Below are 144179 nucleotides of genomic sequence, written 5' to 3' on the forward strand. Positions count from 1 at the left end.
TATTACATCACCTTCATGAATGTGGTAGCTCTGGAACTGTGTTAGTGGTTTACCTCTTGCGTGAACCATTATCAGTGCATTGAGTTTAATATCTCAGGAGTTAGACCTGGAGCATCTGTCCAACTGGGTCAGCAGAGTGTGGCTACTGTGTGAATAACTACTAGAGACTTTGTCAACTTTCTGTGAATAGCAGAGAGCCTGGGAAAAGATCCTTACTGCCTATGACTGGTGGAGAATAATCCTGCAGGAAGTTCACACTGGAAATTTTAGTACTTGAGCATTTCTACTGTGGACTTTATTCTTACTGAAATTGAATTTTTTCTTTTTTTTTTTAGTAAACTTCTATTTCTATTTGGAGGACCTTTTTTTGTGTGGACATTGGAGTTATTTCAAGGTAATCTCTGCTCAGTTGATATTGCAGGTGAGCCTGCCCCTAATCCATGGAACCCAGGGATAGTAACTTTTAAACATGTGCGTGTGTTTGTTGGCCCACGCCCAGGGGCACGACCATTTTATAACATGCACACATATATGCTCACATGCTATAAAATAGCCTGATTGTGCACACGTGTGTGCAATTTTAAGTGGATGTGCTCCCTTGCGCGCAAATGCCGCTTGTACCGCGTAAGTGGGGGAATTTTAAAAGACATGCGTGCTGACACCCATTACTAGTTTTCCCAGTTCATTCCCAGTTTGCCCTGGTAAGGGATAGGACTTCCAAACCCCCCTAGCTTATTAGCCTCTCTTCTCCCCTGTAGCCCGACCCTGAAAACCCTGCTGATCTGTCTATATATCTTCATTTTATAACTTACACTTCCTCCAAAGCAGAAGTAAAGTTATGTGGCAGGGGATCCTGGTGCGCGCTTGTGCTCGTAAGTAGTTATGCGCTAATTTGAAGTTGAAATCTAGGAATGCCCATGCCCAGCCCAGATCATGCCCACGCCTTTTTTTTTGGAACTTTTCATTTGTGTGCTAGCAGGAGATATGCGCGTATTTGGGTGGCTTTTAAAATCAGCTCGGTGCATGTCGGCTCGACATATTTGCGCATCCCCTAATTGATGCGTGTATCAGACTTTTAAAATTCATCTTTGAATGTAAATCTCCCACAATGGTTCAGAGAACTCTGAGCTCTCCAGGGCTGGGAATGTGATCCTTGGATGAAGAGGGTTACAAAAACATCTGCATTGCTGTCTTTAAAACCTCTTGTGGTGGAGAAAAAGAAAGCAATATTTCCTACTCAATGCCATCATGATTGCATGGATTCTTTTATAGTGGACAAAACCATTAGCATAACATTTTAATGAACTATGAGCAAATATGGTCCTTGCTTTGGAAATACCAACAGAATGAATGAGAGCAATTAACACTTAGCCATACAGCAGCTTGCTGTTCTTGGCAAAGCTCCTGTGGCATAAGAACATAAGAGCATAAGAACATGCCATACTGGGTCAGACCAAGGGTCCATCAAGCCCAGCATCCTGCTTCCAACAGTGGCCAATCCAGGCCACAAGAACCTGGCAAGTACCCAAAAACTAAGTCTATTCCATGTTACCGTTGCTAGCAATAGCGGTGGTTATTATCTAAATCAACTTAATTAATAGCAGGTAATGGACTTCTCGTCCAAGAACTTATCCAATTGTTTTTTAAACCAGCTACACTAACTGCACTAACCACATCCTCTGGCAACAAATTCCAGAGTTTAATTGTGTGTTGAGTGAAAAAGAACTTTCTCCGATTAGTTTTAAATGTGCCACATGCTAACTTCATGGAGTGCCCCCTAGTCTTTCTATTATCCGAAAGAGTAAAAAAATGATTCACATCTACCTGTTCTAGACCTCTCATGATTTTAAACACCTCTATCATATCCCCCCTCAGCGTCTCTTCTCCAAGCTGAAAAGTTCTAACCTCTTTAGTCTTTCCTCATAGGGGAGCTGTTCCATTCTCCTTATCATTTTGGTAGCCCTTCTCTGTACGTTCTCCATCGCAATTATATCTTTTTTGAGATGCGGCGACCAGAATTGTACACAATATTCAAGGTGCGGTCTCACCATGGAGCGATACAGAGGCATTATGACATTTTACGTTTTATTCACCATTCCCTTTCTAATAATTCCCAACATTCTGTTTGCTTTTTTGACTGCCGGAGCACACTGAACCGATGATTTCAATGTGTTATCCACTATGACGCCTAGATCTCTTTCTTGGGTAGTAGCACCTAATATGGAACCTAACATTGTGTAACTATAGCATGGGTTATTTTTCCCTATATGCATCACCTTGCACTTGTCCACATTAAATTTCATCTGTCATTTAGATGCCCAATTTTCCAGCCTCACAAGGTCTTCTTGCAATTTATCACAATCTGCTTGTGATTTAACTACTCTGAACAATTTTGTATCATCTGCAAATTTGATTACCTCACTCGTCGTATTTCTTTCCATATCATTTATAAATATATTGAAAAGTAAGGGTCCCAGTACAGATCTTTGAGGCACTCCACTGCCCACTCCCTTCCACTGAGAAAATTGTCCATTTAATCCTACTCTCTGTTTCCTGTCCTTTAGCCAGTTTGTAATCCACGAAAGGACATCACCACCTATCCCATGACTTTTTACTTTTCCTAGAAGCCTCTCATGAGGAACTTTGTCAAATGCCTTCTGAAAATCCAAGTATACTACATCTACCAGTTCACCTTTATCCACATGTTTATTGACTCCTTCAAAAAAGTGAAGCAGATTTGTGAGGCAAGACTTGCCCTGGGTAAAGCCATGCTGACTTTGTTCCATTAAACCATGTCTTTCTATATGTTCTGTGATTTTGATGTTTAGAACACTTTCCACTATTTTTCCTGGCACTGAAGTCAGGCTAACCGGTCTCTAATTTCCTGGATCTCCCCTTGAGCCCTTTTTAAATATGGGGGTTACATTAGCTATCCTCCAGTCTTCAGGTACAATGGATGATTTTAATGATAGGTTACAAATTTTTACTAATAGGTCTTAAATTTCATTTTTTAGTTCCTTCAGAACTCTGGGGTGTATACCATCCGATCCAGATGATTTACTACTCTTCAGTTTGTCAATCAGGCCTACCACATCTTCCAGGTTCACCGTGATTTGATTCAGTCCATCTGAATCATTACCCATGAAAACCTTCTCCATTACGGGTACCTCCCCAACATCCTCTTCAGTAAACACCGAAGAAAAGAAATCATTTAATCTTTCCGTGATGGCCTTATCTTCTCTAAGTGCCCCTTTAACCCCTCGATCATCTAACAGTCCAACTGACTCACTCACAGGCTTTCTGCTTCAGATATATTTTAAAAAGTTTTTACTGTGTTTTTGCCTCTATGGCCAACTTCTTTTCAAATTCTCTCTTAGCTTGTCTTATCAATGTCTTACATTTAACTTGCCAACGTTTATGCATTTTCCAATTTTCCTCTGTTGGATCCTTCTTCCAATTTTTGAATGAAGATCTTTTGGCTAAAATAGCTTCTTTCACCTCCCCTTTTAACCATGCCAGTAATCGTTTTGCCTGCTTTCCACCTTTCTTAATGTGTGGAATACATCTGGACTGTGCTTCTAGAATGGTATTTTTTAACAATGACCACGCCTCTTGCACACTTTTTACTTTTGTAGCTGCTCCTTTCAGTTTTTTTCTATTTTTCTCATTTTATCAAAGTTTCCCTTTTGAAAGTTTAGCATGAGAGCCATGGATTTGCTTACTGTCCCCCTTCCAGTCGTTGGAGCTCTGTCCAGCACAGGACTCTAAATTTGGCTTTCAGAGCCTACACGTGCAATTCTGGTCACCGCATCTCAAAAAAGTTATAGTTGCATTGGAGAAGGTACAAATAAGGGTGATCAACATGACAAAGGGGGTGGAATGGCTCCCCTATGAGGACTGGTTAGGGCTGTTCAGCTTGGAGAAGAGATGTCTGAGGGGAGATATTACTGAGGTCTATAAAGTCATGAGAATATTAGAACAGGAAAATGTGAATTTATTTTTTCAGATAATAGAAGGACTAGGGGGCATTCCAGGAAGTTAGCAAGTAGTACATATAAAACAAATTGGAGAAAATTCTTTTTTACTCAATGCACAATTAAGCTCTGGAATTTGTTAGGGCAGTTAGTGTAGCTGGGTTTAAAAAAGGTTTGGATAGGTTCCTGGAGGAGAAGTCCATAAACTGCTATTAATCAAGTTGACTTAGGGTATAGCCACTACTATTACTGGCATTAGAATGGGATCTATTTAATGTTTGGGTACTTGCCACGTATTTGTAACCTGGATTCGCCACTGTTGGAAACAGGATGCTGGGCTTTATGGACCCTCGGTCTGAACCAGTATGGCAACTTCTTATGTTCTTATGGTTACAGATTACAAGTAACAAGTTTGCAACTTCATGTCTGAGTTATTTTAGTACTCTGGAATGGATGCCATCTGGTACTGGTGATTTGTTACTGCTTGTCAATTTGATCTATTACATCCTCTTTTATCACAGTCATTTGTTTGTCGTTATTTGACAATGTATATTTATCTGATATTAAGATCTCTTTAACAATGACATTCAAGATGCTTTGTAGGAATATTTTGTGGGGCAGGCTGCAGCTTTTGTTTGGGGGCACTTTAGCAAGTCTTTGACTTCCCCAGGCCTGCGATTGTGGCACCTGAGTTTGTTTTTTTTTTTTGGGGGGGGGGGAGGGGTATTGATGCAGTGGCAACAGTCACACACAACTCTTCTCAGTGCCGGAGGTGGTGGAAAGCTGTGTCTTGATGCATTTTATGGTGGGGTGGTGCTGCTGCAACCGATCACACAGCCAGCAGCGTAGCACAGCATCAGAAGGCCTTGGAATGCCAATGGCTTCAAAATGAAGAACAGCAACACCAAGGGGGCCCCCGGCTTAGATGCACATCAAGGGCTTTGTACGAAGCAGGCTTGGTAGCACAGACTACTCAGCTAACCCACAGCAGGTATTAAGGTATAAAGATGCATGGCTTAGGATTGTGCTATAATTGTGAACTTTGTTACAATAAAAACTGTGGCCTTTATTTCATTGTAGAAATGCATCAGTATTGATTGTGGGTGAGGGGAAAGGGGCAAAATAAAGGTGACAGACAAGTGTCAGGGCTGTCTCACATTAAGGCCTTTCATGTACAATGACAGCAATACATGCCCCTCTGACCATGATAGTGTGATCTTATTCCCAGAATCAAGGAATGGAGAGGGGAGAGGCAAAAATGTTCTCTTTCATTTTTGCTTTTAGTACTGTCAGGTCATGGAGAAGCTGTCATCAGTAGGAGCACAGACAAGTCACATCATTGAGGACTCTATTCGATATCACACATCTCAGCTCTATTTTTCTGCCAGCTCCACATTCATTTCATTTCTATCTTTCCTGCCAGCCCCAGGCCTCCCCTTTCATTCGAACTGTGTCCCTGCCCCAGCCCCATTCTTCCTCACACATTCAGACTCTGTCCTTTTAGCAATCCCACCCTCTTCATTCAACTGAGTTGTATCCTTCCAACAGCTCTATGGCACCTCACTCAATATGATCTTAAACTTCTACCACTCTACCCCTCCTCATTCACCCTGGCTGTCTCTCTCTGCCATCCCCATCCTTTGTCATTCAACCCAGATGCATCCTTCAATAGACCCTTTATGTTTGGGATGGCTTAAAGTCCAACAGGATAAAGATGCTGCAGGAGACTAAATGTACATGGGTGGAAATTCCATATGTGATAGGGAAGAAAATAGCAGTGGGGGTATAGTACCATCCATCTGGCCAAAATGAACAGATGAAATTAGGGACAGGAATACATTTGGCAGCACGGTAATAATGGGAGATTTCAATTACTCAAATATTGACTGGGTAAATGTCACATCGGGATATGCTAGGGAGATAAAGTTTACATATGAAATAAATGACTTCAGGTGCGGACATTGTTTAAAAATACCATATAGAAGCCCAGATCACATGTATTCCATGCATTAATAAAGGTGGAATGCAGGCCAAATGACTGTCAGCATGTTTAAAAGGTGAGGAGAAAGAGGCTATTTTAGCCAAAAGAACTTCTTTCAAAAACTGGAAAAAGTATTAATATGAACATAGAAGGAAAAAGCATAAGTTAGATGTAAAACTTTGATAAGGAGGGCAAAAAGAGAATTTGAAAAGAAGCTAGCTGTAGAGGCAAAGGCTCATAAAAACATTTTGAAATATATCTTAAGCAGGAAGGAGTCATTGGAGGGGTTAAAGAAGCATTTAGGGAAGACAAAGCCATTGTGAAAAGACTAAATGAATTATTTGCTTCGGTGTACTGTTTATTGAAAAGGATGTTGGGAGATATTCATGCCAGAAATGGTATTTAATGGTGATAATTCGGAAGAACTGAAAGAAATCACAGTGAACCTGAAGACGTAATAGGGCAGCTTGACAAACTAAAGAGTGGCAAATCACCTGGACTAGATGATTTACACCTAAGAGTTCTGAAAAAACTAAAAAATGAAAATGCAGATCTATTAATAATGTGTAACTTATCATTAAAGTTGTCTATTGTATACTGAAGATTGGAAGGTGGATAATGAAACGCCGATCTTTGAAAAGGGTTCCGGGGTGATCGGGGAAATTATAGACTGGTGAGTCTGACTTCAGTGCCGGGAAAAATCATAGAACATATAGAAAGACACGGTGTTTTACACAAGGGAAGTCTTGTCTCATCAATCTGCCACATTTTTTAAATGGTTAATAAACATGTGGATAATGGTGAATTACTGGATATAATGTATTTGGATTTTCAGAAGGTATTTGATAAAGTCACCCATAAGAGACTCTTGGGATAGGAAGAAATATCCTACTGTGGATTTCAAACTGGTTAAAAGATAGGAAGCAAAGAGTAGGACCAAATTATCAGTTTCCTCAGTGAAGAAATGTGAATAGTGAGTGGCTCAGGGATCTGTACCAGTGCTTTTTACCCTTCATTTACATAGAAACATAGAAATGACGGCAGAAGAAGACCGAATGGCCCATCCAGTCTGCCCAGCAAGCTACGCACTTTATCCTTTTTTTAAAATCTTTTTCTATCACCCACCTGTTACTATTGGCTTCCAGTACCCTCCAGCCCTAATTCCCCTCCACCCCACCACCAATGTAGAGAACAGCGCCGGATCTGCATCCAAGTGAACATCCAGCTCAATTAGGGGTAGCAACCACTGCAACAAGCAGGCCACACCCCTGTCCCATACTCTTACCCACCCCTGTTTTGTTTTTTTTATTTGGAGATGGCAGCCCTCTATCCTTCCGCTCCGTGAAGGTGGAATATCAACCACTGGCATCCCACTCCGTGAATGCCTCTGTGGCTACTGCCGCTCCGTGCAGTGTTTTGCTGCCTTTTTATTCACGTCCTCTAGACTTGATGGACCCACAGTGTTTATCCCACGCCCCTTTGAAGTCCTTCACAGTTTTAGACTTCACCACTTCCTCCGGAAGGGCATTCCAGGCATCCACCACCCTTTCCGTGAAGAAATACTTCCTGACATTGGTTCTTAGTCTTCCTCCCTGGAGCCTCAGCTCGTGACCTCTGGTTCTGATGATTTTTTTCTGATGGAAAAGGTTTGTCGTAGTCTTTGGATCATTAAAGTTTTTCAAGTATCTGAAAGTCTGAATCATATCTGAATCATATCACCCCTGCTCCTCCTTTCCTCCATGAAGTTAGTAAACAGCACATTTAAAATGAGTTGGAGAAAAAAAAATATTTTTGGCTCAATGTACAATTACATTCTGGAATTCATTGCTAGAGGATGTGGTAAAGGCACTCAGCATAGCTGGGTTTAAAAAAGGTTTGGACAAGTTTCTGGAGATGTCCATAATCTGTTTTTATTCAGGTAGGCTTGTTAGCAGCATGGGATCTATCTACCTTTTGAGATCTTGCCAGGTATTGTGATCTGGATTGGCCACAATTGGAAACAGTATACTGGGTTTGATGGACCTTCAGTCTGACAGAATATGGCATTTCTTATGTAGATCCATTCTTCCTCAATCACCCCAGTCAAGTCCTTCCACTGATCCCAATCCCCCTCAATCAAACCAAACATATCCACCCACCAGCCCCACTCCTTCCCATTCAACAGACTTAGATCCTTTTGTTAATACCAATCACTTTTCCTCCATAAAAAACACAAGGATTAAATACAAAAATATTTTATTAACTGTTTAAAAAAACATTTAAAAATAATTTATATTTTGACAATGACAATAAATTTTCCAGGACACCCATAACCCAATTCCTCCAAAAGAGATTTTTGTGAAAGGTTTGTGTCTGTGTGAGATTGTACATCTCTGTGAATGCATACATATGCATATATACATGTGTATATGTACATGAGTATGTACATCTGCATATGTACAAGTCTATATACATGGTGTATGCATGTGTGCATATAAACACAGATGCACATGTATTTAAGTGGACTTGATGTCTGTTAGGGATGTGCATTCATTTAAAATGAAACAAACAATGTTGTTGACATTTCGTTTCATTTTGTTGGAACAAAAGAATAAATGCATAAATGTTTTGGTTTTTTTTTAGTTTCATATTAGCATGCATTAAGTTATGTTAGTATGCACTAAGTACTTAGAGAAAAATGGAAAAAACCCCACAAACCATTTTAAAATGAAATCAAACACAAAATGACATGAAATGAAAATGACACAAAAAACCCTAACTGCACTCCCCTGTCTGTGTATGTTTTTGCATAGGTGTATTCTTAAAGTGCCTGTGTCTCCTTAACTCCTTTCTGTCCTAAGATTTACAGTTCCCATCACTCTATGTGCGCTACAGTCTCAGTCTGAGACAATCCTACAAATTACACTCTCACCTAACATGATGTCCTAGAAGGATGAGAAAACTGTTCTACAAGTCTTTTATGTTTTCAGGTTAGAATTTTGGAGGTTTGTTCTCAATTTCTTCATTCATAGTGCAGGCCTTGAAGAGGACTTCTGGTATTAAATTAGTCGGTGAGGCCAGGCATCGCAATGGGACAAGTTTGCTATAGGAGAGGTAATGGGAAGGGAGCACAGTGCTCTCCTGCAGCAACCATGGACAGATACATTGCAAGGCTTTACAATGGAGAACGGTGCCATGCAGAGAGAGTTTCAATGGCTTGCTCAATCAAGCAGTGAGGAAGCGACAATGGTGGTTCCATTATCCAGATTTCACCATCTAGTTCTAGGCCAGTGTTTCTTAATCAGTGTCCCTTCAGACCTGATCGGGAATGTGCAAATGGAAAAGTCACCTCTGCCCAATGCTCAGATCCAGACCAACATCTGGGCTCCACTATCAACACCTCTCAGCACAAATGACACCTGCAGTGGCTCTTAAACATGTAGAAGCTCCTTTCTGAGAACTCATGTAATCATTAATGCCTCCTCTTCCTACCTACACGTGAGCCCTGGAGCGGTAGATAATGGGCAGCATGCAGGGCACACAGAACTGGACCCTGCTTTGTGCGGTACACACCTTTCACACAGCACCTTCTTATCTTCCCTCTCCTGAGCCTCCTCCTTTGAGTCCTTCCAGCCTATTTCTTATCCTCAAGCTAAGTGTGATGGGGACAACATGCACTGAGCACTGGATGTGACACCGAGTCTTGGGAGCAACAGCAGTGAAGGAACTCTGGCAGCTGCATGCGTCAGCAAAGGTAAGTAGCTGGGCTGGCTGCCCACAATACAGACTTCTCCCTTCTCCTACACGTGTATATACAGGGAGCTGGTTCACTGTGACAGGGTCAAGGGTGTCATTGCCCCCTCTCTTTCTTTGTTTTAAATTGGGATGAGACTGCTAGGGCTTTCAGTGCTTCTCCAGCTCTTCTTTTGCCATACGCGTCCTTTCCATCTCTGCACTGTCTGCCCCATGAAGGCTGGTGTGCCACATATTTGTGTTGCTGTAGATGTATCTTGGGTTTGAAAAGATTAGGAAACACTGTTCTAGATAATGTAGTCAGTCTTGGGTAGTGAGTGGAAGGAGGTGAGGGCATGCTGTGCTTTGGAGCAAGCTTGTTGGGGACAGTTTTGTTCTGGGGGCAGAACGGCAGGTATTGTTGGGAGGGGTAAGGGCTCTGCTACATACAAGAACTGTCTGGAGCATGACAGCACATCATACAGTGAGCTTTATCAAGCGCTGTAAGCAAATTTCACAGGTCTCAGATGCTTCATAAACTACCATTTGGAAGTCATGAAAGAGGTAAGAGAAGATTTCAAGTGATTTTAGACAGAAGGCAAGAAGCTTCTCAGTGATTTTCATTGCAAGCCCACAGAATCTTGTCAGCTGCAATCCCAATTGAGCTTCTTAAAATCAGAAATACAAATACCAGAAGTCTGAAGATTTTGCAGTTGATGACTTTTTTCAGCTCTCCTTACTCACTGCCGATAAATGTTCATATTTTGCGCATGGCCACTTAAAAAGGAGGAAAATAATATACAGAATTTCCTCTGAATATTATACAGGAATGTAAGTTGTTGCTAGTCACAAGGCTATGATCACCTTTCTTCTTGGATGCCTTTCGCAGAAGAGCCCTCCGATTGTTCACTGTCTTTGCTACAAAGCCCATGATTGCTGCTCCTCTGTCCCGAGCTCCAGGTGGTAAAAGTGCTGGGTGTAGCATCCCTGTGGATGATGGCGGTGGGGGGAAGCGGAAAGCTTGGTTGGGGTGGGGTCAGAGAAACTAGGGAGATATGATTTGGAGGGAGCTCCAGCTGGTGTGGGAGGAAAGTGCTTCCAAAGGCAGTGAGTGGATACAGGCAGCTAGGAGAAGCAGCTCTGGCATCCATTGCAGCATCTCTGACCGGCAGGAAGACTCTGGGAGTCCTGGGGAGGCATATGGACTGCCCCACAGCAGGGCAGATCATGTGGTTGGCACTTGCAGCAGCGGTCGAGCTGTACAGTTTCTCTTCTGCTTTCATAGTCAGCAAGGAGAGCGGAGGAGGGTAAGTCCCTGAGGTCCTTTGGCTGCATGTGTTTCCAGCAGGCTCCTGCTGTTCCACTTTGCCTGAATTGGTATTTGGAGATGATCTTTGACCTTGAGAGGATCTACTGTCACCCGACTGGCTAGATGCTGAACGTGGACTGGGGGCCAAGGGCAAAGCCAAGAAAGAACCCATTGGGGAGCGCTGGGGAGTGGAGCTTGGAGACTGGCCAGTCAGATCTGTGGGTAATTCCAGAAAGAAAATAAGAGGTTAGACTCAAGGAGACATCCTTCGCCAGGAGAGAGACAGAGAAGGCAGGTTAAGAGAGAGAGAGAGACATCCTCAAGCAAGAGAAGATACAAATGTGGGCAGGGTTGAGACATAGAAGTGGAACAAGGAGTAGCACCTCTTGTGCAAGCTGTATTGGGGTGTAGGTGAGAGTCTCACCATTGGATGTCAGCCGTAATCCAGGAGAGCTGGAGGAGCTGCCTAGAGGGGTTAGAGTCTGACTTCCATTCTCTACACTGAATTTTGATGCACAGTTCTGATGAGACATGGATCGAGATGCCTTCCCTCGCAGAGCATCAATAACCTGCCATGAAAGAGTGCAGATGTTACTGAGGGAGACATCTACAAATACTTCCTTCAACCTTACCCATTACAGGTAAAGAAAGGACCCATGTGGTCTTGCAAGCTCATGCACCATCTTTTCATGCTGGTTGAAAGTATCAGAAACTAGAAAGATTCCATTTTTTTTCTGTATCAATGTGGCTCTAAGAACGCTGCACTGGAGGAAGTCAAAAAAAGCATCCCAGTCTCCCTGCAGTGATTCACACTGCCCCTGGCTCCCCCTCCCTCATGCCCCTAGAGTCTGGTCTCCTATGTTCTGGGGCCCCACCTTCTTGTTCTTTGCTACCATAAGTGAGGTGTCATTATGGTAGTTCTTGATGCTGCAGTCGGCTCCATTCTTCATCAATACTCGGACAATGTCCAGCAGTCCACGGCCACTGGCAGAGTGCAGAGCTGTGTTCCCAGAGTATGTCTGTGAGTTCACATTCGCACCATTCTATATAAAAGAGAAAAGCAATAAATCGTACTGCCTGACAGTGCATCCAGATTTACACACTGGTACTGGGGGCATGACAGGAACTGATTATTAGGAGATTAGGCTTCAAGTCTTCCACTGCCTCCAATTCTCACTATTAACTTCAACATTAAATCTCTAGGATGAGTGGTTTATCCTCATAATGGATAGATATACAGGCTATATTCAGCTTGGGTACTGTGTAATGTATGACTATTTTTTATATTGTATTAATATTTTTATTTTCGATGGATTCCAGTTTAAGAACATAAGAATGTGCCACACTGGGTCAGACCAAGGGTCCATTAAGCCCAGCATCCTGTTTCCAACAGTGGCCAATCCAGGCCATAAGAACCTGGCAAGTACCCAAAAACTAAGCCTGTTCCATGTTGCTAGTAATAGCAGTGGCTATTTTCTAAGTCAACTTAATTAATAGCAGATAATGGACTTCTCCTCCAAGAACTTATCCAATCCTTTTTTAAACACAGCTACACTAACTGTACTAACCACATCCTCTGGCTACAAATTCCAGAGTTTAATTGTGCGTTGAGTGAAAAAGGACTTTCTCCGATTAGTTTTAAATGTGCCACATGCTAACTTCATGGAGTGCCCCCTAGTCTTTCTATTATCCAAAAGAGTAAATAACTGATTCACATTAACCTGTTCTAGACCTCTCAAGATTTTAAACACCTCTATCATATCCTCCCTCAACCGTCTCTTCTTCAAGCTGAACAGCCCTAACCTCTTTAGTCTTTCCTCATAGGAGAGCTGTTCCATTCCCTTTATCATTTTGGTCGCCCTTCTCTGTACCTTCTCCACTGCAACTATATCTTTTTTGAGATGCGGCGACCAGAATTGTACACAGTATTCAAGGTGCAGTCTCACCATGGAGCGATACAGAGGCATTATGACATTTTCCATTTTATTCATCATTCCCTTTCTAATAATTCCCAACGTTCTGTTTGCTTTTTTGACTGAACTGACAATTTCAATGTGTTATCCACTATGACGACTAGATCTCTTGCTTGGGTGATAGCTCCTAATATGGACCCTAACATTGTGTAACTATAGCATGGGTTATTTTTCCCTATATGCATCACCTTGCACTTAGAAACCATTGTGTCATTGTGTACTTATAAATGTGCCATTGTGGAATGCATATGTGAAAAAGTTGAGAGGAGGCTAGTGATCCATTGAGATTTTGCTTGTGTTATTTTGAAGCACATGGATATTAATGAAAAAGAAGATTATAGTTTCATTTACCTTTGGGATTATATGGAAGGTCCGTTCAAAGTAATAATTTGAAAAAATGTTTGGTAAGTTTAAGAAAGTTGTATGTACAGTGTGTCTTTATATTTATGGTTTAGGGTTCATGCTTATGTTTTCCCAGATGGTGAAATATCCCCTGATGAAGCTGGAAACAGAGAAACAAGGGCTTCTTGTAGGTTGTGATTAAAGGCGAGCTACGTACCTAGCTTCTGTGAAGGAAGAGACACACAGTGGAGTAATAGAAGAGAAAATGAAGGGGAACAAAAGTGTTTAGAGTGTATTAACCTAAGTGGGTCTGAATAGCAGAAGCACATGTGTAATGATGATATAAGATCGATATAACAGTGTGGCAGTCACAGTTAAATGGTGTAATGAAGGAATTGTAATATTGTCTTGATAGACCGTCATATATAACCTTTATAGGGTTGTAAGTGGTGTAAAAAGCCACACGGAGTATATACACCTGTGCTCTGTTGTATATTGAAAAATCATTTTGAACCTGTACTACCACTGTTGTGTTCAGTTTTAATGGTGTGAATGTGTGAATGAGTGAGTGTTTTAAGACACACTTTTAATGTGATTTGGTAAAACATTTTTGTTAATAAGAGCAAGTTTGCTTACTGTAAACGAAGTTTTCCGTAGATAGCAGATGAATTAGCCATGCTGTCTGGGTACGTCTTCCATGCCACTAGGTGGCGGAGCTCTCTAAGTCTCTCAAAGTCTTTCAGCTAGGTGCTCCCTCCTGTATCCTGACAGGATTACCTCTGTCTCCTCAGTCAGTATCAAAGCGAGTTAGGTATGCTAGAACTGTCCGGGGAGGCGGACGGGTCAGCATGGCTAATTCATCTGCTATCTACGGAAAACACCATTTACGGTAAGCAAACTTGCTCTTTTCACGTAGATAAGCAGCTGAATTAGCCATGCTCTCTGGGAGTCCCGAGCTGACATATTGAGCAGGTAATGTGTAATAATTGTTTTGGTTTTTTTTGCTCAATACGTGGAAACATAGCGGACAGGTCCTATGAAGGCTGTAATTATATGGAATCTGTGCTCTTCTGAAGGATAATCCGCTCCACTAGGGCATCATTCGCCGTTTGTTTATCTAAACAATAGTGGGATGTGAAGGTGTGAAGCGAGGACCATGTCGCCGCTTTACATATGTCTATGATAGGATCTTGATGTAGAGAGGCGACTGAGACTGCCATGGCTCGCACCTGATGCACCTTAGGTGTTTCAGGTAAAGTTTGCGACCTTTGTTGATAACAAAACTGTATACAGTTCAATATCCATGTAGATAAAATTCTTTTTGTCACAGAACGCCCTGGAGCGTTCGGATTGAATGAAAGAAATAGTTGTGAAGGTCGATTGGGTGAAAGCATGCATTTTTTGTAGAACGCTAGAGCGCATTTGCAATCTAAAGTGCGTAATTTCTTCTCATTAGCGTTAGCATGAGGTTTAGGATGAAATGTAGGCAAGGTGATAGTCTGGTTAATGTGGAAACTAGAGATCACCTTTGGTAGAAACTTAGGGTGAGTGCGTAGGGTCACCTTGTCATGGTGAAATTGAAGATAAGAAGGGTAGTGAACTAAGGCTTGCAATTCACTAACTCTCCTTGCAGAAGTTAAAGCAACCAGAAAAAACACCTTCCAGGAAAGGTAGCGCAGGTGACAAGTTTCTATGGGTTCAAAGGGCAAAAGCATCAACTGTTCGTGAACTGTATTAATGTCCCACAGTACCGGTGGTTTGTGTACAGGTGGAAGGAGGTGTAATACGCCTTTCATAAACCTGGATACTAAGGTGTGACATGAAATAGGCTCTCCATCTAGAGGGGTATGATAAGTGGCTATAGTGCTTAAATGAACTCGTAGCGAGGTCGTAGCAAATCCTTTACTATACAGTAGATGGAGATATGAAAGCCGTTCAGGTGGGCAAGTTAATGGGTCGATACCTAGTGATGTACACCAAGAAGTGTAGCGTGTACACTTTCTCTGGTAATTCAGTCTGGTTGATAGTTTTCTAGAAGACAGCAGTATGTCCTGAAGAGTAGGAAAAATGTTTAGATGCTGGTAAGCGATCCTTTCAATCTCCATGCTGTGCAGTGTAGCGAGGAGTGTAGAGGATGTAGCAGTGTTCCCTTGTCCTGGGTGAGAAGTTGTGGACTGTCGCCCAGGGGAATTGGGCTGTGGATTGATAGTCGTAGTAGGTAACTGTACCATGGTTGACAAGGCCATGCTGGTGCAATTAGGATTAGATCCGCTTGATCCTCGATGATCTCTGGAGTGTTCGAGAGATGAGTGGTATCGGGGGGATGCATAGAGTAGGTCTTGTGACCAATTGATGAGAAAGGTGTCTGGGGCGAGCCTGAGGGGGCTTGGGTAAACCGAGCAAAATTTCTCTAGTTTCCTGTTGTTCTCTGTTGCAAGCAGATCAACTGTAGGGAGACCCCATGTTGCGAAATGTTCCTGAGTCACCTCTGGATTCAGTTCCCATTCGTGTGGGCAAAAAATTCTGCTGAGTTTGTCCGCTCTGGAATTGTGTATCCCTGGTAGATAAGTTGCCTGTAGTGAAATGGATCTTTGATGAGCCCATTCAAGCATTTGCACTGCTTCCTTGCAGAGGTTCCAAGAACCGGACCCTCCTTCTTTGTTTATATAAAACATGGTCACTTGGTTGTCTGTGTGCACCATGACTATTTTCCCTTGTAAGGAATCTTCGAAGGCTTGAAGGGCGTTTTTTACTGCCCTGATCTCCAGAAGGTTGATATGAAGTGTCCACTCGAACGGGGTCATAGACCTTGTGTCTGTAACATTTGCAGATGAGCTCCCCATCCTGTGGGAGACACATCCATGGTGAGTATCATTTGATGTCAAAGGGGTCTCAGTGGTGAACCCAAGATAAGTGTTTGTGCGAGTAACCACCATTGTAGGTCCCGTTTCATGCTGGTGGTCAAGGAAACGGGTGTGGACAATGGCTGTAGATATTGAGTCCATTGAAGCTTGAGACCCCATTGTAGGCGGTGCATATGTAGGCGTGTGTGTGGAACCACATAAATGGCTGCAGCCATGTGCCCCAGAACAGTGAGCACTTGACAAGCTGGTACTGTTGCACTGTGAAGTAGTGTCATAGAGATTGTAGAGAGAGCTAGTGCTCTCGGGTAAAGTAGGAAAACCTTGTCTTGGATCGTATCGATGTAGGCTCCTATGAATTGTAAAGTTTGAGTGGGCTCCAGTTTCAACTTCTCGTAGTTGATGAGGAGTCCTAGGTTGTCCAGGCAAGAAATCGTTTTGAGAAAATTGTCTCGTAGTAGTCTTGGATTGGATGCTACTAGGAGCCAATCGCCCAGGTAGGGAAAGATTTGCATCTTCTGACGATGAAGGTGCACCACCGCCACTGCCATGCATTTGGTGAAAACTCTGGGGGCCAAAGCCAGGCCAAATGGAAGAACTCTGTACTGGAAATGTTGATTGTCTGCCTGGAAAGAAAGGTAACACCAGAAACTGGGGGGCATTGGTATGTGAGCATAAGCATCTTTCAAATCCAGTGAGCACATCCAGTGCCCGGGTTGAAGGAATGGAAGAATGGATTTGAGAGAAGTCATTTTGAACTTCTCCTTGTGTAAGTGTTTTGTTGAGGGAACGTAGGTCCAGAATTGGGCGTAAACCTCCTGTGTTCTTGGGAATTAGGAAATATTGGGAATATAAGTCCTGATGAAATTCCTGGGGAGGTAGCTTCTGATGCACTGATTTTGTAACAGAAGTTGGATTTCTTGTAGAATATGCTCCTTCTGAGTTACGAACTTCTGAGGAACCCAGTGTGGGAGGGATGAGAAATTGAGGGCATATTCTGTATTATTGATAAAACCCACTGATCCGAAATAATGTGATTCCAGGCTGGAAGATAGTTGGACAACCATCCTCCGACTGGTGATGTCAGTGGCATTGTTATTTTTAAAAACTCGACTGGGCTTTTGCCGGTTGCCGTGTTTGCCTACGATTTCTAGTACATTGGCGTGCAGGCTGTTGTTAAGTCTGTTGCCTTGATGGCTGATTGTACTGAGCTTTATAATAAGTGTAAGGTCTAAAGGTCTTATAAGAAGACCTACGATAAGAAGTAGAGGCAGCATACTGACGTCTGTGAAGTATGTGGATGTTGTGGCGATGTTAAGGCAAGAACTGCTGTTTTTTGCTCCTTGAGTTTTGTTACAGTTTCAGTGAACTGATCTCCGAACAAATTGTCTGGATGACATGGTAAATTAGCCAATTTGTTGTGGACATCGTCCCTTATGGCACTAGATCGCAACCACGTGAGGCGTCTGGCTGTTAAGGCATTTGCTGAAGTCTTAGACGAAACATCAAAACCTTCGTAGATGGATCTCAGTAAATGCCGCAAACCTTCTTCAAGGTTATAGTATCACCTAGACCAGATGATATGCATCCTAGGGTACTGAAGGAACTCAAAAATGAAATTTCTGATCTATTAGTTAAAATTTGTAACCTGTCCTTAAAATCATCCATTGTACCTGAAGATTGAAGGGTGGCTAATGTAACCCCAATATTTAAAAAAGGCTCCAGGGGCGATCCGGGTAACTATAGACCAGTGAGCCTGACTTCAGTGCCGGGAAAAATAGTGGAAACTATTCTCAAGATCAAAATTGTAGAGCATATAGAAAGACATGGTTTAATGGAACACAGTCAACATGGATTTACCCAAGGGAAGTCTTGCCTAACAAATCTGCTTCATTTTTTTGAAGGAGTTAATAAACATGTGGATAAAGGTGAACCGGTAGATGTAGTATATTTGGATTTTCAGAAGGCGTTTGACAAAGTCCTTCATGAGAGGCTTCTAAGAAAACTAAAAAGTCATGGGACAGGAGGCGATGTCCTTTCGTGGATTACAAACTGGTTAAAAGACAGGAAACAGAGAGTAGGATTAAATGGTCAATTTTCTCCGTGGAAAAGAGTAAACAGTGGAGTGCCTCAGGGATCTCTACTTGGACCAGTGCTTTTCAACATATATATAAATGTTCTGGAACGGAATACGATGTGTGAGGTTATCAAATTTGCGGATGATACAAAATTATTCAAAGTAGTTAAATCACAAGCAGATTGTGATAAATTGCAGGAGGACCTTGCGAGACTGGAAGATTGGGCATCCAAATGGCAGATGAAATTTAATGTGGACAAATGCAAGGTCTTGCATATAGGGAAAAATAACCCTTGCTGTAGTTACACGGTTAGGTTCCATATTAGGAACTACCACCCAGGAAAAAGATCTAGGCATCATAGTGGATAATATTTTAAAATCGTCGGCTGAGTGTGCTGCAGCAGTCAAAAAAGCAAACAGAATGCTAGGAATTATTTGGAAGGGAATGATTAATAAATCGGAAAATGTCATAATGCCTCTATATCACTCCATGGTGAGACCGCACCTTGAATACTGTGTACAATTCTGGTCACCGCATCTAAAAAAAGATATAGTTGCGATGGAGAAGGTACAGAGAAGGGCAACCAAAATGATAAAGGGGATGGAACAGCTCTCCTATGAGGAAAGACTAAAGAGGTTAGGGCTGTTCAGCTTGAAGAAGAGACGGTTGAGGGAGGATATGATATGATAGAGGCTAAAAAATGCAGAATAATGCATTTAGGATGCAGAAACCTAAGGGAGAGCTACAGTGCTGGAGGTGGAATTCTTTTAAGCAGGATGGAGAAGGTACAGAGAAGGGCTACCAAAATGATAAGGGGAATGGAACAACTCCCCTATGAGGAAAGGCTGAGGAGGTTAGGGCTGTTCAGCTTGGAGAAGAGACGACAGGGGGGATATGATAAAGGTCTTTAAGATCATGAGAGGTCTTGAACGAGTAGATGTGAATCGGTTATTTACACTTTCGAATAATAGAAGGACTAGGGGGCATTCCGTGAAGTTAGCAAGTAGCACATTTAAGATTAATCGGAGAAAATTCTTTTCACTCAACGCACAATAAAGCTCTGGAATTTGTTGCCAGAGGATGTGGTTAGCGCAGTTAGTGTAGCTGGGTTCAAAAAAGGTTTGGATAAGTTCTTGGAGAAGTTCATTAATGGCTATTAATCAAGTTTACTTAGGGAATAGCCACTGCTATTAATTGCATCAGTAGCATGGGATCTTCTTAGTGTTTGCGTAATTGCCAGGTTCTTGTGACTTGGATTGGCCACTGTAGGAAACAGGATGCTGGGCTTGAGGGACCATTGGTCTGACCCAGAATGGAATATCTTATGTTCTTATATAGGAAAATTCGTTCTTACCTGCTAATTTTCATTCCTTGATTCCCACAGTTCAGTCCAGATGAATGGGTTTTCTCCCCTACCAGCAGATGGAAACAGAGATGAAAAGCTTTTCTGAACTGTTGGTACATAAGACAGTGTCCACCTACAGATGCTCGGTATAAACTAAAAGCAAGCTAAGCATTCAATCAATAACTATGCTTACCTACAATCAAGCAGGGAAAAAGTAAACCCAAAGAATACCTTCCACTTAGAAGAATCTGAATGCCAAAAAAGTCAACATCTGACATATATACACACACAGAACAGAGTGATCTAACATACAGGGTGGGCTTCAGGACTTATCTGTGGGAACAAAAATTAGAAGGTAAGAACCAATTTTCCTTTCCTTATCATCCACAAGATCAGTACAGGTGAATTGGATGTACTCAAGCCTCTCAAAACCCAGACTCGCCTGCAGCACACTTTCCCCAAATCCAGCTAAGTTTGAAACCCGAACATCCAGCCTGTAATGCTTGGTAAAAGTGTGTAAAGAAGATCATATCACTGCTCTAGAAATTTCCTGCAGCAATAACAACTGACATTCAGCCCAGAATGCAGCCTATGCCCTAGTGGAATGAGCACAAAGGCCCTCCAGAACCTGGATTCCCTTGTATATGTAAGCAGAAGGAATGGCATCTTTAATCTATCTGGAAATTGATGCTTTCAATGCCTTCTCCCCCTTACTGGGCTGAATTTAAAATGCCCTGCGGGCGTAAATCCGGCTGGATTTACGAGCGCAGGGCCCTCGTGCGCCGGCGCGCCTATTTTGCATAGGCCGCCGGCGCGCACACAGCCCTGGGACGCGCATAAGTCCCGGAGCTTCGTAAAAGGGGCGGGGAGGGGGCGTGTCCGGGGTCAGGGGGCAGTTCGGGTCGGGTGATGGCGCGCCAGCAGCCCGCTGGTGCGCGCAGATTTACATCTGCTTTCAGCAGGCGTAAATCTGCCAACAAAAGGTAGGGGGGGTTTAGATAGGGCCGGGGGGGTGGGTTAGGTAGGGGAAGGGAGGGGAAGGTGCGAGGGGGGGGGTGGAAAGAAAGTTCCCTCCGAGGCCGCTCTGATTTCGGAGCGGCCTCGGAGGGAACAGGCAGTGCGCGCCGGGCTCGGCGCACGCAGGTTGCACAAATGTGCACCCCCTTGCGTGCACCGACCCCAGATTTTATAAGATACGCGCTCGCACAAAAGTATAAAATCTACCCCACTATGTATATTGAAAAGCAGGAACAAATAGTCCATCTTATGAAAACTATTTGTGACCTTCAAATGGTACTGGAGAACCCTATGCATGTCCAACACATAAAGCTTTGAGGCATGCGGAGAAGAAGCCTTCACAATCCTGAAAGCAGGCAATTCTTCGGATTGACTCAAATGAAAATTGTAAACCCCTTTTGGCAAAAAAGTGCAAAAGGAAACCCTATTCTCCAAAAATTGAAGGAAAGGATCCCTAAATGACAAGACTTTCACTTCTGAAATATGCCTCGTGGAACAAATAATCACATTCTTTGGATGATAGACATCGCTTTGTTCACTAATTCCCACTATGGAGTCTAGCATGTACTTGCTGAAAAAAATCGACCTGCACATTCTCGTGATTCTGTCGGCATCTTGTGGACACATGAGATGCCGACAGAATCAAGAGATGATGCTCCGCCCAACGGATTAATTTCCGGACCTCTCAGGATACCACCGGGCTCTTGGTGCCTTGCATTATTGGACAGGACTCTCACTGTCTGATTGTGGACTAGCAGAAGAAATACTAGCAAGACCTTCCGGATCGCTCTGGTTTCCAAACGATTGATGGACCAGGATGCTTCTATCACTGTCCATTTCCCCTGTGCTGTCTGATCCTGTCAGATGTTGTTAATACAGGTTGTTAATACAAACAAAAAACACACTTTGAAATGTCAGTATGCCAATACCAGAAGTCTAACAAGTAAGATGGGGAAGTTAGAGTATACAGCAGTGAATGATAAGATAGACAATTGGCATCTCAGAGACATGGTAGAAGGCGAATAATCAATGGGATAGTGCTATACCAGGGTACAAATTACATTGTAATGATAGGGAGGGGCAACTTGGAGGGTGGGGAGGCACTTTATGTCCAGGATGGCAAAGAATCCAAAAGGATAAAGATCCTGCAAGAGACTAAACGGCACAATACAATCTTTTTGGGTAGAATCCCATGTGTGTTGGGGAAGAGAATAGTGATAGGAGTATACTACTGTCCACCTGGCCAAAATGATAACACGGACAATGAAATGGTAAGAGAAATTAGGGAAGCTAACCAAATTGGTATTGCAGTAATAATAGGAAATGTCAATTACCCCAATATTGACTGAGTAAATGTTACATCAGGTTATGCTAGAGATATAAAGTTCCTGGGGTGCTGTAATGCATAACAGCTGTATGTGATGGGGGATGAAAGGTTGTTGTGCACGAACCAACAGAGGGACTTGGGGGTGATAGTATCTAGTGATCTGAAGACAGCGAAGCAATCTGACCAGGCAATAGCTAAAGCCAGAAGAATGCTGGGCTGCATAGAGAAAGGAATAACCAGTAAGAAAACGAAGGTGATAATCCCCTTGTACAGGTCTTTAGTGAGGCCTCACCTGGAATACTGTGTTCAGGTCTGGAGATCGTAACTCAAAAGGGACAGAGACAGGATGGAAGCAGTCTAGAGAAGGGCGACCAAAATGGTAGGAGGTCTCCATCAAATGACTTATGAGGAGAGGTTGAAGGACCTAAATATGTATACAATGAAGGAGAGGAGGTGCAGAGGAAATATGATACAGACCTTCAGATATCTGAAAGGTTTTAATGATGCACAATCAACAAACCTTTTCTATTGGAAAGAAATCAGTAGAACTAGGAGTCACGAAATTAAACTTCAGGGAGGACGACTCAGAACCAATATCAGAAAATATTTCTTCAGAGACAGTGGTGGATGCCTGCAATGCACTTCTGGAGGAGGTGGTGAAGACAAAAATAGTGAAAGAATTCAAAGGGGCATGGGATAAACACTGTGGATCCCTAAAGGCTAGAGGATGGAAATGAAGAAAAAAGTTCATTAGGGTATCTTGCTGGTGTGGTGGTTACTATCCTTAACCAATAAGCCTTTATATTGTTGATGCGACTCTATCATTACTCTCTGCTTCAACTACAGGGAAAAAAGAGGAAAAGGGGAATTGGATTCACACAGCAACCAACAAGGACCCTGACTTTTACAGTCAGGGGAAACAAATAAGCATGGAGATAACTTGCTGATGTGGCTGTTACTACTCTTAACCAATAAGCCTGATAATTTTGATACAACTCCAACTTTGCTCTCTGCTTCAATGGCAAGAGATAACGAGGAACTGGACTCAGACAGCAAAAAACAAGGGCCCTGAATTTTACGGGCTAGGAAAATGATAAGTATGGGGGTGACCCATATGGCACGACAGATACTACCGTAAGCTTGCGAGGCGAATGTCTTAGAGAGGCGGAACTGAGCAAGACAGAATCCTTGCTAACTCGTAGGTAGGAAGGTCCGGTGGGTTTAAGTATATGTAGGCAGGTGACGTCATGCGGTGGGGATGCTCCCGAGGTTCCCGCCATGACGTAGATAAGAGGGAGGCAGGCGCGCCCACGCGCGTGCCCTAGGTTACACCTGAACCGAGATGGCGACCGGGATTGCCCACACCGTCCCAGGAACGCCACGGAGGTCGGCGTGTGGAGGCAGAGGTGGCCATCTTACCCAGAGTTGGGGCTGTAGGGTAAAAAGAGGTGAGCAGCAAAGGTCGCAGCCGCCTGCAACCGATGTGCGCAACACCAACATTCTGTTTGTTTTTTTGACTGCTGCAGCAGCCGATGATTTCAATGTGTTATCCACTATGACGCCTAGATCTCTTTCTTGGGTGGTAGCTCCTAATATGGAACCTAACATTGTGTAACTATAGCATGGGTTATTTTTCCCCATATGCATCACCTTGCACTTATCCACATTAAGAAAGAGGATACTTGGCTTGATGGACCCTTGGTCTGACTCAGTATGGCAATGTCGTATGTTCTTAAGTAGGGTCACCTGAGGCGGCCACATATGCGCAAACGCCCAGGGAACCAAGTTCAGCGTAGATGCCATGTAACCCAGAACTTCAAGATAATCCTAATCCCTGATATTCCTGAGATGTAACAGCCACCAAATTTGCCCCTGTAATTTTACCATCCTGTCTGAAGTGAGAAACATTTTGTCTATATCTGTTTTATTTACCACAAGATATTCCAGCCTTTGTAATGGTACCAGATTGTTTTTTGCCCAGCCCAGGGATTGCAGCCTCTACATCACTAGCTGCATTAACTGCTGAAAAGCCTCCCAAGATTTTGCTCAAATAAGTCAGTCGTCTAGATAAGGGTGTATTAGAATACACTTTCTGCAGAAGGCTGACGCTACCACACCATCACTTTGGTAAATGTATGAGGCGCAGTTGCGAGTCCAAAAGAAAGCACCTGGAATTGAAAATTCTCTCCCAGTGCCATGAACATGAGAAATTTCTGATAAGTGTCCCGAATAGGAATATGAAGATAGGTCTCTGTAAGATCCAGGGATACCAAGAACTTTCCTTTTCTGACTGCAGCAATGACCAAGCACAGAGTATCCGCCGAAAATGAGGCACCCACAGAAAAGCATTCACCTTCTTGAAATCCAGAATGGGCCGAAAGGTCCTCTCCTTCTTGAATACCACAAAATAGATGGAATGTCTGCCTCGACTCAGTTCATCCAGGGGTACTGGAACCATTGCTCCCAACTTCAGCAGGCATTTTAGTGTGGATCAAATCACAGCCTTTTCGACACTGGCCATACACAGAGAAGTCATGAAGGCCTCGCATACCAGGCTCACAAATTCTAAGGCGTAACCACCTCTTATGATGGAGAGGACCCACTGGTAGATAGTATCGTGGCCTGTTCCTCATAAAACTGGTTCAAATGGCCCCCGATGCACAAAGAGTGGCACAAAGAGTGGACCAAGTGAACTTCATTGTGCTCCCTTAAGGCCGCCACAACCGGATCCTAAGCTTTCTTGAGAGGGCTTTTGTAGCCCCCGAAAAGATGGTGATTTATTTGGATATTGTCTCTGCAAAGATGATGCCTTCCCTGGCCAGTAATGCCGAGTCTTCCAAACGTTTTGCGTACTGGAGAAAGGCATTTGGCTCCCCCGGGGATTATCCCTGGCAATTTATGCCCCTTAGATTCTCCCAGATGCTTCACCGGCTGCTCTAAACCCTTTCCAAACAGCAGCTTGCCTTTGAATGGGAGATTTCCTGGCTGTGACTTGGATCAGTCATCGGCTGCCCAATTGTGCAACCAGAGCACTCTCCTAGCCGAAACTGCTGACATCCAGAGATGTCCACAGTAAATCATACAATGCATCCCACAATAAAGGCTAAATCAGCCTCTAGATGCTCTACCTCTTTCAACAAGAAAGAGTCCTCGGACTCTACCACTGGAATCTACTGAACCCAGTGCAAATACGCCTAGGCTATGAAGCTATATTACATACCACCACTCAAATTCTCAAGGCCAAGACCTTAAACATTCTTTTAAGCTGTATCTCAGCTTACAATCCTGGCAATCCCTAAGAGCTGCATTCCTGCAACCAGAATGGTGGTCTTCTTATAACTGCTGAAACTAGTGCATCCACCTTAGGTAACTTCAAGAGCTCCAAAGTCTTATCCCAATCCTTCGGAATTCCCTTCTGTAACCAGATCAGGCATCCACCTCCTCTTGAAAATTTGAGATGGGCCCCATGACCCCTCCTGAGGGGCCAGCTTTGTACCTTAGAAGCTGAGAAGCTACCTTGGGGCAGGGATGTTTCACAGATGCATGTTTTCTAGCTAGATATGCCTTATGCATTAATAAGACAAACTCAGTTGAAAAGTGTCATCAGAATCAGACCCGCCATAAGAAGAATCCATTGCCTCCACAGACCTGTCCTGGGGCACTATCTGAGGTCTCATCCACAGGTGACAATGCTGGGGGAGAAACAGCTCTCTCCCCAGTGATCCCCTGCACTGTGGGAACAGCCAGAAAAATGCTTTATATGTTTTTTTGAAATTGTTTCTTAAAAAGAACTTATCTTAGCACTTTTTTGCTTCTTTAATTTTGTGTTATTGGTTCTACTCATTTGCACCTATTGTTCCCCATTGCTCAGATTTTAATTATGATTTTAAAAGTATGAAATGTTTTGCCATTGATCAAGTGAAGAATGCCAGAGGCGGAGATTGCGAGAAATTGTTACTCCAATTGGAACATCGTGGGATATACAGTAAAAACTTTAGAACCTAATGGTTTGAATAAGATATTAGAATGGAATTCTTTTTTATAACAAACTTTAAATGGCTGACCTCTAAAATGCATTCTTAAGCGCATGGTCTATAGCTATAGTGAGCTTAAATAGAGTGCACATGCCCCATTGTTTTAGGCATTTGTGATCAGAAGTTATAGTGAGAACGTTCGGCTCCAAGATTAAAGATTGCTGAATTGCAGGATGCGTGAGTATAGTTTTTTATTGTGAGATATGGAGAGAGATCAAAGTACATGTCGTTTTAATGAAGATTCTATGTTTCAGATTGACGACCTGAAGCAGCTTTGTTGGTGAAACGATTGACCAACGTTGGCGGCAAATGAGCAGAACCGACGGCACAAAATTAAAGAAGCAAAAAAAATGCTAAGATAAGTTCTTTTTAAGAAGCAATTAAAAAAAAATGTGTAAAGAATTTTTTGTATTAATAAAGTTCAGGTAGAATGGAGATTTTTAGGACCGATGACTGAACAAAATGCAGCATTTCCAGAGTTTGTTGAACTAGGCATGCTGGTATTCTGAGGTCTTTTCCTCCGTTTTTCACGAACATTAAATTCAGCTGCAGTTGGTTGAATGATACCTCTTTTTTCAATGCATACTGCTTCTGTTTATTCGACCTCAAAGATTCAGCCTGTTCCACTGACAGGGGAGATATTGAGGTCCGAATGTAGCTTCTGAGAGAATTATGCAGTTCCTTCATTTTCCAGGCTCTCGATCTTTAACAGTTGGTTGTGGTTTGGTCCTAAGCATCAGTAGCACAATTCATGTTTATCGGTAATAGACATTTTCCTACCAAAAATGCAGTCCTTGAATCCACACACCATGGCTCTCTTTTTAACAGACATTATGAGGAAAAAATGTCTTCTCTTCTCTTTTAAAGGGTAGCACTGAAAAGTGTTGTTTGAGGGCTGCTGAAGCAGTGAGGCAACTTTAAAAAAAAAGGTTAAGAAGATTCTTACAGAAAAAATAGAGTGAAACAGAGGTACATGTCCGTGCAGATGCTCGGATGAATAAAGACTGAGGGGGTTCATGAGGCAACACCAATGTAGGAACTCCTCCTGCACATGTTTAGTAGAGCAAAAGCTCTACTAGCTAAGAGTCAGGTTTGTTCGGTGCCACCAGATAATGTTACCCATAAGTCATGGCTAATTCAGTCCCGCTTGTCGACAGAGAATCTAGTCATTTGATTGGCTAAAAACTTTCAAGCATTTCATGACTTATGTAAGACAATTGAAGAGTTGAATGTGGATCTAACCTGAAGCAGCAGCATCACCAGGTTCATGGAGTTATTTTCCACAGCATGTATCAGAGGGGAGCGACCGCTCTTAATATCCTTACAGACAGAGAAAAAAAGGTCATTAATAAGCCTGTATTAAATGCAATACATACCAGTACTGGCATACACATTACCTGCAATGCGCACACACACACATACAGATTCACACATGCAGACATACTTGTCTCTAGTGCACATGCTTGTGGCTACGTACAACAGCATCAATATCTGCTCCTTGCTCCAGCAAGAACAAAACAGCATCTGTATTTGAGGTGTTCACAGCTACATGGAGAGGGGTAAAACCTGGAGGGAAAACACAGGGGAGGGAAGAGAAATTAGATAGACTATCAGTAGCATGAAATGGAAAAGTGGAAAGAGAGAGAAAAATAGAAAGAAAAGACAGATATAGAGATGAGGAGAAACAGTTTTGCCCAGATGAAAGTTGCTTTCTGGCACTTTTTTGAGTAGCAATACAGATTTACTGTTTCCATAGCTCTCTCTCTCTCTCTGACCCCATACTGCGAGTCTCTCCTCTTCTTTCCCTCACACTTTTCTATTACAGGGATGCAGAGAGGGTACAGTTCTCTTCAATAGGACAAATTCCGTAATTTCAACTTTGATTGTATCTGAAAGATACCTTCCAATACTTTAGTTTCCTCACACGTATATGTGCTTTGTATACATGCATACAATGGTTATTCACATACATGTGTGATGATTATATGCATTCATGTGATGGTTATAGATCTATGTCCTGTGTTCACATATATGTGTGATGGCTATATATGTAATTGTGCTGGGCATACATGTGTGTGATGTTATATATACATTTGTGCCTGCTTTTAATATTTACCCTCATAATTTCGTGTCTCCAGGTCTAGGTTCCCCTGGCAGATTTCAGCTAGCTGCCGCAGGCATGCAACACTGCCATGCTCACATGCCAAGTGCACACATGTCTGTCCATTCCGGTCTAGATTCATTGGGGAGGCTCCATGCGACACCAGCAGACCCACCAGGGCTGGCTGCTTAGTGATCACTGCCAGGTGGAGTGGAGTCTAGGAAAGATTATTACAAAATGGGAAGAAAGGAGTGTGAGGGTAACAGACACAGAAAACTAAGAATGACAGACTGAAACGTTATAAGCAGGGTCTCAATTTTATCACAGTCCTGAAAAACCACACCAAACAAAAACTGCCTTCCCTGTGAAAAGCTGGGGTAGATGCAGGGCCTTTTTCTCTCCTAATTCCCAGACCTCACTTTCCCAGTGCCAGCATCTGCTCCCAAGATGGCTCACCCACCCATGATTCCACTTCCCCTGTCCCACAAGACAGGGGTGGGCAAACTATGATCTATGGGCCACTTTCAGCCCACTGGCATCTTTCATCTGGTTCCATCAACCCCAATTCAATCCAGGGAGCAGCTGCAGCAGACTGGGTGACGTATCAAGAAAGATATGGCAAAGTGCAATGACAACTACTATCAGTAGGAGGCGCAGAATAAACAGCTGCATGCCTTAGTGGAGGTGCTTTTGCAGCAGTCCCAGCTCCTCAATACTGAACAGTTATTTATTTATTTATTATTTTTTATATTCCAACATTCGATCTGAGATATCACATCGGTTTACATTCAGGTACTGTAGGTATTTCTCTATCCTCAGAAGGCTTACAATCTAAGTTTGTACCTGAGACAATGGAGGGTAAAGTGACTTGCCAAAGGTCACAAGGAGCAACAGCGGGACTCAAACCCTGGTCTCCTGGTTTGTAGTCCACTGCTCTAACCACTAGGCTATTCCTTCTCCCTCAAGCTCTGGGTGTTCTGAATTACAGCAGAGCCAGAAGCTTAGCTGCCTGACAGGCCACAGGTCAAGTATGTGGGGAACATACACAGTGACAAGGCTGTGTCCTGCCAGGCGCTACTCTAACTGGTCATGCACCTGCTGCAGTGTGTGATCTGGGTCTCATCCACCTTAACAACCTTTGTGAGGGCCACCATAAGTGACTGCAGTGGCAAGCATAGAAATATAGAGACCATATGGCATATCCAGTCTGTCCATCCGCCCCAATTGCTCAGCTCTACAATCCCTATCACTTCCTCAGAGATACCCTGCTCTTGTTCAATGCTTTTTTGAATTCACACACTGTCTCCATCACCTCCACTGGAAACTTCATGCATCCACCACCTTTTCTGTAAAGAAATACTTCCTTAGGTTACTCCTGAGTCTACCCCTTTTCACCCTCATCCTATGACCCCTCATTCTATAGCTTCCTTTCTATTACTGAAAAAGGCCCGCCTTTTTGCAGACGACACTAAGATCTGCAACAGAGTGGACACGCCGGAAGGAGTGGAGAGAATGAGACGGGATTTAAGGAAACTGGAAGAGTGGTCGAAGATATGGCAGCTGAGATTCAATGCCAAGAAGTGCAAAGTCATGCATATGGGGAGTGGAAATCCGAATGAACTGTATTCAATGGGGGGGGGGGAAAGGCTGATTTATTTATTATAGATTTTTCTATACCGGGGTACGTAAATAACATCACCTCGGTTTACATTCAAACAGTAATTCAGCATTGCGCTTTACAATATAACAAGGTAACTAAACGAAAAACAATATAGTATATAACTTTATATTAATAGAATATCAGCAATATATGAGAGATTGTGGCAGTTAGGAAGAGTAGATGTGCACGGAGCAGGAGAAAGACCTTGGGGTGATAGTGTCTAATGATATGAAGTCTGCGAAACAATGCGACAAGGCGATAGCAAAAGCCAGAAGAATGCTGGGCTGCATAGAGAGAGGAATATTGAGTAAGAAAAGGGAAGTGATTATCCCCTTGTACAGGTCCTTAGTGAGGCCTCACCTGGAGTACTGTGTTCAGTTCTGGAGACCATATCTACAAAGAGACAGAGACAAGATTGAAGCGGTACAGAGAAGGGCGACCAGAAAGGTGGAGGGTCTTCATCGGATGTCATACGAGGAGAGATTGAAGAATCTAAATATGTACATCCTGGAGGAAAGGAGGAGCAGGGGTGATATGATTCAGACTTTCAGATACTTGAAAAACTTTAACGATCCAAAGACAACGACAAACCTTTTCCGTCAGAAAAAAATCAGCAGAACCAGAGATCACGAGCTAAGGCTCCAAGGAGGAAGACTAAGAACCAATGTCAGGAAGTATTTCTTCACGGAGAGAGTGGTGGATGCCTGGAATGCCCTTCTGGAGGAAGTGGTGAAGTCCAAAACTGTGAAGCACTTCAAAGGGCCGTGGGATAAACACTGTGGATCCATCAGGTCTAGAGGACGCGTATAAAGAGCAGGCAGCAAAACACTGCACGGAGCGGCAGTAGCCACAGAGGCATTCACGGAGTGGGATGCCAGTGGCCAGCGGTTGGTGTTCCACCTTCACGGAGCGGAAGGATGGAGGGCTGCCATCTCCCAATTAAAAAAAGAAAACGAACAAACAAACAAAAAAACAAACCAGGGATGGGTTCATGGGCTATAGGTATTACCAATTATTAGGCTTATTCAATTACCAATTATTAGGCTTTTCAATATTTGATGATAGTTAATGTGACTTTCAAGGCATACTTCACTTTCAATGCATATCCAGCATAGCTCCCTGCTTCAAAGGCAGGGGAGAAGAAAAACTAATACTTCACGCATATCTCTGCTTCAACGGCAGAGAGCTATGCTGCCGCTTACCCAACTAATCAAACTTAACATTTCACTTGGAAGCAGCTCCATCACTGCTCTCTATATTAATAGTGGGGGTGAAAGGGAAATAGAACCTAAGGTTACTAAGAGCCAAGAGAAACAGATAAGCATGAGAAAAAAATGTGTGAAGCTTGCTGGGCAGACTGGATGGACCAGTTGGTCTTCTTCTGCCGTCATTTCTATGTTTCTATGTTTCTATATGATAGTTAAGTTATTTAAATGTCTCTATCATATCTCCCCCACCCACTTTTCCTCTAGGGTATACATGTTTACATCTCCAAGTGTATGCTTATATGCTTTATTTATTTAATATGCTTTGTAACAAAGGCCACTGACCATTTTAGTAGCCACTCTCTGGAATGATTACATCTGGCCCTGGGCATTCTTACAGCAAAGGGCCATGAGAATGCCCAAGGTCGTGACCTGAAGAGCAGCTTCTGGGACAAGCTTTCAACTGAAGTCCAGTCTGACCTGAGCAGAGTGCACAAGGTCAAGAGCCATGAATCCAGGATAATAGGCGAGGCTTGGACACTAAAAGGACAGAACTTAATCCTGGAGCCTCTGCATCTTCAAACATCTATTAGTCCTACAGAAAGAGACTCTGCCCATCTTCTTTGCTGGTTTTGTTAAAACTACATTTAGATGCAAAAGGCAAACTATTAGCAGTAAATATGAAGACTTCTGCAAAATGCAGGGTTTGAAAATGCTAGAAACTGAGGTACCTTGGACTTCAAAAATTCCAGAGTGTGGTTTTGCTGTTTATAAAGTACCATCAATTTACACAACTACTGTACTGTAGAAGGGAGAGAGGAAACGGATGAACCTGGCAGCATCCACCGACTCCTCGGGCTTCCAAACCAATCATAGCCTGCCATGACTGGCTGTACATTTATGGATACTCAGGTTTGCCTTGACTTACATTCTCTTTCTTCCAGCTTCCTCCCCCCACGCCTCTCTTCTCCAGGGAGAGTCCCTCCCTGCAACCCAGCCCCTAGTGCAGGCAAGAGATTCTAACATGGCCCTTGAGAAAAAAAAATGTGCCCACCCTTGTGCTAAAGCAAAGCTGGCTGGCAGAGGAAACAGATGCAAAGGTGAAATGCTGCTCTCCTCCTGCCAGCCTGGGGGAGAGGAGTAAGTGGGGACAGAAGAAAGAGAGACCGCTCCTGCAGAGAAGGGGGCATCAAATGAAAAAAAAAAGCTTCCTTCCCCTACAAAAGTACCAAATGAGAACCGAATCAGGTTCCTGGTTATAAGGACACCACAGGACTACCGCTGACAGGAATCACTGCTGTGAGAAAGCTCAAAGTATGGTTATTAATATCACTTATTTTCTAGTGTGAACAGGGCACGTATGCAGCGCCGTATATAAACACACAGGAGAAAGTTCCATCTCTGTGGTGTTTACAATCTAATCAAGACACACAAATGAGACTGCCGGAGTCTCACTGACAAGGGACCATTTTGTGAGGAAGCTCCGACTGCCAGACTGGTAAGAGTACTGCTAAAAGTAAATTCACATCGCCAAGATGGTTGTGGGCTTTTGTGTGTGTGTGTGTGTGTGTGAGAGACAGAGAGAGAGAGAGAGTGAGAGAGAGATTCTGTGTGTGTAAAATACAGACTGCAGTTATGAAGCATCCTGCGCAATACTGTCTGCAAGAGAATGTGCCTGTGTCTATGCGAGGCTTCGTCTGTGTGCATGTGTGTGAAGGACATGCCATCCATTCTCACTCATCCTGTGCATTTCTGCAGAAACCAGAGGAAACCCAGTAACTGTGCAGTTCTAACTAACCACATCTGCCACCATCTCGCCGCTGACGCAAACAGTCCCTTCTGAGAACCATAGTGCTTCTGTGTCAGGTGCACTCCTTACGAGAAGTAGTGTACTGCTAACCTGCACATGGGAACCGCCTGATAAACAATTTCACGTTCACGTACGCATCTCTATACTGGGCTCCTGCCACGACAGGTACAGGAACTACCCCTCATAAGCAAGAGGTGAGAGACAGGGTTCTCGGTTCTTCCTCTCAGCAGTGCTCGGTCACTGCCAATGTGAGCTTCTTCATAACGGTGCCGTTACTGCTGGTGTGAGCCTAAGTTCACCTTTGGATGATTTTTACATCGGTCCAATAAAAGGTATCCAAAACCTGCAAAAAAAATCCTCTTTTCTAAATAATTCAGGATAAATTGGCACAGTACTGGTCAGGTCTATTGGGGGATGAAATTTTGGTTAATAATATCCAATCATCTGTAATTGGATATGTTGCAAGAAGCCTGCTGGTCTGTGTGCAGTAAGTCCATTTTAAGGTAATTCAGATATAGTATTCATCCCCATCCAGTAGGCTCACAATTGAGTCTAGCTATTGTCATTGCATACCCTGTAGCTAATTTGTTTCCTTTCGAAATTAAGCTACAAGGTACAGAAGTATGGATCTTGCACCTATGCAGGTGGCCAAAAATTGCCCCATTATAATTGAGGGATTGCACTATCCAGCACAGCAATACTGTTAGTTCTGCCAGCTCATTTCAATTTGAGTAAGGCAGAAAGAGAATTCTAGTAGGAATTTTATTGACTAAAAAAAAATATTATTAAAATGGACTTTTAATGGGACTTTGTGGAGGAGTAGTCTAGTGGTTAGAGCAGTGGGCTACGAACCAGGCGACCCAGGGTTCAAGTCCTGCTGTCACTCCTTGTGACCTTAGGCAAGTCACTTTACCCTCTATTGCTTCAGGTACAAACTTAGATTGTAAGCCCTCTGGGGATAGGGAAATACCTATAGTACCTGAATGAAATCCACTTTGAAGCACTGCAAAAAGAAAAAAAAAGTGTGAAAAAGCAGAATATAAATCTAAATAAATAATATGATAATCAAAAACATTATGTCCCTAATTAAAATGTCTGGTACTGTGGATGAAGGAAGACTGACAAGATTTTTTTTTTAAAAAATAGAGAAAATGTAATTGGTGTTTACCAATCAGAATCTAAAACGTGATTTTTTTTTTGGTCTGACTTTCCAAATGATGCTCATGGTGGCTTATATCATTATTTAAATTCATATACAATAAGTCCCTGTCCCAAACAGCTTACAATTTAAGTCATTACCTGAGGCAATGATAAAAGTGGCTTGCCCAAGGTCACAAGAAATGTCAATGGCAGAAGTGAACATACAGTTCAATATGTAAAGGCATAATAAAAATCTTGCAGGAAATAAAATGCACTATAGAAACATAGAAACATAGAAATGACAGCAGAAGAAGACCAAACGGTCCATCCAGTCTGCCCAGCAAGCTATGCACTTTTTTTTTTCTCATACTTCTGTTACTCTTGGCTCTTAGTAACCTTTTGGTTCTATTTCCCTTCCACCCCCACCATTAATGTAGAGAGCAGTGTTGGAACTGCATCCAAGTAAATATCTACCATAGTTAGGGGTAGAAACCGCTGCAATAAGCAAGCTACACCCATGCCTTTGTTTACCCAGACTATGTAACTCGGTCCTTGTTGGTTATTGTCTGTATATCCACCTTTCTACATTCCCCCTGCCGTTAAAGTAGAGAGCTATGCTGGATGTGCGTTGAAAGTGAAGTATCAGACTTTCTCCCCTGCCGTTGAAGCAGAGAGCTATGCTGGATGTGCGTTGAAAGTGAAGTATCAGACTTTCTCCCCTGCCATTGAAGCAGAGAGCTGTGCTGGATATGCATTGAAAGTGAAGTATCTGGCTTATTTGGTTTGGGGTAGTAACCGCCGTAACAAGCAAGCTACTCCCCGCTTTTTTGTGAATGCAAATCCTTTTTTTCCCACACTTCCTCTTGCCGTTGAAGCTTAGAGCAATGTTGGAGTCGCATTAACCGTGTGTATGTTTATTGAATAAGGGTATTATCTCCAGGCAGTAGCTGTCATTCCTGCGAGCCACCCACTCTTCATTCACGTCCTCTAGACTTGATGGATCCACAGTGTTTATCCTACACCCCTTTGAAGTCCTTCACAGTTCTGGTCTTCACCACTTCATCCGGAAGGGCATTCCAGGCATCCACCACCCTCTCCGTGAAGAAATACTTCCTGACATTGGTTCTGAGTCTTCCTCCTTGGAGCTTCAACTAGTGACCCCTGGTTCTGCTGATTTATTTCCGACGGAAAAGGTTTGTCGTTGTCTTTGGATCGTTAAAACCTTTCAAGTATCTGAAAGTTTGAATCATATCACCCCTGCTCCTCCTTTCTTCCAGGGTGTACATATTTAGATTCTTCAATATCTCCTCATAAGTCATTCGATGAAGACCCTCCACCTTTCTGGTCGCCCTTCTCTGGACCGCTTCCATCTTGTCTTTGTCTCTTTGGAGATACGGTCTCCAGAACTGAACACAGTACTCCAGGTGAGGCCTCACCAAGGACCTGTACAAGGGGATAATCACTTCCCTTTTCTTACTCGATATTCCTCTCAATGCAGCCCAGCATTCTTCTGGCTTTTGCTATCGCCTTGTCACATTGTTTCGCCGACTTTAGATCATTAGACACCATTACCCCAAGGTCTCTCTCCTGCTCCGTGCACATCAGCCTTTCCTCCCCCCATCGAATACAGTTCATTCGGATTTCCTCTCCTCATATGCATGACTTTGCACTTCTTGGCATTGATTCTCAGCTGCCATATCTTCGACCACTCTTCCAGCTTCCTTAAATCCTGTCTCATTCTCTCCACTCCTTCCGGCGTGTCCACTCTATTGCAGATCTTAGTGTAGTCCGCAAAAAGACAAATTTTACCTTCTATCCCATCCGCAATGTCGCTCACAAAGATATTGAACAGGATCGGTCCCAACACCGATCCTTGCGGTACACCGCTTAAAACCGCTCTCTCTTCAGAGAGAGTTCCATTTATCATCACACATTGTCTTCTGTCCGTCAACCAGTTTGCAATCCAGGCCACCACCTCAGCACTCACTCCTAAGCTATGGACTCCATATGGATAGAAATTCCATGTGTGATGGGTAAAAATATAGCAGTGGGTATACACTACCATTCACCTGGCCAAGATGAAGAAACAGACTGAAATGTTAACTGAAATTAGAAAGGGAAATAAACTTGGCAACACAAAAATGGGAGGTGTTAGTTACCCCAGTATTGATTAAGTCACTGTCTCATGGGGCATGCAAGAGAGATTAAATTTTTAGATGGCATGAATGACTGTTACATGGAGCAATGGATCCTAGAACCGGTAGCTACTTTAGATCTAGTCCTCAATGGAATGCACAAACTGATGCAAGGGATTATTGTGTTGGGGCTGCTAAACAATAGCGATGATATAACCACTGGAAGGAGGGCATTAAGCAAAACTAATGCAGTAATATATAACTTTAAAAAGGTAGACTACAATAGAATGAGATAATTGTTTAGAGTTAGAAAAAACTAAAAAGAGCAATTGCAAACGTTAAAAGTTTGCATGAGACATGGACATTGTTTAAAAATACCATCTTGAAAGTCCAAATAAAATGCATCCCATGTATTACATGGTTTAATGGTAAGGTGAAAGACACATTTAAAACCAAAAGGGCACCACTCAAAAATGGAAAGCAGTACTAAATGAAGAAACTAGGCAAGAACAAAAAACACTGACAAATTAGACGTAAAAGAGTAGTATGAGAGCCCAGGGAGAATTTGAGAAGCTTGCCAGAGAAGCAAAAACTAAAAAAGCCTGTGAGAGCCTCTGCTGAGCTGCTAGATGACTGGTGGAGAAAGGAGGTACTCAGAGGATACGAAAAGAGCAGAAAAAGTGAATGAATTCTTTGCCTCAGTCTTTAATGAGAAGAACGTTGGGTTCATACATATGCTGGAAACATTCTTTAATGAGTCTGAGCAACTAAAACAAAGCTCTGTGATAATGGAGGATGTACTAGATACATTTTACAAACTAAAGAGTAACAAATCACCAGGCCCAGATGGTATCCATCCCACAGTCTTGAAAGAACTCCAACATGAAATTTCAAACCTGTTGCTTGTAATCTGTAACCTATTTTTTAAAACAACCGCAATACCTAAAAATTGATGGGTGGCCAATGTTACACCAATTTTTAAAAAAGTATAGGGGTGCTTTGAAAAGGTGGGTCTCAAACCCTTATTAGGTGAATCATATCCCACTGATGTGAAAATGAAGGAACCATAAGCTACAGCCAATTCCTGGTTTACAAAATATAGGAATGCTTGGGAAACCATAGACTGGTGAGTCTGACATCAGGTCAGGCAAAATGGTAAAGGCTATTCTTAAAAAATATTTTACTGAGCTTATAGCTTACAGCCTCACCTTGGTAGTAGGAAAATTAATGGAGACTCTCTTGAAGGAAAGAATAGTGAACTATCTACAAACTGGTGGGTTGCTGGACTTGAGGCAGCATGGATTCACCATTGGAAAGGTCCTGTCAGACAAATCTGATTGGGGTTTTTTTTTTGATTGAGTGACTAGAGAATTGGATCAAGAAAGAGTGTTCAATGTGATTTACTTGGATTTCAGTAAAGCTTTTGATATGGTCCCGCACAGGAGGCTCGTGAATAAAATGAAACGTTTGGGACTTGGTGCCAAGGTGATGGATTACAAACTGGTTGACTGACAGGAAACAGCATGTAATGGTAAATGGAATCTACTTTGAAGAGAGAATGGTATTAAGTGGAGTACCACAAAGATAGGTTTTGGGACCGGTTCTGTTCAATATCTTTATGAGCAACATTGTGGAAGGGAGAGAAGGCAAAGTTTGTCTATTTGCAATGATACTAAGATCTGCAACAGAGTAGACATGCCTGAAGGAGTAGAGAGAATGAAAAGTGCTTTAAGAAAGCTTGAAGAGTAGTCTAAGGTTTGGTAGCTGGGATTCAATGCCAAGAATGCAGAGTCACGCATTCTGGGTATGGTAATCCAAAAGAGCTGTATGCGATGAGGGGTGCATGGACTGAGAGACGGACCTTGAAGTGATTGTATCTGGTGAACTGAAGGCAGCAAAACAATGAGACAAGGCAATAGCTAAAGCCAGAACAATGCTGGATTGCATAGAAAGAGTAATAACCAGTAAGAAACAGGAGGTGATAATGCCATTGTCCAAGTTTTTGGTGAGGCCTCACCTGGAATACTGTGTTTATTTCTGGAGACCATATCTCAAAAAGGATAGAAAAGTTTTAATAATGCACGATCCTCGAACCTTTTCCATTGGAAAGCAAACAATAGAACTAGAGGTCATGAAATGAAAGTCTGGAAGGGGGATAACTCAAAACCAACATCAGGAAATATTTCTTCATGGAGTGAGTGGAGGATGCCTGAAATGCCCTTTCGGAAGAGGTGGTGAAGACAAAAACAGTAAACGAATTCAAAAAGGCATGGGATAAACACTGTGGATCCCTAAAGGCTAAAGATGGAAATGAAGTGATAACTTGCATGGAGCAACAGCTACTTCCCCTAACAGAAGGCATGGGGATTACTACCCTTAACCAATTAGCCTTCATGATTTTGATTAACTGCAACATTGCTCTCTGCTTCGACGGCAGGGGCGGGGCAGAAAAATGCAGAATAAGATTCAGACAACAGCCAATGCTGGGCCTCGACATTTACAATCTGGGGTACTGATACATGGACCTTATGGAAAAAGTACAGGACTACTTCTACGGCCAATTCCAAAAGCAAAGCATATTCAAGCAGCGTTGTCTGAATTATCAAGAAGGCTTCTCACCCTGTAAAATGGTCATGTTTTCAAATGGAGAAAGGTCATTAGTGAAGTATGACAGGGATCAGTTCTGGGATCTCTGCTGTTTAACATATTTATAAATGATCGGGAAAAGGGAATGACGAGTGAGGCGATCATAAAATTATGACGAGTGAGGCGATCATAAAATTATGAAAAGTTGTTAAAACAGCAATGGATTACAAGGAACTGTAGAAGGATCTTGCAAGAATAGGAGACTGGGCATTTGAATGCCAAATTATATCTAATATGAAAAAGTGCAAAGTGACGCACATAGGGAAAAATAAGTCCAACTATAGGTACACAATGCTGAATTGTGTATTGGGAGTCACCACCCAGGAAAAGAATCTTGGTCTTTGTGGACAATATGTTAAAATCCTTGGTTCACTGTGCAGCAGTGGATTGGATTGGCCACTGTTGGAAACAGGATGCTGGGCTTGATGGACCCTTGGTCTGACCCAGTATGGCATGTTCTTATGTTCTTAAAGACAAATAGAATGTTAGGAATGATCTGAAAAGGAATTGATAATAAAATGGAAAATATATTGCCTCTGTTATCGAGCATGGTGTGACCGTACCTTGAGTATTATGTGCCATTCTGATTGCCCCGTCACAAAAAAGACATGCTGAATCTAGAAATGCTGCAGAGGAGGGTGACAAAAATGACAAAGGGGATGGAATGGTTCTCCTATGATGACAAGTTACAAAGGTTAGAGCTCATCAGTTTGGAAAAGAGAAGGCAGAGAGGGCACATGGTAGACGTTTATAAGGAATAAATAAAGGACAGCTATTTACCTTTTCAAATAATACTACAACAAAGGGTCACACCATGAAATTAAAAGAAATTAAAAGATTTAAAAGAAAATTGTAGAAAGTATTTTTCACTCAGTGCACAAACAAGCTGTGGAATCTGTTGCTAGATGACATAGTCAAGGCAACTAGCATTGTGGGGTTTAAAAGAGGACTGGACAAGTTCCTGGAGGAAAACTCCATAAAACATTAGCCAGATAGACTAAAGCCAGCTATTGCTTTTCCAGGGATTGAGTAACTTGAAATAGATCTACTTTAGGGAATCTGCTGGATACTTGTGACCTGGATTGATCACTGTCAGAGATAGGATGCTGGGCTCAATGGACCTTGGTCTGAACCAGTATGTCATTTCTTATGTTCTTAAGGTCACCTGTTTTTAATCGAAAGTACCTTTAGTTAAAAAGGAAAAGGTACTGTATATTGAATACCTTCAGCTGAACAAAATAAGAGATGGATTGTTAGGATTGTGGTTCCTTGTGTCAGGGTGAGATTGAAGCAACCTATAGGGAAGGCCCTATAGGTCCTTATTGCCAACGGGTGGAGCAGATGATGCAGAGACTGGACTGGTGCTTCGCCTATACCAACCCCTTTTCCCTCGGGTTGAGCCTTTGGGTTCCGGGGGCCGGAAGCTTTTAGGTGGCAGTCTTTGGGATTGTTGCGTTCGTGCCTCTTCTCGCCCCTCGCTCACCCTCTGGTGGTCCAGCTTCCAGTCTAATAAAGAACTATTGTATTTATCTCATATTCTAGCCTATTTATTTATTTATTTATGGTTTTTATATACTGGAGCTCCTGTATACAATACATATCGCTCCGGTTCACAGAGAACTAGCCTAGCCAGTGAACTAGCCAGTGAACTAGCCTAGCCAGAGAACTAGCCTAGCCAGTGGTTTCTCTCAGGATCTCCTCCTGGGGGCGCTGTCATCTGCCATCGGCCCAGGGATTCACCATTTCCTCCAGGTGGTCATTCCTTTCACTATTGTCCCCTTGTGGGAGCCAACCACTACAGACCACTGACTCCGCTCACGGAGGTATTGTATAGACAGCTACTCCTCTTTCTCTGAGACTTGCCAGCAGCTTATATATATATACAGATTGCTACTCCGTAGCGGGGGGCATGATAGATTGCTATCTCATAGTGAAGTACCATATACCTTTTGCTAACTCCTCTTCCTTGAAGAGTTGATCCATAACAGATTGCTACTCCTTAGCAGATTGATACAGCTTGCTACTTCCTTTCCTTACAGGAGTATCTTACAACAGTTCGCTAACTCCTCCCCTCTGGAGGAGCAGATCATGTCATATCGCTACTCCTTTCCCTTTCAGGAGCACAGCAGAACAGCTTGCCAACTCTGCTCTCCTGGTGGAGTGAGCGACAGCAGATTGCTACTCCTCCCCTCTGGAGGAGGCGAGCGTAATAGATTGCTAGCTCCTCCCCTTTGGAGAAGGAAAGACTAACAGGGATGCAGGTGGAAAGGTAGATCCAGTGTCAGAATGAGGTCAGAGGCAGGTGGCAAGCATGGGTGATGAGAGCCCAGGCTATGGTCAGTGGTAGGCGGCAAGTAAGGATGGTCGTGGTCCAGGCTGTGGTCAGTTCCAATAATCAGTCCAAGGGCAGGCTGGGCTATGGAAGTGGAAGGCAAGGCTGGAGAAATGAAAATAGGCTGGAGAGATGGAGACAAGGCTGGGCAAGGCTAAGGATGAAGACGAAGGCTGAAGATGAAGCAAGGCTGGGCAAAGCTGAAGACAAAGGCTAAAGAAGGCAGAAGATGAAGGCAAGGCTGAAGCTGAAGAAATAGGCTGAAGATGAAGGCAGAAGAAGGTAATGCTGAAGACGAAGGCAAGGTAGGCCAAAGGATCCAAAGAGGAGCAGCAACTCACACTACCTGAAGGGTAGTTGACCCATTGCTGAGGTGGCAGGAAGAGGGGCACTGTATAAGGATTGAAGCAGCTGACATCATCCAAGGGCACTGCGGTTCCCATCGTAGGCCCTTTAAAAGGATATCTTTCCACAATCTTTAACAGGAAGTATTGGGAATAGTCTCCTGAACTGACCTGTAGCTTGGGCACCAATTGGATGGCCCATTGTTGGAGTAAGATCTGAATCTCTTGATCCAGAAGAGGTAACTGAGAAGCATCCTTCAACATGCCGGTGTAAAAGAGGAAGGGAAAGTTGGGAGAGGAAATTTAGATGATAACCCTTGTGGACGATTCGAAGTACCCACTGATCCGAAGTGATATGGTTTCATTCTGTGAAATATTTTTGTATTCTCCTCCCTACTGGATGACATGGCTGTGGCTGAGTCATCTTCAAAAAGACAGTGGAGGCTTCTGAAGAGATGTCCGGGAGGGTTTTTGCTGTTTTCTGTCTCTTTGGCGTGCTCTAGCTTGAATGGATTAAGGTTGTGAACGTGGCTGTTGATATGGTTGGAACTGTTGAGATCTATATGGTAGGAAACTCATATGGTTTTCGTTAGTAGTAATAAGGTTTGCGTTGATAAAAGCATCTTGTTGTTGTTTGAGAATCTGAAGATCCTGAAAGGGATTAAACCACCACGTTTTGTTCTTTTAACTGGCTACAGTATCCTTGAACTTGTCTCCGAACAAGTTATCTCCTGTGCATGTCCTCCCTGATGGAGCTAGAACGAAGCCAGGCTATAAGTCGAGCAGCAACGGCTGTGGCAGAAGTCCTAGATGATGTCTTGAAGGATTCATACACTGCTCTGAGTAAAGTAAACCTTCTTGCATGTCATAAAATAGTTGAGGCATAATTTGTTGACCTGTTGCTGTATGAAGAAAGGGTTTTAATAATTGTAGGGACTCGTACAAGTACTGTACTATATAAAATTGATGTTGTTGTATTCGGGAAGTTAGCATTGCACTCTGGAACTTCTTCTTAGCATATTCATCAAGATCTCTGTGCTGTTTTATTGGAGGAGTGGATGCATGGAGCTTAGTTTTCTTTGCTTGCTTCATTGCTGCGAGAGGGAGTTGGATGACTCCGTAGGCAGTAGATTTTTGTAATCTAAACTTTAGATCTAGTTTCCTAGAAACAGGTGGAATTGACTGAGTGATTCCCAAGTCTTAGATGGTACGGAGTCCAACAATTTGTGGGATGGTAGAGCTGATGGTTCAGTCGGAGCATCTAGGATTTTCAAAATTCCAAATACTTCTTCCAAAGGATCAGCCAACTTGTGGACCTCCACTCCTAATAAGCTGCCAAGTTTTTCTACAAATCGAGAATAAGTAAGATCCTCTGGAGGAGAGGAATGGTTCAGTAACTCTTCTGGTGGATCGGATGGGATACCAGTTGAGCTGTCAGGGGAATGGTCCCTTAGAGATCCTGGAGGTACTGACTGAGGTGAATGTTGCTCACTATCTAGTTGATCAACCTGAGCTGGCGATGCTGTCCAGGGAAGCTGGATAGAGGTGCATCCCCCGCTGGACCTGGGAGGTTCAGTGGTGAGACTTGTTGATGTAATAAGAGGTTTTTATGATCAAAGAAATCTGATCCATGGTCTCTTGTAAATGAGACATCTGCATACCTGTAGGGTGCTTCGGTTGTTGTGGTCTCACTTGAGTACAACTGGAAGTCGATAACCGAGGATGTAATCCTGCAGCTAAAATATTCAAAGAGGGCTGAGGCACCCAGGACCACTGCTCTTGTGCCGGAGGAACACGTCTTGAAGAAAGTTCTTCTTGAAGGATGAACCTTTGAAGATGTGAGCAAGAGGCTAAACATGAATACTCAGAATGGTTCTCTTGAGAGGAGGCCCACCTTGAGTTGATAGAAACTGGCTTTGGCGGAGATACCCAAGGGGGCTGCAACAAGATATCTAGTAAGGGATCCATAATGTGGTCAGAACGTGATGGGAATCTGCTTTTATGTTCCTGATGGCTCTGGACCTTTCGGGAATCACTTTTGTCATGCAAGACACTGGGGCTCTGAGATCTCCTATCTTTTGACGACACATGCGTCAATGAGTGTTTTCCCTGCGTCAAGGAGGCGCCATGCATCAGATGGTGCAAATGCTTCGATGCACCGTGCTTCGGATGGTGCATCTGAGTTGATACGTTGTGCTTCGTAGGGTGCAACACTATCTGGCTTGAAAGTTCATGCTTTGTTTTCTGCCCTGAGGCTTGCACTAATGCATCATGCGTCGAGACCATAGTGGCATGCTTTTCATTCAATGCCTTTTTTGGCATTTGCGTGGAGGAATCCTGGCGCTTAGAAAAGGACAAACTTAATTCCTCCTTGTGCCAGTCTTCCTACGGTGCAGACGGCGCACTTACAACAGGATCGCGCAGAACCTGAGTTGATGGTCTGGATTTTATCTTTTTCGGTGCCAGTTCGACCTCAGGCCTCGGATGATTCTTTCTTTTAGGTTCAACTGATGAAGATCTTCTGGCCACGTCATGGGATCTAGATTTTGGGCCTGGGGACGATTGAACTGAAGGTCCCTGGGTGGGCACAGAACTCCCTGAGGCTGACGAAGTTTGTTCTTGGTCCCGGAGGCTGGCAATCTTTGCAGCTGCAATCTCTGCAGGACGCTTGTTCATGGTCCGGGCCGAGGCAAATATAGCAATAATTATGATTGTCAGTGACGGATACGATATGTCTGCACTGACAATATTTGAATCCTGTATTTTTTAGGTCATGTTAGCACTGAAAAGTGTTGTTTTGGAAATCGCTAGCGTGAAGTTGTGAGAGAAAACATTTTTGAAGGGAGAGACAGAGAGAAAAACTTCCATGCATAAGCCGGAAAAAAACAAACTGAAGAGAGTGATGATGCGCTGTGCGCGGGAAGTGCCGCACAGGCGCAGCACAACTAAGCTTTTTAGTCTTGGAGAAGAAATGTTCTCGAGAGTGTGCTGTTGGTGACATCACCCAAATAGCATGGCTAATTCAGCCTGCTTATTGACAGAAAACGCATGAATGGTTTCAGAGACTGCAGACATTCGTACAAATATCGTACCACATAAAATTGATGTTGCTGTATTCTAGATGTCAACATCGCCTCTGAAAGGTCTTTCTGGCAACCTTATCAAGAAGTCTATGTTCTCTTATTGGAGTTGAGGCGTGCAACTTAGATTTTTTTAGCACATTTCGTTGTGGATTCCACAACTACAGAAGCATGTGGAAGTTGGACAACCCCATAAGTGGTGGATTTCTGTAACCTGAATTTCAGGTCCAATTTCCTAGAAACTGGAAGGTTGGAGTGAGGAGATTCCCACATTTTCAAAAGCACCGCATCAAGGACCTTGTGAAAAGGTGGAGCCGATGGCTTAGCTGGGACTTCCAGGTTCTTCAGGATTCCGAATACTTCTTCTCGAGGGTCCAGGAGCTTCTGGACCTCTACTCCCAGCACCATCCCCAGCTTTTCTACGAATCTTGAATAGGTTAGATCTTCTGGAGGTGAAGAATGATCAGGGGGTTCTTCTGGTGGTCAGAAGGAAAACCTGTTGAGCTGGAAGGCAACATATCTGATGGAGAGTCTTGCTGAACTGATTAAGGGGAAAGTGGAGGTTTGGTCTGTTTATCTGGAATGTGGGAAACCGCTGCCTCTGGCGAGAATGGAGAACGGTCAGGAAGCCCTTTCCCGCTTGGACCCAGAAGATGAGGAAGTGGTAGACCTGGATACCAAGAAAAGAACAGATTTCGTATGATTGAGGAAATCTGATCCATGGCTTGCTGGGACTGGGTCAGAGGTGGATTCGGCATGACCCTTTGAGCATCCTGCTCTGCAAGAACTGGAGAAAGATTGTCCCTCGGGCATATAGCTGCGGACGAAATGGCTGAAGAACTCAGAGTTAGGGCCCAGGAGCCCTTTTCCAGTGGATTCTGAGATAGTTCTTCCCAAAGAATGAAACATTGTAGGTGGGAATGACTGGATACGTCCAAGTAGACTGTACATACCTCCTCGGAAGAAGATGACCTGGAGCTAAGCGACACAGGCTTGGGAGGTGATACCCAAGGGGGCTGTGATAAGATGTCTAAAATCAGATCTACCTGCCGACCCTCTGGAGATGGAGGCTTGTTCCAACCTCTTCTTCTTAGTATGAGGGCTCTTGGCATCTCGGGGTTCATGCCCTTTATGGGGGGCAGTCGATTTCCTCTTACCTGTTTCTTTGGATGATGCATGCGTCAAGGAATTGGCATGTGTGTCATGTAATGCCTGGTAGGACACTTTGAATGCATCGATGGCCCGCCATGTGTCTTTGAGTGCATGGTGACCTGCGTTGGACACTGTGATGTTGGCACCAGCTTCAAAGGCTGCATCGGTGTGTTGTGTGCGACGCGGTCTTTTTTCCGGAACAACTTTTCCAGGAGGAGGAATAGCCTAGTGGTTAGAGCAGTGGACTATGAACCAGAAGACCAGGGTTCAAGTCCTGCTGTCACTCCTTGTGACCTTGGGCAAGTCACTTTACCCTCTATTGCCTCAGGTACAAACTTAGATTGTAAGCCCTCTGGGGATAGAAAAATACCTACAGTACCTGAATGTAATTGAGATTGAATGTCGGTATATAAAAATAATAAATAAATAAAAATAAAACTCTTTTAATTCTTGAGTGGTTGCATTGTAAACTCAATGGGAACTCAACACAGTAGGCCATTTGGGGTGGTGCTCCAAGGTTTTTGCTGGTGTCATAGACGCACTGGTCCCGCATCAGATTTTGGTTGTTCCACGGGGTTAGATCAGGATTCAGATGGTGCTGAAGCAACCTTATCACCCAGTTTTTTATGTTTGGCCATCTGCGGCTCCATGGAATATGCTCTTCGATGAACTTCATGCATCTTAGCCGTAGGTCCCAGTGAGGAGTGAGTCGAGTGCTTTGAAGAGGGTGCGTAAGTTTCAGAATGGGTCTCTTCTTTATCTCGAAGACAGGCTATTTTCTCCACTCTCTGCCTCCTCGTTCTGGGAGACATGTGACCATAGTCCCTACACAATGCCTGGTTGCAGTCCAGGCCAAGACACAGGTAGCAATAATTGTGATTGTCAGTGACAGACATTATGTGTCCACACTGACAATATTTGAACCCCAGCTTTTTGGACATCATCCAGTAACAGTGAAAAATGCTTTTCTGGGATCGCTTGCACGAAAAAATTTGAAAGAAAAAATACAACGTAAGGAGATGCAATGAGGAGAAAACAAATATACGTCTGTGCTTGAGTTCGGGAAAAAAAGCACCGAGGAGACCGATGATACACTATGCATGGGAAGATCCACGTGGGCACAGCACATCGAAGCTTTGCCTTCAAGGAGGAAAGACCATGAGAGCGCCGATGACGTCACCCAAATAGCATGCTAATTCATGTTTATCAACAGAAAACCCTTCCACTCTCTTCACTTCCTCTCTATCCTGGTCCATCCTTCTGGGCCCTTGGCTATTTCTCCTTCCTAGGGCTGGTGCTTCCATTAGGTAAACTAGGTGTCTGCTTAAAGTGCCAAAAATTGTGGGGGTGGCAAAATCCCAACAGCATGAAGCAAAGAGGGGTGTTGAGCAGAACCAATACCAACTGAACCAAATCACTGTGAACCTGGCCAGATTGACAAACTAAAGAGTAGCAAATCACCTGGACCAGATGGTATGCATCCTAGGGTTTTGAAGGAACTAAAAAATGAAATTTCAGATCTATTAGTTAAAATTTGTAACCTATTATTAAAATCATCCATTGTACCTGAAGACTGGAGAGTGGCCAATGTAACCCCAATATTTAAAAAGGACTCCAGGGGCGAAGTGAGAAACTATAGACAGTGAGCCTGACTTCAGTGTCAGGAAAAATAGTGGAAACTATTCTAAAGAGCAAAATCACAGAGCATATAGAAAGACATGGTTTAATGGAACACAGTCAGCATGGATTTACCCAAAGGAAGTCTTGCCTCACAAATCTTCATTTTTTTGAAGGCGTTAATAAACATGCGGATAAAAGTGAACTGGCAGATGTAGTGTACTTGGATATTCAGAAGGTGTTTGACAAAACCCCTCATAAGAGGCTTCTAGGAAAACTAAAAAGTCATGGGATAGGAGGTGATGTCCTTTCATGGATTACAAACTGGTTAAAAGTCAGGAAACAGAGTGTAGGATTAAATGGTCAATTTTCTCAGTGGAAAGGGGTAAATCGTGGAGTGCCTCTGGGATCTGTACTTGGACCGTTGCTTTTCAATATATTTATAAATGATCTGGAAAGGAATACGAAGAGTGAGGTAATCAAATTTGCAGATGATACAAAATTATTCAGAGTAGTTAAATAACAAGCAGATTGTGATAAATTGCAGGAGGACCTTGCGAGACTGGAAGATTGGGCATCCAAATGGCAATGAAATTTAATATGGACAAGTGCAAGGTGTTGCATATAGGTTCCATATTAGGAGTTATCACCCAGGAAAAAGATATAGGCATCATAATGAATAATACATTGAAACTGTCGGCTCAGTGTGCTGCAGCAGTCAAAAAGGCAAACAGAATGTTAGGAATTATTAGGAAGGGGAATGGTGAATAAAACGGAAAATGTCATAATGCCTCTGTATCGCTCCATGGTGAGACCGCACCTTGAGTACTGTGTACAATTCTGGTCACCACCTCTCAAAAAAGATATAGTTGCACTGGAGAAAGTACAGAGAAGGGTGACCAAAATGATAAAGGTGATGGTCAGCTTCCCTATGAGAAAAGGCTAAAGAGGTTAGGGCTGTTCAGATGTTAAAGACCTCTATCTATATGATAGAGGTCTTTAACATCATGAGAGGTCTAGAACGGGTAGATGTCAATCAGTTATTACTCTTTCAGATAATAGAAGGATTAGGGGGCACTCCATGAAGTTAGCAAGTAGTGCTTTTAAAACTAATCGGAGAAAATTATATTTCATTCAAAGCACAATTAAGCTCTGGAATTTGTTGTCAGAGGATGTGGTTAGTGTAGCTGGGTTTAAAAAAGATTTGGATAGGGATAGGGGGGAGTGGCCAAGATGGCGTCTGTGAGAGACGTTGGTGTGTGAAGCTCCGATAGCGTTGTTCTTTTGTCCCTTTGTCTGCGAATTTTGGTGAGGTTTTTGAGATGCCTCACACCAAACGTAAAGGCTGGGTGAGGGAGTGAGCCCTGACCCCTACTGGACCCGTGCTGATTCAGACAACACTGACGAGCTTTCGACCCCCGACGGAGGTAATATCCCCAGAGAGGCCCGCTGAGCAGACTGGTGGTGAGCAAGCACCTCTGCTCCTGGGCGAAACCACTTTGAGTCCCAGGGCTCCTACAACCCCCAATCCACCAGGCGACGGTGAAAACGCTGTGGGGCTAGACTCAGCACAAGGACGGATGGCGTCGCTTGAACTGAGCCCAATCGGGGAAGCTGCAACGGGAGTAGCTGCGCCACTAGAAAGACCGGGAGCTTTGTTTACCTCCTCCCGTCAAGTGGAGGGTGATTTCGGCGCTGACCGAGCTGTTACCAGCGGGATGGGAGCTGGTTTAGCAGCGAAGACTACTCAGCCTCTAAGAACTTCGGACTCTCAAGGTATTTCTCTGCCTGAAAGTATAAATATTATGCCCTTTTTATTTGATAAAAAGCCTAAGGTGGTGACTATGGATCTGATTTGGCAGGCAGTTATGTCGACACAAAAGGCCTTGATGACTTTGTCTTTGAATATAAAAGAAATGCAGAATTGGACTCCAGAAATAAACAAACATACAGTTAATTTGGTGAAGTTAGATGAGGAAGTGAATCAGATAAAACAAGTACAATCTTCTATAATCCAAGGAGAATCTTTGTTGGAGAAAGATGGAAAATATAGAGAACACACTTAGGTATAATAACCTAAGGATACTGAACTTCCCAAAGTGTAAACTGACATTGCCAAAAGAACAACTGAAGAATTACTTTCAAGAAATTCTGTTACTATCTTCAGACAAATTACCAAAGATATTAAAGGCATACTTTTTACCGAAGAAGAAAGATGAAGAACAAGTAAATGAAAATTTACAACAAGAAGATCTGGCATTAAATGTTACTGATTTAATAGAGACTTCTTATAGCTCCCAAATAGAAATGCGGGGAACTTTATTGGTGAAGTTCTGTCTATCTGAAGAAAGAGATGCTATATTAAAATTATATCTGAATAAAAGATCGTGTTTATATCTAGGGGAAAAATTATGGATATACCCTGATGTCTCTAAGGAGACCCAGACAAGACGCATACATTTTTTTGTTCTTGCAAATCAGGCCAGAACTTTTGGGATCCAAATTAGTATCAGATTTCCTTGTAAATGTGTAATGAAAACATAAGGACTAAGATATGTTTATTTTGACCCTGATCAGTTGGAGAGGTATTTAGAGAGTCGCAGAAGTAATGAGACAGAGTAATAACATCATCTTCGTATTGTAGGAATTCCAGTAAACTCCGTAATCTCTCAATATATGGTTTAATAATGTATGATTTCTCTTGCGAATAGAAACTCCCCCCTCAGCTATTGTTTGGTATTATGGAGATTTGTTTCTTGGTTGGAAAGATCTATGATCTTTTTTGGAAATATAAATAATTTTTATGAATGTACTCCTGAATTATGATGTTATCTTGAATTTGATTTGTCAAATATGAAATTTGCAAAATAATAAAAAAAAAAGATTTGGATAGCTTCTTGGAGGAGAGGTCCATTAATTGCTATTAATCGGGTTGACTTGGGGAATAGCCACTGCTATTGCTGGCAGCGGTAGCATGGGATCTACTTAGTGTTTGGGTACTTGTCAGATACCTGGATTGGCCACTGTTGGCACCAGGATGCTGGGCAGGATGTTTGGTTTGACCCAGTATGGCAATTTCTTATGTAAAGGAAGAGAAGTGCTGGAACTACTGCAGCTGGTAGAAGGGAGCAGTGCAGGTGGTATTTTGGGGGAGGGGATACATGACCAAAAGTTCGCTTAGCGCGCCAAATACTCTTGGCGCACTGCTCCCTCCTCCTCCTCCTCCTATTGGTTGTCTCTTTCTCCTCCTTCTCTATACATGGCTCTTTTCTCTTGACTTTTGTTTCCCCGCCACCCGTTCCTGGCTGTCTCAAGCTTAAGAAACGTTATTGGTACGTCAATTCTTCCACATGTTGCCAAGGCAATCAAGTACTTAAAAATATAAAGAGGAAAAATATAATCGTAATGTTAACAATAAAGTAAAATGAAGTTGCAAAGACATTTGAAAAAGCCTCTTCCTGGCCGTCTCTCCCAGGCTCCCTTTCTTCCCCCTCGCCGCCCTTCTTTTGTTTTGGCCGCACTTCAAACCTTTCCTGACTGGGCGCTGAGTGCCGTTGCTATGGCAGCGCAGGGCGGTCCCGCTGCCCGGCCCCGGGGAGGAAGTCTGGCTCTGCCTCCCGAGCAGGGAAAGTCCCCTTTTCTCCCTAGGGCCAGGCCGCATGCGTTCACGTGATTTCTCCTCAGACCCCGCTGCCGGCTGCCACATAAACAAGAGAAAGGCGCGTTTCACGCTTCCTCCTTCACGAAAATAACTTTCGGGGCCAGAAACGGAGACAAGGGGGCTTTTATGTTTCTGAGGAAAAATGTCCCCCCCAAAAAGCTGCATTTGCAAGCCCCGTTTCGATGACGAAACTGCGGAGCTGGCGGGTTGCATTATTTTACGCCTTTCAGGCTGAATTTCTGCACTTAAACTGCTACAGCAAAGCTTTTTGCAAATTCTGCAGCTTGTTCCTGATATTAAAATGCTGCTTTTAGTCTATCCTGATTTAAACTCTGTAACTGTTCTATACTTCTCCCCTCTTCCATTTTTTTCTCAAATCCCTTGGCCCATATATCTCACATCGCCCCCAGCTTCCTTTTTCCTCCATCCTTACCTCCTCCCATCCTCTTGCTTCCCCCCACCCCGTCTATTTTCGCCCCATACTAATCCCACTTGGGAAAGGAGAAAGCAGCAAGGGATCAGCAAGTATAAAGGTGATAGCAGACATTATTCCCTGCCAAATTAAACCTAGCAATGCTGGATTCTTCCACACACAAGTCCCTTCTGTGTGTCCACTAGCAACAGGCATCACCCTCACTCATCTTTGGAGAATACAGTTGTAGATAGGATGAGAATAAAACTGAGATGTGTTGGCACTGTTCTTTCTGGGCCCTATAATTTTATTTTACTGTTACCATTTTTTTGTAAATTTGTTCTCATCCACTTGGAAGTGCCTGAAAGGTGGAATATAAATTAAATACAATAAATAGTCATGCCAATAGAGTTAATTGAATCTGCTTTTCTGGGATGGAGACAGAAGGACATCCCCATCTGTCTCAGATGGTCTCACTGTACACATTAACCCTTGCAGGGCATAACTCCCCTACTCACAACACTGTCAGTTTTGCCTTCCCTCATTCTTCCCTGGCAGGAAGCCAGCTGGAAACAGCCTGCCTCTCCAATTCCTGTTTCTTCCTGCAGGATTCCAGGAAAGGGAGCTGTGATTTTACATCATCTATGCCAAAAACAGAGACCTGGGGTCAAGAAGCCTCCTTCCTATGCACAAATGAACCGACATGTCTTCCCTCCACCCTCCCCTCTGGCATACAAGTTTATTCACTGGCTGCTCACTCATTTCTTGCAACACCCGAACTCCATGAGCCAGCACAATGAGACACTTCCCTGGGACAGAGAAAGAGGAGTGATCTAGATATCACTGTGCTGTCTCACTGCATCATAAGAACATAAGATATGCCAAAGTGGTTCAGACCAATGGTCCATCAAACCAGTATCCTGTTTCCAACAGTGGCCAATCCAAGTCACAAGTACCTGGCAAGTACCCAAACATTAGATAGATCACAAGCTACTACTGCTTATTAATTACCGTCATAGCAGTTTATGGATTTAGGAACTTATCCAAACATTTTTTAAACCCAGTTACACTAACTGCTGTAACCACATCCTCTGGCAATGAAAACCAGAGCTTAACTGTGTGCTGAGTGAAAAATAATTTTCTTCAATTTGTTTTAAATGAGCTACTAGCTAACTTCATGGAGTGCCCCCTAGTCCTATTATCTAAGAGAGTAAATAAATGATTTACTTTAACTTGTTCAAGTCCTTTCATGATTTTGTAAACTCCTATCATATCCTCCCTCAGTCATCTCTTCTCTAAAATGAACAGCTCTAACTTCTTTAGCCTTTCCTCATAGGGCAGCAGTTCTATGCCCTTTATCATTTTGTTTGCCCTTCTCTGCACTTTCTCCAGTGCAGCCATATCTTTTTTGAGATGCGGTGACCAGAACTGCACACAATTAAAGGTGTACTCCTGGGGGAATTCTGCGCTACTGTGGAACGCAGAATTTGCACAGAATTCCCCTTCTGCGCAGAAAATAGCAGAGGAGACCCCGGCATGCTGCGAATGGAGCGCGTCCCGCGGCACATGCTCTGTTCGCAGCGAAGATGAAGGCCTGGCGCGCCATTCGTGGCGAAAAGGAAAGGCTCCCGTGTGCCGCGGGACGCGCTCCGCGGTGAAGATGAAGGCTTGGTGTGCTGTTTGCGGCACACGGGGGCCTTCCCTTTTCGCCGCGAACAGCTTGCCAGGCCTTCATCTTCGCCACGAACGGAGAGCATCCCGCGGCATGCCAGTGAGAGAAAATGTGTGTCAGAGAGGGGAGGGGAGGGTGAGAGAGAGCAGGAGGGTGTGAGAAAGAGCATGGGGGGGGGATGCCAGTGAGAAAATGTGTGTGTGAGAGAGGGGAGGGTGACAGAGAGCATGGTTGGTAAGAGGGGGGGTGGGGAGGGTGCGAGAGCAGGAGGGTGTGAGAGAGAGCATGGGAGGTAAGACAGGGTGGGTGGGGGGGATGAGTGTGGGTTTCAGAGAAGGGAGCCTATATGAGGAGAGGGGGTATGGGGGAAGGTGAGAGACAGCTTGGTTGGTAAGAGGGGGAGTGGGGGGATGCTTGAGTGTGGGTTTCAGAAAGGGAGCCTATATGAGGGGAGGGTGACAGAGCAGGAGAGTGTGAAAGAGCATGGGAGGTAAGAGAAGGGGGCTGGGGGGATGCTTGAGTGTGGGTTTCAGAGGATGGAAGCCTATATGAGGAGATTGTGAAGGAGTATGTATGAGATTGGGAGCTCGTGTGTATGAAAAAGGGATTGTGTGTATGTGAGGGTGCTAGCTTGTGTGAAGGGATTGTGTATGTGTGAGACAGCGCCTGTGTGAAGGGCTGCGTGAGAAAGAGACATATGAAGCCTGTGTGAGGATGTATGTGTGAAAGAGAAAGGGAGCTTGTGTGGGTGTGTATGCGAGAAGGCCCTGCATGAGGGGATGTATGTGTGCGAGAGAGTGAGGGAGCCTCTATGAGGGTATGTGTATGTGGATCGGACACTCTTTACAGTGAATTTCTAGGGAAATTCTGTTCAAAATATTTAAAATTCTGCAACTTTAAGTAATAATTTTTTTCTGTAATAATTTAAAATGTAATTACTTAAAGACTGTCATGTAAATTGTGTTATTTTGACCAATATAAAGTTTGCAGAATTTTGCAGAATTTCAGTTTTTGTGCTCAGAATTTTAAATTTTTTTGTGCAGAATTCCCTCAGGAGTAAAGGTGCGGTCTCACCATGGAGCGATACCAGAGGCATTATGACATCCTCCGTTTTATTTTACATTCCCTTCTTAATAATTCCTAACATTCTGTTTGCTTATTTGATCGCCATAGCACACTGGTCCGAAGAATTCAATGTATTATCCACTATGACACCTGGGTGGTAACTCCTAAGAACCTAACATTATGTAACTACAGCAAGGGTTATTTTTCCCAATATGCATCACTTTGCACTTGTCCACGTTAAATTTCATCTGCCATTTGGAAGCCCAATCTTTCAGTCTTGCAAGATCCTCCTGCAATTCATCACAATCCTATTGAGATTTAACTACTCTGCATAATTTTGTGTCATCTGCAAATTCGATCACCTCACTCTCGTACCCCTTTCCAGATCATTTATAAATATACAAGCCGTAAAGCCCGTTAAAACGGGCTACATCCCTCTGTCTCTCACCTCCCCCTCATTCTCTCTCCCCTCACTCTTCACCACCCCCCTCCCCCACCCACTCCTCTCCACCCTCCCTCTCCTCTCACTCAGTCCCCCCTCTCCCTCACTCCCTCCCACTCAGTCCCCCCTCTCCCTCCCTCCCACTCAGTCCCCCCTCTCCCTCCCTCCCTCCCTTCACCCACCTCCATTTCCTCCCGGCGCCGTAAGCGCGACTTCCCGCAACCCTCACCCGGCTCCATTAACTCCTCCCGCTCCTGCCGGCAGATCTCGGGGGGGGGTCACTCCCGCGCGCGCGGCAGTGACCCCCCCGAGATCTGCCGGCAGATCTGGGGAGGAGAAGCAGCGGCACCGCGCGCGCGCGCACGGCGCCGCTGCTTCTCCTCCCGCTCCTGCGGCCCCACCGCCATTTTTTTTTCTGATCGACATCCTTGCCCGCACATGCGCAGTAGAGCTGCGCTCTACTGCGCATTTGCGGGCCGTCGGTCACAGGCCATTTATAAGGTAGATTAAAAAGCACCGGTCCAAGTACAGATCACTGAGGCTCTTCATTGTTTACTTTTTTCCACTGTGAAGACTGATCATTTAATCCTACTCTCTGTTTCCTGTCTTTTAACCAACTTGCAATCCACAAAAAAGTGTTGCGCTCAGGGGGTGGACCCTTTTCCTGGGACAGTGAAGGAAAGCCTCCTGAAAGGGAACATGAGGTAACTGCCCCCAGGGGGGCGGAGCACTGGAGGAGACAGAGACTGTGAAAAGCTTCACCACTGGAAGCACGAGGTCCTCCTGGGAGGAGCCCGTAGGGACCCGGGCCGCTTGGACTTAGGTGGGCCTCGCAGGGTCTCCTGAGAGAATGGAAATCCGGCGTGCCCATGGACACAGGGGGAGCGCGATCGGGTTCGCTTGGAGGTTATTTGGAACAAGGCGAGGAAGACAGCCAGAATCTGGAGACAAGGTCAGGCAGGCAAAGATCAAGATCCAGAGGTCAGTCCGAGGAATGGTCAGTAAAGCAGGGGTCAGGTACCGGAGATCAGGCAAGGTCAAAAGCAGGCGGCAGGCAGGTCAGGAGCAAGCTGAGGTTTTTGAGGCAGGCAGGTCAGGAGCAAGCTGAGGTCTTTGAGGCAGGCGGCAGGCAGGTCAGGAGCAAGCTGAGGTTTTTGAGGCAGGCAGGTCAGGAGCAAGCTGAGGTCAGTACCAGTAAGAGAGTCCGAGGTACTACCTGGGTAGGCAGACAGACGAACACAGGAACAAGCAGGACGCAGGAACTAGGATGCAAGAACAAGTCAGGAACAGAACTGGAACAGAAGGCTCCTGGAACAAGACTAGGAACAGGCAAGAGCAGGAACAAACGCAGAGGCAATCTTAGAACAAACCGATCCGATTGCCAAGGCAAGGAAGCATAGACAGCAACTTCCTTATATCGAGGGATCAATCAGGGTGCGCCGCGGAGCTAAGACCCGCCCTTGGCCCTACATGAGTCCTGGCGGTCTGCGCGTGCGTGCGTGCATAGGGGCGTGGCTAACATGGCAGAGGATGCAGAGCCTCAGCATGAGGCATGGCGCACAGTGGACACCGGGGCCTGGCAGGGCTGGCAACTACCGAAAGGGAGGTTGTCCCGGGACCTGCTGTGGAGCCATAGAAACATAGAAATGACGGCAGAAGAAGACCGAATGGCCCATCAAGTCTGCCCAGCAAGCCTCACACATTTTTTCTCTCATTCTTATCTGTTTCTCTTAGCTCCTTGTTCTATTCCCCTTCCACCCCCACCATTAATGTAGAGAGCAGTGATGGAGCTGCATCCAAGTGAAATATCTAGCTTGATTAGTTAGGGGTAGTAGGGGCAGTAACCGCCGCGATAAGCAAGCTACACCCATGCTTATTTGTTTTACCTAGACTATGTTGTACAGCCCTTGTTGGTTTTTTTTTCTTCTCCCCTGCCGTTGAAGCAGAGAGCCATGCTGGATATGCATTGAAAGTGAAGTATCAGGCACATTTGGTTTGGGGTAGTAACCGCCGTAACAAGCCAGCTACTCCTCGCTTTGTGATTGCGAATCCTTTTTTTCTTCACCCCTGTCGTTGAAGCTATGCAGGATATGCGTGAAGCATCAGTTTTTTGTTTGTTTTTTTTCCCCTGCCGTTGAAGCAGAGAGCTATGCTGGAAATGCGTGATGTATCAGTCTTTCTCCCATGCCAATGAAGCAGAGAACCATGCTGGATATGCATGGAAAGTGAAGTATCAGGCACATTTGGTTTGGGGTAGTAACCGCCGTAACAAGCCAGCTACTCCCCGCTTTTTGAGTGCGAACCCTTTTTCTTCTCCCTTGCCGTTGTAGCAGAGAGCTCTGCTGGATGTGTGAAGTATCAGTTATTCTTCTCCCCTGTCATTGAAGCAGAGAGCTATGCTGTATATGCATTGAAAGTGAAGTATCAGGCATATTTGGTTTGGGGTAGTAACCGCCGTAACAAGCCAGCTACTCCCCTCTTTGTGAGTGCAAATCCTTTTTTCCATTACCTCTTGCTGTTGAAGCTTAGAGCGATGTAGGAGTCACAGTAAGCATGTGTATGTTTATTTAATAAGGGTATTGTGTCAATAGCCATCATTCTGGCGAGTCACCCACTCTTCATTGGCGGCCTCTTGACTTTATGGATCCGCAGCTACTGCCTGGAGACAATACCCTTATTCAATAAACATACACATGGTTACTGTGACTCCAACATCACTCTAAGCTTCAACAGCAAGAGGAAATGTGGAAAAAAGGATTTGCACTCACAAAGACGGGAGTAGCTGGCTTGTTACGGCGGTTACTACCCCAAACCAAATATCCAAATTACTACCTCCACCTTCCTCTATTCCTGATGCCTTTCAACTAGCTTGATCACTCCATTCTTATACTTCACTTTCAATGCATATCCAGCATAGTTCTCTGCTTCAACAGCAGGGGAAAAGAAAAACTGTTACTTCACACATCCAGCAGAGCTCTCTGCTTAAACGGCAGGGGAGAAGAAAAAAGGGTTCGCACTCACAAAGCGGGGAGTAGCTGGCTTGTTACGGCGGTTACTACCCCAAACCAAATGTACCTGATACTTCACTCTCGACGCATATCCAGCATGGCTCTCTGCTTCAACGGCATGGAAGAAAGACTGATACATCACGAATTTCCAGCATAGCTCTCTGCTTCAACGGCAGGGGAAAAGAAAAACTGATACTTCACGCATATCCAGCATAACTTCAACGGCAGGGGAGAAGAAAAAAGGATTCACACTCACAAAGTGGGGAGTAGCTGGCTTGTTACGGCGGTTACTACCCCAAACCAAATGTGCCTGATACTTCACTTTCGATGCATATCCAGCATAGCTCTCTGCTTCAACGGCAGGGGAGAAGAAAAAAACTGATACCTCACGCATATCCAGCATAGCTCCCTGCTTCAACGGCAGGGGAGAAGATAAACAACCAATAAGGGCTGTATAACATAATCTGGGTAAAAACAAATAAGCATGGGTGTAGCTTGCTTATTGCGGCGGTTACTACCCCTACTACCTCTAACTAATCAAGCTAGATATTTCACTTGGATGCAGCTCCATCACCGCTCTCTACATTAATGGCGGGGGTGGAAGGGAATTAGAACCAAGAGCTAAGAGAAACAGATAAGTATGAGAGAAGAAATGAGGGAAGCTTGCTGGGCAGACTGGATGGGCCATTTGGTCTTCTTCTGCCGTCATTTCTATGTTTCTATGTTTCACAGTTCTGGTCTTCACCACTTCCTCCGGAAGGGCATTCCAGGCATCCACCACCCTCTCCGTGAAGAAATACTTCCTGACATTGGTTCTGAATCTTCCTCCCTGGAGCCTCAAATCGTGACCCCTGGTTCTGCTGATTATTTTCCTACGGAAGAGGTTTGTCGTTGTTTTTGGATCATTAAAACCTTTCAAGTATCTGAAAGTCTGTATCATATCACCTCTGCTCCTCCTTTCCTCCAGGGTGTACATATTTAGATTCTTCAATCTCTCCTCGTACGTCATCCGATGAAGATCCTCCACCTTCCTGGTCGCCCTTCTCTGTACCGCTTCCATCTTGTCTTTGTCTTTTTGTAGATACGGTCTCCAGAACTGAACACAGTACTCCAGGTGAGGCCTCACCAAGGACCTGTACAAGGGAATAATCACTTCCCTTTTCTTACTCGATATTCCTCTCTCTATGCAGCCCAGCATTCTTCTGGCTTTTGCTATCGCCTTGTCGCATTGTTTCGCTGTCTTCACATCATTAGACACTATCACCCCAAGGTCCCTCTCCTGCTCCGTGCACATCAGCCTTTCCCCCCCATCGAGTACAGTTCATTCGGATTTCCACTCCCCATATGCATGACTTTGCACTTCTTGGCATTGAATCTCAGCTGCCATATCTTCGACCACTCTTCCAGTTTCCTTAAATCCCGTCTCATTCTCTCCACTCCTTCCGGCGTGTCCACTCTGTTGCAGATCTTAGTGTCATCCGCAAAAAGACAAACCTTACCTTCTATCCCGTCCGCAATGTCGCTCACAAAGATATTGAACAGGACTGGTCCCAACACCGATCCTTGCGGTACACCACTTAAAACCGCTCTCTCTTCAGAGAAGGCTCCATTTACCATCCCACATTGTCTTCTGTCCGTCAACCAATTTGCAATCCAGGTCACCACCTCGGCACTCACTCCCAAGCTTCTCGTTTTATTCACCAGTCTCCTGTGCGGAACCGTATCAAAAGCTTTGCTGAAATCCAAGTAGATGACATCTAGTGCTCTTCCTTGATCCAATTCCTTGGTTACCCAGTCAAAAAAGTCAATCAAATTTGTCTGACAGGATCTTCCCCTGGTGAATCCATGCTGCCTCTGGTCCATCAATTCTCCAGACTGCAGATAGTTCACTATTCTCTCTTTCAGCAGTGACTCCATTACTTTTCCCACCACCGAAGTGAGGCTAACCGGTCTGTAGTTGCCTGCCTCTTCCCTGTTCCCACTCTTGTGAAGCGGGACCACCACCGCTCTTCTCCAATCACTCGGCACCACTCCCGTTTCTAGGGATCTATTGAACAGGTCACACAGCGGACCCGCCAGAACATCTCTGAGCTCCCTCAATATCCTTGGATGAATCCCATCAGGCCCCATGGCTTTGTCCACTTTCAGGTTCTTTAGTTCTTCCCACACATTTTCTACTGTAAAAGGATTTTCATCTATTCCCCTTCCCTCCAGTTTCTTGTTGTTTAGAGATGGTCCTTCTCCAGGGTCTTCTTTAGTGAACACAGAGCTGAAGTATTCGTTTAATATTTCTGCCATTTCTTCGTCTCTCTCCACACATTGATCATTACCACCTTTCAATTTCACTATACCACTTTGGACCTTTCTCTTTTCGCTGATGTATCTGAAAAATGTTTTGTCACCATTTTTTATCTCCTTGGCAATCCTCTCTTCTGCTTGACTCTTTGCCAACTTGATTAATTTCTTTGTCTCCCTCAGTTGATACAAATATTCTTCTTTGTGCTCCTCCCTTTGGGATCCTTTATATTTCTTGAATGCTGTTCTTTTAGCTTTAATTTTGTCAGCCACCTCCTTTGAGAACCAGATAGGTTTCAGTTTTCTTTTGCTTTTCTTTACATTTCTAACATATAGAGCAGTTGCCTTGGTAATTGCTCCTTTTAGATTGGTCCACTGCTGATCCACATCTCTCTCGTTCTCCCATCCTTTAAGTTCTTCCTCCAGGTAGTTCCCCATTTCCTCAAAGTCTGTGTTTTTGAACTGTAAAACTCGGGTCTTTGTGGTTCTTTTCCCTATTCTTTTAGTGATATTAAACCATACCGTTTGATGATCACTGCTGCTGAGGTGGGTGCCCACCTGGACATCTGAGACATTATCTGCATTAGTGAGCAGGCCGGGCGCATAACAAAAAGGACATCACCTCCTATCCCATGACTTTTTAGTTTTCTTAAAAGCCTCTCATGTGTGACTTTGTCAAACGCCTTCTGAAAATCCAAATACACCACATCTACCGGTTCACCTTTGTCCACATGTTTATTCACCCCTTAAAAAAAAAGTAGATTTGTGAGGCAAGACCTCCCTTGGGTAAATCCATGCTGGCTGTGTCCCATTAAACCATGTCTATCTAAATGTTTTGTGATTTTATTCTTTATAACAGTTTCCACGATTTTTCCCGGCACTGAAGTCAGGCTCACCGGTCTATAGTTTCCTGGATCACCTTTTTAAATATCGGGGTTACATTGGCCATCTTCCAGTCTTCAAGTACATCAGATGCTTTTAATGATAGGTTACAAATTTTTACTAATAGGCTTGAAATTTCATTTTTTAGTTATTTCAGAACCCTGGAGTGTATACCATCCGGTCCAGGTGATTTACTACTCTTCAGTTTGTCAATCAGTCCTACCACATCTTCCAGATTCACCTTGATTTGGCTCAGTTGATCTGAATTAACACCCATGAAAACCTTGTCCAGAACGGGTATCTCCCCAACATCCTCTTCAGTAAACACCGAAGCAAATAAATCATTTAATCTTTCCGCAATGGCCTTATCTTCTCTGAGTGCCCCTTTAACCCCTTGATCATCCAATGGTTCAACTGACTCCCTTGCAGGCTTTCTGCTTTGGATATATTTTAAAAAGTTTTTATTGTGAGTTTTTGCCTCTATGGCCAACTTCTTTTCAAATTTTCTCTTAGCCTGTATTATCAATGTCTTACATTTAACTTCCCAGTGCTTATGCTTTATTCTATTTTCTTCTGATGGATCCTTCTTCCGATTTTTGAATGAAGATCTTTTGGCTAAAATTGCCTCTTTTACCTCACCTTTTAACCATGCCAGTAATCATTTTGCCTTCTTTTCACCTTTCGGGGAAGGTTTTAACACACCACTGGCATTGTTAGACAGTCTCCTGAAACAATGCCAATGATCCATATCATACTTTCTCAGTGCAACAGAGACCAGCACTACCCCACTCACGACATTCACAGACTCCTCTCTGAAAGAGGAAATACAGTGCCAGTGACACATATGACAGTGCTCTTGTCAGTAAACCAGGGCCCAGCTCTGACCCCACCCGTGACCAAAAGAGATTCATCTCTGGGAGGTGAGATACAATGAGTGGTAAAGGCTACTAGAGGAAGACAGACCAATGAGGCTACTAGACTCTAACATTAAAGCAGAATAGAGTTTGCATAATCCAGAAATGGCTAAAAAAAAGTCCTGTTTGTGGATCAGAGGTTGCGAGGGGGATTAGAAGAGGCTAAGTGGCAATATGACAGAATCTGACCATGTACTAGTTTTCAGGGCTGGATTTATAGAACTTTAGTGGCTACAGACAACCTCTGTGGGGAGGTGTCTCTTGGGTTATTCCCCTTGCCCAGGTCCTCCCACTTCTTCACAGCCCTGCCATGGCCTCTTGCCTGAATCCTTAGATGACAACAAGCTAAAATTATCAGCCTGGGGCCTAAGTCCTACAATGACCCTGCTTCCTCCTGCACAAGCTTCCTGTTGCTAAGGGAGCCCATGCAAGGGGCAGGGCAATCACTGGGCTTGTGAATACTTGCCATGTCAATTTTCTTGCTGCTGAGGACACGATGCCACCTGGACCCCTGGTACCTTAAAAATAGGATGGTATTGTGCAAGATGGCATCAAGCGCGATGGTAGCACACAATGAACTGAGATTATATTAGCACATAATTTCAATACTGTCAATAAACTTCACTGATCAATTGGATAGCTCAGATGACTCCCTGAAAAACAAAGTTTTTACAGCGCTCCTAAATATTTGAGTTTCTCTCAGAGTCTGCAGCTGCGCAAGCCAAACATTTCATGGCAATGGGCCGGTGACTGAGAATGTTTGTTAGCTTGTTTCAACTAAATGAGGGAGATGCGGTGAAGGTACCTCTAGAAGGCCCTGGTGAGCAGATCTCAAGACTCGAGATGACGTGTAAATTGGACTATTGAACTAATCCATGGTGACAGGGAATAATTCAACAACTTGTGGATAAGCATTACCAATCTGTATTTATCCAGCATTGGGCAGGGAGCCAATGGAGGGAACAGAGGAATGCATGATATGATCTCTTACATTTGATCTGCTTAATATATGGACCCTGGAATTTTTCACAATTTGGAAGTGCCCTTATGGAATTTGCTTCTTTCAGTGCTAGGCCAGCAGATGGTGCCTTCAAATTTGGCGCTATTGCCAGTTTCCTAAATTCAGATTCAGGCTCGCCAATTCTGATACATCTAAATGAGTTGATGCAAGAAAGAACCTCAGAAAGTGGGCGCTGAATAAGCCTCTGTTAGGTGATGAGGATGTTATTAATGATATTGAACAAGAGATTTAAAAAAACCTTTTGGGAAGCTACAAGACAATGATACAGTAGGAGTTGGCTTTATGTGCTTGCTCATTTTGCTTTGTCCTTGTTGCCTTTGGGTTTCTGTTTTTAGCTTTGTCATTTATTTATTTTTTATGTATTCGTTTTTATATACCGTCATTCGGTTTAGCCATCACAACGGTTTACAGAATCAAAAACAACAATCAGATAAATTATACATAGTTGGTCAAAAGAAAGGGGAAAATAAGGACCTTTCCCTCCAGCTCCTCAGTTGGAAGCTCTATGTGACAATCAACAATGTTTCAGCCATTTGAGTCTCTTGTCTTCCACATCCTCACCAATGGAGTCAGTTGCCAGTGTGAGTCAAGAAGCAGCATGCTGGCTAGACCCAGAGGTTTCTATGAGTCTGGGCAAGGGAACTGTGCCATTGTCAATGAGGAACAATTCAGGGAATGTGATGCGAGCCACGCCGTTGCTAGGAAGCAATGGCATGAGCAGTGTGTTGCATCCTTGGAGGGAGCCCACTGCTGAGTCTACTGACATTTTGGCGAACTAGGGAGTAAGGAACGGTCATCTAAGTTTTGAATCTGAAGGGGAGTTTGGCCCAATGGTCCTCTTTGCAGACACAACCAGCAAGGGAAGAGAAGAGAGTGTTGGCAGCTTCAGAGTTAGGAGCAGCGGCGGTGGACACTGAAGTTAGCTCGCCCCTTGTTCGTCCTCCTGTTATTACTCTAGACTGTATTTGGACTGGCCCTGGTATGTATAGAGAAATCAGTTTTTACATTGGAGAAGGTTTTCTTCTGATATTTCTCTTAAGATGCAGTCGCAGGCTTCCACGCTGGAGGACTGTGATGAGAAGACTGAGGCTCTGGAACGGCTTAAGTCTCTCATATTTCCACACTACAATCAGGAATTATTCAAGATCGGAATTTGAACAAGGAGAACTTGGACTTTGAAGTTTATAAAATTCTCCTCAAACCCCTTTAATTTCACCTTTAGACTTTTTAAAAAAAGGTATTTGAGTGAGCTCCCAGGGTTTCAGCAGGACTCCATGCCTCCTATTAGCAAAATGCTTCCTCTTCCTTCTGGTAGGAAGAAGAGAAGCCTGGAGAAAGAGCTGCCGCTGGGAACTTATCAGCAGATCACCTTAGACCTTAAAGGGGTTTAGGAAGAGGAGAAGAGAAGAGCTGCGTTATTGATATCTGTTTTTCTTCTCCTCAGAACAGAGACAGAGTCATGCTTTAATGTTTGGGTGAAAAAATGTGGGTATGTCCAGACCTGTGTAAAGTTACATAGAACTGGAGAACAAAGTTTCTTGTTTTGCAAGAAGAGACCCAGTCTATTGGTGTCTCTTTTGTTAAATTTCTTTGTACATGTTTGCTCAAGTTTGCTGAAGCTGAATATGTTGGTTTGTTTTAACCATCTGAACTGCACAGTTTCACTGATAGTAAGAAACCGGGGTTAGGTCCCTAAAGTCTGGGGGGTGCCAGCAATGTTTTGGCTAGGATTGGTCGTAAATGAGAATTTGCTTTTTGAATTTTACATTGTTACCAGCCTATTAGGTTTTCTATTCTTGGACCTGCAAATCTAGTGGGCTGTGGTCATGTTTATTTTTTATTTATTTTATTTAAGGGTTTTTTATATACCGGGGCACGTTAAACACATCACCCCGGTTCACAATGTAACATAACATAGCAACAGGCTTTACAATAATTTAGAGTAGGAAGAAACATTGAGACAACTAATTCAACTTGAGACCTGGTTACATATTCACATATTTTAACTATTCACAGGGTGACAGGGTATATAGGCGGTTAGGGTAGGGTAGTAGGATGATGGGGAGGGTGAGAGGGGAGGAGGATGAGGGGAGGGTGGGAGGAAGGGGAAAGGATGAGGGGTCATGGTTGTTAAGTTCAATAGGGCGTGTCAGTCGGGAGGGGCGTGAGGGTCGGGTGTGTATCTTTGGGAGTAGTCGGTTAGTCGGGGTATGCTAGTTTGAAGAGCCAGGTTTTAAGATTCTGTTTGAATTTTTTGTTCAGTTTCATTTCATTTTGTTTTTTTGTGTGATGTAAATACTGGTTTGTCTATTCAAGTTTATTATTTATGGATTTTGTTAAAATTCAGATAAAAAGAAAGTTAAAAAAAACCCCCTTTTTGTTTAATAATAGTGGAGAAGTCTCTTTCAATATGATATGGAATAGAATGGGTTCAAAGCCTTTATTAGAGGTAAATTTATACAAATTAAACAGAAAAATAAAGATAGAATTAAGGAAACTGAGGATGTTTGAAAATAAATATAAAATGCAGAAAACTTGTATATGTCAAATTCCAAAGTTGAGAACCCTTAAAAGCAAGCTACAGTCACTTTTAATGGATAGGATTGCCTTTAAGGTACATAAAATTAAGCAATGCCATTTCAAAATGGCAATAAGCCAGTTAAGGGCCTAGCTTTTAAGATGAGAAAAATAGAATGCTCAGAGTTATAGAGCTAAAGTGAAAAGGTGGCAGGTCAGTTACTGTGTCACTCTACAAATATTAGAAGGAGATTTTCTAATTTCTATCAAATATTTTATACAGAAAGTAAAACTGCTGTCGAGAATGGGGTGAAACAGATAAATACCCTTTCCAATAATGCTAGGACTAGGGGGACACTCCATGAAGATGACAGGTAGCACATTTAAAACAAATCAGAGAAAGTATTTTTTGATTTGGTGCACAATTAAACTGTGAAATTTGCCGACAGAAGATGTAGTGAAAGCAGTTAGCGTAGCTGGGTTTAAAATGGGTTTAGACAAGTTCCTGGAGGAAAAGTCCATAAACCACTATTAGTCACTGCTTATCCTTGGTTATGAGCAAGAAAGATTGGACCTATTGTTTGGGATCCTACTGGGTACTCGTGATCTGCATTGGCAGGATGCAGGACTTGATGGACCTTTTGCCTGATCCAATATGGCACGTTAAGATTTATTTGAATTCTATCACCATCTCCTTTTTTTCAACAGAAAATAGTTTGAGGTTAAATAGGGAAATAGGTTACATTAAAACCTTGAAATGTAACACAACCTCATGATTGGATGGTATTTGCTGAAACCGTAGTGACCTCACTACTTAAAATATTTAAACTGATGAGGAAGGGAAAGGCTAACATCTTGGCGACAGCAAAAGAAGGGAGACTGGGCCTTCCATATGAGGGGTGGTAGTTACCCCTGGCCCTATGCTGCTATGATAGCCCTACTCTGACATCACTTCCTGTTCCTGAGAAATATCAGGCCAGGTGTTGCACTGGTCCATGTGGTAGTAACAGAGACCTCAGTTACAGTGGCAAACACTCTGGAAAGGGCCTTCCCAAACCTACTAGTCAGTCTTGGGCTCTGGCAGGTTCGGCCCAGGCCCCACACTCCTAGGATTAGCCCCAAAGGGAGGGACACCACCAGTTATGCATTATGTTAGCAGCTCATGAAAGTTCAACTGAAATCTCAGGAAGCACATTGAGCATTATTATAGGAGTGGGGGAACCTGCTGGTTTCCTCCTCCTTTGGGCTTCCGGCTCACTTGGAACTGGCCTCTTCTGGGCTACAGCACCATATGCCTTCATTTGTAACTACTCAGGACTTTCCCCCCTCTGCCTGATATCCCAGCCCAATTTATTTAGCCCAGTTCTTGCAGTGACAGTAGTCAGCTGAGGGCCTACAAACCAGGGCACCCTTTGAAATGCTCTCCTGTGGACCCGGAGTCTGGCCACTGGATGCTGCCATTATGCAAATCCCAGGTGCTTCCCTCCCTCTGGGAGCTGTGAATGCTTGGCTGTGCAGCATCCCCACCCTGGCGGCCCAAGGAACAGTCCCAGCCAGGAATCAAACATGGATCCTCTTATGTGGCAGAGCACATCACTGCCACTGAGTCATTGGGATGGCTCTCATCCCACATTTTTAAAGCTGTCCTGCCATTGGTTAGTGCCAACTGATTCAATTTTTAGTCCAGTTTGCTAAAGGCTTCTGTAAACAGTAATTGACATTATGAATGCTGTCATTGCCATGTGCAAATTTCTGTACCAGCCATCATGAAATGTGCACACGTCTTGTTTCAGCTGACATCCATCTCAGGACTCACTGATTTTACAGGATGACTTAACTTACTTTAGGCAAATGGGCAGACATCTGGCAAATGAGATTTAACATGGGTAACTGGTGAGTAATACATTTGAGGCACAAGAATAGGCAGGTGCAATGTGCTTGCAATGGGCCAATACTTGATAACACTAACCAGAAATAAGGCCTTGGATATAAGCTGATAAACCTGGGATTGGTAAGCAAAGCCAGACTGCAGCAGCCAAAGCCCAGGGCATGTTGGCGAGTATTAAATGGAGGGAGGAGTGGGGAGCAAGAGGCAAGGCAGTTAAAGCAAAGAATGAAGATATCATTGAACTAAGGTGTTTATCAGACAGACTACATTAGAAACATGGAGTTCAATTTTTGTCATCCATCCTAAAAAAATGCTTTCTAAATGTTAGAAAAAGGTACATAAGACGGGACAATGAGCTAATAAAGGGGCTTACATATACTGAAAGATTATGCAGAGTAGGGCTAGTCACATAAAAACAAGATGTTTAAGAGGCTGCCTAATTACACTATACAAATATATGAAAGGACCCTCCAGGGATCTCACAAGTGAGGTAGAATGAGTGAGAATCTACTAGCACATGAGGAGAAAGAAAGGCCGCTAGAAAAAAATGTGCAATAAAAGAACAAAATCCATGGAAAATGGCCTTGAGGAGCCAGATAATGGATGAGAGGACTCAGGAAACGTAAGAATAGGAAAATCCTCCCCTTCCAAATCCCCCTGCTCCCCCCCCGGAGCCAGAAAATGCCAGGGATAGCCTTGCAGGAGAATCCCCCTGCCCCCCGCCGACGTGGCAAAGTCTGCCCAAGTACTCAAAATGGCCGTCGTTCCTGTGCTGACGAAGAGAGAAGCCCCGACCCGGCGCAAACCCCGACGCAATTGAGAAACAGGAGCGGGGAGCCTGTTTCTGTTTTGCCATGGTGGCGGGGCCATCCGAATGCTGCTCGCTGCCGACGAACAGCCTGCATACAACCTGACGCAATTAAACCATGTCTGAGTCGAGCCTCAAGCGCAGCAAACCAAACTGTGGGGGAAGCTCTCCTCCAACAGCTGCCCACCTCGTATGCTCTGCTGCTGTGAAAAAACAAATACCCCAGCCGCCCCACCAGGAAGTCAGGAATGTCATATCTTTTTTTTTTCTTTTAAGTAGGGCTGGAACACAGAGCTGCAAGAGGGAAAGGCTGCCAAAGTGCTTTGCAGTGCCTCAAGTCGCCTCAGCAGCCTTGTGAAGGGGAGGGATCTGGACCACCAGATTTATACCCCACGGAAGTAAGGTTCGAGCCTACTAAAAGGTCACCAACTCCCAGCTCGTCCAACTCAACCCAGGGGGATGGTCCCACCAGGACCTAACAACCCCCTGGGAGCAAGGCTCTCTCTCAATATAAATATTTTTCTCTGACTGCAGAACTGCAGGTTTTGCATCATCTACCATTTGCTGGAGACAGAGAAATACTGAGGAACTGCAGGTGGTATTCAGGGTTATAAAGCAGTGTGAGTAAAACTTTGTCTTCATCTGCTGGCAGGGATGCAAAAGCCAGGAGTCCGGACTGATCTGGGTATATACAGGGAATGGAATTTGCAAACCAAGAGAAAAATCTCTTTAAAGAACCTGATCAGCAAATAAGGAAAACCAACTGGCAAAAAGCGTGGTTTATAAATATCCTAAATAAATAAATAATGTTGGAAATACAGAGTTGCTTCAGAAACCCCAAGTGGATCAACTCAGGAATGGCTAAGGAGAGATGAGCTTAAATTTCTCAAAGAGATACTGATAATTGCAGCCCAGAATAGTGGATTATGGGCAAAATTGTTCACAGTCAGGGTAGCAATCACAGAAAGCGAAACAATTACACACCTTGTCACTGGATGACAATTACTGATGTCAGATGGAAAGTGTAAGAAAAGGCATAATAAAGAGAACCAACTCATCTGCTGGAAACTGTGTGAACACTACAACACTACTGTTCCAGAAAAGAACTGGGATCACCACCCTGAGAGAACCGTATAGAATGGAGCAGTTAGGATCACCTGGTACATTCCTGTTCCAAAGAATAAAAAGCTTGTTGCAAGAAAACTGGATACTGTGGTAAAGGGGGAAAAACACAAGGACATTGTTGATAGCATCAAGCGACTATTCTATGGCTTGCATGGAGATAGAGAAGATTCTCAGGTATCAAATGATGCAATCAGAGACCAAAAAAATATGGCAGAAAGATACAGAAATTGTTCCAACTGTATTGGGCGCCACTGGCCTGATTGAAAAAAAACTTGCAGGCGCATCCAGACATGTTGCCAGTGAACATAACACCATTTGAACTCCAGAAGGAAGCTCTTTGGCACAATGCAGTTATTAAGAATGTATTAAGTACATTTGAGAGACTGAGATCAGACCCAGCATACCCTGGCTTACAAATGAGGTTTATTTCTATCAAGGTAAGTGCAAAATTCACTCATCTAGAGATGTTACCTCGTGATCGTTTCCATATTTTTTTTTTAACTGCTGATTTAATCCTCCTGCTTCGGCAATGGTCATAACATTGTGCCCCTGATGGAGTTGAGCAGCAGGACACTAATCCCCTCCCCCCTTTATTGTACAGATTCTAACGAGCCCCATATTATATAGATTCAGACTCTTAGCCACATAGGCCAAGAAGGAACCAGCCTCCTGCTTATAGTTCAAACTCTGCACTAAGGGACTAAGGGCCTGAGTTTCTAAGGCCTTTCTCTAATTCTGTGTCTGGGGTGGTGGGGAAGCTTAGTGACTCAGGCCCATATGAATCTAACTAAAAAGAGAGGTCCATACGCAATCTTCACAGGCAATCACTTTACTAAAGCAGCTAAACACAGGCACCCTCTCTAAAAGTAAGAGGTAACTTTTCAGCATCTTCTAAGGAAGGCAATTTTAACTCAGCGGTAACATTATGAAACATTTTGCTGCAGAATAAGAGTCTGATTTATTAAGACTTTTCTCCCATTCTTTGTCTATGAGAAAATAAAAACTTAGTAAATCAAGCCATTCAAAAAATTAAAAAATAAACATGATTTTTCATTTTTTTTTAAAGAGGAAAATGATATTGCACTCTAGGTGAAAATGTTAATTCAGAACCGGAGTCAGGCTGGATAGTATTTTCCCACCTTCCTCTGGCTTTACCAGTATAGGGCTTGATGTCCTAAGCTTTTTCCCATAGATACACAGCGGGGGTTCCAAACTGTGGGCCACATCCAGAGTCCAGAGCAATTTGTACCAGCTCGCCAAACACTTCCTAGTCCAAACTGATTGAATTGATTGTTACATTGATTATAATTTTTATATCAGTGTCTTGTATTTGTGAACCGCTCTGGCCAAATCGGGTATCTATTGTGCGATATATTAAGAAATAAAAAAATTGACCCATGAAGCAAAGTAACTTTTTTTTTTTGACCATGCACGACAGCAGGAGAATCAGGCAATGCTGGGTCCCCCAACCCGTAAGCAAGAGGAATTCTCACGCGACAGTGGAAGAAGCGGATAATGCTGGCAGGGGTCCCCAAGCCCGGCCAGCAGAAGAGGTGAGAACAAGAGGAGGGAAATGAGAGTGGAGTGTGAGTGAGAGGAGGGGAGAAGAGGAAAGAATGGAAGCGAGTGAAGGAAGAGAAGGGGTGTGAGATCAGGGAAAACGAGTGTGGGAGGTGGAAGAGAGGGGTGAGAAAGGGAAGGCAGACGAGAGCAGGAGTTCATGGGACTGTGTGAGTAGAAGAGTGTGGGTCACACACACATCACATGGCCATTCACAGATGCAGATGCTGAAGAAGGTGGGGAGGCAAGGGGTAGGGTTTGCAGGGGTTGCCAACTTCCTAGGAATATTTTTAAGGCATCTTACTTGCCATTTCGTTGCAGGAACCCTGCCTTTCCCTTTCCTCAGCATTTCAAAATCATTGAAAGGGGCAACCTGCCACAGCCCCTCCTCTGCATCAAAGCACCAAGGGGAAACCCCTCCTTCCCTCTGCCCTTTCAATGATTTCATTAAAAGGCTTGGGGATCCCTCTCCTGGAGGCACAACCTATCCAGACGGGTTTTCAGGATTGCCATAATGAATAAGCATGAAAGAGATTTGCAAACCCTGGATCTTCAATATATGTAAATCTGCTGCCAAAGGACCTCCCCGGTCACTCAGCTGTACCCTCCCTACTACGGAAGAGGGCGGGCTGACAGAGAGGCCTGTCACTGACCTGTCTCATGACGTTGTACGTATCCAGCTCTTTCCCGCCTTGCAGGAACAGGTGAATGAGACGTTGCACCATGTTCACATTTCCTTGGGCCACGGCGATATGCAGAGCACTGAAATGAGATGCACTGCGTTACGCCTCCGATAGCCAGAAAGCAGCAAAGTCTAGCCCAGACCACCCACAAACATCGCTCATGTGCAGGAGCTGGGCTTAATAATGTGCAGCTTCGGATTTATTTGTTTTTATATAGCGGTGTGCTGTGTTCCTGCTCATGACATCACCAGGCTGTGACCAAGCTGTGCGCGGGTGCTTTTTGGTAAACTCTATCATCAGATCTCCAGCAGGAGACTGAGCCCCTTTTCCAATGTATTTTTAAGGGTGGCTTCAGCAGCGCGTCCCTCTCCCTAGTTAGTATTGATGATTTGACTGCAGTTGAAATAGTCACTACTTTTTAAGGGAGAGTAAGGTTTCCACCTCACTCAGATTAGGCTAATCCAATCCTTGCTTTGCCCCAAGGCATGCATGGTAACCCCTTCCTACTTTTTAAAATTATTTTTTAAGGGAATCGGATATGAGTATATTTCCATAATGAAATAGGGGGAAAAAAAACAAGGACAGGATCAGCCTGTCCTGGTTGACCTGGGTGATGTGGCAACCTTCAGTGACGCCCTTCTCCGTTTCCCTCCTTCCCACATCCCAAGAGTGTCATGGGCTGATCGTAATCACCAGCAGGGAAGAAGAAAGAGTTTCAGAGATTGTGTGCCTTGAGCAGTGGCTGACTTCAGAGAGAGAGGAAGCTCCAGCTGCAGAGAAGTGCAGGCTGTTACAATAAAGCGAAACCTTATGTCAAGACACAAGAGATGGGGGAAGACGGGGGACGGGAGGGGCTCAGGGTTCCAGTAACTGTAGACTCTCTGACCTCACATCCTGGCTGAGGGAGCAGCGGGCAGTGCACAGGTGCGGTTATAGGAAGGGAAAGTGTCTTGTGTTTTAAAAATGGGGCAAGACTCCTTAGGGAGAGAAGGAGGTAGGCTCTCCACCCTCGCCCATGGAGGGTGCTGCCTTTTTGTAGGCTGCCTGTGCTTGAAGTGGTGCCACAAAAGCACGGTTGGTTAATTTTTTTTTTTTTTTTAATTGGAGGGCGGATATTACCCACTGTCTTGTTTGGGAATGGCTCTTGAGTTTATGATTACTGGTGTAAGCAGTGAGAGTTCTTTCTGTAACAGGCATCTTGCAAAGAGAACAAGTGTGCATACATCGGTATGTGTGAATGATGTTTTATGTGAGAGTGTATACGGTATATGTTTGTGTCAGAGTACAGACGCAGACTGTTCTTCATGTGCGTGTGTATATACATCATGAACTATGCTGCAGGAAGGATATCATATGTGTGTGTGTGTGTGTCAGACAAAGTGTAGGAAGGATGTAGGGTCAGAGCTTGTGGTAAGTTTGGTCTCCTGGTACTGAAGTTCGTGGCACTATTCCCGTACACAGGTGCCAAGAGGAGGTCGAAGGTCATAAATTTGACTACAGCTTTAGATTCTATGGGCCCAAGGAGAAGCCGCACAGCGCTGTGGCTGCGGGCGGACTCTCCTCCCTCATCGCAACGTCTGTTTAGATTTGCGTTTCCCATCACAGCACCTGAAGGATAAACTATAAAACACAGTCCAGGCACAGAGCGGATAGTACAGTGAACACACAGGAACAAACCCATGGAAGTTTGCACTATTACTTTCTGTGCCAGGCAGTGTGTTAGGAAGTTTGCATGGTCGCTGCCTGCACGGTACCTATGCTATGCTGGGCCAGTGGATGTCAGGGAAGCTCTCTCTGCTTTTACCTGTGGGGGGGGGGGGGGGGGGGGCAGCGTATGTGAAGGAAGTTAACATTGTTACTTTCTACATTTTACTTGTACTAGCAGCGTTCTGGGGTGTATTGCAAAGCTTTTCTGTCCCCCCTTCCACTTCTCATTCTGATTCCTCCCCACAGCAATCACAGGGAATATTGGCCCTTACGTGTCTCCATCCTCGTCCTGCTTGGATGCCATGGTAATGTCTGTGGCCAATTGATTCTCCAGGGAGTAAAGGGTGGGCCTATGGACCCCAAGCATGGGGCCTGGCAGCAGAGGATAGGAAGTGACAGGACAGAGCGGCAGGTTCAAGGGGAGATAGGGGCCTGACACACCTGAGGAAAAAGGAAAGGAAAATCAGTATACCAGATCACAATTTGTTAGAATTCAAAGTCATTAAATGAGTTTAACCTGCTATTGATATACATTATATAGCCAGAGCCTTGAGGCCAAGATCCTTACCAGAGGAGCTCGAACCCTACTGATTCACAGATAGTTCCTTCCAGGACACAGCTAGCATCTCAAGATCAAGGTCATTACCAGAGCTTTACCCCAATACACTGGGCCCCTCCCAGTAAACAGAGCCTTGAGGTGAAAGTCATTACTGGGGGAGCTTAACTCTTCCAGGATAGCTCTTGTTAGTCAAATACATAAATACACCTGTCCCCTGCACCCCAAACACACACACACACACACACACTTCCTCCTTCCCCAATTCCTAAATTGCTCTTGTTCTAAGGATGACTTTGGGACACTCACCTGGGTAGTAGTGAGGCAGGTGTGGAAAAGTGACAGTTACATAGGGGGGATAATAAGCACTGGGGTGAGTGCAACTGTCAGAGGGAAGTACTGGCCCCTCTGTACTCCCATGTTGAGGTCCTTCTCCCTTCATGCAGGCTGTTTCCTTGCACTCCTCAATTTTGGGTACTTTCCCTGCGCTGTTAGGGCTCCTCTCGTTGTCTTGCACTGTGAGGCGCCGTTTCCTGAGTGGGAGAGGTGCTTGGGGCTTCCGCAGGCCAGCTGGTCCCTCATTATCACATTGCGCACCCCTTGGGTGCTGCTCTGATGCAAAGCCTCCGAGGATACCACAGGCTGAGTCCTGCCGAGGAACTAGGTTTCCTTGGCTCTGCAAACTTGCGTCGCACACTGTTCTCTCCCTGCCCTGTCTCAGCTCCAGCTTTGCTTCCACAGGACACGGGAAGTCCCCTGCGACAAGAGGCAGGTGACAGTTCTGAGGAGCCCCCGCAACAGGAGGCTGGGGGCAATTCTGAGAGGCACCCCCTGTGGCATGAGGCTGGGGGCAGTTCTGAGGGGCCCCGTCTGTGAAAGAAGGCTGGGGGCAGTTCTGAGGGGCCCCTTCTGTGACTCGAGGCTGAAAACACTTCTGAGGTGTCCCACCTGCAACATAGCGCTGGGGACAATGTTGTGGGGCCCCATCTGTATCATAAAGCAGGGAACAGTTCAGAAGGGATCTTTCAGAGCAGAAGATTTCTTTGGGGAGCCCCCCACTGAGTGGATGCTGAACTTCTGGAAACATGCCACTCCCTGGGCAAGGGGCTGCAGCGGGATCTGGTGGATGAGTGGGCAGTGAAATGGATGGGAGGAGTTTCGAGCCGCTCTCACAACCTTTAATCCCCTGGGAGGAACCCTGGCACACACTGTACTGTTGGGGTCTGGTGGGTGGGTGCTCTGTCCTTTCCCCAGCCTCTGTATCCCTACAGCTGCTGCTCTTCCTCATCCTCAGGTCCAATGGCAGGACACTGCCGGGCTTTTCTTCATCCATCGTCCACAGCTCCCTCTCCACCTCCTGCCTCAGCATGGCTCTGCTCCTCGGGCTCATCCAAGATTGTAGCCCGTGCCGGCACTGCTCCCGTTCCTGGGTTCATTCAGCCAGGAGTCCTCCCCAGTCCAGCTCCTGTGATGTCAGCAGAGATCTGGTGCGGTGCAGCATGTCGTCAGCGGGGCATCACCAGAACTCAGTTCCACAGAGCCTCCCCTCCAGCTCTTCCCGGCAGCCAGCAGGGCGTCTGAGTTCAGAGGGAAGTCACCTCTCTGCCGTGGGAGGGCAGGGCTGCGGGGGGTTCCCAGGGCTCTCTCCCTGTTCTAAGACCTTGGGTCCCCGGAGTGCTCCGTCCTTCTTTTCTCTCTCTGTGCAGAGCCCTGTGCCTCCTCCTCTGTGTGCTTCTATCCCTTTGCCCGTGCAGCTGTCTCTTTTCTCGCTGTCTCTGCTCTGGAGTGTAGGGACTTCCCCTGCTTTTCTCCTGAATCTGAGGTACTTTTCTCAGAGCTTGCACCGCCTCTTCCCTGAAGAGGAGCTCCTCCTATCTGCCTGCCCTGCTGCTCCCAGCTCTGGGCACCGGGCCTGCTCACAGCTTCCATCCCCACCCTCTAACCAGAGCAGGGGTCTTCGGCACAGGGTGCATTGCCTCCTGAGGGCACTTCCTGTCGGATGCCCTGAACTCCTGTGTTTCCTGTTTGCAGAGTTTCTGCCTGAAGGGAAATAAAAACAAGTTACAAGAAAGAACAAAGTTTAGGAGCAGGAAAAGCTGAGGACAAAGGCTACTGGCTTAACCCCTTGCTGCCCGGCCAGCTGACTCCTAACGCACCACAATACAATGCCAGTACGAACTGATAAAACAGTATGCTGCACAAACTACAGGAACTCACAGGGTCACTGCTTTCAACAGCTTACCGAGGACGAGCACAGTGAGGATGGCGACTAAGTCATACAGTGATGAGGGGGAGACAGCGGAATTGGAGTCTAGGTTGCAGGGGTGAAGGGCATGGATGATATGATATGGTATGATATGCTACAATCAGGTTCCAGAAATAAACCATGCACCCCCTTATACAAGTCCCCCAGACCCATACAGGTTATCCCAAGAACATCCAGTGTCTTAAGATTTCTTACACATATACACTTCCTCCCTGGTTCCAGGCATATGCTTATTAACCTCAAACCTAATCCATTAAAGGCATATACACCCACATCCTTCTCCACTCCCAAGCTTCATACACATACATAGTTACACCAATACACTGCCTTGCCTCACCCTGCCCATGTTCCCATATTCTGGGAACATCCCTCCTCTCCCCCAATATAAACTCATGGGTATATATCTATATATATAATCCTCTCTCACTCCCTCCTTAAGGTTTATATTATCCAAAGTTTATTAGGAAAAGGCAGCACCATCCTTGCAGCGGAAGGAAGAGCAACTTGGGCCCTACTCTTTAGGGGTGCCCACACGGCCATGGTCGCCACGACCCTGGCATCGCTTCCTGTTTGGAAACGTCAGCAGGCCGGGAGCTGGTACGCTGCAGCAGAGACTTGTAAAGCCATCCCCACTGCGTTACGGGTGCTGAAGCCCAGAAATTCAGCTCTAGGCCTGTCATGTTCCCGTCCTATACGTAGGCTTCCTTAGTAAGGGGTGGAGTTACTGCAGGGCCTGGGAGCAAATTTCTTGGCTTGGCTTTCAAGAGGAAAGGGTTGCCAAGTGGAATGGGGGTGAGGAAGGCAGCTACTAGTCAATGAGTGGGATGAGCAAGAGAGGCATGTTGTGCTGGAGTGAAGAAGAAAGCGCTGGGCTGTAGCTCTCACTGCAAGTAAGGTGAGATGGGGGGAAGAGGGTGTAATTCTAAATATTTGCTCCAAGTGTAGAAGAAGCTGGTGTCAGCATTGCCACCACCCACCCTTCAATTTTAGTCTTGTGGAGGGGAATGGGGACTTCCCACTTCTTCTGCTCCCTATATTTTTTTAAAGTTTAAGTTTGTATCTGAGGTAGTGGAGGGTGAAGTGACTTGCCCAAAGTCACAAGGCGTCTCAGCAAAATTAAACCTTGGCTTTCCATCTCAGGGGCAGGACATTGTTCTGGAGGGTTCACCCTGTGCCCTTGCACCTCTTCCCCCCCCTCCCCCGGTAAAGCCAATACTGGGGAGAGGTTTTTGAGACTTTCATGTGAAAGGGGATTTGGCAACAGAAGACAACCAGCATGTTACTGCAGGGTAAATCCAGCACCAGAGAGCATGGGGGAAAGCACCAGTGATCAAAACCCAGGGCAGACTGCATGACCAATCATGGTGGCTGTACCTCTTCCCCTCACTCCTATATGCTTCCTGTACATAAAGAGTTGCGTCCATCGGTCTCAGACGGCTTCGCCCGACATGCCTCACTTCTATTTCAGCCTTCTCCACCAGCCTCGGGAGAATGGCGTCCATAGCGTCTCCTTGCCGCACCCTCCGGCGTCCCCGGAGCGGCCTTGGCACGGCATGCCCTAGGTGCTCCTAGGGCACGCGCACGCCTCACATCTTGTAGCAGTGTTGGCGCGAACCTCGAGGGCGTCCCCGTCGAGTGACATCACTGCTTCTGACTACAAAAGGTTGCCCATTTGCCAACGGATTGGATTCATTCCGGTCTGAAGCTGCTCTGCAGCTTCTGCTGCTGCAGGAAGCTATCTTCACCCTCCAGGGTTCTACTAACCTGGGTACCCGCTCCTCGGGGGCCCATTGCTTATTTCCAGGTGCCTATCCTGAATCCAGGTACTCATTCCTCGAGGGCCTGTGTATCTATCCTGGTGCCTGCTACTAATTCATCTACCTGCTAGAACACCACCTATCAGCTACAGAGAGTGAGTACTACTTCTCCCAGTCTATTCATCTACAGCTCCTCATTGTCTATCTGCATCGGACCCTACACCACCATTGTGGAACAGGACTCCTCTGCCGAGGATCACAGACTGTTGCTACCTATCCTCTCTCTACTGCTTATTGGGAACTCTATCTGCTCAGCTACCGGTACAAGGGAGTGTGTAATAACATCTGCCAGTCTGTCTCTCCTACAGCACCTCACTGGATACCTGCATCGGGGCCTTACACCACCATTATGGGACGGGTCTCCTCCAGCGAGGATCACAGACTGTTGCTATCTAATCCACTCTCTACTGCCACCTCTGGTGAACCATACAAGCTACATAATAAAGATATATTCTCTGTGTTTGTGCATCTGAGTCTAGCCTGGTGCCACAGTTCCCTAAGGGGCTCCTCCCTGTGGGAGTCACTATCACTGTTGCCCCTAAGAATCCACCAAACACCTCAATATCATAACAGATTGCTAACTCCATGGATTCGGCTCAGCTCACCGCGTTGCAGGCCATTTTAGGCCTGGCCCAGCGAATCACTGAACAATAGAACACGCTGGATAGCTTGACTTTGGCCTTTAATCTACTGCACTCACAGATAAACGCTTCTACTACCTCAGGTAAAGAAGAAACACCGCCAAAAGTGATGGTTAAAACAGTGGTACCCCTCTCCGCTCCTATTTGCTTCTCAGGGGAAGCCTGGAGATGCAGGGGATTCCTCAACCAATGCTGTATGCATTTTGCACTTCAACCTAATAATTTTCCCACAGCTTATGCCAAGACCACGTATATCCTGTCTTATCTGGATGGAAGGGCACTAGCTTGGGCTTCTCTGCTGTGGGAGCGAGATGACCCCATCCTGAGGGACCTTGCTGGGTTTCTGGAACTGTTCAAATCCGTATTTGATGACCCTGCCAGGTACACAACCACAGGATCCACATTGGTTCATCTAGAGCAAGAGAGACCACATCACGGAAACACTAGCCAAATTACACTGGCTACCCATTGAACAAAGAATTCAATACAAAACACTATGCATTATACATAAATTAATACACAATGAAAAAGCAGACTGGCTGAACACAGCCCTTCGTGTACACGTCCCAAATCGGAATCTGAGATCAGCCAACAAAGCACTCCTCACTATTCCATCAGTCAAAACAGCCAGACTCACACAAGTAAGAGAAAGAGCCCTATCCCTTGCAGGACCCATACTTTGGAACACCATGCCCACAGAGTTGAGACTACAAAGCAACATCAAAGCCTTCAGAAAAAATCTAAAAACCTGGCTATTTAAACTAGCTTACCAAAAAGAGAAAGGTGAATAGTACTCAAGGGAAAGCAGGTATGAACATGCAAACAACAAACACATAACCATAATCAATGTGTGTAATTTTAATCAGACTAAGTTTCACTCTTTTAAAGATCAGCAAAAGAATGAAAGTACAATGATAAAGGTAATCTTGTATCCTAATCTGTAAGAATGTGAATCGGAAATGACTCAGTACACTTAACAATTTATATCATTTACAAACTATGTTACCGACCCTAAATTGGCACCTATGTAACTTAAGAGACGTTAGCCTCATTTTATGTGCCTTGATGTAAACCGTTGTGAAGGTTCCCACCAAACGACGGTATATAAAAATTGTTAAATAAATAAATAAATAATAAAACTTTACCAGACTTCGCCATCGAGTTTAAGATTTTGGCTTCAGAGTTGAATTGGGACTCGAGATGCCTGAAGACCCTTTTCTTTGAAGGCCTGAACTCCTGGCTGAAAGATGAATTGGCGGCTCGAGAAATGCCTGAAACCGTGGAGGACCTGATGAAGTTAGCCACAAGAATTGACCAACGACTTCGGGATAAGGTTCAAGAGGTTAAAGGTTCCAAGAGACCTAGCCAGGGAGAAATCTGAGTCAAAACTATACCTAAGCCTATTCAGTCCAAATCGGTTGCTGGCAAAGAACCTATGCAACTAGGCCATAGTCACCTGACTTCTAAGGAGAGAAGAACGCGGAGAAGATTAGGCCACTGCATGTATTGTGGTCAAGCAGGCCATGTGGTACAAACATGCCCTATCTGTCCGGGAAACGGTCATGTCCTGTGGGAGGACTCTTCTTAGGTCTGAAGAAAATAGAATAAAACATAAGCATTGTCAAGTTAAGTGTAAAACATTGATAAGACAGGCGAAGAGAGAATTTGAAATGAAGTTGGCCATACAGGCAAAAACTCATAATAAAAACTTTTCTAAATATATCTGAAGCAAGAAACCTGTGAGGGAGTTGGTTGGACCATTAGATGACCAAGGGGTTAAAGGGGCTCTTAGGGAAGATAAGGCCATTGCAGAAAGATTAAATTAATTCTTTGCTTCTGTGTTTACTAATGAGGATGTTGGGGAGATACCAGTTCCGGAGATGGTTTTCAGGGGTGATGAGTCAGACGAACTGAACGAAACACTGTGAACCTGGAAGATGTAGTAGGCCAGATTGACAAACTAAAGAGTAACAAATCAGCTGGACTGGATGGTATGCATCCTAGGGTAGTGAAAGAACTCAAAAATGAAATTTCTGATCTATTAGTTACAATTTGTAACCTTTCATTTAAATCATCCATTGTACCTGAAGACTGGAGGGTGGCCAATGTAACCCTAATATTTAAAAAAGGATCCAGGGGCGATCCGGTAACTTTAGACCAGTGATCCTGACTTCAGTGCCGGGAAAAATAGTCAAAACTATTCTCAAGATCAAAATCGTAGAGCACAGCTATACTAACTGCACTAACCACAGAGGATGTGGTTAGTGCAGTTAGTATAGCTGTGTTTAAAAAAGGATTGGATAATACCTGCTATTAAGTTCACTTAGAGAATAGCCACTGCCATTAGCAATGGTAACATGGAATACGCTTAGTTTTTGGGTACTTGCCAGGTTCTTATGGCCTGGATTGGCCACTGTTGGAAACAGGATGCTAGGTTTGATGGACACCTTGGTCTGACCCAGTAGGGAAGCCTTGCCTAACAAATCTGCTTCATTTTTTTGAAGGGGTTAATAAACATGTGGATAAAGGTGAACCGGTAGATATAGTGTATTTGGATTTTCAGAAGGCTTTTGACAAAGTCCCTCATGAGAGGCTTCTGCAAAAAGTAAAAAGCCATGGGATAGGAGGGGATGTCCTTTCGTGGATTACAAACTGGTTAAAAGGCAGGAAACAGAGAGTAGGATTAAATGGTCAATTTTCTCAGTGGGAAAGGGTAAACAGTGGAGTGCCTCAGGAATCTGTACTTGGACCGGTGCTTTTCAATATATATATAAATGATTTGGAAAGTAATGCGACGAGTGAGGTTATTAAATTTGCGGATGATACAAAATTATTCAGAGTAGTTAAATCACAAGCGGACTGTGATACATTACAGGAGGAACTTGCAAGACTGGAAGATTGGGCATCCAAATGGCAGATGAAATTTAATGTGGACAAGTGCAAGGTGTTGCATATAGGGAAAAATAAGCCTTGCTGTAGTTACACGATGTTAGGTTCCATATTAGGAGCTACCATCCAGGAAAAAGATCTAGGCATCATAGTGGATAATACTTTAAAATCGTCGGCTCAGTGTGCTGCAGCAGTCAAAAAAGCAAATAGAATGTTAGGAATTATTAAGAACATAAGAACATAAGAAAATGCCATACTGGGTCAGACCAAGGGTCCATCAGGCCCAGCATCCTTTTCCAACAGTGGCCAATCCAGGCCATAAGAACCTGGCAAGTACCCAAAAACTAAGTCTATTCCATGTAACCATTGCTAATGGCAGTGGCTATTCTCTAAGTGAACTTAATAGCAGGTAATGGACTTCTCCTCCAAGAACTTATCCAATTCTTTTTTAAACACAGCTATACTAACTGCACGAACCACATTCTCTGGCAACAAATTCCAGAGTTTAATTGTGCGTTGAATAAAAAAGAACTTTCTCCGATTAGTTTTAAATGTGCCCCATGCTAACTTCATGGAGTGCCCCCTAGTCTTTCTACTATCCGAAAGAGTAAATAACCGATTCACATCTACCTGTTCTAGACCTCTCATGATTTTAAACACCTCTATCATATCCCCCCTCAGTCGTCTCTTCTCCAAGCTGAAAAGTCCTAACCTCTTTAGTCTTTCCTCATAGGGAAGTTGTTCCATTCCCCTTATCATTTTGGTAGCCCTTCTCTGTACCTTCTCCATCGCAATTATATCTTTTTTGAGATGCGGCGACCAGAATTGTACACAGTATTCAAGGTGCGGTCTCACCATGGAGCGATACAGAGGCATTATGACATTTTCCGTTTTATTCATCATTCCTCTTCTAATAATTCCCAACATTCTGTTTGCTTTTTTGACTGCCGCAGCACACTGCACCGACGATTTCAATGTGTTATCCACTATGACACCTAGATCTCTTTCTTGGGTTGTAGCACCTAATATGGAACCCAACATTGTGTAATTATAGCATGGGTTATTTTTCCCTATATGCATCACCTTGCACTTATCCACATTAAATTTCATCTGCCATTTGGGTGCCCAATTTTCCAGTCTCACAAGGTCTTCCTGCAATTTATCACAATCTGCTTGTGATTTAACTACTCTGAACAATTTTGTGTCATCTGCAAATTTGATTATCTCACTCGTCGTATTTCTTTCCAGATCATTTATAAATATATTGAACAGTAAGGGTCCCAATACAGATCCCTGAGGCACTCCACTGTCCACTCCCTTCCACTGAGAAAATTGCACATTCAATCCTACTCTCTGTTTCCTGTCTTTTAGCCAGTTTGCAATCCACGAAAGGAAATAGCCACCTATCCCATGACTTTTTACTTTTCCTAGAAGCCTCTCATGAGGAACTTTGTCAAACGCCTTCTGAAAATCCAAGTATACTATATCTACCGGTTCACCTTTATCCACATGTTTATTAACTCCTTCAAAAAAGTGAAGCAGATTTGTGAGGCAAGACTTGCCCTGGGTAAAGCCATGCTGACTTTGTTCCATTAAACCATGTCTTTCTATATGTTCTGTGATTTTGATGTTTAGAACACTTTCCACTATTTTCCCTGGCACTGAAGTCAGGCTAACCAGTCTGTAGTGTATTAGGAAGGGAATGGTTAATAAAACGGAAAATGTCATAATGCCTCTGTATCGCTCCATGGTGAGACCGCACCTTGAATACTGTGTACAATTCTGGTCGCTGCATCTCAAAAAAGATATAGTTGCGATGGAGAAGGTACAGAGAAGGTACAGAGAAGGGCAACCAAAATGATAAAGGGGATGGAACAGCTCCCCTATGAGGAAAGGCTGAAGAGATTAGGGCTGTTCAGCTTGGAGAAGAGACGGCTGAGGGGGGATATGATAGAGGTCTTTAAGATCATGAAAGGTCTTGAACGAGTAGATGTGACTTGGTTATTTACACTTTCAAATAATAGAAGGACTAGGGGGTATTCTATGAAGTTAGCAAGTAGCACATTTAAGACTAATCGGAGAAAATTCTTTTTCACTCAACGCACAATAAAGCTCTGGAATTTGTTGCGAGAGGATGTGGTTAGTTGCAGTTAGTGTAGCTGGGTTCAAAATGTTGGATAAGTTCTTGGAGGAGAAGTCCATTAACGGCTATTAATCAAGTTTACTTAGGGAATAGCCACTGCTATTAATTGCATCAGTAGCATGGGTTCTTCTTAGTGTTTGGGTAATTGCCAGGTTCTTGTGGATTGGTTTGGCCTCTGTTGGAAACAGGATGTTGGGCTTGATGGACCCTTGGTCTAACCCAGCATGGCAATTTCTTATGTTCTTATGTTCTAATGTCTATCTGCACCTTCTCCTCCACTCTCTCTGCCAGTCTCTTGATAAACGGACCTCTTGAATTCCAGACTCTTGCCCTAGTGGACTCCGGGGCAGGAGGGAATTTTATACTGAGACGTCTAGTGGAACATCTGCGTAACCCCACTATGAGTATGACTCCTCCGCTTCTATTATCCTCTATCCATGAGGAACCCTTACCGGGTGAAGTAACCCTACAAATGGAACCGGTCAGTTTAAGGAGTGGAGCTCTTTATACAGAATCCATTTCTTTCTTCGTGCTAGAAAAGGCTATGCACCCCTTAGTACTCGGATTACCATGGCTACAAAAGCACATGCCTCAATTCAACTGGGCTACTCGAGCTTTCACGTTGGGGCCCAGATTGTCATGGTAAATGTCTGAAGGAAGTTTCACCATTACCCTGTATGCCTACGACTCTGTTCATGCCTGGGTTACCTCCCCAATACGCATCGCTTCAAGATGTGTTCTCTAAAGAAACCACTGATATACTTCCCCCACACAGATATTATGACTGTGTGATCAATTTGAAACCGAATACCGAACCACCTAAGGGAAGAGTTTACCCCCTCTCGGTGGTGGAAAATAAAGCGGTCTGAATGTATCCAAGAAAATCTGCAAAAAGGTTTCATAAGGCATCCAGGTCTCCTGCAGGGGCTAGGTTTTTCTTTGTGGGGAAGAAGGACGGAATCCTACGTCCATGCATTGATTATCGTGGTCTAAATGAGATCACGGTCAAAGACCGCTATCCCTTACCACTCATCTCAGAGCTTTTTGACCGCCTTCAGGGGGCTAAGATCTTCTCCAGGCTGGATCTTAAAGGAGCATATAACCTTGTTCATATTCATTCAGGTGACGAATGGAAGACAGCTTTTAACACCAGGGACGGACACTTTGAGTATTTCGTGATGCCCTTCGGCTTATGCAACGCCCCAGCTGTCTTCCTAAGCATGATGAACGACATCCTGCGTGACCAACTCTACCAATGTGTTGTTGTCTATTTGGATGACATCCTGATCTTCTCTCAAGATCTGAATACCCACATTATGGATGTCAAGAGAGTGTTACAAAGACTGCGGGAGAACCATCTATATGCTAAGCTGTCCAAATGCGAATTCCACAAGGAATCTGTACCGTTCCTAAGGTACATAGGGTCTAACAAGGGGTTCCAGATGGACCTACAAAAGCTGGAGAGCATTCAGAAATGGTTCCAACCTACTGGTCTAAAGGCTCTCAGAAGGTTTCTGGGATTTACAAATTACTATAGAACCTTCATTAAGAATTACTCCTCACTGGCTGTGCCTTTAACAGCTCTGACAAAGGGTGCCAATGCTGCCAACTGATCTATAGAGGCTGTCACTGCTTTCCAAAAACTGAAGGATGCTTTCTCCAGCAAGCCATGTCTCCATCACCCGGATCCTACACGCCCCTTTATTGTCGAGGTGGATGCCTCTGATGTTGGCATAGGGGCTATATTAAGTCAAACCAGTGACTCCAAGAACCTGCGGCCGTGTTCCTTCTTCTCCAGACGATTCAAACTGACTGAGAGGAACTAAGGAGTCGGAGATAAGGAATTGTTAGCGATAAAGATGGCGTTCGAAGAGTGGAGACCTTGGCTCGAGGGTGCTCAACACCAGATTACGGTTTTTACTGACCATAAAAACCTAGAATACCTTCTCCACATCCAGCACCTCAACCATAGACAGGCGAGGTGGTCCCTGTTCTTTAACAGGTTTGATTTCATCTTGAAGTACCGACCTGGAGATAAAACCATCAGAGCGGATGCCCTATCTCGCTCTTTCTTATCTGAAAATGTGCCTGACGCTCCGCAACACATCATTGAACCTGAGAGAGTCATTCTATCAGCTACTCATCCAGTACCTGTGGGCAAAACGATTGTGCCTAGCAACCTCTGGAAGAAAGTACTAGCATGGGCTCATGACTCTAAACTGGCTGGACATCGAGGTCAATGGAGAACCCTGGCAAAGCTGCAAAAATTCTACTGGTGGCCGTCTATGAGAGAAGACACCTTCGCTTATGTAGCGGCCTGTACCAACTGTGCCAGACAAAAACCTCCGCCCGGACATCTTTGGGGTCAGCTACAACCTTTTCCCCTACTGGATGAGCCCTGGACTCACATCGCCACGAACTTACCCCTCTCTGGGGGCAACAACACTATCTGGGTAACGGTGGACATATTCTCAAATATGGCTCACTTTGTGGTGCTTCCTGGCTTACCATCTGCCAGTGAACTTGCAAAGCTTTTCATCAGCCACATATTCCGCCTGCACGGAATACCGAAGCATATCGTCTCAGACAGAGGCGTACAATTCACAGCCAAATTCTGGAAGGCTCTTTGCAAGAAGTTTGATATCACTCTCAACTTCACTTCATCTTATCATCCGCAATCCAACGGCCAAACTGAGGATGAACCGTACTCTCAAACAGTTCCTCAGACCCTAAGAACATAAGAACATAAGAGACCCTATGTCTCTTCATGCCAAAATGACCGGGCTGAACTTCTACCGTGGGCTGAGTTTTCTATCAACTCTCATCCAGCAACATCTACTGGATCAACACCATTCAAAGTGGTATATGGACGACTACCTTCACCACCTTTGCCACTTCCGCTTTCAGTGTTGTCCCCGGCAGCACAAGCCACTGCCGATGAGATTCAACAACTTTGGAAGAAGACAAAGGAGATGCTCATCAAAGCTGGAATTCGAGCAAAACGAGACAATGACATTCATCACGGCAAGGCTCCTGAACTCAAGCCTGGTGATAAGGTCTGGTTGTCTACAAATTACCTTAGATTGAAGTTGCCATCTGCTCGCTTCGCTCCACGCTATGTCGGCCCATTCCCCATCCTCCGACATCTGGGCAATCTCTCCTATAGTCTCAAACTTCCTCCAGCAATGAAGATCCATAACGTGTTTCACGTCTCATTACTGAAACCACTCATTCTGAACAAATTCAGCACCAAGACACCAGATCTCCCCCCCCCCTCTTGACGCAGAAGAGGACATTGAGTACAAAGTAGACGCTAGATGTAAGGAAGAGAGGCAGAGTATGGGAATACCTCCTGTCATGGGAGGGCTATGGACCAGAAAATAACTCGTGGGAACCTATATCTAACATTCTGGACAAAGAGATGCTGAACCAGTATCATCGTTCACATCCTCGGAAACCAAGACCAGGTAGGGGGTCTGGAGGAGGTCTTTTGAAGGGGGGTACTGTTGTGTCCGTCAGTCTCAGAGGGCTTCGCCCGAAATGCCTCACCTCTATTTCAGCCTTCTCCACCAGCCTCGGGAGAATGGTGTCCGTAGCGTCTCCTTGCCGCACCCTCCGGCGTTCCTGGAGTGGCTTTGGTGCGGCGTCCCGCCATGTTGACCTGAGGCCACCTAGGGCACGTGCGCGCCTCACGTCATGTAGCAGTGTTGGCGTGAACCACGGGGGCGTCCCCCTCGAGTGATGTAACTGCTTCCGACTAGAAAAGGTTGCCCATTTGCTAACTCTCTGCAAGTTAGCAACAGATTGGATTTGTTCCGGTCTGAAGCTGCTCTGCCACTTCTGTTGCTGCTGGAAGCTATCTTCACCCTTCGGGGTTCTACTAACTTGGGTACCCGCTCCTCGGGGGCCCATTGCTTATTTCCAGGTGCCTATCCTGAATCCAGGTACTCGCTCCTCGAGGGCCTGTGTGTCTATCCTGGTGCCTGCTACTAATTCTTCTACCTGCTGGAACACCACCTATCAGCCACAGAAAGTGAGTACTACTTCTCCCAGTCTGTTCGTCTACAGCTCCTCGTTGTCTATCTGCATCGGGCCCTACACCACATTGTGGAACGGGACTCCTCTGCCGAGGATCACAGAATGTTGCTACCTATCCTCTCTCTACTGCTTATTGGGAACTCTATCTACTCAGCTACAAGGGAGTGTGTAGTAACATCTGCCAGTCTGTCTCTCCTACAGCAGCTCACTGGATACCTGCATCGGGGCCTTACACCACCATTGTGGGACAGATCTCCTTCGCTGAGGGTCACAGACTGTTGCTATCTAATCCACTCTGCACTACCACCTCTGGTGAACCATACAAGCTGCATAATAAAGATATATTCTCTGTGTTTGTGCATCTGAGTCTAGCTTGATGCTACAGTTCCCTACGGGGCTCCTCCCTGTGGGAGTCACTATCACTGTTGCCCCTAAGAATCCACCAAACACCTCAATATCATAACACAAAGAAAGCCAGCACTCTGGGGAAAAAGCAGTTTGAGAGAAAGGGAATACACATTCCTCATATCTTTGCCCTGCTGTTCCGCCACTACCGTGCCCAAAGTTGAGTCGGATTAAGGCATAGGCTAACTATGCAGATACCTAGAGCCCAAATATTTAGGGGGATCCCTGTTCAATGTGCTTTTAGGGCAGCTTGCAAGAGTTTTTCCCTCAGCAGAGAGAAAAGCAAGGGTGCGGCTCACGGAAGTTTTCTTGTCTATCCTCCCCATTCTTGGAGCGTTGTCTTCCAGCCAGCAGGAGTCAGCAAACAACATTTCTTACCTACCGCCTCCTCTGCCATCTTACCTGTGCAGTCTGAATTGTGAGGGGGTCCTGTAGTCTTGTAAGACCCCACTGACCCCATGCGGTTTAAATTCCAGAAGGAAAATAGCAGCGGAAGAGGTAGCAGCACTGGAGGAGATTAGGCAGGGTAAGATCAAGGGAGAATAATGATGGTGAATATGTTATGAGGATGGGAGGACAAGGGGGGTGATGAAGGTGATTATGGCAAGAGGGCTAGGGGTATGAGGGGGGTAAGGTGGTGTTCATGTTTGTAGGGGTTTAAAAATGTTTCTTCTTCATCCTGCCAGACCAGTCCAGACAAGTGGGATGACGCTCCTTTGCCAGCAGGTTGATATTATGCTTGCCTTTATATATTCTTTGATAGCAGGATATGACATAAGTAGTTGTCTATCTCCAGCTGGTGGTGGTGAGAGTGGGATAGCAAGATAAAAGAAAAGAAAAAGGAGGAAAAAAAGGGGCCAGTTGCATAGAGCGACAGGGAAGAAATCTGTTCTTCCCTTTCAGAAGTCCAGTTGCCATTTGGGCATGACCACTCTCCATGTTTTACCTGCATAGTGCTGAGGCTGAACAAAAAAGAGTGAAAGGAGGGGCAGTATGCCAGCAAGAGAAAGGAGCACAGAGAGCAGCTGCAACCCTCTCTCCCTCCCCACCTCAACAAGGCAGGAAGTGCTTGATGTATGGAAACCACAAGCAAAGCTCAATAGCATAAAATACAAAATGGCCGTCATCATTCACAATCCACTATATAACATCTCCTCCCCTTGGATTGCTGCAATATTAAAAATTTATATTCCATCTCGTAATTTCAGGTCGTCCAACCAGCACTCGCTTGAGGGCTCCTCTTTTAGAATGGCACATCTTAAAGAAAAGAGAGAAAAAGGGCCTTCTCGACATGGAAGTCATCGCCTATGTCCATACGCATGAGCAGAGAACCTAGAGCATTTAAGAAGTCCGTAAAAACTCACTTTCTTAGAGGCCTTTGCAGCCCACCACAAAGAGCCCCTGAATCAACAATGCAGATATTATTGCTCATTGTTAGCAGCTAGTGTTATTTGAGCCTTGTTTTTCATTATTGTGAAGGTCCTGTTAGTCCACTTATTCTATGTATGTACAAGCTGTAACCTGCCCTGAACTTTGGAGGGTACGGGCTAAAAATATTTGAAGTAAATAAATAAATTGCGGGCTCATTTTGTTTTCAGTGTGAGGCACAGGAAACCACCACAAAAAAATCAGGTATGGCAGGGAATGTTGGAAGCTGGAGGTTGGGGGAGAGGAAGCAGTATCGTTGGGGGGGGGGACAACAACCCCCACACAGTGGAAATGTTGGGGGGAGGTGGCCCACAATAGATCCCTAGAGGAGAATGAGAATGCCAACAGGATAGGTGAGGCAGGCCTGCAAGAGGGTAGTGTTATAGGCCCGGGACAGGCAGTGGAAGAGGAGATGGATTTCTCCACAAAAATAATTCTTATGATGCATAAAGCATACAGGGAAATGAAAGGGAAGGCTGGCAGTAGAAGCAAAGGCCTCAAACTACCTCCAGGTGCACTCAGTGAGCATGATGTAGGCTCCAAAACACCTTGGTTGGAGAGGGTGGCATTGCATCCCACAGTAGATTAACCGGGAGTCTGCTTACCAATAAGTCCTCAGAGCCTTGGCACAGAAGACCTGGTGCAGCCTTAGAGGGAGGAAGCAACTCACAGGAAGCTAAGGATGTCACAGTAAAGCTCTTTAGCAAAGAAGAACTGGGCATGCTCAATGATAAGGTGGTGTAGATATTGGATCTCACAAAGAAAGAGAAGGAGATCCGATCCTAGTGGGTATTAAAAAGCCATCCAGAGCCTTCCCCCTCCATGAGGCTATTAAGGAGGGCTATTAAGGAAGTGATGACAGCAGAATGGGAGATCCTGGTTACAACCCTGAGGGCTAGGGGCACGATGGGGAGATTGTACCTTCAGCAGCAGAAGGAGATAGCCCAGGTGTTTAAAATTCCTAAAGTAGACATTCTGGTTGTTGCTGTGACTAAGAAAACCACTTCCAGTGGAGGGGGATACAGCCATCAAGGATGCACAGGATTGGAAGATGGAGTCTCTCTTGAAGAGGTCCTTTAAGTTTGTCAGTCTGTCACTTCAGGTGGCAGTTTGCGGTGGATATATAGCTAGGGCAATAGTAAAATGGCTACGCAATGGTGGGCAGGCAAGGATGAGTTTGAATTGGAGGAAGATTCTGAAGCTGACAAGGTGGAATCAGGGGCAGCATTTGTGGCAGACACAATGTTTGATTTAATCAGGTGCTCATCCAAAAAAGTGGCAATGGTAGTTATGGCTAGAAGATTCCTTTGGCTGAGGCAATGGGCAGGAGACTCACCATCTAAGGTCCACCTATGTAAACTGCCCTTTCAGGGCTGCTATTGTTTTATGAAGAGCTAGGTCAGCCAGTTAAGAGACTGCCAGAGGACAGGACATCGAGTGTAGGCAAGAATCCTTAAGAAACACTCTGGAGGATACAGATTGGCAAAGGGGGTCATACCCACAAGGGAGGAAGACACAGTTTGGGCAGAATATTTAGGGGAACCAAAGAAGCCATGAGTGAGCCACCCAAAGTTCAGGAGCTCTCAGGGGGACCAAATGAAGTTTTGGGGATCCATGCCTCAATCTTCCCCCAGTAGAGGGTTGCCTGAGGAGAATTTACGAGGAGTGGACCCATCTCACGAGGGACAAATGGACCTGGAGGTTGTTCAGCAGGGCTATGCCCTAAAACTGGCCACCCCTAGTCCCAAATGATATATTGTTTCCCCCCTGTATATCTCAAATAAAGAAAAGAGCCGAACAATCAATAGTAGAAAAGCTGCTTTTTCTGGAAATGATAGTACCGATCCCTGAGTCCAAGAGAGGAAACGGGTATTGCTCCCTTTATTTTGTAGTGCTGAAGAAAGAGAGACCGTTCTGCCCAGGGTTCAAAGAGGTGAACAGACACCTAAGGAATCCCCCCATTTCAGCATGGAGACACTAAGGTCTGTTATAGGAGTTGTAAGGAAAGGAGAGTTTCTTACTTCCCTGGACCTAGCAGAGACAATCTTCCATATTCCCAACAGGGAAGCACACCAAGGATTTCTGAGGTTTGCATTCATGGAGAACCATCATCAGTTCAAGGCCATGCCCTTCAGTCTAGCTACAGCGCAACACACCTTTACCAAGGTAATGATAGTGGTGACAGCAGTGCTGGAGGAAAGAAAGGATCCTAGTCCACCCTTATTTGGATGACTGGCTAGTAAGGGCCAAGGCTCAACTGGAGAGCAAACAATCTACCCCAAGATTATAGCACCTATTGGAGACATTGGAGAAAGTTGTAAACACAGCCAACAGACATTTGCAACCTTCTCAATCATAAGAACATAAGATGTGCCATACTGAGTCAGATCAAGGGTTCAGCAAGCCCAGGACCCTGTCTCTAACAGTGGCCAAACCAAGTCACAAGTATCTGGCAAGTATCCAAACACAAGCAGATTGTGATAAATTGCAGGAAGACCTTCAGAGACTGGAAAATTGGGCATCCAAATGGCAGATGAAATTTAATGTGGATAAGTGCAAGGTGATGCATATAGGGAAAAATAACCCATGCTATAGTTACAAAATGTTAGGTTCCATATTAGGAGCTACCACCCAAGAAATAGATCTAGGCGTCATAGTGAATAACACATTGAAATCATCGGTTCAGTGTGCTGCAGCAGTCAAAAAAGCAAACAGAATGTTGGGAATTATTAGAAAGGTAATGGTGAATAAAATGGAAAATGTCATAATGCCTCTGTATTGCTCCATGGTGAGACCGCACCTTGAATACTGTGTACAATTCTGGTCGCCGCATCTAAAAAAAGATATAGTTGCGATGGAGAAGGTACAGAGAAGGGCGACCAAAATAATAAAGGGAATGGAACAGCTTCCCTATGAGGAAAGACTAAGGAGGTTAGGACTTTTCAGCTTGGAGAAGAGACGGCTGAGGGGGGATATGATAGAGGCGTTTAAATCATGAGAGGTCTAGAACGGGTTAATGTGAATCAGTTATTTACTCTTTCGGAAAATAGAAAGACTAGGGGGCACTCAAAGAAGTTAGCATGTGGCACATTTTTCACTCAATGCACAATTAAACTCTGGAATTTGTTGCCAGAGGATGTGGTTAATGCAGTTAGTGTAGCTGGGTTTAAAAAAGGATTGGATAAGTTCTTGGAGGAGACGTCCATTACCTGCTATTAATTAAGTTGACTTAGAAAATAGCCACTGCTATTAGTAGCAATAGTAACATGGAATAGACTTAGTTTTGGGGTACTTGCCAGGTTCTTATGGCCTGGATTGACCACTGTTGGAAAACAGGATGCTGGCTTGATGGCCCTTGGTCTGACCCAGTATGGCATGTTCTTATGTTCTTAAATAGATCCCATGCTACTGATGCCAGCAACAAACAGTGGCTGTTCCCTGTTGATTAATAGCAGTTTATGGACTTCTCCTCCAGGAAGTTATCCAAATCTTTTTTAAACCCAGCTACTGTTCTTAATGAACATTATCAGGTTCATTACAATATGTATGGTCTTATTTATTATCCCTTCTTGGATGTGCAGGTTTGCACTCCTGATGTTATCAACATCTGGAATTGGGCAACACATTTTCACACTGTGATGTTAGATGAAACTAAAACCAAGAAGGCTTGGCTATGCTTGAACTATCATACTGCCTTATTCAAATGTGCGCAAACTTACTTATGTGACCTGACTCCATAGGAAGCAATGAGGTAAAAGGGAAAAATTGAAATCTTTTCTTATAATTAGAAGAAAATTAAATGATAATGTAAAACTAGCTGAAACCCGTTTGAAATCCCCTAGAAGGCCTCTATTCACTGTCCTCCTCCCCAGTCTGACCCCCATCATGCTCACCCTTCTCCGAGCCTGTCCCCAGCATGCTGTGATGCCCGTCACCAGACTGAGCCCAGCACAATGTGACCCCCACCCTAACCCAGCAGACCTCAGTCTGCTGCCCTAAACTGACCCCAGCAGTTCCTTCTCCCTCACCAGGACATCATGAGCCTCTGCCTCAGCCCAATCCCAGCACTCCTCATCTGCCTAGCCCAAACACACCCTCACTACCCCCTCCCTAAACCGAACCTAGCACACTTCCAACTCCTGTCCCAGCTAGACCTCTGCACACTCTGACCCTCCCTCTGCCATTACTCCAAACAACATAAACTCCACAAAAATCCTGGAAAAATCAAGTGACACTAAAGTACCCCCTCTCTATGCCCACCAAACCCACCACAGCACATACCCCTTCCTCCAACCCAGTTATTACCCTCTCACAGGTCCACAGAGGTTTTGGAGCAGGAGTTATCCTGCCCCACTGCTGCTTCTGTGCAAAATGGTCTGCTGGTAAACTCAAAGCCAGCAGCATTATGTTGTACAGCTGGTGGTCCTGGGGGCAGTTGCTTCAGTGGGTTTGGTGGGCAGAGGGAGGGGCCAGAACCTGTAACCAAATTTTCTTTTTAAAATAATTCTTATTTACTTATCTTAATTATTACATATGTGAATTTCCCCCTCCACAACCGCCGGAGACACACCCTTCCCCCCTCCCCTGTGACATCATGTCCCACTACAAGAGAGGTGTATCCCAGGCAGTGGGAAACTAGTCAAGTATCTCTTAGAGGCAGCTTTTCTGGTAACGGTCTGTTGGGCTCAGTCTATCTAGGTCAGGGGTGCTCAAACCAGCCCCACGGGCCCCTGGTTTATCTGGGGGCGAGATTCGATATGGTGATAGGGAAAGTATTCATGACCCCAGCGAGGGTTACAAAGCTGCAGGTGCAGATATGGAAATTGTTAGCAGGCAGGAAATCCAAGGCAAGAGACTACTTGCAGGTCCTGGGGTCCATGATTTCTTCCATAGAAGTGATTTCCTGGGTGAGAGCGCATATGCACCCTTTGGAAAAGCACTATTTGCACGATGGTCTCTGCAGCTTCAGAGCTATGCAACAGACTGATTCTGACAGCAGATGCCAGGAGGAGGCTCCAGTGGTGCTTTAATGACACCAATCTGTTAGAAGGGTATATCTGAGGCCTCCAAAGTGGATAATAGTGATGACTGATGCAAGCCAGAGTGGCTGGGAAGGCATTGCGAAGGACTAGTAGTGCAGGGGAAGTGGTCAGTAACAGAAGCCTCCTGGTTGATAAATCATCTGTAAATAAGAGCAATCAGATGGGGTCTGGTCAGCATACTTCCCAAGCTGAGGTGAAAAGCAGTAAAGATACTATTGGATAGTGCTACAGCAGTAGCATATATAAATAGAAAAGGGGGCACTCAGAACTCACGTGTGACAAGACAAGAAACCAATTGGTTGGGCAGAGGTGGACCTAAAAGGATTGATGTGAATAATATAGGAGGAGCAGAGAACAGGCAGGTGGACTATTTCAGCTGAGCCTGGAAAAAGGTTCAGAAGGGATAAATGTGCTGATCCAATCATGGCCAGTGGGTGAACAACTATACGTGTTTCCACCATGGCCCATAATCACAAGGATACTCTGCAAGGAGGCAAAGCCTGATGGCTGGATCATTGTGGTAGCAACAGATTGGCCCAGATGCTCATGGTTCACAGACCTGTTAAGGCTGCCCAGGGAAGGGCATCTCGGGCTATCAAGTTCCAGGGGCCTTCTTCGCCAAGGTCCTAGGGTGATGGAAAACCCAAGTTCTTACTATCTTTCAGCTTGACTACTGAGAGGAGGACACTGAAAAGCAGAGGATATTTTGATGCAGTGGTCTCAACCCTTCTGAAAGCAAGTAAGTGATCCATGTTCCTGGCATACTGCAGGGTATGGAAACTTTTTGAAGTCTGGTGCAGAAGGAGGGGTATTTCCCTGTTCAAGGCACATATATGGTTAATACTGGATTTCCTGCAAGAAGGCCTGGACAAGGGTTTGGCTTTACTCGCTAAAGGTACAGGTAGCACCACTGGCATGCTTCAGAGGCCAAGTGCAAAGGTCATTAATAGGGGCCCATCCAGATTTGGGACGTTTCCTTAGGGCAGTAATGCATGTACGCCCCCCAGTCTGGAAGATACTCCCAGCATGGAATCTAAACCTAGTTTTGGGGCCCTGATAAAAGACCCTTTGAACCCCTAAGAGGAGCATTGATCAAAGATCTGACATTGAAGACAGTGGCAATCTACTCAGCCAGAGGGTCTCGGAGTTCAAGGCACTGTCGTGCAGGGCCCCCTACTTGACCTTCTATGAGGACAGGGTCACAATCTGACTGGTTCTGTTTTGTTTTTTTTTACCTAAGATAGTATCAGAGTTTGCCTTGAACCAGGAGATATCTCTTCCAGCGTTTAATAGGGCAGAGTGAGTCAGATCAAAGAAGAGTCTGCATTTGTTAGATGTCAGGAGGGCTCTGCTGTGGTACTGAAGTTTAAAAACTATTTCTGGAAATCAGACAAGCTGTTTATCCTGTTCGAAGGCCAAAGAAAGGACGAGGTAGCATACAAGACATCCATTACAAGTTGGATTAAAGAAGCGATTGTGGCAGCCTATGTTGGGCGAGGCAAGCAGGTGCTGCCCAAACTGAAAGCCCATTCGTCATGAGCCCAGGTCTCATCATGGGCAGAACAGAAGTTAGTGTCCCCATAGGACATCGTCAGCATTTCATATATGCTGACGATGTGCAACTCATTTTCCCATTCTCTGACTCTCTACAAACTGCGCTACAGAACTGGGAATCCTGTCTCTCCTCTATCAACCAACTTCTCAATGACATGCAGCTAGCTCTAAATCCCAACAAAACTGAACTATTAATCATATCTAACAGGCATCCGCTCCCAGACATTCCTTTTGCATACTCATCTACCACTTTCCCCCCGCACACTCGCAACCTAGGTGTCCTTATTGACAATCATCTCACCTTTAAACCATTCATTAAATCCATCCTAAAGGAATGCTACTTTAAGCTCCAAACGATAAAAAAACTCAGACCCCTGCTTCATTTCTCCGACTTCCGCACAGTTCTCCAGTCTATCATTTTGTCTAAAATAGACTATTGTAACGCTCTCTTCCTCGGCATCCCTGCAATACATACCAAGCCTTTACAACTTTTGCAAAACGCCGCCGCTAGGATTCTGTCAAACACAAGAAAAAGAGACCATATTACCCCCACACTCATAGAACTACATTGGCTCCCAATAAAATCACGAATTCTTTATAAAGCACTCTCCATCATTCATAAAAGTCTGTTAAACTCCAACCTCAACTGGATCAACCCCCCCCTCCTCCCCCGCACCTCCAACAGACCCACCCGCACAGCCCTTCAAGGAACCCTTCGTGCCCAACCCATCAAAACTTTCAAACTCTCCTCTACTATTAGCAGAGCTTTCTCCCTCGCCAGCCCCACCTTATGGAACTCCCTACCCCATGATATACGCCTAGAGACACATACACCCAAATTCAAAAAAAAACTGAAAACCTGGCTTTCCAGCAAGCCTACTCCATATCCCCCCCCACCACTTAGAATTTCCCCCATTAGAGAATTCCTCTATAATATATACTCTTCGAGCTATGACTATGAATGCCTTCGATTTAAGACTAAGAATTTGCCTGCTGTTTTTTGTACTTTGAACTCTCCTATCTGTGTATATAGTTGGTTTACTCATATTGATTTATATTTATATCTAGTTTTCACCCCCCTGTTTAATGTACTCTATTGGTTATATGTAAGGGCCCCGCCCAAAAGTTAATCTTGTTCCGCTGTTATATGTAAGGGCTCCGCCCAAATGTTTTTGTTTTTTGTAAACCGATGCGATGTGTCAACGGATGTCGGTATAAAAGAGACCTTAAATAAATAAATAAATAAATAAATCTGCAGAGCAGCTACATGGTCCTTTTTAAATGCATTCGTGAAGCATTATAAAATAGAGATACAGGCAAGGGAGGACTCAGCCTTTGCTAGGAAGGTTCTAGAGGCCATCAAGGCATCACCCCACCCAGGATACACACTGCTTGGGCACATTCCACTTGTCTGGACTCGATTGGCAGGATGAAAGGAGAGGTGAAATTTAAACGTACCTGTTAATTTCCTTTCCTTGAGTCCTGACAGATCAATCCAGAACCTTGCTGGAAGAGATAACAGGACAAGAAACCTTTTCTTTATTTGGAGGGATAGATAAGTTGTTATTTCCTTTCTTTCTTCCTTTTAGTTCTTAGAGTCAGGGACCCCCACTCTCATTACTGAATTTCTCTCTTGGTAGTGAATAAAAAAAAAAGATATACATAAGGAAAGGGGAGAGTTTTTTTTGGAAAAAAAAGATGAAAAGGCCCTGCCTTCACAGAGAAAGAAGCAAGGGGGGGGAGGGGGGGGCATCAGAGAAGAAAAGAACACAAGATTCTATTCACAATCTGGTTAAGTACCTGAGTTTATTTTATTTTTGCTTTCTCTCTCCCTTCATGGTTTTCTTTGCCTTAACGAAAATGATTAAAATATATAGAATAAAAGGGAGGAAATGGCTAGTATAAAAAAAGGGGGATGCTACAGTAATAGGCAACTGATGTCATATCCCAGAATATATAGCCAAGCATGATGTCGGAAAAAGAATTAAGTTCTCTGCCTCTACCTGCTGGTGAAAGAGCTTTGTTCCACTTGCCTGGACTGGTCTGTCAAGACTCAAGGAAAGGAAATTAATAGGTGAATTTAAATTTCACTATTTACATTGTGGTGTGTGTATGTATGGGGGGAGGGGGGGAGTGTTCAACATGTTTGTTTGCCTAGGGTCCAAATAGGGTTATCCTACCTCATATTGTGCTCCAGCTAAAGGAAAGGAAGGGCTGGATGGCGAGGAACCTAGAAATGGGCAGATGAGAGGAGCCTTCTGGAGATAGGGGAGGGGAGAGATAAAGAAAAGCCTAAGGGAAAAAAAAGGAGGTGTGGGGGGGAGAATCCAAGGGCAGGAAGAGATGAAATAAAAATAAATTATCTTTTATTTTTTAGTTAGTTTTATTGTATTGTTTTGACATTATTTATTCATTTACCATTTTAGATTAATATTTTGTACATTGTTTAAGCCACTTGATATCTATGATTTAAACTGTTATGATTATTTTATTTGCTCTTAAACATTATTTTAACAATGTAAATCATTATGATTATAAGTTAGAATTATGGTTTATAAAAGTTTCTAAATAAATAATTGAAATGGACCCTGGCGGGGAGGTGTAAATGAAGAGGAACCTTAGGGGAGGAGAAGGAACTTACAGATGAATTTTCAAAAGGAGTTATGTGCGTAAATGTAACTTCTATTGTAGCAATTTTCAAAAGCCATTTACTCATATAATGTGCACTTACATGAGTAAAGCTTATGGACAATTAAATGGCATATATTGCAGCAATTTTCTAAAGCCATTTACTCACATAATGTGCACTTACATGAGTAAAGCTTATGGACAATTAAATGGCATATATTGTAGCAATTTTCAAAAGCCCACTTAAATGGGTAAAGTACATGCCTATGTAAAGTCCAGTTTTCAGCAGGGCTTGAAGACGAGATGAATTTAAGGGGAACTGGAGATAGTGAGGTACCTAGAAGTGAAGAGAGGGAGACGGAAGAGTACCTGGAAAGACACAGACAGAAATGGGAAAGGATAGTTGGGAGGATCCTGTGTGGAGGAGATGGAGATGAACCTGGAAGGGGCAGAAGAGAGAAAGAAGGTGAGAGAGAGAGAGAGCATCAGGGAAGATGAGAATGAGAGGGGATAGCGATGCACCACACAATTTGCACCCTTTTAAAATCCTAGATCTGCCCATTTGTGCAATGTACAAAACTCATTAAAATGTCTTTGTTGGGGGGGGCTTCTATGGTTCATATGTTTATTATGTACAATCGGGGCATTGGCCTTCTCAGTTTAATTTCCAAATGCAGTTTGCTACTGCTTACGCTGATGTAATTTTCTTGTCTTCTAGCAATGCTATACTGCACTGGCATGGTTATTTCGTTATTGTTCGCTATCCATTCTATTGTACCACATGTTTTGTCACTATGGTATTTTGATAGCAGCCTGTAAATTGCATATTGGTGTTTTTTGTGGCCTGCAAATAAAAACAGATTATACACAAAAAAAAAAATGTCTTTGTTCATGTATGGCCAAATTGAAATGCAGGACATTTGTATGCCCTGTTCTTGCTTAATCAGGACATTGGACAATTAAAAAAAAACCAAACCAAGGGCTTTCCAGGAGCAGAAGAGACTGATTCAAGGGACAAGGAGAGAGACAGCTGTTTCAGGATCAGTGACTCAGGAGGCTGTTCTGGAAGTCTTTTAACAGAGTTAGATCTGACACACAGATATTGCAGTGTCACTGCTGCAGAATGAGGAAGCAGAGTCCCGGGTGCACGTCAACAACAGTCAATACTGGCATCTCCTGTGTGCCGGGAACCCCATGCACTGGATCCTTTGAGACTGGGCAGGGCTAGAGCGATTGTAACTGATTATGGTACAATAGTGGTTGCCATATTAGTCTACTTAGATACCTAGAAGTAAAGTTCAACAAATAAGTTGTTGACAATATCTTTTTGTTGGTCTAAAGCTTTAATTTGTGGCTAGCTTTCCAGAGTTATACTCCTTCATCAGTTCAGTGCAGAGGGGGAGTATAACTCTGGAAAATTAGTCACAAATGTATTGTTAGGCCAAAAGAAAGATGTTACCTGGGGCCAGCCAGGTACCTGAGTAGCAAATGCTGCATTTTGCCTTGTGGAGGAGCTGGATTCAGTTCCCAAGCTAGGACTCTGCACCTTGGGCCGACTGTAGGTGGGAGTGCTGCAGAGGTAGTGTTCACAGCACCTGTCTCCCCTCCTTCTCCTTCTCCGCCCACAAGGAGAGGAAAGCTCCTGCCATTGTTCATGGAGAAATAGAGCTCACAATCTCTGCTCGTGACTCCTCTGACTACAGATGTGAAGGGTAGTGTGGATATGAGCCCTTTGTGCTGTAGCAAAGTTGACACAGCTTAGTAGGCGAACCTATGAGGCCTATGCCGCCAGCTGGTAAACGCGCCCTGTAGCAGGACAGACTGGAACTTCACCTAAACCAGCCAGCTCCCTCATACGTTGAGCCCTTGGGTTCTGGCAGCCAACAGGCAGATCCCTAGGATGGTGGCTAGAATGAGAGTCTAATGGCATGCCGAGATCAGGACAGGCATCAGATTAATGGAGTCAGAGGCAGGCCAAGGTTAGGGCAAATGGCAGACAATGATGGACAAGTCCGGGTGGCAGACAATCATGGTCAAATCCAGGCAAGCAGTCAAGATCCGGAGAGTCAGGCCGATACATAGAAGATACTGGACGAGATGGAGAGGACAAGTCTGAATGAGGCAAGGCTGCCTACCATTACTGATTGAACTCTGCCTGCCCTGATCACGACACTGAGAGAACTCCACCCGCCACTGATCACAGCCTGTATCTGTCTCCATTGACCGTTGCCTGTCCTGACTGTTGCTCATACAGGCTTCAGTTCTTTACCATGCTGGCCTGCAACATCTTCTATACGATGGATCTTCACCTCCACAGAGGCCCATGCCTAAGTCCAGCTGGCCCCAGCTCCTGAAGTCTCAACTTTAGGGCAACGAGGGCTGGTAATGGTGAAGCTCCAGTTAGGCCTCTGCTTCAACCACCTCTGCCTGCCAATGGTGGGGACCTTCAGGGCTCCTCCCTGCAGGTTGCGCCAACTCCACCTCAGCCCAAGGGCCCACTTCCGCAACAGACTGCCGAGGCCATGGACCCAGCAGACATCTTGGGCATCTAGGCCATTCCTGGCCTAATACAGAAAATCCAGCAGCAGCAGCAGCAGCAGTTTCTTCAGCTCCTGGCAGGCTCCACGAAGTGACTCAGTGCCCGCCTGGATGCCACGGGAGCCTCAGCTGCCTCTTTGCCTCCTGCAGCCACCACAGCACCTCCAGCCATACTGGCTTCACCCATTTGTCTACCAGTTCCACCCTGGTATGCTGGAGACCCAAAACAGTGCCAAGGGTTCTTGAACCAATGCTTCATGCACTTCTCCCTCCAGCCGGCACTGTTTCCCAATGATTCTGTCAAGACCAGCTTCATGCTGTTTCTGTTGGATGGGAATGTCTTGACCTCTCCTTTGTGGGAGCGAGTGGATCCCCTTCTTTAAGATCTGCAACAATTTGTCAAGGCCTTCAAGCTCATCTTTGACGACTCCGGCTGGTTGGCAACGGTAGGTTCGGACCTACTTCACCTTTGTCAGGGCAATCGACCCTTAATAGACTATGCCATTGAATTTTGGGAATATTGGACTTCATGATCCCGCCCAAGCTTTGATAGATTCAGGATGCAGCAAGACACTTGTTAGGAAGAAGCTAGTTCAGAGACTGTATGTGAACTACAAGAAGAAGGTGACACTCGCTTGTATACACAGGAATCAGCAACAGTATTCTACCTGTCAGGTGGTACTGACAACTACAGCAGGGGAAACCAGTATAGAAGTATTAGTGCTTCCCGAGCTCCCCTACCTAGTTGTTCTGGGGCACGATTATCCCCAATTTGAGACTCTGTGGGTCCAGCTTTACACTGTGGCCACCAATTGTAAAGAAGCCCCAGTTCCAAAGACCTCATAACGGGGGAGCCTAGAATTATATAGGAAGAACTCCAGTTCACCCAAACCCCAATGGCAATGCCACCAAAGGGAGGAGGGGTATTTCAGCTGCCCAGAGGACAAAGCAGAAGTAGAGGAACTGATAGCGACAAAGATGGAACAGTGGACACCCCTGAAGCCTGAACTGGGTCCCCAGAATGGGCAGGGAAGGGAAAATCTAGACGGGTTAGATAGCCCCAGTTTAGGATGAGGAAGGAAAATAGGAACATAAGGTTCTCAAGAGTATACCCCTGTTAAGGGCAAGCGCTCAACCTGAGAAGTTTGAGCTGAGGGGGAGGGTATGTGAAAAGGTATAGAGGAGAAAACCCCAAAACACTTTAAAGGTCTGGCTCCAGAGATTTGGTCCAATCCTCTGTAAGCCCTGTAGCATCAGGAAATTGTAGGCCTGGGGCGGTTCCTGAGGGAAGAGGAAGAACCTGCCAGGCCAGAGGAGGGAAGGGGGGAAACCGAGGGAAGACTGAGGTGGAGAAGTTGTAAATGACAATGCTGTGTTCTTTTGCTTAAGACTGCGAAGGTAAACAGAAAGGTTTTCTGTTATTAATGAAAGCTTATGAAAGACAAGCTCCATTCTCTGGACAGCCTCAGACTGCTCACAGTGCCACAACAAGTTAAAAAAAAAATTCAGTTGGGTGGTGAATCTAGGTGTATTTCTGTTATGTAGTTGGTGAAGTAAAGGTGTAGATGGGACAGTGGTATATTTCTTTTTAATTTAGGGTGGGGCTAAGAGAGCTGTCACCTATGCCCTAATGAATGAGCCCATGGCCTTTGCCTCCTCCCACACTTGCTCACGTGCTGCCACCCTGCAAGCCTCTAGTTTCTCTTTTATTTGTTTAACGTGTTGTATGCGGGGTGAGGGCGCACTTGTTCCCTTGGTCATAGGTGCCAAGTTTCCTGACTACGGCTCTGGCCCAAAAAAAGAAGGCAGGATGAAAACTGCCAGGCCAAAAGAAATCATCTACAACTTGTTTGTTGACATTTATGTCTACGTGACTGATCGTGCAACCTCTCTAATCACAGCTCTATTGGGGGCCAGGGCAACCGCAGAACAGGCAGCCAGGAAAAATACAGAACGCACCCTGGAGAGAGGCACAGCCAGAGGGTCAGAGGGAGCGCTAGGTCACAGCTTGGGCTGACTACATTAGAAATCAAAGGCTGCATGATGTATTTAGGGGCTATTTTTTAAAAAGCATTTATATTTTGAATTCCTTTGATGATGCAGTGCTTGCAAATAAATCAAGCTGCATGAAGAAAGAGGAGGACAAAAGAGAAAGGAAGGGGACAGAAGAGGAGGGGAGAGTGCGGGGGAAGAGAGAGAGAATGGATTCTCAGTGAAAGGCAGGGTGCCAGAGGAGGAAGGGAGTGTTAAGGGAGGGTACTGGCACACAGCCAGTGCAGGAGGGGGAAGGCAGGGAGGTAAAGAAGTAAGGTCTGGGAAGCACCAAACAGAGTACTCACATGGCCTGATGTACTAAAGGTTTTTTTTTTCCCATTCTGCGTCTATAGGAAAAATGTCTTGCACTTAGCTCCCTAACTCTCCAGTTTCTTGGGAAAGCACCAGAACAATCTCTGGGTAGAGGTGAAAAGAGGAAACTGTGCCAGGAAGAGCAGAAACATAACATCAAGGCCGTCATTGCTAATGCCTGCCCTGTGCACACAGAGAGGAGCTGTGAGAGGCAGAACAGTCCACACTGCGGGAGGAGGGCAGACTGGAAGGGCTCCGCAGCTAATGCAAGAACCTCTACCCTCCACAAGGAAGGTAGATCTAAAGACACCTGTGACATTTACAGAGAGCTGTCTCCTTGCAAAAATACTATCACTCAGGATTGATTTAATGAATCAAAAAGAACTGATATAGACGTCATTCAAAGTGATTTACAAAAGAAATTTCAAATTGCCAAATAAAAACATAAAAAGACAATACAGCAAAGCAAACCAAGCCAAACCAATCCATCCAAGCTCCCCGATGCCAGCCAGCTGACCCAGCCAAATAAAGGCAAATACAGCCACATAATCAGGTTCTACCAAATATTCCAGCCTACCACTTCCACCCATCCCCCCACCACGATCCATACAACTGAAAAACATTTTTTTAGAAGCCATCAGGATTCTAGAATATATAAACAGACTAAAGAAGACCATAAGGGAAGCAAATATCTTATTTATTTATATTCTGCCTTTCAGACACTTCAGAGAGGATTACATGCAGGCACTGAAGGTATTTTCCTGTCCCCAGAGGGCTCACAATCGTGCAGGCCGATGCAATAAAGTGCACGTAGAAAACAAGCGTCCAAATTGGGCGCCCATTTTTTTTTTACCGCGTGCGCATTCACCTCTCTTGGGTGCTCGATGCAATAGGCAAATGAGCTGCCACGCTAAAATGGATGCACTAGGGATAAATTGTGCGTCCCTAGCACGTCCATGGCATCGGGAAACGGACACTCAATTTTACCAGCGTTTTCCTAACCCATGCACAGCCACGGGTTAGGAAAACGGACGCCTCATAAATTAAGTGTCTGTTTTCCTAACCTGACCTCTGTGAAGACTTTTTTTTTTTTTTTCACGTTGCTGCCTTCTGTGGCCCCTCCTGCTTAGTATCGCGACGATATTAAGTCAGAGGAACCACAGAAAAGCAGTATCTTCTATTTTTCTGTTCAGGGCTTGGGGCGCCTCAAGACAACGCCAACTCTGGGGCTGGCATTGATTTTTGAAGGTTAAAACGTCGGGGGCACGGTGATTTTTTACATCGGGTGTACTAGCTAATAGCCTGATCAACATGGCATTTACATATGATGAGCGCTATTAGCAATGCGCTGGTTTGGACGCGCTGATCCCTCTATTGCATCAGAGGTTATGGACGCGCATTTAAAACGAGCATCCAACTGCAGGTTAATCTGTGCGCTAGCCTGAGCGCACGATATTGCATCGGCCTGAGAGTTTGTACCTGAGGCAATGGAGGGTGAAATGACTTGCCTTAGGTAACAAAGAGCAGCAGTGGGATATAAACTGTGGCTTCTCTAGTTTGCTCTAACCACTAGGCTATTCCTCCACTCCTACACCAGCGAATAGGCCTAATTAAAAAAAAGTCCTTGAAGGTCAATAGACACTTGAATGCCAATAAATATCAAGTGCCACTAAATATCGAGCGCTATTGTGGACCAGTCTCTGGGCCTGAAAAGATGAATTTTTTTTTAAAACTTTATAAAGTTTTTAAACATTACAAATTATTATACCTTACAAAAAGAAACACATGGGAATCTATATCAAAAAGGAACCCCCACCCCTGCCGTAAAGACAAGAGAATGAAACATATATCTCAAGAATTACAACATAATATGGATACCCATTTCCTAGTTATACAAATATCGACTGAGGAGGCAGGAAAAAAAAGATGTAAGTAAGAAATTGGCCTAGCATGTAACAGATTGAAATATAACTAACATTTCCATAATCTAGATGTAGATAATTCCTGGAAATGACGTCAATACACTTTTGGAATCCAAAAACGACTTCAGTTGTTGAAAGAAATAAATGCTATTTTTAATAGGCCTCTGTGGCTCAACCTCAGTTCTCGGCCTGGATTGTACCACTCAAGTTTATGGGCCAGATAGCCAGCTTCATTACCCCTTAAAGTCCGAAAAGTAAGGACCGTGAGTTTAAATTTGGCCCTTAGGATGAAAGGGAGCCAATGAAACTGCTGTAACAGGACTTGCACTTTTCTGCTGAGAACTTTTTGTAACTATTCTGGCTACCATGTTTTGTATAAGTTGACGTCTCTGTACAGTACTCTTTGGCAGGTCAACATATAAGGCACAGTAGTCCAGCTATGTGGTAACCAATTGGTACATAACCATTTTAAATGCCTTGGTACGCAGCAAAGGGGATCCATATTTTACTGAGTGCAACATGCAGTATGCCTGATGTACTTCTGTAGAAAGGTAAGTTTCCAGCGCCAGGATGAATCAAAATAACCCTCAAGTTGAAACATAAGGGGCTGAGACCCCTTTAGTGATGGGGTGTATTTATTTATTTAATACACTTACATTCCACAGCATCTCGGAAAGCGATTCAGTATGAATTTCAGACATACCTTCATAATTAATATAAACATAAAACAGAATAATAAAACAATGCAAAAATAAAACATTATTTCCGAGGCGGTGATGTCACTGCTCTGTGATGGCCGACTGAGTTTTTAGCTCTGCAGGAGACCTGCCAAATAATGTGATTTTCAGCACAAATTTAGAGCTCCTAGCCCCCAAATTGGTAGAAAAGCCAGCAGACATATGGCTATCCGGAAGAAGACTATAGATTTGAAGGCGTTCTCCTTCACAGGAGGCACGCCAAGTGCTAGAGAGTCTGGGACCATGACTGAATCACATTCAGAGGTACAGATTGACGAGTTGGCAAGTACCATCGAAGCAATGGCAGAAGAGGGAGCTCTTACCAAAGCTGATTTGTTGAGATGTTTTAAGGATTTGACAGCGGCGATATCAACTATTAAAAGTGAGATTTTGGGGACAGTGAACGAGGTGAGAGAAGATCTTACTGGTATGGGTCACAGAGTGGCTGAGAACGATCAACGATTGGCTGGGCAAGCCAAGCTGATGACGCAGCTGCAAAATGAAATTTGAGAGATGCAATAATCTAATGGTGTGCTGTTGAAAAAATTAAAGACATTGAAAAACAGGAATTGGAGATGTAATATTTGTATCGGGGTCAGAGCAATTTGCTAACTGTGAGCAGATGGTAAATTCTATTTGTAAAGCGATACTTGGACCCTGAAGCAGCGATTCCTGAGGTGACAATAGATAGAGCGCATAGAGCTCTGGGCCCTGCACATACAAAAAGGGTTGGTGCTAGCTTTTTTGCTGCCTTTTTTGCTGGGGTGGGGGAAGAACAATTATTATTCTGCCCCCACCCCACCCTGTTCATTCATTCTCTATCCCGGGACCACCAAAAAAATGCCCAATCCCTTCAGTGATACAAATTTTAAAAAACTGACACCATTCCCCCCCCCCCCCCCCAAATCCATGGCTGGTGAAAAGGTATTAGGTGCCCTTGGTGAGCCTTATAGGCTTGCACAACGCCCACGCCCCATACCACACACACAGTTAAGAGTTATGCATTTATAGGAGGAAGTGACATCACTTCCCATGCTGGACGCCTAAGAGCGGGGCTCCTCATCCACCGGAGCTTTTACGGAGGCTAATTTGCGAAATTCGTGGCGTTTTGGTCTGAAACCTAGCACATTCAACTTCAGATCACTAGTGGATCATGACTGCGAAAAAAAATACCTTTGACTTAAAAAAATTCTCCTATAATAAACTCGGAGACGATTCGGAGACAGAGACACACAAAATGGCGGCGGACTCTGAAATGGGGGAATTGGGTGATCATGACTGTGCAGAGCGTGGACCAACAGATGAGCCCTCGATTCGCGCAGAAATGCGATCATGGTTCATTGAAATCCGTAAAGATATAAAATCATTTAAGGCTGAAATCGCTAATACATTACAAGAGATGAGAGAAGAACATGCAACCATGGCACGCCAGATAGCGGAGGCTGACACGCGCCTGGATGATCATGAAGAGCGCTGGGCTACCCAACAAAAGGAACTTACTGCCTTACAAGTACAACAGACGGAGCTTTCTGATAAACTTGAGGACATTGAAAATAGAAATAGACGCTGCAATTTGCGTTTCAAGGGAGTGCCAGAATGCGAAGAATACAAGGATTGCGTTTCGGTGATTCAGAAAATTTGTGCTGTGATCATGGGGGAATAACTGCATGGAGCTGGTGAGCCCTCCTATAGTACCCAGATCGAGAGGGCACACAGATCGTTGGGCCCCAGGGCAGGAAATAATCCCGGGGACATAGTGGTCTGTTTTCATTCTTTTATGTATAAAGACAGAATCGCTACAGCTGCGAGGCAACAACGATATTGGCGGTGGGAAGAACATGACATTGCAGTGTATGCGGACCTGGCTGCTACCACCTTACGGAAGCGACTAGCATTTAAACCAATTACCATGGCCTTAACAGCAGCAAAAGTGCGCTACCGCTGGCTCTTTCCATTTGGTATATGGTTTCAATTGGATGGGAAATCTTTCAAGGCTCATACATTTGATGACGCAGTACAGGCCATGAAGGAGGCGGGCATGACGGTGGAGGTTCCAGTCCCGGACTCTAAGGCCCCTAAAGGTCATCGCCCGGAGATACCCAGATGGCAGCGAGTTCCCAAAGGGGGCAGAAGACTGAGAAGGAATCCTAGTGATGGCTCCAGGGAAGGCGCTCTAACCTGAACTCTGTGACTTTACTTTAACTTTCTCTTTTCAGGTTAGCCTGCATCTGATACGGTCAATTGTGGGTATATGGATGGTATTATTTTCTTTGTCTCGGTTCTAAGGGACACTGTTCTACACGTGCTAAGGTTTCAATTATTGGATTTATTGTAATTGTTGTGATAATAAGCTGCGATAATCACTCATAGCAGCTGTGGGGATGAGAGGTTTCGTTCTCGTTTCAGGATGGGCCTTTCCTCCAGTAGAATCTGGGAACGATTATATCCTTCCCAGGAGGTTCAAGGGGGGTGGGGGAGGGAGGGGGGGATATTTATTCTCCATATGTATAAAAGTGGTTTTGTAGGGGGGAATATTAGGTGTGATATAACGTATACCTACCAGGGATTACCTACTCCAGATGGAGCACGATCATGTCTGCTACATTGGTCAGGCCTTTTATTGTCATTTGCAACGGGCTCCGCTGTGCTTGACCAGCCCATACAGCACAATGGAAGGAAGGACCCAGAAATTTAAATGGCTAATATTAAATTTGTATCCCTTAATGTTAAGGGCCTAAACTCAGGTCGTAAACGTAGGCTCCTTTTCCAAGAAATGGGGCGATTAAGGGCAGATATGATATATTTACAGGAGACGCACCTTAGGAAGCGTTACGAGGCACTGCTGAATAACGTTAATTATCCGCATCAATACTGGGCAGCTGCAACTAAAGACGCTAAATATGCGGGAGTGGGGATACAATATGAATTACTGAATTCCCATTCCGATTCCCAAGGGCGATATTATAAGATTGGGGACCGAACTATACTCCCTTATATCTATTTATGGTCCGACTTCTCAAAAGGAGGCTTTTTACACACAGCTGTACACTATCATCGCCGACAAGGCAGAAGGGAGTGTGATTATGGGAGGAGATTTTAATATGACCCTTAATCCCTCATTAGATAATTCAATGGGGCACAGTTCTGATTCCTCTCTAGTTCGGAAAGCTCCGGCAGGAGATCGACTGCAGGAGGTCGTTCAGCAGGGGTTCCGGACCCCTGCTGAACGACCTCCTGCAGTCGCCGGCACAGAGGAGGCAGGAAAATGGCGCCGGCAGGAGATCGACTGCCAAAAGTCCAGCGGGGGTCCGGAACGACCTCCTGCAGTCGAATCGTGTTGGTCTATGGCCGCCGCCATTTTGCGCCGCCATTTTGCAAAATGGCGGCGCAGAATGGCGCCGGCTGAAGACAACACGATTCAATTGCAGGAGGCCGTTCCGGACCGCCGCTGGACCCCCAGGTAATTTAAGGCATTTGGGGGGGGGGGTTCGGGAGGGTGGGGGATTTAATTTAAAGGATCAGGGTGGGTTTTAGGGTGTTTTAGTGTGCCGGTTTTCCTGCCCTCCCCCTTCCCCCGATTTACGATTTTTTGACGATAAATCGGGGGAATTGGTATTGTATCGTGGCCCTAACGATTTTTGACGATTTAAAATATATCGGACGATATTTTAAATCGTCAAAAAACGATTCACATCCCTAGTTATTGGCAATGAAGCCTGTTCTGCTGCCTCCTCTGTGCAGGCCCTGCGGTATTAAAAATATGCAGGGCTTCCAGTTCCTCCATTCTGATCAAATACATCGCGAGATCGGCATAGAAAAAGTGCTACTCTTGCACATTCCCAAAGATAACATATGCCAATCACTGTAAATTCAAAAATGATTTTTTTTTTTTACCTTTACTGTCTGATCTTAGTTTTCTAATTGGTTGGTCATAAGCTTTTTTTTCCCACCTTCCCTTTCATGATCTTTTGCCAATTCCTTTCACAGGGTCTCTTTTTTTCTGTTTCTTCTCTATCCACCTGTCTTGTCTTCCCTCAAACACACACTCAGGCTCTCATTCTCACATGCTGTCTCCATCTCACACACACACTCAGGCTCTTACACTCACATGCTGTCTCACATACAACTCTCTCAAATGCTCTCTCTCATAAATAAATACACACGTTCTCTCTTTCACATGCTGTCTCTTACTCTCACATGCTGTCTCACACACACACACAAAGGCTCACTTGCTGTCTTTCCGATCATATAGAGTCTCACTCTGACACAGTCTCTTAACTTACTCTCAAACACACACACACACATACACACACACACACACACTCTACAGAGCCTCACCTCTTGGCCTCCTCTTCATGGGTCACCGTAGCAGAGGCTCTGCGGCGGCCCTGATCTTCTTAGGCTGCTGCAAGGTAGGATCCGCAGTGGCCCTGCTACCGGGTCTACTCTTCTCAGGCTGCCACGAGGTGGGATCCACAACGGTCCTGCTACAATCGCTACTGTTCCTCTGCACACAGCCGATGCTTCTCCTCTTTCCTGCCTGTGCGGCTCTGGCAACGTTTTTATTCCAGGGCTGCGCAGGCAGGAAGGAGGAGGGGGCACCTGGACTGAATTTTTCTTCGGGCTGTGGAGGGATGAGCTGCACCATGGCCCTGCCAATCAAAGTGATACACTTCCCTGCCCCCCCACCCCCCCCAGCACAAAACTGCTTCCTGCTTTTTCTGCCTCCGGTGGACCTGATCCACCGGCGGCAAAAAAACCCGACAATCTTCCGCTGTCTTTGGGATCAGGTCCACCGGTGGCAACAAGGCCTCTCCCTGTTCTTGAAGCTGCCCCACTGGGTGTGCCGCTCCGTGGAATTGCACGGTTTGCACATCCAGTGGCGCCAGGCCTGCGTACAAACATGTACTACGCCACAAATTTAGGAGTCATTATAAACATGGATCTATCAATGAAACAACACATTTCTTCTTTGACTAAAAAATCTTTTTACAAACTGCAACTCTTAAAACATCTCCGCCCTCTTCTTTTTCATCTACAGTCCCTAATTTTTTCTGGCCTAGACTACTGCAACACTCTCCAACTAGGATTACCTGACTCCTCAATCTACCCTTTACAACTAGTTCAAAACAGTGCAGCCTGCATCCTATCTGGCATTACCCCCCGAAATCACATCACACCTACTCTCCAATCTCTCCATTGGCTATCCATAAAATTCAGGATAAAATATAAAGTTCTCACTATCATTCATGGCTTAATACACAACTCTTCCTCCACCTGGCTCTGTTCTCTGCTTCGCATCTATAAACCCACTCGGCACTTAAGATCATTAACACAAAATCTATTAGACATTCCATCACCTCGACAGGCAAGATTAGACATCACCAGAAGGAGAGTGTTCTCCGTAGCAGGACCCTCCCTCTGGAATTCTCTACCAAATCCTCTTTGCTTATTATCAAATCCACTTCATTTCAAAAAATCATTGAAAACATATCTGTTTCAATTAGCATTTCACCAACCCACTTAACTTCCACTACTCAATTCCCCTCCCTTTCCCCTTTATAATACTTCCCTCTGCCAACCATTTAAATAGAATAGACTCATTCACCCCTTTCCCTCCTTTTCTTGAGGATATTATCCTTTAGATACCTCTCAGCCCTTTCCTCTCCTGTTCCCCCTTCCTATGCCCATAAAGCGATCCTTGGCACAGTCCCCTTGTATTAAGATTTTTGTTAAGATTAGTTACCATTAGTTATATACCAGTTTGTGTATTTTTATTCTTTTAATTTTTTAATTTTGTTTATTTTATATCTTTGTAAACCGTTTTGATAAAAACCTATTTTTAAAAAACGGTATATAAATACTTTTAAATAAAATAAATAAAAATGTATAGAAAGACATGGTTTAATAGAACACAGTCAAGATGGATTTATCCAAGGGAAATCTTGCCTAACAAATCTGCTTCATTTTTTTTGAAGGGGTTAATAAACATGTGGATAAAGGTGAACCGGTAGATGTAGTGTATTTGGATTTTCAGAAGATGTTTGACAAAGTCCCTCATAAGAGGCTTCTAAGAAAACTAAAAAGTCATGGGATAGGAGGCGATGTCCTTTCGTGGATTACAAACTGGTTAAAAGATAGGAAACAGTAGGATTAAATGGTCAATTTTCTCAGTGGAAAAGGGTAGACAGTGGAGTGCCTCAGGGACCAGTGCTTTTCAATATATATATAAATGATCTGGAAAGGAATACGACGAGTGAGGTTATCAAATTTGCGGATGATACAAAATTATTCAGAGTAGTTAAATCACAAGCAGATTGTGATACATTATAGGAGGACCTTGCAAGACTGGAAGATTGGGCATCCAAAAAAAAAAAAAAAATCTAATTGAGATGAATAACTCTGTCAACAGTGGCACAACTACAAAAAGAAAGAGTGAAGTGAATAACAAATCTCAACTAATATCTTATAAGGAGTCCAGGAAAAGCAATAATCTTAAAGAGAGTACCTGGAAGGCTATGACCACAAATGCTCATAGTTTGGGAAATAAAATCCCAGATCTGCAGGCCCTAATGGCTGAGGCAGAATTGGACATTGTTGCTATCACAGAAACATGGTTCACAGAATCTCATGAATGGGATACAACAATACCAGGCTACAACTTGTTAAGGAAGGACAGAGAGGATAGAAAAGGGGGAGGTGTGGCTCTTTATGTTAGAAACAACATCCAAGCATCTGAGCTACAAGGAAGTTGGGGTAAGGAAGAAGCTCTATGGCTCGACCTAAAAAAAGATGACGGAGCGTCCATTTATATTGGAGTGGTTTACAGGCCTCCAAACCAAAAGGAAGAGCTGGACAGAGATCTGGTTGAAGACATCCATAAGATAGGTAAGAAGGGAGAAGTGGTGATCGTGGGTGACTTTAATATGCCAGATGTAGACTGGAAAATCCCATCTGCAGAAACTAAAAATAGTAGAGCGATAGTGGATGCCATGCAAGTATCTTTGTTCAAACAAATGGTGTTGGAACCCACGAGAGAAGGAGCTATACTCGACTTAGTGCTCACTAATGCAGATAATGTCTCAGATGTCCAGGTGGGCGCCCACCTCAGCAGTAGTGATCATCAAACGGTATGGTTTAATATCACTAAAAGAATAGGGAAAAGAACCACAAAGACCCGAGTTTTACAGTTCAAAAACACAGACTTTGAGGAAATGGGGAAGTACCTGGAGGAAGAACTTAAAGGATGGGAGAACGAGAGAGATGTGGATCAACAGTGGACCAATCTAAAAGGAGCAATCACCAAGGCAACTGCTCTATATGTTAGAAATGTAAAGAAAAGCAAAAGAAAATTGAAACCTATCTGGTTCTCAAAGGAGGTGGCTGACAAAATTAAAGCTAAAAGAACAGCATTCAAGAAATATAAAAGATCCCAAAGGGAGGAGCACAAAGAAGAATATTTGTATCAACTGAGGGAGACAAAGAAATTAATCAAGTTGGCAAAGAGTCAAGCAGAAGAGAGGATTGCCAAGGAGATAAAAAATGGTGACAAAACATTTTTCAGATACATCAGCGAAAAGAGAAAGGTCCAAAGTGGTATAGTGAAATTGAAAGGTGGTAATGATCAATATGTGGAGAGAGATGAAGAAATGGCAGAAATATTAAACGAATACTTCAGCTCTGTGTTCACTAAAGAAGACCCTGGAGAAGGACCATCTCTACACAACAAGAAACTGGAGGGAAGAGGAATGGATATAAATCCGTTTACAGTAGAAAATGTGTGGGAAGAGCTAAAGAACCTGAAAGTGGACAAAGCCATGGGGCCTGATGGGATTCATCCAAGGATATTGAGGGAGCTCAGAGATGTTCTGGCAGCTCCGCTGTGTGACCTGTTCAATAGATCCCTAGAAACGGGAGTGGTGCCAAGTGATTGGAGAAGAGCGGTGGTGGTCCCGCTTCACAAGAGTGGGAACAGGGAGGAGGCTGGCAACTACAGACCGGTTAGCCTCACTTCGGTGGTGGGAAAAGTAATGGAGTCACTGCTAAAAGAGAGAATAGTGAACTATCTACAGTCCGGAGAATTGATGGACCAGAGGCAACATGGATTCACCAGGGGAAGATCCTGTCAGACAAATCTGATTAACTTTTTTGACTGGGTAACCAAGGAATTGGATCGAGGAAGAGCGCTTGATATCATATACTTGGATTTCAGCAAAGCTTTTGATACGGTTCCGCACAGGAGACTGGTGAATAAAACCAGAAGCTTAGGAGTGAGGGCCGAGGTGGTGACCTGGATTGCAAATTGGCTGACAGACAGAAGACAATGTGTGATGGTAAATGGAACCTTCTCTGAAGAGAGAGCGGTTTTAAGTGGTGTACAGCAAGGATCGGTGTTGGGACCGGTCCTGTTCAATATCTTTGTGAGCGACATTGCGGACGGGATAGAAGGTAAGGTTTGTCTTTTTGCGGATGACACGAAGATCAGCAACAGAGTGGACACGCCGGAAGGAGTGGAGAGAATGAGACGGGATCTAAGGAAACTGGAAGAGTGGTCGAAGATATGGCAGCTCAGATTCAATGCCAAGAAGTGCAAAGTCATGCATATGGGGAGTGGAAATCCGAATGAACTGTATTCGATGGGGGGGGAAAGCTGATGTGCACGGAGCAGGAGAGGGACCTTGGGGTGATAGTGTCTAACAATATGAAGTCTGTGAAACAATGCGACAAGGCGATAGCAAAAGCCAGAAGAATGCTCGGCTGCATAGAGAGAGGAATATCGAGTAAGAAAAGGGAAGTGATTATTCCCTTGTACAGGTCCTTGGTGAGGCCTCACCTGGAGTACTGTGTTCAGTTCTGGAGACCGTATCTACAAAAAGACAAAGACAAGATGGAAGCGGTACAGAGAAGGGCGACCAGGAAGGTGGAGGATCTTCATCGCATGACGTACGAGGAGAGATTGAAGAATCTAAATATGTACACCCTGGAGGAAAGGAGGAGCAGAGGTGATATGATACAGACTTTCAGATACTTGAAAGGTTTTAATGATCCAAAGACAACGACAAACCTGTTCCGTAGGAAAAAAATCAGTAGAACCAGGGGTCACGATTTGAAGCTCCAGGGAGGAAGATTCAGAACCAATGTCAGGAAGTATTTCTTCACGGAGAGGGTGGTGGACGCCTGGAATGCCCTTCCGGAGGATGTGGTGAAGACCAGAACTGTGAAGGACTTCAAAGGGGCGTGGGATAAACACTGTGGATCCATAAAGTCAAGAGGCCGCCAATGAAGAGTGGGTGACTCACCAGAATGACAGCTACTGCCTGGAGACAATACCCTTATTCAATAAACATACACATGCTTACTGTGACTCCAACATCGCTCTAAGCTTCAACAGCAAGAGGAAATGTGGAAAAATGGATTTACACTCACTAAGAGGGGAGTAGCTGGCTTGTTACGGCGGTTACTACCCCAAACCAAATAAGCCTGATACTTCACCTTCAATGCATATACAGCATAGTTCTCTGCTTCAACGACAGGGGAGAAGAAAAAAGGGTTCGCACTCACAAAGCGGGGAGTAGCTGGCTTGTTACGGCGGTTACTACCCCAACCAAATGTGTCTGATACTTCACTTTCGATGCATATCCAGCATGGCTCTCTGCTTCAACGGCATGGGAGAAGACTGATACATCACGCATTTCCAGCATAGCTCCCTGCTTCAACAGCAGGGGAGAAGAAAAACAACCAATAAGGACTGTATAACATAGTCTGGGTAAAACAAATAAGCATGGGTGTAGCTTGCTTATTGCAGCGGTTACTACCCCTACTACCCCTAACTAATCAAGCTAGATATTTCAATGGTGGGGGAGGAAGGTAAATAGAACCAAGAGCTAAGAGAGATAAGTATGAGAAAAAAAATGTGTGAAGCTTGCTGGGCAGACTGGATGGGCCATTTGGTCTTCTTCTGCCGTCATTTCTATGTTTCTATATGTTTCAAATGGCAGATGAAATTTAATGTGGACAAGTGCAAGGTGTTGCATTGTTAGGAATAGCAATCTGTTAGTGTAGCAATCTGCTAGGTGTTAGCAATCTGTTAGGTGTTTGAGGTAGTTGTGGGTAGATCCTTGGATCAGTGGCAGATGACCACACCCCTGGGGGAAGATCCCGAGAGGGACCACCGGAAGGCTCAGAGTTTGGAGACAGACACACACTAGTTCTTTTATTAAACAGTATGTTGAACCACCAGAGGTGGCATTAGTGAGCTGAAAGTGTCCAGCAGGGCTGTAGTCCCTCAGGTACTGGAACAGCGATCCTGGATAATTGAGCTGTAGAGAAACTGAATATAGTGAGTAGGCAGGGTATGCAGAGTTCAGGAACAGAACCTTGATGGTAACACTCACACAATAGTCTCTAGAAGTAGTCCAGGTGTTGGAGTTAGGCCCTTGAGGAGCGAGTACCTGGTTCCAGGGAAAGCTCTGAGAGAGAGATGGTAACTCACTAGTGTGGTAGGCAGTGAAGACTTCCAGGCAGAATAAGTATTCAGCAACCAGTCCGGGAACATGGGCCCTTGAGGAGCGAGTACCGGTTCCAAACTGTGATCTGAAAAACAAAGAGAGAGCGAGGCCCCCGAGGAGCGGGTACCTCTGGTAAGTCCGAGGATGCAGAGCAGCTTAGGTAAAGTAACCCCTTGCTAACTCAGTTAATTAGCGATTTCTGTGACCTTATATATCCGGAACGAATGACGTCATCTCAGAGAGACGCCCCTGAGGTTCGCGCCACTGCTGATACATCAGTCGGGGCCGCGCGCATGCCCTTAGGCTCTTTGAATCATGGCGGATTTCAGCGTCGAGCTGCTCCGGGGACGCTGGAGGAAGATGGCGGGATGACGCCGCAGCAGCCAACCTTCCACTTGAGCAAGAGGAAGTCGCCGAGGTGGTAAGGTGGGCAAAGTGGAGACGTTGGGCAGCGACGGTCGCAACAGTACCCCCCTTCAAAGGGCAATTTCCTCTTCGGGTACAAGGCTTAGGTTTAGAAGGATGCACGAGGTGGAACTGATGAAGCATCTCTTTGTCCAGAATATTGATCTGAGGCTCCCAAGAGTTTTCTTCGAGGCCGAAATCTTCCCATTTTAGAAGGTATTCAAAAGTATTGCCTCTCTTACGAACATTCAGGACTTCTTCGATTTTGAATTCTAAGTCATCTTCCGCATTGAGGACAGGTGGATCTTGAGGTTTGGAAGAAAATTCGCTGAGTATGAGTGGTTTCAGAAGTGAAATGTGGAAAGCGTTATGGATGTTGAGGCTAGGTGGTAGTTTCAGATGGTAGGTGACTTTGCCAATACGTTGAAGGACTGAGAATGGTCCCACGTAATGAGGAGCAAACCGAGAGGAGGGTAGTTTAAGTCTGAGGTGCTTGGTTGACAGCCAGACCTGGTTTGAAGACTGGGGCTTATGAATGGTGCGCATCGTAGTACTTCTTAGCACGGTCACTCGCTTTGAGCAGCATGTCCTTTATCTTAACCCACAGTTTATGGATATCATCAGCAGTGGACTGAGCTGCCGGGGACGTCACTGAGAGCTTCAGTGGAAGTGGCAGTGTTGGGGAACGTCCATAAACCACTTCAAATGGTGACAATCCAGTAGATGTTGCTGGATGAGAGTTGATGGCGAATCAGCCCATGGAAGCAATTCGGCCCAGTTGTTCTGTCGTGACGTGACATAGGCTCGAATGAACTGCTTCATAGTACGATTCATCCGTTCCATTTGGCCATTCGACTGCGGATGGTAGGCTGAAGTATAGTCTAGAGTGATGTTGAACAATGTCTTCCAGAATCGTGCAGTGAATTGGGACCCACGGTCAGATATGATGTGAGGAAGTAGTCTGTGGAAGCAGAATATGTGCTGTATGAAGAGCTTAGCAAGCTCCAAGGCTGAGGGTAGGCCAGGGAGCGCCACGAAGTGTGCCATCTTGCTAAATCGATCCACAGTCACCCAGATGGTATTCATTTCTCCGGAAGTAGGTAAATCGACTACAAAGTCAGTAGCGCTGTGCAACCAGGGCCGATCTGGAACTGGCAGAGGTTGCATCTGACCTCACGGTTGCCCAGAAGCAGGTTTGTTCTTAGCACAATTGGTGCAGGATGCCACGTAGGAATAGGTATCCTTTTTGATAGTAGGCCACCAGTATAGCTCCTGAATCTTGAACTGGGTACGTCGTTGGCCAGGATGGCCAGCTAGTTTGGAATTGTGGGCCCAAAAGAGCACTTTCTTCCTGAGCCGTTTTGGAACGATGGTTTTACCAGTGGGCACAGACTGGGTAGATGCCAAGAGGATTTTCTTCAGGTCAATAATGTGTTGTGGCACATCAGGCACATCCTCCAAGTGAAAAGAGTGAGATGTGCCTGATGTTTCTGTCTCCAGGGCGAAACTTGAGCCCGAAGTCGAACCTATTAAAAAATAGGACCATCTGACCTGTCTGTAATTCAGGCGTTGTGCGTGGTGGAGATACTCTAGATTTTTATGAACCGTGAACACGGTTATCTGATGTTGAGTGCCTTCGAGCCAAGGTCGCCATTCCTCAAATGCAAGCTTTATTGCTAAGAGCTTCTCATTGCCGATCCCATAATTTTTCTCGGCAGGAGAAAATCTTCATGAGAAGAACGAACAGGGACATAAGGCTTTTGAGTCTCCAGGCTGGCTCAACACAGCCCCTACCCCCACATCTGAAGCATCAACTTCCACTATGAAGGGCTTGTTGAGGTCTGGATGCTGCAAGCACGGTTCTGTGGAAAAGGCAGTCTTCAATTTCTCGAACGCGGAAATGGCCTCAGCTGACCATTTTGAAGCGTCAACACCCTTGCAAGTCATTGCAGTTAAGGGTATGGTTAAAGAGGAGTAGTTTTTTATGAAGCTTCGATAATAGTTGGTGAACCCCAGGAATCTCCTTAAAGCCTTCAAGGTGGTGGGTTGGGACCAAGTCTTGATACTTTCAAGCTTGTGGGGGTCCATTTGGAAGCCTTCTTTTGACACGATGTAGCCTAGAAAAGGCACTGAGTCTTTGTGGAATTCACACTTAGAGAGCTTGGCATACAGCCGGTGTTCACAAAGACGGTGGAGTACTTGCTTAACGTCTGCAATGTGGGTGACCAAATCCTGGGAGAAGATGAGTATATCATCCAGGTAGACACAACGTTCTTATACAGCAGATCCTGCAAGATGTCGTTCATCATATTTTGGAAAATGGCGGGTGCATTGCACAACCCGAACGGCATTACAAGATACTAGAAGTGGCCGTCTCGCGTATTGAAGGCTGTTTTCCATTCATCACCGCTCCGAATGCGAATGAGGTTGTAGGCCCCCTTCAGGTCAAGCTTTGAAAATATCTTGGCACCTTGCAGCCGGTCAAATAGCTCTGAGATTAACGGCAAGGGGTAACAGTCTTTGATCGTGATTTCATTTAGACCTCGGTAGTCGATACATGGGCGTAGGGTACAGTCCTTCTTCCCCACAAAAAAAAAACCCTGCGCCGGCTGGCGACTTTGATGGTCGGATAAAGCCCTTCTGGAGATTTTCTTAAATGTATTCCGACATTGCTTTATTCTTGAGAGCTGAGAGAGGGTACACTCTTCCCTTCGGTGGCTCAGTGTTGGGCTTCAGTCTTATGGCACAGTCATAGGGCCTATGTGGAGGAAGGATGTCAGCCACTTCTTTGGAGAATACATCCTTGAAGGATGTGTATTGGGGCGGCAGTCCTGGCATCACTGGAGACGTAGGCATGCACATGATAGGCGAAATCTCCTGAAGGCACTTCCTGTGACATTCTGGGCCCCAGCGGGAGAGCTCCAAGGCTGTCCAGTCAAATTGGGGTTGGTGTACTTGTAACCAGGGTAACCCCAGGACGATAGGGTGCATGGCCTTTTCCAATACAAAGAAGGAGAGAGATTCTGTATGGAGCGCTCAGGTGCGGAGAGTAACTGAAATGGTTTAGCAAGTCACGTCGCCTGGTAAGGGTTCTCCACGAATTGAGAATAACAGTAGTGGATCTTTCAACTTGATGAGGGGAATCCTCAAATATTCCACTAGTCTTCTGAGAATGAAGTTGCCTCCTGCCCCTGAGTCCACCAGGGCAGGGGTCTGAACCGTGATTGGTCCGTAGGTCAAAGAGATTGGAAGAGAAAGCGGAGGAGAAGTCGCAGTATGGCCTAGGAACGGTCCTTCTGCAGGACTTAGGCCCTGTCCGATCTCCGGACAAATGGGGCATGTAGAGCCATCATGGCTGGACTGATCACAGTACATGCAGAGGCCACGCTTCTTCCGAAGTCTTCTCCCTTTGGAAGTAAAATGTCCATGACCAAGTTGCATCGGTTCCTCTTTATCCACAGCAGGAATTACTGGAACCATCTGAGGTGCAGATATAGAACTAGCCTGTTTCAACCCAGGTAACACCTTAGGCCAGAGTTCCTTCACCTTGTCCCGGAGCCGGTGATCAATCCGAGTAGCCAAGGCTACTAATTCGTTCAGCGAGTCAGGTGTTTCGCGAGCAGCTAGCTCGACTTTTAAACGGGTATCCAGGCCTCTGCAAAAGAGTGTCTTGAGACATTTGAGGTCCCAGCGAAGTTCGGCCACAAGAGTTTTGAACTCAATGGCAAATTCAGCCAATGATCAGCCAATGATCTGCTGCCTTGCTTCAATTCCACTGCTATTAATTGCATCAGTAGCATGGGATCTGCTTAGTGTTTGGGTAATTGCCAGGTTCTTGTGGCCTGGATTGGCCTCTGTTGGAAACAGGATGCTGGGCTTGATGGACCCTTGGTCTGACCCAGCATGGCAATTTCTTATGTTCTTAAAATAGGAAGGAAAGTAATGTCCACAGTGTTCACAATAAAGAAGCACAGTCCTGGGCAATGGGAGTTACCCATAATGCGACATAGTGGAGAAGATCCGGTAGTGGCCCATGGAGCGGGGTACGCCAGAGATCCCCTCTGGCGAGAGTAGGCACCTCAGGATACAGATTCGGTAGTGGCCCGCGGAGCGGGAAATGTCGAGGAAGTCTGTACAGTAGATGTTGGTAGCGATGCAAAACTCACGCGCAGTCCTGTGCAGATGATGAGCAGGAATAGGTATGAAGATAGCCTTTCACTGAAGAAGGGCGGTAGTGGCCCGAGGATCGGTGTATGCTGCATAGGTTCCTCAGTGTTGTCCAGAAATCATGATGTCTGTAGAAGTACTCACAGTAGGTGGTTCCTGGAGCAAGTAGATCAAAGAAGCAGATCAGTAGCAGATAGGCAGGAAGGCCCTCCGAGGAGTGGATAGCCATGAATGCAGGGGAGCCCCCGAGGAGCAGGTACTCAGAGCGTCCAATTGCCAAAGGTGTAACAGGAAGCCCTTGAATGAGTAGAGTACAGCAAGACGGAACTCCTTGCTAACTCAAGGAAGGCAAGGGCTGGCTCCATTAAATACACTTAGTGAGTTGACATCATCGGGTGGGGATGCCCCTGAGGTTCCCGCCATGAAGTATTCAAATAAGGCCCTTGCGCGCGTGCGCCTGCCTAGGTAACTCCAGGTCCAAGATGGCGGCCGGCAGCGCCCACGCTGTCTCGGGAATGCTGGAGAGGTTGGCGTGAATTGGCAGACACCGCCATTCTTCCTAGACTAGATAGAGTAGAGAAAAAAGAGGTGAGTATGAGAGGTCGCAGCCGGCTGCGACCGACAGTCGTAACAGTAAATGTGTAGCAAGATTCTATACTCCCTTTGAAAGTTTGTGTAGAAGAGATGGTGTGAAATGGGGCTTGATATCTAAATTATATTTATGACTGACATCTTCTGTTGACGGTAAAATTAGATATCTATTACTGTGGGAAAAAGATATAGGGCAAGTTCTTGAAGAGGACGAATGGAACAGCAAAGCGCTCCATCTCTACAATGATTATGGAAAACAGCTCTAAAGTATTACGGAGATGGTACTGGACACCGGAGAGGTTGCATAAAATATACCCAACTCAATCTGATGCCTGCTGGAGGAACTGTGGTCAAACAGGCACTTTCTATCATTTATGGTGGACATGTTCTAAAGTTCAGAATTTTTGGTCACAAATCGATAGCCTATTATCAGAAATTTGTCAGTGACCATTGTAATGATCCGAAAGTATTTCTTTTGTCTGTGTTTCTGGAGGATCTTCCAAAGTGCACATTGCTCCTGGTGGCCCAAACAGCGTTTGCAGCTTAGTATGAATTAGCTGCTTTTTTGGACAAAGAATGTTACGCTACCGATGTCTCTAGCTGTTAAGAGACTGTGGACAGTATTTTATATGGGGAAATTGACAGATCTGCGTAAAGACTGTCTGGAGGGGTTCCTTGGGGTGTAGGACCCATTTATTTGGTGGAATGCTTGAGATACCTACAGTACCTACAGAATGTAATCCGCTTTGAAGTGCTTAAAAGAAGTGTGAAAAGTGGAATATAAAAATTTAAATAAATATGGTTTCCACTGGTGTTTAAGTTTGTTAGTTTCTATTTTATCATCATTGCCTCACTCTGCTCTAGATTTGGTCTGGGTATGTCTGTTTAATATTCTTTTATGGAAACTCTTTTTCCCTAAATCTATTCTATTGTATTTGCAGAACATATTGATGTGTGCATTGTATCTTTATATGCTATGGTATTGCCCTGGAGACGATTGGGTCGGGGTGAGGAAGGAATAATAGCGTTTAAAAGGTCAAATTGTATTTGCGTTCTTGTGTGGTACTGTGTTATCACTAGATGTTTGTGATAGTTTATAAGTTCAATAAAATTTTAATTGCAAAAAAACCCCAAAAAAAACTGGATCCAGAGTGCTTGCACTGGTAAATCAAAGGCTACCACAAAACTGAAATCTCATCATAAGCTTGTTGAAATAACAAGGCTTTTACTTTTTTTCCGAGAAGTCAAATAATTCACATCTTCTCACTAAAATCTCTAGTAAAGTAATTCATAGGCCTGGCGCAGCAATTTAAAATATTTTTGTATTCGTGTAGCTTGTAATCTAAAATCATGGTATGATGGAACAATAAGTACATTTTTCTCTGCTGACTGAAGCAGATGGAGCAGTAGATGATTATTCAGTAGCTTGTCCAGACAATGCATATCCTCCCTGTAATTCACTGCTGCTTGGACTTCCTGATAGCACCCCACGCTCATTATGACCTTTACAAAATTCTGTTGCTCATATTCTCACAGGACAGAGTATTTATGTACTATCTGCTTTACCCTAGTTACCCCTTTAATTTAGAATGAAATATAAGGTATTTATGTTAATCTACAAAATAATTAATAATACAGATGTGCCTTGGTTTGCAGTGATTCTTTGCATATACACTCCATTGTGAATGCTGCGCTCAGCTAACAAAGGTGTGTTAGAAGTACCCTAAGAACATAAGAAATTGCCATGCTGGGTCAAGCCCAGCATCCTGTTTCCAACAGAGGCCAAACCAGGCCCCAAGGACTTGGCACCTACCCAAACACTAAGAAGATCCCATGCTACTGATGCAATTAATAGCAGTGGCTATTCCCTAAGTAAACTTGATTAATAGCCGTTAATGGACTTCTCCTCCAAGAACTTTTTGAACCCAGCTACACTAACTGCACTAACCACATCCTCTGGCAACAAATTCCAGAGCTTTATTGTGCGTTGAGAGAAAAAAAATTTTCTCCAATTAGTCTTAAATGTGTTACTTGCTAACTTCATGGAATGCTCCCTAGTCCTTCTATTATTCAAAAGTGTAAATAACCGAGTCACATCTACTCATTCAAGACCTCTCATGATCTTAAAGACCTCTATCATATCACCCCTCAGCCCGTATCTTCTCCAAGCTGAACAGCCCTAACCTCTTCAGCCTTTCCTCATAGGGGAGCTGTTCCATCCCCTTTATCATTTTGGTTGCCCTTCTCTGTACCTTCTCCATCGCAACTATATCTTTTTTGAGATGCTTTGACCAGAATTGTACACAGTATTCAAGGTGCGGTCTCACCATGGAGCGATATAGAGGCATTATGATATTTTCCGTTTTATTAACCAGTCCCTTCCTAATAATTCCTAACTTTCTGTTTGCTTTTTTGACTGCTGCAGCACACTGAGCTGACGATTTTAAAGTATTATCCACTATGATGCCTAGATCTTTTTCCTGGGTGGTAGTTCCTAATATGGAACCTAACATCGTGTAACTACAGCAAGGGTTATTTTTCCCTATATGCAACACCTTGCACTTGTCCACATTAAATTTCATCTGCCATTTGGATGCCCAATCTTCCAGTCTTGCAAGGTCTTCCTGTAATGTATCACAATCCGCTTGTGATTTAACTACTCTGAATAACTTTGTATCATCCACAGATTTGATAACCTCACTCATCGTATTCCTTTCCAGATCATTTACATATATATTGAAAAGCACTGGCCCTGAGGCACTCCACTGTTTACCCTTTTCCACTGAGAAAATTGACCATTTAATCCTACTCTCTGTTTCCTGTCTTTTAACTAGTTTGTAATCCATGAAAGGACATCACCTCCTATCCCATGACTTTTTAGTTTTCTTAGAAGCCTCTCATGAGGGACTTTGTCAAACGCCTTCTGAAAATCCAAATACACCACATCTACCGGTTCACCTTTATCCATATGTTTATTAACCCCTTCAAAAAAATGAAGCAGATTTGTTAGGCAAGACTTCCCTTGGGTAAATCCATGTTGACTGTGTTCCATTAAACCATGTCTTTCTATATGCTCTACGATTTTGATCTTGAGAATAGTTTCTACTATTTGTCCCAGCACTGAAGTCAGGCTCACTGGTCTATAGTTACTCGGATCGCCCCTGGTGCCTTTTTTAAATTTTGGGGTTACATTGGCCACCCTCCAGTCTTCAGGTACAATGGATGATTTTAATGATAGGTTACAAATTTTAACTAATAGATCAGAAATTTCATTTTTGAGTTCCTTCAGTCCCCTAGGATGCATACCATCCGGTCCCCTTCAGTACCCTAGGATGCATACCATCCGGTCCAGATGATTTGCCACTTTTCAGTTTGTCAATCTGGCCTACTACATCTTCCAGGTTCACAGTGATTTCGTTCAGTTCGTCTGCCTTATCACCCCTGAAAACCATCTCAGGAACTGGTATCTCCCCAACATCCTCATTAGTAAATATGGAAGCAAAGAATTAATTTAGTCTTTCTGCAATGGCCTTATCGTCCCTAAGAGCCCCTTTAACCCCTCGGTCATCTAATGGTCCAACCGACTCCCTCACAGGTTTCTTGCTTCGGATATATTTTTAAAAGTTTTTATTAAGTTTTTGCCTCTATGGCCAACTTCATTTCAAATTCTCCTTTTGCCTGTTTTACCAACAATTCATGAAGCCCATTGAGTGAGATTAGAGATCACGCCATCTCTGAGATTGGTTCATCTATTCGGAGTAGCATGCCTAAACAGCATTTAAAAGGACTCTAAAAACTTGGCACTTTCAGCAAGCTTTCGGCACATGAAATCAGAATAGTGATTACACTCTCTGGAGTCAGTGGGATGTATATCTTTGATTTGTTATCTGACTAGCAGTGACTTGTTCCATCTATCAGCAGCAGTCAATTGATTTGTCTGTTTTAATAATGTTTTGCTTTTTATTTTTGTATAATTGCATTTCCTTTTCACCTGCTAGACCAGTCTATTACTCTCGGGATTACCGCACTCCTCAGCTACCAGAGACAGACCCCCCTCCCCATAAACTCATTTTTTGCATGGGAGAGAGGTGATCGGAGGCTCTTGCCAGAAGTCTCTGACATCTGCAGCTGCAGACAAGTGTAGACGGACTTCCTGGATTTCTCCCAGAATCAGGTTGCTGTCCTGGCCTGGTTGAGCTTCTAGGTCAACAGTCTCTCAGGGCTGATTTCCACAAGCAGAGCTGTCTCCCAGGGATTTACCTAGTGGCAGGCTGCCTAGGAGTTGAGCCCTATTCCCTAGGGAAATGAGGATCCTTCCTGGGAGGGGTTCCCTCCCAGGAAGGATCTGGGTCCTCAAGGGTCCTCGACTCAGAGAGTCGAGGACCCTTGAGGACCCAGCCCTATTAAAAGAACGGAAAGGCCCCAGCGCTTTCAACCAAGTTTTGTGTGGTACACGATGGGGGCCCTGAATTGACTTCCCCCAGTAGAACAGTATTGACCCACCTACTCTATGATTGGGGTCTCAGGAGAGAATGGAGTTAGTTGCTATCTCAGCTCCAGCACCCAGGGGAGAAAGAATTCCTGGATTCATTTCCCCATGGTGCCTTCCTTTACACCTCATAATTTTCAAATTCTTTTTTTTTTTCTCACTTCCTCTGGGGCAGCCAGGCTTGGCAACTCCCCCAGTGAAGGAATATTCTGGGGAAGGCTCTACAAGCGGGCATTGGGGCAAGCCTTAGACCAGGACCCCATGGAAGCTCTCCCAGGGGCTTTGCTTTGTACTTGTAAGGCACCAGGCCTTCTGCACCATGCAGAAGCCTGCCATTCTCATTACCAATACAGAGGGATAGGAATTAACAGGGCACCTAAAATACCAGAGGAATTCCTTCAGGGCCAAGCTGTCGCCAGCAGCTATTCCTGCCCTACACTCTGGGGAAAATCATCAGTTGGCAGGTGAATCAGAATGCCACTGAGCTTCTAGGAGAGAGAGGCACTGCTCTTTGGAGGAGAGTTCCTTGATTGTGTGGCTATCCCATAGAAATGAGCTGCATCCCTCATCTCCAACAGGCAGACGGCTCTAAAGATTTCAAATGCCAAGGGGAAGAGCCCGTGGAGGGCAAGTCCATCTTTTAGGTAATAAGAAGATCTGCAAATACCTTTCCTTTACAGAAAGCCCTTAGGAGGATGTTTCTAGCAGAATGCCAGCCCAGAAGTGGGGCAGGTGTGGGGGGTTCTAGAGGAAATAGGATAATGGGCAAGTTACATCCTTCCCCTGCAGAGGAAAGGAATAAATTAGTGTGGCGCCCCAGTGACAGAACGCTGAGGTTGGGGGAAGCTGATAGAACCACCATTTTGGTGGAGGGTGCAACAGCCCTGAAAGAGCCACAGGACAGGAAGTTTGAACCTATTGTAGAACAGGTCTCTACATGGGTGGTGGTGGTCCAGACCAATTTCTGGAGAGTATGTAGTTCAAATCATTAGAAGAAGGCGAACTCCCAACTGAACTAAAATCAGCAACCATCACTCCCATTCTAAAAAAGAAGAACCTAGATCCGTCAGACCCGAATAACTACCGCCCCATCTCCAATCTACCCCTACTAGCCAAATTGACAGAAAAAGCTGCTTTATCCCAACTAAACGAACACCTTGAATCAAACAACATACTACACGCGAATCAACACGGATTTAGAAAAAATCACAGCACGGAAACACTTCTCGCCAACCTATCCAATGAAATTCTAAGAAGTGCTGACATCAAGATTAACCACCTCCTAATACTCCTAGACCTCTCCGCGGCATTCGATACTGTTGATCACAAAATCCTTCTATCTAGCCTCACAAACATCGGCCTCTCCGACACCACCCTCAAATGGTTCACCTCCTTCCTAAATAACAGATCCTTCAAGGTCACTATGAATAACATCTCATCAAAACCCCTCCCTCTAGACACCGGTGTACCACAAGGTTCTGCCCTTTCGGCCACCCTCTTTAACATCTACCTAATCCCTCTCTGCCACCTCATCTCCAGTCTTGGAATAATTTTCTTTCTGTACGCCGATGACATTCAGTTCATCATCCCTATCACCAACTCAATAGAAGACGCTCTCCACACTGCTGCCAAACACCTAACCACAATTAGTAATATGCTCAACAAGTTAAAATTATGCCTAAACATGAATAAAACTGAATGTATCCTCATTGGAAGAAACGTCTCAGACCAAACCATCTCCCTCAACTCTCTTCTAATCAACAACATCTCCATACCTCTAAAAAGCTTAACAAAGGACCTCGGCGTATGGATCGACAAAGATCTTAACCTAAAAACAAACATAGCAACCAAAACCAAGGAAGGTTTCTATAAACTTCATGTACTAAAACACCTAAAACCGCTCCTCCACCATCAAGAATTCCGAATAGTACTACAATCCCTGATCTTCAGCAGCCTAGACTATTGCAACTCAATGTTACTAGGTCTCCCCAAATCCACCATAAAACCACTACAGTTACTGCAAAATGCCGCTGCTAGAGTACTGACCGGAAATAAAAAATCGGATCACATCACCCCAGTATTAAAAAGTCTACACTGGCTACCAATCATTCAGAGAATAGAATACAAAACCCTGACGATCATCCATAACGCAGTACACAATACAGATAACTCTGCAGTCAGTAAAATGTTCCACCCCCACAAACCTCAACGGAACACCAGAACGTCTGACAAACGACTTCTCGAAATACCCACATATCCCATGGCAAAGCTTACGAACACCAGAAATAGAGCTCTCTCCATAGCTGGGCCAAAACTCTGGAATGCCCTACCATACTACCTAACCAATATCATCGATAATAAAGCATTCAAAAAAGAACTGAAAACCTGGATCTTCAGCCAGACTTTCAATGATGACTTAAGCAAATTACAATTATGATGCCTTAAGCCTCCACCTACTTCTCCCCTCTTCTCTTTTCCGCAGATATTTACCCCTTCCTCCTCCCACTGCCTCCCCCTCTATTGTATATACCTTCCTCGTTTTTCGTTTCTATATTCATTTTCGTTATTTGGCTTAAACTATTTTAGTTATTTCCTGTTACAACCTGCTCCATGACCTGTTATATATACTTTTGTTTCACTACTTGTTCTATGTATCATTGTTTCGTTTCAATGTAAACCGGGGTGAAGGCATGCGCTAAACCTCGGTATATAAAAGCTTCAAATAAATAAAATAAATAAATAAATAAAAAAAGAGGTTAAGATGTAATAACAGTGTGTAACTACCAAATTGATATTGCACCCAAGCATACTTATCACACCATCTCCATTGAACTTTTTTTTATAAAGGAGGAAAAGACTTCAGATGCCAAGTCTGTGAAACCTACCATGTGCATCAAGTACACGGTAGGCATTTGCCACGGAAAAATTAAGTTTGTTTTATAAGTGATATACCATCAAACTGGGAAATTAAGGAAGCACAATGACAAATGCATATGAATAGCCACATATCACGCTAGAAAGTGAACTCCTAGATGCAGCTGTCATAGATGAAACTCTGGCCAGGTCAGAGAGCCTGGAGAAAAGCATTCTAAAACCTGGGAAGGTCATTGAATTACTTTCAAGTTGTCTTATAAGCTAAGTATTTTTGAGCTTCTCTTCATGCAAGTTTTGAACTAATATAAAAGCTTCCAGGTTCATTCAGGAAGTATTTTGCAAAAACTTCAAGCTGCTTCACTAGCTAAACATTTTTGAGCTATAGTTTTTTTGAACTACCTTTGATACCTGCCTTGAATTTATATTTATGCTTCCAGGTTTGTATGAAATATTTTTTGAAAGAAAATTTTGATAAAATTGTTTTTTAGAGTCACATTTTAGTAGGGTTTCATCATACAAAAATATATTTTAAAAAAAGGCGGTTTTTCTGATTTTGTCCAGTCACCAAATCTGTGAGGTTTCATGGGCTTGGCATCTGAAGTCTTTTCCTCCTATATCAAAAAAGGTTCAATGGAGATGGTGTGATAAGTACACTTGGGTGCAATATTAATTAGGATATGTAGTCCAGACAACCCATTGCTTGATCTAGCAGCTATTTGAGATTCAGCGACAGCATGCCTGGAGCCAGTAGAGGCCCTCTGGGAAGACCATTCTAGCATGTAATTAGGATATTCTTCAAGTCAGTCACCTCCAGGGTAGCAGGCAGAAGGTTGCTTGGGCTCTGGAGTTGTACAGTAGACTTAATTTCCAAGGCACGCCTTCACAAGCTTTCATTCGGAGGCGGGAGGGGAAGGCTGCAGTAGGTACCCCAACTGAGAGGGAAGACATTTTACTTGGCAGAGCAGCAGTAAAAAGAGGAGAGGCAAAGACTGCCCAAAAAAACTGGCAGGCATTAGCTATAGCAGTCTGCCTCCTAGAAGGGCTAGGCTATGTGGTGTACTAGGCGAAGGGCCATTTAGAGCCCTTATAGTTGTTGGAGTGCTTAGGAACTACATCAACTAGGTACGTTTTGCATCCTAAGGGGGTCCAGAGCTTGGGACCATGTACAGCCACGGGGAGCTGAGGACAGCTGTCACAGAGAAAGTCTCCTGGGCCAGGGCACATATGTGCCCATTGAAACAGACACTGCTAGCCCATTGGTTGATAGCATCTCAAGAGCATGACCATTGGTTATGGTACCACAGGTGGCAGAAGAGAATCTGGTCTAAACTGGGCTGGTTTCATCCAATCTCTTAGAAGGGATGGATTTTGAACTGCTTGAGCTCATTGGCAGGACCAGCTGACACAGGAACGCTCTCCAGAGTCCTCTTAGACTGTGCCATGGCAGTAGCATATGTGAAAAAGCAGGGGGACACTCGCAACCCCAGAGCTGAGGAAGAAGAGATCGGGATCTTCAGCTGGGCAGAGAGAAATCTTTCTCAGCTATCAGCATCCTACATTAGAGGAACCAGAAAAAAATGCACAGGCAGATTTTCTCAGAATGAACAAGCTGGACCCAGGAGAAGGGGGATATCAGCCAGGAGGCCTTCCGAATGGTAGTGAATCAGTGGTGTCTACTGGTATTGAATCAATTAAATAAAACAAAAAATGGTGCCTAATTTACAAAGAACATATTTATTCAATAAACACAAAATATCAAATATTTATACAAAAGCCTAATATCACATCAATACCTATCAATCTAAAACCCCTCCCAATTATACTAGCCTATCCCTCCCTACTAGGACCCCAATTTTGACAACGTGTAGTCGCCTTCTTCAAGGGAACCCCACCCACTAAAATACCTAAGCGTTTAAATCAAAAAACAGTATCATCATCAAATTATCACATACATCAAACAATTTTTTGGCTGCAGAAATAGTTTTTCAAAATTTCTTTCCATCTAAAAATAAGATAAGAAATATTATCTCACTTTTATAATTAATACATTAATAACATTTAATGTATAATCATGAAAAAATATAAGCATATCTACCGATACTATAGATGTTACATTTATGAACAGTCCCAACTGCACAACTTTAACTTGCATATTCCTACCTTGAATCAGGTTAAATATTCTAAAAAAATAATAAAAACAATATTAAAATTCTATTTATTAAATTGTCTTAAATATACAGGGGAAGGTTTTTAGATGGATAGGTAATGTTATGATATTAGGTTTTTGTATAAATATTTGATATTTTGTGTTTATTGAATAAATATGTTCTTTGTAAATTAGATGCCATTTTTTGTTTTATTTAATTGATTTGATGTGCAGTATGGTGCTGTAGTATTACCTTTACATTTCATATTACAGTGGTGATCTACTGGTATTGGACATAATGGCATCCCGGAACCAATGCCAGCAAGATCTTCACTCGGCAGAAGCAGGCAGATTCTGGAGGGACGGACTCCCTAACCCCTGCCTGGCCAAGGGGTTAGGAAGTCCGGGACACACGGGTTAGGGACTCCAGTATGGATGTCTATCTTGGCTCTGGATAGGCAAAATGAGAAAAAGATCAGAGGATCACCTCTCAAAGGTAATATTAGTGGCTCTGGTTTGACCACAGAGGCCTTGGTATAACGACCTGATTTGGGGACCCCTCTACAGATCCGTAAGAAACAGGGGTTGCTGCAGCAAGGTATATTACTACTGGAAAGCCCAGCTCCATTTTGTCTGACGCCCTGGCTCGGGAGAGGGCGTATCTGAGAGTTAGGGGCTATTCCCAAGCAATCACAATGACCATGCTAAAAGCATGAAAGAATTCAACCTCATTAGCCTATATCCGAGTTGGAGGTTCGTTGAAAACTTATGGCCGGGAGCGTAAGACTTCCCCAGGGGAGTAGCATATTCCACAAAGCTTAGGCTTCCTGCAGAAGTATCTGAGGAATGGACTAGCATTTAATTCACTGAGAGCACAAGCTCCTGTTATAGGGGGACACATTCAAGCTGCTCAGGTAGCTGCACTCCTGTACGGAGTGCACTCTATATAGCTGGTGAAGGCTAAATCATCAGCCCTATCGTTCCCTAGTGAGATTCTAACCCAGTCCTTAGTGCATTAATAGGAAGCACCCTTCAAGTCCTTAAGACAAGTAGTGTCCATTAAGGTGCTGTCACTAAAAGTAACATTTTTAGAATTGCCTTTTGTTGATAATCGGTTCCACCAGGTGCAATGCGGAATTACAGGCCCTCTCATGCAGGGACCCATACTCACCAACTTCCCTATACTCATTTACCTTCTGCCAAAGTGACTCTCCCCTTCTACTGGAGCCAGTCAATGTTATTATTGGCCTTTTGGAGAAAAGGATTATAATGGTGAAGGCAGAAAGATGGTACCTCCTGGATCTGCATCATGCCTTATTAAGATACTCGAAGGGGACGAACCCCTTCAGGAAATAAGGCTGTTCAAGCGGTTTGGGGGACCATGAAAAGGGAAGGAAATAAAAAACAGTTTCCAAGGCCATCGGTGAGATAGAATAGGAATTCACTTGCCTCAGCCTGCCTAGGTAGTCTGGCACTTGCCTACCAGAATGTCCTAGTAGGCAAGTGCCAAGGACAGTCAGCATCCTGGGCAGAAAAATTGCTGCTTTCTCCAGGGAAAAGCTGCAGAGCTTCTTTGCAATTACCCTACGCGCATGCTCCAAGCGGTACAGCTGGACATACAGGTGAAGAAAGAAGCGACCTTGGGAGTTGGGGTTTTAGGACCCTTCCCACTCAGCCAAAGGGGGGCAACTTTTGTTTCTCCCAAGTGTAGTGGACAGGTGAAAATTAAGGTGAAATTATTTCTTACTTGATCATTTTCTTTTTCTTGAGCCCTGCTAGACCAGTCCAAGCTCCACCTCGTAATGCAGATGCCATAAGTAGAGCTATGATAAAAGCTAGTCTCTCTATCTCTCGCATTCCCTCTTTGCCCTCTCCTGAGAAGAGGATGACCATGAGGGAACAAAATATGTATATATCTGAATAAAAAAGGGGAGTATCCTGGAAGTTCTTGTCCAGTATGCAAAAGAGTGAGGTCATGGGGGGGGGGGGGGCAAGTGATCTCTGTCTCTGGCAGCTGGTCTAGCAAGGCTCAAGAAAAGAAAATTATCAGGCAAGAAATATTTTAACTTTATTTATGTTTATCCTATGAGCTGCCACAATCTTTGAAATGACAATAAATAAATCATTTTATATAAAATAAAAATAATCTTATGAAACAATGCATAAATTTTGAATAATATTGCCTGCCATAGAGGAGGCCCATGATACTTCTTAATTTTAGGAGCAATCCTATCTCCCATACTAGATCCTGTAACCAATCTAGCCACAGCATTCTGGACCAGTAGAAGAACTTTAAGAACATAAGAAAATGCCATACTGGGTCAGACCAAGGGTCCATCAAGCCCAGCATCCTGTTTTCAACAGTGGCTAATCCAGGCCATAAGAACCTGGCAAGTACCCAAAAACTAAGTCTATTCCATGTTACCATTGCTAATGGCAGTGGCTATTCTCTAACGGGCGGATTTTAAATGCCCTGCTCGCGTAAATCCGCTTTAAGGCATACCACCAAGAATAAAGAATTACAATAATCGAATGTGCTTAATGCCATAGTTTATACAACAATTTTAAAATCAGAAGCAAGGAATGTTGCTTTTACCTATGGGCATAAGTGTACAAGCAGTGCCCAAAGCCTCAGGCAGCAGAGATTGGCCCTCTGCTTCCTACTCCAGCTCCTCCCCTCCCCTCCCAGGCAGCATGCAAGAAACTGGATGGGAGTAGATAGAGCACAGTGCAAAGTAAAGAAGAAACTTCCCTAATTTGATCCCTTCCCATCTCTTGTTCCTCCCCCTCTCCTCCCATCTGCAGGGAACGGGGGATGGAGAGGATAGCAGAACAAACAAGAATTCAGTTTTTACCTGCATATATCTCTTTCTAATTTGTGATCCCCCTGTGCTGCCTGTCATATTCAGGCATCTCAACCTGGAGTGCCCTCTAACTTGTGCCAGTGCTGCTTAGGCTCAGGGAGAATTATCTTCCTCTGATTTTACTAAGCTTGGTTCTTCCCAGCCTGATGATGGCTTGGTTAAGGAGGGATGCCTGACCTTGGGACTCCCTTGAATGGTTCCTCAGCAGGGGACAGCAGCTCAGTGGGTGCTGCACAAGTGCCTCCTGGTTTTGGCATGGATCCTTCTGCCTTTTCTTGGGTAGAATATTTTAGGGATTGAAAACTTTTCTTCAGGTGCATTTCTCTGCCCCGTCCAGTCTTGTCAGGTCAGATCCTCAGGCGGTGGCCTCTCCCTCTTCCGGTACTACGTTTAAGTGCCGAAGTACACCTCGAGCTGCAGGTGTTCCTGACAGGAATCCGGAGGGCACTGATGATGAGGCCGATCCTGACTCTCTAGAGGATGGTGAAATTCCTCCAGGATTAGAACTACATAGGACCATGTTGCAGTTCTTTCATAGAGATGAACTGCCGACTCTGATTTCCCAGACATTGAAGATGCTGGTGCAGATTCCATGCCTGAGCAAAAGAAAGATCCCATTTTGGTTTCTTTGCATAAAGCCTCTTGTTTTTTCCCGGTTATGGAGGCCATTCAATAATTGATTGATCTTGCCCTGGAGGCAAATTTTAACGGGGGTCGGACCTTGGAAGGCCTGTACCCCCTGGATCCAGTGATGAGAGAGCGTATGATTTTCCCGAAAGTGGATGCATTTGTCTGTGCCAACTCTAAGCGGATGAATATCCCTGTGGAGGGAGGAGCGGCCTTGAAGGATGTACATGATAGGAGAACTGAGGCCATCATTAAGCAAGCATTTGAAGCAGTGGCAGTGACATTGCAGATAGCTTCCTGTTGTGCACTGGTGGCTCTCTCTTGTTTGCTTCTCTCTCAGGAGGTTGATGACTCTGGGGTGAATTCCAGGGCAATTATGGAACCCGCTGCCACCTTTTTAGCAGATGCAGGCTGCGATTTGGTCCGCACCTCGGCCATAGGAGTGACTTCAGTAATAGCGGCCAGATGTCAGTTATGGCTGAGAAATTGGTCAGCCGATCTGATCTCCAAAGCTAATCTTACAAAATTCCTTTTAAAGGCTTGCTCTTGTTTGGGAGTGAGTTGGAGAAGCTGACCAGTAAATGGGGTTAATTTCCAGTTCTTCAGTTGCTGGAGGATGACGAGAAGAAGCAGCAGCTGTGCCCCTTTGGTATGAGGGGGTCGTCTCAGGGGTTCCAAACAGTTTCGTCCCTACAGAGGGATGACCTTTCAGAGGACTCATCCTTTCGGTAGGTCTCATCCTTTCATCCCAGACAGCCCAAGCAAGGGGCGGGCTCAGGTAGTGGAGCCTCCCGAGCCTCCCAGTGAAGGTTTGCCGACCCACCCCCAGGAACAGGAGATAGGGGCATGCCTCTCTCTCTTTTATCAGAGGTGGGTTGAGATCATATCGGATCAGTGAGTCCTGGATGTGATACGAGAAGGATATGTGCTGGGCTTTCGCAGTGTTCCTCAGGACGTGTTCATGGTGTCTCCCTGCCACTCCCTGACTCCTAGAGTTAAATGATACTGAAATACTACTCACAACTGAGTCCCTGCCCAAGTTCTCATATTCCTTTCCGGTTAAATGTGTTTCCTGCAAGAATGCAATTTGAGCCTCCTGCTTTTTGAGATTTTGAATAATTCTGGTTTTCTTAATTGGTGATGAAATATCCCACACATTCATGAAGCAATATTCAGCCTATGACTAATTATTTCTTCTGTACAAATATCAGCTTTTGTCTGCTCACATCTTCACTACAAAACCTCATTATGGGCCCTATTTACTAAGCATTTTTCCCATAGACACAGAATGGGAGAAAACCTTAAGAAAATAACCCCTTATGTTCCATAAAACATTGTTCCATATTGTTACTAGTATATTTAAATCACTTGTACCTTTCAGTTTTCTTTTTAGACGTGGCCCAATTTTAGACCGTTAACACTCTATGAGTGTAAACAGCGTTTTTCTCTATATGAAGGTCATCTAAATTAAGTCTCACATTAATATATGGTGAACTTTCACATTTGGATTATAATGATATTCATCTCCGTGGGTCCTTTCACAGTAGTATTGTCACATGGCACATGCTGTTACCCAATATGCCAGACGAGCAGTGGAAATAAGTGTTTAGTTACACGAAAGAATAACAAGAGGATATGATGAGAGAACCCTCTCTACTCTTGGGATTTAACACTATATCAGACAGTACACAATATACTGGAGAGCTCATCAGGCTCTATAAAAGGAAGTCCGTGCATAATTACATGAGGCACAATTTAGAGAATATATAAAAAATCAGATGATACCACAAGGACCCAAGATTTTTCAAGAAAATACAATTTTTTTAATAAATTGGTAGCTATTCTCAATAAATGCGCTCTCGATTTAATGCAATTGATAGTAGAATTTACTAGCTTAACCACTGATGTAATACATTTTAAAATAACAATAACAACATTGGAACAGTACAAGTCTACTCTTAGCGATCTCAAGCAGTCTATCAAATGATTCAAAGCAGATAGTAAACATACCAAGATTAATAAGTTCCGAGGGGCCCAAGAGTACTAGGAAATATCTAGAGTCTATCCGTGGGTGAACAAAAAGAAATCTGAAATAGGAGGGGTGAACAATAAAAAGAGATTTACTTTTACCTCTTCAGATGACTCGTTACTCGTTAGGGAGTTCAGATGATAGCATAGAGTTCAGATGAGAGAAACAATTCATCTGTACCGAAGTCTTTTTTAGACCAAGGCACATGAGCATGCAACAGGAGATCATTTCATCAATCTTCAAGAGAAGAGGAGCAGTGGCACAGGTCAGCCACGAGATCTCAAGCGTCTTTCAATTGGGAGTAATCAATTTATCAAGTACATCTTTGTCTCAGGAACAGGATATGGTTATGGCAGTTAGTGTAACTGGATTTAAAAAAGGTTTGGAAAAGTTCCTAGTGGAAAAATTCATAAACTGCTATTAATTAATAAGCAATAGTTGCTTGAAATTTATTTAATGCTTGGGTACTTGCCGGTTGTTGTGACTTGGATTGGCCACTGTTGGAGACAGGATATTGGGCTTGTCTGACTCAGTATGGCATATCTTATGTTCTTATGTACGTGTATTAAATATGGGTCTTTCCTTTAACTTACTACAGAGCATGATGCATTTGAATGTTGGGCCTCTTTTTTCAGGTTTTTCTGTATGGTTCCAATCAAATAATTTTTCTCAATGAACTATGTATCACAGGCAGATTTGGCCCTGATCACACTTAGATCACGTTGGATGCCATCTGGCCCACTAGATCGATCCTTTAGAGTTTGGTATTAAGAGACTTAACAATAGATGGAAGAGCAGCAAGTGAAAACATTCCACAATTTAAGTTCAAGGGAGCATCATGCTCTCTGGTCCTTATCAGAAAATCCTAATATTGTAATTAAACCGGCAGACAAAGGGGTGCAGTAGTCGTTATGGACACTGAAGCATGCAAGATCAAGATGCAGCATCAGCTAATTGACCCCAGATATTATGTCATTACCTGTTGACCCCACAGAACTCATTCAAATTCAGATTGTGGGAATATTACAACAAGCCTCGAACAAAGGCTTTCTTACAAATCAGGAAATTGTGTATTCAAAAGTATCTCGTCCCAGGAGACCAGTACTTTATGGCATTCCATGGCTGCAGTGAATAGCAACATCCTTTTTAGTTGATCTGACACAGCTTGTTTTATGTGAGAATTATTTTCTGTTTGACGATCAATTTTATCATCAGAAGCACAGTGTGACAATGGGGTCTCTAACAGACCCAGTTATCGGCAACATATATGGTCAGCTTTTGAAGATATGCATATACATCTCACGCATGTTCTGCCAGATGCCATTGTGGACGAGATTATTAATGATATATTTTTTATTTGGGAGGGACAAAAAAGTGACCTGATCAAGTTCCACTCTTGATTGAGTAGTCTCAATACCAACCTCAATTTCACCATTCAACACAGTAAAGAGTCCATACCATTCTTGGACATTATTATTCATAAATGTGGCACTATTCTTTTTGCAGATCTCAAAATCAAACCTGGAAAAGAACAAGGCCCACCGGGCCTGGCGAGCATTAAGACACTGTGCTTGACTTAGATGTTCCAAATTTTTATGGTCTGTGAACACCATGAATTTGTGCTGTGCGCCCTTGAGCCAAGGGCGCCACTCTTCTAGGGCCAATTTTATGGCCGATGAAAATTTTCAAGAATAAAATGAACATGGAACTGCAGTACCAGAAGCAGTTCACTGACTTAGGACAGCCTCAGCCCCTATGGCGGAGGCGTCCACCGCAACTTGGAACGGGCTGAGTCGGATCAGGGAGACATAAACAGAAGTCCCTTTGAAAGGCCTCTTTCAACTGATGGAAGGCTGCTATGGCTTCGGGTGGCCAATTCCGTGTGTTCTGGCCCTTCCTGGTCAGGGCCGTCAGGGGGGCAGCCAGTGTGGAATAATGAGGGATAAAATGTCAGTAATAGTTAAGGAACCCCAAAAACCGTTGGAGCGCTTTGAGTCCCACAGGTTGTGGGCAACTCCGGATCACCCTCAATTTATCCGGGTCCATAGAGAAACCTTGTGGGGAAATTATATAGCCAAAGAACGGCAAACAGGATCTCTCAAATAAACACTTGTCCAGTTTCGCGAGCAAATGATTTTCATGAAGACGTTGCAGTACCATACATACATCAGTCTGGTGGGTGTCGAGATCTTTCGAAAAAATGAGGATATCATCCAAATAAACCATGACTATGGTATATAGTAGATCTCTAAAAATCTCGTTCATCATCCGCTGGAATACAGCAGGTGCATTGGAAAGGCCAAAAGGCATCACTGAGTATTCATAGTGACCATCTCTGGTATTAAAAGCGGTCTTCCAGATGTCATCGGGATGGATTCTCACTAAATTATATGCCCCGCATAAGTCCAGCTTTGTAAAGATGGTAGCACCCTGAAGATGATCGAAAAGTTCTGTAATCAATGGTAAGGGATATTTATCCTTGCGGGTGATAGCATTTAGAGCGCAGTAGTCAATGCATGGTTTAAGTGACCCGTCTTTCTTGGTCACAAAAAAGAATCCCACTCCGGCGTGTGATGTAGAGGGACGGATAAACCCTTTTTCCAGATTCTCTCGAATATATTCGGTCATAGCTTTTGTCTCAGGTAGCGACAAAGGGTAGGTGCGTCCACGAGGGGGCGTGGTTCCAGGAAGAAGATCGATTGGACAATCGAACCGCCGAAGAGGCAGGAGAAGGTCGGCCTTCTGTTTGGAAAATGCATCCTCATAGGCAGCGTATGGAGCAGGTATGCCAGAAGAGGTGGTAACCAAAGGAATCGTTGCTGACGGAGTCACTTTCTGAAGGCAGGACTGGTGACAGACCAGACCCCACTCTACCAACTGTAGTGAAGTCCAATTGAACTGGGGAGAGTGCTTCTGTAGCCAAGAAAGTCCAAGCACTATTGGGTGACTAGATTTATCCAATACTAGTAGCTCAAGTTCCTCAAGATGTAAGGCCCCTGTGCGTAATTGGATGGGTTCCGTGGTCAGGGAGATGCAGCCGGGAAGCGGCTCCCCATATATAGAGGCAATACACAAGGAGAGAACTAACAAGCGGGTTTTTATACTCAAAAGTTGCATGAGATCTTTGAGAATAAAATTATCTCCTGCTCCGGAATCCACCAGAGCGAGGACTGGGAAGGACCAGGAGTCCCAAATTAGTGTAACAGGTACTGAGAGTTGAGGGGCTGGAGAAGTTGCATCCAAGTTCAGGACCCCTACTGAACTTGGGCCCTGGAGTTTCCCGGATGGATGGAACAATTCTGTAGATGGTGGCCTGGTGCTCCACAATACAGACACAAGCTGGTTTGTCTTTGCTGGAGGCGCTCTTCCGGTGTCAGTCGCCCACGACCCAACTGCATGGGTTCCTCCGCCTTGACCACTCTAGTGTCACTGGATGTGGAGTTCGTGACAGGTGGTGAGCAGGAACGAACCCCCGAGAGCCTCTTGGGCATCCGACTCTCCCGGTGACGCTCTTGAAGACGGTGATCTATTCGGCCCGTCAAGTCTATAAAGTCCTCCAAGGAGGAAGGGAACTCCCGAGCAGCCAACTCATCTTTTAACTGTGAGGAGAGACCATCAAGGTAAATGGCTCAGAGGCAATCCTCTTGCCAAGCGAGCTCAGCAGCCAAAGTCTGGAACTCTATTGTATAATCAGAAAGACTTCATTGTCCCTGACAAAGGTGGAGTAGACTGGTGCTTGCTACAGCATGCTGCCCTGGATCATCAAAGGTCTGCTTGAAGACAGCCACAATTTGAACCAGCTCCCTCAGCAGGGAGTCTGAGCATTCCCACAGGGGAGAAGCCCAGGCCAGGGCTTTCCGTTCAAGATGAGACAAGATGAACGTGACTTTTGTTAAATCATCCTGGAAGATGGAGGGTGCAGAGCGAATTGCATATTGTTGCGTCTGTTGGTCTCAGATGGCTTCGACCTCTGTGCCTCACCTTTCTTCCTTCTTTCTCCTCAAGCCTTGGGAAGATGGCTGCTGCCGTGTCTTCATGCCGCTCTCTCCGGCGTCCCCAGAACGGTGATGGTGTTTGCCATGTTTCTCCTGAGAGCCTCCTAGGGTGCGCACCCCACCCATGTCTTTATCCATGTCATGGCGGGAACCTCGGGGGCGTTCCCTCTGAGTGACATCATGCCATCCGGGTATTTAGCATGCCCTTCATTTGCTAACAAACTGAGTTAGCAAGGATCGAAATAGGATTGGATTGTCTCCAGTCTAAGCTGCTCTGCCACTTCCTTGCTGCCGCTGGAAGCTCTCGCTGCCCTTCGGGGTCTTTCATCTCTAACCTGGGTACCCGCTCCTCGGGGGACCTTATGCTTTCTTTCAGGTGCCTATCTGGGATACCGGGTACTCGCTCCTCGAGGGCCTGCTCTTCCTGCCTTGATGCCTGCAATTCAACTACTTCTGCCTGCCAGGATCTCCATCAATACAGCTATCTACTTCAGTGAGTAATCTAACCTTGTCAGTCTGTCTCACCTACAGCTCAGCACTGGGAGTCTGCATCCGGGACTTCCTCTACTACCTCACGCTGCCTACCATCTATTCAAGTGTGGGACTGGCCTTCTCTGCTGAGGACCCCTGGACTGCTTCTACTGGATTACCTCACTGCTGCCACCCCCTGGCCAGTATCTCCAAGCTGTATAATAAATACAAATCCTCTGTGTCTGTGTGTATAGAGTCTATCCTAGTACTGTGGTTCCTCATGGGGCTCCTCCCCGTGGGAGTGGCCATCACCACAGTACCCAAGAATCCACTCCAACACCTCAAAACCATAACACATATAACACTGGTTTATAAACTCTCTGCAGAGCTCGGAGTCACCGTTGAAACGTGGAGGCACTGGGAAAGCCAACAAGGCTCGTGGCAACAACGGAGGTGGCTGTGGAGGAGGAGGAGCTGGTCGCTAAGGAAGGCATCGACCCGGGCATGAAGACGGTCCATGGAGGAGGCCAATGCCTGAAGGAATTGCTGCTGTTCTTGCATCTTGGAAGCCAGGCCTGGAATGGCCTGGAGGGCACACGGCTCCACCAAATCCATGGCCTTTGCAATCTGTTATGTTGGAGGTGGATTCTTGGGCTGCGATGGGGTTGACACAACCCGCAAGCAAGGGCCTATGGGTCCCCACCGTCAGCAGGTGAAGTGGGCTGAAGCTAGAGGCCACTGGAGCTTCACTTATACCAGCCCACGTTCCCCTCGGGGTGGGGTGCCAGGACCGGCAGACTCAGGCAGGCCTCAAGATTGGACAGCAAAGGCAGGTAGTTCAGCCCACAGCCAACAGGAGGCGTAGTTCTATCATAGACTGGTCCCAGTACAGGAACCCAAGCTCCAAGGAACGAGGATTGACTGAAGGTGCTTGAGCAAAGGCAGGCCGGAGCCTTAGGAGATCAAGTCCAGAGGATAGGGACAGAGGCATCACTGTCAAACGTTAATGAGAGCTGGTGGTAACTGGAAGGTGTAGCAAGCAATGTAGAACTCTGGACACAAAGGAGTCTATAGCGTAGCCATCCATAGCAACAGTCAGGGCATGGAGAAGGAAGGCGTGGTCAGGCATAGCAATGGTCAAGGCATGGAGAAGGCAGGCGTGGTCAAGCGTAGCAAGGGTCAAGGCATGGAGAAGGCAGGCATGGTCAAGTGTAGCAAGGGTCAAGGCACGGAGAAGGCAGGCGTTGTCGGACGTAGCAGAGGTCAGGCTTGGAGAAGGCAGACATAGCAGAGGTCGGCACCAGGAGATCAATCAATGGACAGACGAAACAACGAGGAGGCAGGAAGTTGGAGTCAAACTGGAACACGGATCAAGGAAGCACAGAGGCAACAAGTACTCAGAACCAAACAAGGAACCGAGAAGACCTGTTGCGAAGGCATCGCTTCAGTGCGAGGCCTGAGCATATATATGCTGAAGGATCTGACGTCAGCATCCGGGTCTGTGGCCAGGTTCCTGCTACGGGCCCTTTAAAAGGTTTACTGATGTGCACACGCCTAGGGAGGGCATGACGCTGCTGACGGCATCTCTCCGTGAACCCTGTGGAGAGGCTCGACGGATGGTGGTATCCTGGCTGGAAGGCCCGGGAAGTGAAGCAGGGCTGGAGGTGCTGGTGGGAGCCTGAGGTCGGAGCTTGCGGCCCACTGCCGCCAGCGACGGGGAGCTGGAGTCTAGGAGTTGCTTAGAAAGGTGAGAGGGCCGCACCGCGGGGCTGTTGCGGGCGGCGAGCGTAACATATCATTAGACAACATTGGCAGGTTGTGGCCCTTCATTCTTTCCTTCAAGAACTTTGAGATTCTCGTTTCAACGAGATTGTAATCTGAGAGAAAAAATCGTCAGAGCAACTCTCCCAGAAACAACAGGAGTTGGGTCAGAGAATTGATAGGCCATTACCGTTACTATTCATGTGATATGTGCGGTAAATGTTGTCACTGGTCAATTCTGGATACATCCTACTACTCACACCAAGATTGTTTGTAGAGAGTATTCTGACTGTGCCACTGCCAATGTGATTTACACAATACAGTGCCCGTCTCCATTGATATACATTGGCCAGACCTGTTGCAGCGTTATGTCCGTCTAAGAGAACACCAAAGCTGCATTAACAAGAGGACAATGAATGCTCCACTGCTCAAACATTGTATAGAGTTTCAACACACATTCGCAGACCTGCAATGGACTGTACTACAGGTCACATGGATTTCAAAGAGAGGTGGGGCTAGAGCGGCAATCTTAAATTATTGTGAACAGAAACTCATATTTGATCTTAATACCATATCTCCTCATGGACTTAATGAGGAAATTTTTTGGTACACCATTTTTTAATAGATAGGATTGCAGTAGGATATTGACACCATGATGTCACAATTACGTTATCCTACGTCTAGGTACTGTCTTCCCATTCTTTTACATTTAAAAAGGCAGTGGCAGTAGTCTATCTGCCTTGCATGAACAGAGACGCTATTGGACTGAGCAAGAGCTTTACAACAAGTAAGACTATCATAACTTTGCAATAAATAAATATATAGAGTAGAACATACGTACATATTTAGTTATTCTCTTTGTCGTATCTAGTAAAATACTGATTTAAGTGGTGTGCTATTTTTTTTATTAGCTATTGAATAATCTTATACTGTTGCTTTCCGTTTTCATTTGTGGAGACTGACTAATTTCATTCAATTTTCATGCCCCTGATGCAGATAGTTGAAACACTGGAGCAGTGTCGGGCGGCAGGAATTTGAATTGGAGAACATGCAATTCTAAAGCAAGATGGATTTTAAATGCAAATAAGAAAAACAAAAATAGTGATAACCAGTGATTATAAGTTGTACAGACTCTAATTTTCTGCAATGTCCCGTTTTATTTATCTGCTTGATTATGTACAGATTATTTTCTCTATGAAAAATAATTTTAAAAATCTCAAAGGGGTCTGAGGCATAACCTCAGTTTGAAACAAAAGTCAGAATATTTAGGGGAGTTTTGGCGACATGTTCAGACTGTGAGCATCAGCATGGATTGCTGATGTGCTTCGCATTGCTGCTAATTACAAAGCTGTGCCCAAATTTTTCTCCTCAGGAAAAATTCATCTGCTAGTAAGGGCTGAAATTACCCAGAACACCATATATTGGAAGGGAGGAGGAAAATAAACTTCTCCATCCCAGTTCATTGTGG

General features: G+C 44.6%; 1 protein-coding gene and 1 long non-coding RNA gene across 2 annotated transcripts; one reads left to right on the forward strand and one right to left on the reverse strand.

The window, feature by feature from the left end:
• Positions 1-8173: 8173 nt before the first annotated feature.
• On the reverse strand, positions 8174-75404 carry BCL3 (BCL3 transcription coactivator). Its single transcript, XM_029576763.1, has 9 exons — positions 73700-75404; positions 73107-73275; positions 71098-71206; positions 28069-28270; positions 27430-27518; positions 27195-27272; positions 11851-12018; positions 11400-11544; positions 8174-11191 (listed from the first exon to the last, which is right to left on the reverse strand). Exons 1-9 carry the CDS (start codon positions 74778-74780, stop codon positions 10527-10529), a joined length of 2706 nt encoding a protein of 901 aa, XP_029432623.1. The 5' UTR covers positions 74781-75404; the 3' UTR covers positions 8174-10526.
• Positions 68866-89130, forward strand: LOC115075884. Its single transcript, XR_003852635.1, has 3 exons — positions 68866-69321; positions 70323-70437; positions 88798-89130. It is a non-coding gene; the product is annotated as an uncharacterized LOC115075884 (long non-coding RNA).
• Positions 89131-144179: the final 55049 nt, after the last annotated feature.

The sequence above is a fragment of the Rhinatrema bivittatum genome, chromosome 14 (assembly GCF_901001135.1).
Source record: "Rhinatrema bivittatum chromosome 14, aRhiBiv1.1, whole genome shotgun sequence".
NCBI lineage: Eukaryota > Metazoa > Chordata > Amphibia > Gymnophiona > Rhinatrematidae > Rhinatrema > Rhinatrema bivittatum.

What these genes read in the sequence shown, in the direction of transcription:
- BCL3 (XM_029576763.1), bottom strand. Translation starts at nt 74,780, where the DNA reads ATGAGCCCGAGGAGCAGAGCCATGCTGAGGCAGGAGGTGGAGAGGGAG. An exon ending in CCTGCCTCACTACTACCCAG is followed by an intron (nt 73,276 to 73,699) that starts GTGAGTGTCCCA and finishes CTTTTTCCTCAG; the next exon opens with GTGTGTCAGGCCCCTATCTC. An exon ending in GAGCAGATATTGATGCTGTT is followed by an intron (nt 27,273 to 27,429) that starts GTACGTAGCCAC and finishes TCTGTCTGTAAG; the next exon opens with GATATTAAGAGCGGTCGCTC.